Here is a 133,280-nt window from a genome sequence, read left to right on the forward strand (position 1 = left end):
TGGGAGGCTTTTTTTTCAGTGCTTAAAACCCACACCAAATTCCTCACCATTTTCCTCCGTGTGAATGGCCCCTTAGGCTGAGGCAAATTTTTTATTTTTTTTGCAGATTTTGCTGCGGTTCTGCGGTTTCCTGAGTTAAATGTAAGTGGAATATAACATTTACGGTGCCTGAATAGCCTTTTTAAAGGCTATTCACGCATATGTGGGGCTCTAGCAGCATGATTTTGCTCATAGAGCCCCTTTAAAACCAGTAGTGGACTAAGCAGAAGAAAGAAGTATAAGATCTTCCTTTATATTGTCCATTACTTTTGTGGCCATTCTTGGTTTTGGCTCAAAAAAAAAAAAAAAAAAAGAAGAAAAAAAAACAGAAAAATCTGAAATTTATTAAAAAAAAACAAAAACAAAACCCAAACCATAGTCCACTGATAACCGTTGTTTTTTCAGGTGGTCTCTTCATTGTTCGGGTCAACACAACACGTTTTTTACACGTGTAAAAAATGTCAATGAAGTCAATGCAAGTCTTATTTTTACACTCATCTCTGTCTACCGCCCAACCCATACTCTCCGCTCACTCAATGACCTAACACTTACATCCTCTATCATCAGAACCTCCCACACTCATATACAAGACTTCTCCCGAACTGCACCACTTCTCTGGAATGCTCTATCCCGGAAAATCAGATTAACTCCCAATTTCTACAGTTTCAAAGGCAAACTAAAAACAAATCTTTTCAGACAGGCCTATCACAATTTCTAATGTAAACCCTTCCATATTATTACTAGAATCCCCAAAATGTAACCCTCCTCTGTCCCCGCTCCCACATTACCCCACATGATATGATTACCCCACATGATATGATTACCCCACATGATATGATTACCCCACATGATATGATGCCATTTCAGGCTAACTCTATATGTCCAAGCTCCATCCACATGTTAAAGGACACGACTGGTGATGGCTCATAAAGTTTTATGTTTGTGTAATGACAGTGACCTCTATTACATTGTCTGAGCTCTGTATAAGCAATACCGCCCCTGCTACCTCTTGTGTCACCCCCTCTACCTCATAGACTGTAAGCTCTTGCGAGCAGGGCCCTCAGTCCCATTGTGTGAAAGGACTTTCTTTGTAAAGTATCTTTTGGTCTGTATTTGAACCCTACAAATTGTACAGCGCTGCGGAATATGTTGGCACTATATAAAAATTATATTATTATGAGTGTGCGTTTATTCTGTGTGAATGGACCCTTAGAGTGAGAGTAAACAGTCATGAAGTTCATTAGCTTTAGACAAAGATTACTGGTAGATTGTCAGAGACACATAAGGGTAAGGTCACACAGAGTTCTTTGGTCAGGGTTTCGGCATTGTCAAAACCGGACCGGAAAATGCGTGAGATGTTTCCTGAGGCATTTTTCGAGGAGTTTCCTGATCCGTTTCCTCTTCGTCATGAAGGATATTTTTAAAAACTGCCTGGCGTTTCCCAAAAACGCTTCAGGTTTCTGACCCAAAAACATGAGCAGGAAAAACCAGCTCACATTAACTTGAATTGAAGCCGTGAGCCGGAAAACACTCAGGCTTCAAAAAAAAAAAAAAAAAAAAATCTCTTTTTTTTTTTTTTGCTGCTAGCAGAAAAGACTCCGAAGCGTTTTGTATACTTTGAATGTTGAGGCGTTTTTTGGTTCAGGGTTTGGAGATGAATTTATGCCAAAACCCTGACCAAAAAAAAAACAACTCTGTTTGAACTTAGTCTAAGGGGGTGTACTCTGTGCTGAGATATTGGAAAACAAGGTGTTAGTGCCTGTCCTGCTCACATGGAGAAAGCTGTTGTACCTACATGATCAGATCAATAGCAAATGCACAGCATCCAGAGGGAAAAGCATCCTGCCAATGATATACACATTTTCCTTATTGCATTATAGGGTTAAGGGGATATTGTCACTCCTTAGGGAGAAACCACCATATGGGTGTGTGGAGACGTATTAAGGGTTAATACCAGAGCAGTCAGGCCTTGCTTCATGATATATTACTGTATATATGCACTTGAAGGTCTTGGGTTAAATTTGGAAGCAACACATTCTGTGTACAGGACGGGTGCTATGTATATATCAGAGACCAGAGGTATTCCCACATGGAGGTCTGTGGCCTGGCTTCACCATGTTTCTGTGCAGCCAGTCCAGCCACCAGAGCTAATGATTAGAGATGAGCGAGTACTGTTTGGATCAGCCGATCCAAACAGCACGCTCGCATAGAAATGAATGGACGTAGCCGGCGTGCGGGGGGTTAAGCGGCCGGCCGCCGTCAAAGCGGAAGTACCAGGTGCATCCATTCATTTCTATGGAGCGTGCCGTTCGGATCAGCTGATCCGAACAGTACTCGCTCATCTCTAATAATGACCTATACGACACCTTCAGCAGTTCTCCTCCTTGTAAGTTAATTTTATAGGGAATCTACCAGCACAAACCCCACTTCTAAACAACCAACCTGCTGTTGTGTCGTCATTCATATACTTAAACCTCGTGTCACAGGAAGTCAGCTTTTAATTTGTACGCAAAAGAGATGTTTGAGGAACTCTGGGCATGGCCACATTTGCCATAATAGCATATTCTGCCTGTGGTCACCATCACTGCTCCTTGACATGAAGATTGACAGGTCCCACAGAAAGGAATGCTACAGAGGATGCAGCACACTTCAGTACACCAAACAGCACATTTGCTGAAAAATTAAAGCGGAATCCCAGCAGCAAGACTGTACGTTGACAAAATAGGTTTGTTCATTTTGTTATTAGAGGCCCTAGAACAGCATAATGGTGTAGAAGTGAATTTGGTGGTCAAAGACTCCCTTTATAAAGGCGCTCTTCAGGTTGATTTTTACATCTAGATGTGTCCTAGGGGTTCCAGGCCGTTTCCAACCCCTCAGGGTCGCTGTACCTCCTTTCCAGTTTTCAAGTAGTTACCAGTGCTATAAGGGGTGACAGACTACAGTACTGCCATCAACTCCATGGCACAAACAGTGAAAAGAAAAAAAAAAACAAAAAAACAAAAATGGAGGCAGCAAAGTGACCCAGGGTCCGTGATGCTAGCTCCAATCCCCCAGGGAAAATAAGCAAGCAAAAACTGTCTGGAGAAAACAGATTTCCCTCTAAATAAGTTATTCCTTATTCAGGGGAGATTCAGTGCTAAGCCATCTCTGGCACTCCCATTGACGTGAATGGAGCGGACAAAAGTTCTTCCCCACAATGCAGGACTAATGTTAAATAAAATCTCACTCACTTTGCTGGGACTGTAAAGGTCCATTCACACAGAGGAAAACAGCGATTTATTTGGTACTGAATTTTCCCCGCTGAAAAACAAAGTTTTATGGGGAAGCCGCCGGCTTTTACATAGATATAATTGACATGCTGCAATTTCCAAAACCACGCTGGTTTTAGAAATTTCAGAGTGTCTGCGCTGCGGTTTTTACTGCAAAGTGGGCAGGGGATTCAGAAGAATCCCATCCACTTTGCAATTACTGTAAAACGCTGGGATTTTTCCTGTGGAGTTGTTGCCGCAGGCAAATCACGGTGTTTCCAACCCATGGGGCCCCAGCCTGAAAGTTTCATGCACACACTTTTTGCAGTGGCCAGGAACACTGCTTTTCCACTACATGCGACTGCGAGTGGAAAAAAAGAAGCAACATGCCCTTTCTTCAGGCGGATTCCACGGCTGGTTCAGCCTTGTATGTCTGCCTGAACACACTCCCTCCTGACTAGGCCCATTCATTTGGGCCTAATCCGGAGTGGAGTGCTGCGACTGTTTTTTTTGGTCCGGAATCTGAGGCGGCCTCCGCGTCAAATTCCAGACCAAAAAACCCTGTCTGAACTCAGCCTAAGGCCTCATGCACATGACAGTTTATTCAGTGTTAACTGTCCAGTGTATGGTGCCACAAACAAACCCCAGGACAACTCATTTTCTGATCTGGTTTTCCAGCCGTGCTCACTGGCCCCAATGAATGGGGCCACAGAAGCACAGATTATGCAAGGGCAGGATATGGATGACATTCGTGTGTCGCCTTTGCCATTCAATCACAGCCAGAGATACATACACGTGCCGTCTAAAGCGATGCTCACATGACAATGAAAACTGGCTGTGTGATATCAGTTTAACAAACTGAACAAGGCAGCATTAACTTCACTGTATGTAGGACATTTGTCAAAATATAGGTCATATAAATTTTTGGCAGTTTTCACTGAAACGTATGAGGAATCTATGAAAGCATGTGCTAGTCGGGTGCAAGACTGCTGTTAAAAATTGGATATTTTTCACCACTTTCATGTGCATGTAGTCTAACTCTGTTCCACTTGGATCAAATCAATCTGTAGAAAAGAGAAAGGTTTTATCCACATTTTAATTCGATTAAAAGGAACTACAAAACTTGAAACCATGTAAGTCCTTTAGTGTCACAAACATTTTGGCTAAAGACGTTTATTCAGGTGAATGTTACAAGGAATTAACAATATCTTAGCCCGTTTCTTTGAAATTCTAAAATCAAAAGAAAAAAAAAAAGAAAAAAAAAGAAAAAAAGAATTCAGCAGACAAGCATTTCTCTATAACTTAAAAGCTTTCCTTAACAACCCAGTCACTACTGTGGGGTCCGCAGCATGATATACATTTCCAGCAGGAAATTAATTACAAAATCAATCACATATGATTGCATGAAGAACCAACAATCCCTTTACTATAGAAGTTACTGGATTATGGGAAATGCTGAATTTGTAGGGTTTTAGGAGACAGGCTACTCAGGGATTGCAGTTATCAGCCAGACATAGGACACTTACAAATGGACCATGGGTGCAGCATGTTATATTATCTTGGTTCCATGGCCCAGCAAACGTCTATATTGAGAGCGGGTGCAAGTTCTGTGAGTAAAGTGCCCATATTATACCAACATGTATGATCACTTATTATATCATGCAGTGATTGGGAGGCACAAACCATAGACACATGGAAAGCACCCACTGATATGAACCCATGCCAACGGAGATTTTGTGGGTGGGGGGTTAAAGGAGTATTCTGGTATTAGGTTATCCTCTGTCTACTGATAACTGCTAGTCTGGGGGTGATCAGACAATTGGTCACCACAACATGGGTATAGACTTCCTGTTCGAATAAACGGTGATCGAGCATTTGTACAATTCCTACATTCAGAGTCTATGAGACTGCTGAAGACAGTCAAACACTTTACCCAACTCTCTCAGTCCTTCCCATAGTCATTAAATGGAGCTATAGTGCACAGGCTTGACCTCCATTCATTCAAAAAGAAGTGTGTGGGGGAAGAGGGGATTGTTATTGCCAGAATTCTATAATTCTAGTAGATATAAAACATACCATTGGTGGAGAGGAGCAATAAAATCTCTAATATTCATGTAATGTTCTAGTTTAGGCCAGCCATGACGTTTAAAAAAACAAAACCCCCCAAAAAAACATAAAAACAGGTCTCTGACAAGAAACATCAGCACTAATGGGAAAAAAAAAAGTTTGGGAGATGCGAGACCCCCCGTGTAGCCCAAACAAGCACTATATTTAGTAGAGTGCATGCCTGCACAACAGTTACAGAACACCATTGTAAAATTAACCTGTAAATGAAGCTCTAAGAAGTGTTAACAAAAAGATTGTAGTCTTATAAAAAGCCCCAGGTAATATACAGAGATACCGCATGACTTGTATAAACACTGCTCTCTACAGTAGAAATCTGAAGTTCCATGAAATAAGATTCTCAGTTGTTCTCCCAAAGTGAGTTTTCCCAGGTAATAAAAGTTATATTCAGCATTGTGAAAAGTGTTTTCTCTCTCTAAGGGGAATAAGCAATGCTAATACTGAGGGAGAACAGTAGGGAGCCAGAACAGTCTAATGGTTCGCTGCATCTGCCTGCCGAGACCAGCCTTCTTCCTCCACGCCAGAGTCATACTCTTCCTCCGTCACCTCTTTATTTTGTGTTCTATGGTGGGAAAAAAGAAACACAAATTAACAGAAAAAAAAAAAGTTGCGCATACTACACATATATATTTATTACACACAATCTACAGTGCATGCACACTGAGCATCGACTGCGATCCACTTTTATGAGTCCCAATGGTATGAGCGGCAGTGGCAGGTCATCAGGAACCCACTGTTTGTGCCACCAGAAACATTCTCCTCCCTTCCTATATAGTGACAAGTCCCTCCCAGTTGAAATAACTGATGAAAGTGGGGAAAGGAAAGGAGTATTTCTCCCTATGAGGCATCCGGAACCACACGAATAAGTGGCAGGTCAGAAGATGGTGGATGCCAAACAGTGCACACACACCATGCTCTCTATATGGAGAGAAACATTCTGCTACTCTGCACTGCTTAGTACTCAATCATATTAGTTTTTAGTACTGAACCGTATACTCCCACCCAATATCAAAATGTCATTAACAATGCAATGCATCATGTAATCCTATGTTAAAGCCTAGCCTTATAGTGATCTACATTCCTTATACACTGTGAAGGAAATCCAGACTACACCGAGAAATCCTGACTGTAAAATACAGCTAAGTGCAGTGTCGCAACAGCTGTCAAGGTGCCAGTCCTTTTCTGCCTAACGTGAAAGACTTTACACAATCACTAATAGATTTTTCCCAGAAAGCAGTAAGGACTTTTACTTACCTAATATAAGATGGCTCCTTTTTTCCTTCAACCACTTCCTGGTCCACCTCAACACAAACTATGTCAGAATTTGGAACTTCAAACATAGGCTCAAGAAGGAGTTTTTCCTTTAAGTAAGGGAAACCATAATATCAGTGGCCAGTCCACAAGTTTATGGAAAATTTATTAAAAACAAAAAAAAAAAAAACACAACACACACCTGCGCCTCACAGGTTAGCTTAGGTCAGAGTTAAACTGCTGGCACCGCTCAGACCTTCAGCTAATTGTTGTTTAACGGGCACCCTTCCATCACCGCACACAATAGTAACCTGCTGCTGCACGTCACTCAATTTTTCACAGTAGGAAAAAAAAATAAAAAAAAAATCTGGGAAATAACGTGTACTTACCATGATTGAGCGGAGGCCTCTAGCACCAGTCTTTCGTTCAAGAGCTAGCCTGGCAATGGCCCGCAGAGCGCCTTCAGTGACATTTAATTCACACTGAAAAATACATGAATGTTACAAACGAAAAAAAAATAAAAAAATTATATTATATATACATACACACACACACACACACACACACACACACACACACACACACACACACACACACACAAATCAAAAGACTGAAAAATCAAACCTTATCCATGCTGAAGAGAGCCTGATACTGCGGCACCACAGCATTACGTGGCTCTGTGAGGATGCGTACAAGAGTCTGTTCATCAAGGCTGTGAAGGGGAACCACTACTGGTAGACGACCCACAAACTCTGGGATCATGCCAAACTCAATGAGATCTCTTGCTTCCACGTGACGCAGTAGCCGATCCTTCTCTTCAATATCTTGTACTGCATTCGACTCAGCACTTGAATTTGCCAGGTCCGCAGCTGCTGCAGCTCTACGGCCTTTTCCCATATTGGAAGTTATACCAAATCCTAAATACTAAAGGACAGAAGGAAAACAAAATATTAAGTGGGTGGAGGGGAAACAAAATAATACAGCTTATGTTAAATCTTCAAACAAATCTTTGTTGTGCCATCAATATTAGTTTGGGGCTACGAATGTTTAGGCACAATTTGCATAACGCATTCTCCAAAACACAAAGTAAATGAGCAGCCGCACTAAACTAAGGCAGTAACACACCTCAAAGTCATGCTAACACCTGCTATCTCTGTACTATCATGTTCAAGTATCACAGCCTGTACCATACACAATAGCCACATCCCTGCACATACAGCATCAGCTTCACCTGCTCTGGCACACTCTGCACATACAGTAGGTATTATTTAAGTGTCTGCCATGTAATACTGCAGGCCTTGTTATGAATCAGGTATTCAAGGTCTTGCTAGAACATTTCAGCTAAATGCAAGTGTATATCTGAGTCATATTGTTGTGAGGCATTGAACCTAAACATATCCAATGTATACACGACACCTACATATCTTAACTACCAGAGAACACAAACATAAGCACGTAATATGAACAGTCAGGGTTCCTCTGTCCGCTTGAGAAGTCGGACATCTTCTCTTGCGGACAGAGAAGGACGGGCACGGAGTGCAAAAGAACGCACCCGATGCCCATTCAAGTGAATGACAGGTGTCACGGACACATCTAGTGTCCGCTACTAGTGTCCGTGACAGATTTTGAGCGGACACTAGGAGCGGACACTACATGTCGGACACCGACGGTAGTGTGAACGCTCCCTTATTTTGTGTAGGGTAAGATGTGGAATATAGAAACAAAACAAAAACAAAAAACACTTTACATTGTTACAGTTCACATTTCAGCCTCACCTGAGGGTATACTCCACTCTACATTCAGCTGCAAATCCAGCAGATAGCCATGAGTGGCCGAGCAGTGAGGTCATGTTGAGACAGAGCATCAGCGCTCGTACACACACCCGCACATGTGGCCAGCAAGACTGTGGACACAAATGGATGCTCTCTGCTGGATTTCCAGGCAAACAAGGGAATATATAGTGTTCATTATTCTAAATGGTCAGTAACTTTTTTTTAAGTCATACAGCTGTGATTCTGTAACACTTTAAAATGTTGTTGCTTTCACTTGAAAAAAAAAAATCTCTAAAAATGTTCCTGTCACTAGGGAAGCACGTCCCCAGATACATCAGATTGGCAAGACAAAAAGACTGAGGTTAGAGGTAAAAGCAGATGGAAGGGGCAGATTATCCTCATGCATGTATGCTAACTACAAGGACTGAAGATTCTGCACATCTTACAGCTTATAATGTAAGAAAAAAGTATTTTAGTTGCTTGTGTGGTTACAGATGGGATAGTCAGAGACAGAAAAAAAAAATCTTTCATGACTTTGCTCACAGATTACTCATCTTTCTGTGCCATGCAGATCAGCAGTTTACAGGTATTAAAGTCTAGCTTAGTCTGATGCCAAAGTTACTGCAAGCATGGTCTGATGCCAAGCACCCCACCAATGTGATATAAATGATGTGTCCTATGGACAGGATAATATACTCCAACTGAAAGGATCTTGGATCTGAACAAACCTTTTCATTCTTCCTCCTACTGATGATCCTATCCAGGCCATTAAAAGCACCAGACGCTACAAAAAGGATATTTGTAGTATCAACTTGAACGGTTTCTCCACGCAGCTTCCTTGAATTTTTCTCAGGGACATTAACGATAGTACCTTCAAGAAGCTTCAGCAAGCCCTAAAGTGGAGGAGATTCAGCAGTTTTATACATAAGAAAGAAGACATGCTCAAAATCATGCAACAGATAGCAGTAAAGAAATACATGTCGTCTTGTATTAGGTTAAGTTGTCAATACACTAATCAGTCACATTGCCACCCATAGTCTGTAAGATGGTTCTTATTGATCAATCTGTTTTACAGATATTTAGTTGTTTAGTACAATGTGAAACGTAGCAAGGCATATACTTAAAGGGATTCTACCATTAAAACCTTTTTTGTGGATAAGATGTCGGAATAGCCTTTAGAAAGGCTATTCGTCTCTTACCTTTAGATGTGATCTCCGCCGTGCCGTTCCTTAGAAATACCGTTTACCGCTATGCAAATTAGTTCTCTCACAGCGATGGGGGTGGGCCCCAGCACTGAAAATGCGATGGGGGGGGCATCCCCACTGCAGCTCGAGAACACGATCCTGCGACGCCTCTATCTTCGGCTGGATCCTCCCCTTCTCTGTAGTCTTCCTCCTGCGTCACCTCTGACGCCTGCGCAGTTGGCTCTGCCAGTGAGACAGCAGCAGAGCCGAATGCGAATGTCAGCCAGCGGTCATTTTTGGGCGGCCGCTCCTGCATTGAACTACAAGAGCAAGAGTAGCCTCCCAAAAAAGGCCGCCGGCCGGCACGCGCAGTCTGCTCTACTAGTGTCACACTGGCAGAGCCAACTGTGCAGGCGTCGGAGGGGATGCAGAAGGAAGACAACAGAGAAGGGGAGGATCCAGCCGAAGAGGGAGGATCGTGTTCTCGAGCAGCAGTGGGGACGCCCCCATCACATTTTCAGCGCTGGGGCCCGCCCGCATCGCTGCCAGAGAATTAATTTACATACTGGTAAAAACCGTTATTTCTAAGGAACGGCACGGCGGAGATCACATCTAAAGGTAAGCGACAAATAGCCTTTCTAAAGGCTATTCCGACGTCTTATCCACACAAAAAAAAAAAAAAGTTTTAATGGTAGAATCCCTTTAAATCTATGGCAGATCACACACCAGAAACTGGCATAAACTACCAAAATTTGGAGAAAATCAGTGGCCCCACCAAGGTCACTGCCCCTTTCAGAAAAGGGGCAAGGACTGCACAAAAACATAAGAGTTAAAATTTTTAGCACAAAAGCCCAAATTGAGCAAAAAAGTAAGTTTTTTTAATGCTTTATATGCCAGAACACTGCTGTATAAGGCACGCTAAGATTTCCTTTGGAATACTGCAGCACTTCATACTGCAAAGCAGTCCATTATCACGTGGGGTCTTTTGGTGATGGATAGCAAAACAGACCTTTTATGTACATGGGCTCCAATACAACTAGACTACAACTTAGTCTTACCTGCTGCACACCTTCTCCACCCACGTCCCTCAGCTGATGGATACCAGGGACACTGCCAATTTTGTCAACCTCATCCAAGAATACAATTCCTGAAGAAGGAAAAAACACTTTAATTGGTTTCTTAGATCGCTGTAGCTAAGAAAAAAGCGGGCCACACAAGATACACACCTTGCTGAGCCTTCTCCACATTGTAATTGGCATCCTGAAGCAGTTTGGCAACCACGGACTCGATGTCCTCTCCTACATACCCAGCTTGAGTCAGAGTAGTGCAGTCACATATAGCAAAGGGGACATCTAGGCATTTTGCCAATGTCTGTGCAAGAAGTGTTTTACCTGTGGGACAATAAGACTATGTCAATACAGAAAAAAGAAACCTCAAAACATCCAGTATTAAGCTGAATGCACTACAGCAAGTATGTCAACAAAGGTATAAGCTCAAAAGACATGAGTCACATGGAACTGACAACATGACCTAAATTACACTTATAATTCCATGGGGTCAGATTACTAGATTATGTGCAGGCTATAAATTGTGTTAGCCATGAGTGTTATTAATCCTGCTCAAGTAAGCAGGCACAGAACGTGATCAACATAATAGTGGAATAATACAGGCGTGCAACTTTTACATCAATAACCTACGTGCACACACTAGAACTATCCCTATTTCATGTAATAAGGTGATGATGAATCCCACACATACTGCTTAACCGGTTAAGGACCAGGCCCAAAAGTATGTTAAAGACCAGGCCTTTTTTTTCAAAACTGACATGTGTCACTTTAAATGGCAATAACTTTGAGACGGTTTAACTTACACAAGTGGTTTTGAGACTGTTTTTTTCGTAACACATTATACTTCATGTTAGTGGTAAATATTAATCAATATTTGTGTATTTATTTATAAAAAAACTAGGAAATTTGATGGAAATTTGGAAAAAATTGCAATTTTCAAAATGTGAAATTCTCTGCTTTTCAGGCAGATAGTCATACCACCCAAATACATAAATAAATATTATCTCCCATATCTCTGCTTTATATCGGCATCATCTTTTGATTGTCTTTTAATTTATTTTGGACGTTACAAGGCTTACAAGTGTAACAGCGATTTTCTAGATTTGCAAGAAAATTCCCCAAACCAATTTTTTAGGGACCGCTTCAGTTCTGTAAGGAATTATAAAGGCCTGTATAATAGAAACCCCCATAAATCACCCCATTTTCAAAACTACACCCCTCAAATTATTCAAAACAGCATTTGGGATGTTTGTTAACCCTTTAAGTTTTTCATAAGAAAAATAATATGGCAGTGAAATTTAGACATTTTATTTTTTTTCATTAATACATTCATTTAGACCTAAAATTAACACATTCACAAAGGGTTAAAGGAGAAAATGCATCTCACATTTTGTTATGCAATTTCTCCCGTGCACAGAAATACCCCACATGTGGGCGTAAACTGATTTTTGGGTACACAGCAGTGCATGGAAGGGAAGGAGCGACACTGGGTGTGTGAACAGCAGATTTTGCTGGAATAATTTTCAGGCACCATGCCTCATTTGCAGAGCCCCTAGAGTACCAAAACAATGGAAACCCCCCAAAAGTGACCCCATTTTAGAATCTACACCCCTCACAGAATTCATCAAGGGGTATAGTCAGCATTTTGACCCTACAGTTGTTTCACAGATTTTACTAACATTGGGATGTGTAAATGAAAAATTACTAAAATGTCACTTTATCCCCAAAGTTTTAATTTTCACAAGGGGATAAAGGACTAAAAGCCCCCCACAGTTTGTTACACAATTTCTCCTGAACACGGCAATACCCCATGTGTGGCCATATTCTGCTGTATGGGTACATGGCGGGGCTTGGAATGGAAAGAGCGCTATTTGGCTTTTGGATGGCAGATTTTGCTGGAATAATTTTAGGTGCCATGTCTCATTTGCAGAGCCCCTAGAGTACCAATACAGTGGAAACCCCCTAAAAGTGACCCCATTTTGGAAACTACACCCCCCACAGAACATATTAAAGGGTAGAGTGAGCATTTTGACCCTACAGCTGTTTCACAGATTTTATTAACATTGGGGCATGAAAATGAAAAATTACTTTTTTTCCAATAAACTGTCAATTTAGCCCCAAATTTTTCATTTTCACAAGAGGATAAAGGGGAAAAAGCTCCATAAAGTTTGTTAAACAATTTCTCCTGAACACAGAAATGCCCCATATGTGGTAATAATCTGCTGTATGGGAACATGGTGGGGCTCAGAATGGAAAGAGAGCTATTTGGCTTTTGAAGGACAGATTTTGCTGGAATATTTTTCAAGTCCCATGTCGCATTTGCAGAGCCCCTAAAGTACCAATACAGTGGAAACCCCCTAAAAGTGACCCCATTTTGGAAACTACACCACTCATAGAATTTATCTAGGGGTATACTGAGCATTTTGGCCTCACAGCTGTTTCACAGATTTTATTAACATTGGGATGTAAAAATGAAAAATTACTTTTTTTCCCAATGAATCGTCCATTTAGCGCCATATTTTTAATTTTGCAAGTAGTTAAAGAATTAAAAGCCCCCCACAGTTTGTTACAAAATTTCTCCTGAACACGGCAATACCCCATATGTGGCCATAATCTGCTGTATGGGTACATGGTGGGGCTCAGAATGGAAAGAGAGCTATTTGGATTTTGGAGGGCAGATGTGGCTGGAATAGTTTTGAGGTGCCATGTCGCATTTGCTGAGCCCCTAAAGTATCAATACAATGGAAACCCCCCCATTGTGACCCCATTTTAGAAACTACACCTGTCAAGGAATGAATCAAGGGGTATTATCATTTTGTGCCTAAAATGCTTCCAAAAAATGAATGTCCAAAATGAAAATTTAAATTTTGAAAGAAATATGCCATTTCGGTGCCCCATACATTGCACCCACTTTGTGTTGTCAGAGACCTGCACTCCTAAAACTATTAAGGGGCCATCCCGAGGGGCAAAAAATATATATATGTGGGTGTAAACTGCTGCTTGGGCACACAGGAGGGCTCAGAAGGGAAGGAGCACTGCGCTTTTTAGCTTTTGGGGTACAGATTTAGAGGGACTTTCTGGGGGCCATGTTCCTTTTGGAGAGACCTGGAGGTAACTGTAAACCCCATTTTGTAGGGGCAAGTTTAGGGTCTCTGCAAAAGTGTCATGGCATCCAAAAACCAAACCATCTGCGCTCCAAAAACCCAATAACCCTTCTTCCCTTCTGTGTCCGGCTGTGCCCTAATATCAGTTTATACCCACATATGACATTACGTCCGTTATCCCGGGTACACCAGTGTCATACATGTGTCATACATGTGGCATAAACTGCAGTTTGGGCGCACAGCAGGGCGCAGAAGGGAAGGAGCGCGATGAGGCTTTTGGAGTACAGATTCAGATGTTTGGTATCTGGACGCCATGCCATGTTTGTAGAGCCTGTAAGGTACCAGAAAAGTGGATTCCCCAAAGGAGTGACCCCATTTTGAAAACTGCACCCCTCAAAGAATTTCTCAGGGGGTGTAGTGAGTATTAGTATCCCGGACATGACTGCACAGCGGATGGCGAAGAGGGAATGTGTAAGCGGTGCGGAGTACATTGCAGACACCAAATTCCCTACTATGTCCCAGTAGCTCCTATGATTGGGGGAGTCACTCTGGGGCTCATTTTGGGGGTCACTTCTGGTGTCTTTCCCTTGTAAACTGTAAATCTGGGGTGTCTCCTGAAGTACACTGACACAGCTTATACATTCCCTTCCTGACGCCGCCAGTTGTATTCTAATAATTTGGCGATTTTGGTTTTTTTTGTCTTCACATTGGTAGATGCTATATTTTCTTTATTCTTTTGGTGACGCGGCCATATAAGGGCTTGTTGTTTGCGGGATGTGATATATTTTGTAATGACACCATTTTTGGGTGCCTACAACATACTGAATACATTTTATTAACTCTTTCTTGCTGGATTTAAAAAAAAATAAAATCCTGGCATTGAGTTGTACCCTTTAAATTTTTCGCCATGCAGCGCACAGTAAAAGTAACATGTTCCCTTTATTCTGCGGGTCGGTACGGTTACGGCGATACCTCATTTATACTATTTTTTATGCGATACTAATTCTGCAGAACAAAAACACATTTGGGGACATAAATCAGTGATTTTTGCATCGCCATCTTATGAGAGGCGTAACATTTTTATTTTTCGGTTGACAGTGTTGGTTGAGGGCTTATTTTTTGCGGGACAACCTGCGCTTTTTATTGGTACTGTTGTGGGGTGCATATGATTTTTTGATCACTTTTTATAGCATATTTTGTAAGGTGATATGGTGAAAAATCACTACTTCTGGCGGGTTTTTTCCGTTTTTTTTTCAGATGTACACCGTATACATTAAATATTATTTCAGTTTTATTGTACAGGTTGTTACGGACGCGGCGATACCAAATATGCATTGTTTTTATTAATTTTTAGTACTTTTTTATATAGTTCATTTTGTATAGAGAAAAAGGGATTTTTGGGCTTTATAACTATTACTTTTTTCATACACTTTACTTTTTTTTTTTTTTTTTAACTTTTTCATGTGTCCCTTTAGGACACTTGAATCAGTTGATGCTTTCATGAAAGCATCAACTGATTTTGTATAGTAGCTTGCAGGACACGAGCAGGACATGAGCCTGCTCGTGTCCTGCAAGCAGCAGAGGAAGTGAGACACATCGCTCACTTCCTCCATCGGTCGGCAGGATCAACCAGGTATGTGGGGGCTCCGGTAGTCTGGGGTCACTGGCCAGACCCCAGACTACCTTTAACTGACATCGGCACCCCCCGATCTCGCCGCGGGGGGTGCCGATCAGCTTCAATATGCGGCGGATCCCTTTCGATCGCGCCGTGATGTTTCACGGCGCGATCGAAAGGGTTAAAACGTTCAGTCGGAACTGAGTCCGACTGAATGTTGTTGAGGGGGTGGTTAGGTGTCAGTAACACCTAACCCCTGCCCTCCCCCCGCCCCACCCCCTGCCTAGTGAGTCTCTGAAGACCGGCCGTAAATTTACAATCGGCTGGTCTTAGAGACCAGGACTGCTGGCCGTAAATTTACGGCCAGCGGTCCTTAACCGGTTAAAGGGATTCTACCATTAAAACATGTTTCTCGTTGGCACATAGGAATAAGCCTTAAGAAAGGCTATTCTTCTCCTACCTTTAGATGTCTCCTCCGCCCCGCTGTTCGGTATAAATCCCGGTTTTCGTCCGTATACAAATGAGTTCTGTCGCAGCACTGGGGGGGTGGGCCCCAGTGCTCAAACAGCACTGGGGGTGTCCCCAATGCTGCGGGAGAACTCTCCAGTGACACCTCTATCTTCTTCAGGAACGTCCTCTTCACGCATCTTCTTCCAGCACAGGCGGTCAAACTTGTAGGCCTCGGGCAGAGCCGACTGCACATGCCCACAAGCCACAAGAAAATGGCCACTTACTGTGTAGGCGGACATTTTTCCAGTCTGTTCTGCCCAAAGCCTACAAGTTTGACTGCCTGCGCCAGAAGACGACGCGTGAAGAGGATGTTCCTGAAGAAGAGTGCTCAGAGATAACTCATTTGCATACCGACAAAAAACAGGATTTCTATGGAACGGCGGCGCGGAGAAGACATCTAAAGTTAGGAGAATAGCCTTTCTTAAGGCTATTCCTACGTGTCAATGAGGAGAGGAAAAAAACAAAAAAAAAAAAAAAAAAAAACACCCACAGAATCTGCACACCAGAATCTTTGTTCCATGTGTAGCAATACTTCAGTCCAGTACAAATGGACCTTTTAGAAGCCTCAAGTTCTATTTGTACTGGACAAAAATGTGTCATATTGGCTGAAGCCCATTGAAAGAGTCAAGTAAACACTCTGTTTCACTGTGGAGACCAGACTATCTATATACATACACACAACCATATACACACACACACACACACACACACACACACACACACACCTATATACACATACCATATATAGTCAAGTATAAGTCAACTTTTTCAGCACCATTTTTATTCTGAAAAAGCTCCCCTCTGTTTACACTCGAGTCAGAGTTCACATAACGCTCACTGCAGGTAGCACAACAGACCTGAATAAAGTTGTGCTGTGTTGAAGAGAGGTTTGCATGTGCTGATCTGCCTCTTCTATGGGGTTGACCAGCATGTGGCCACAGGATGCGACTTCAGTGGAGATTCCGACAATGAAACTGGGGCGAGACTGGGCAGAAAAACCCCATCATCATCAACAGTATATTAGGAGGTCTCTTACCAGAGCCAGTTGGGCCAAGCAGCAGGATATTACTTTTCTCTAGTTTGATATCATCATTGTTTGAGTCCAGCACGTCACCTCCTCGCCTCTCCTGCGGCATCTGTTGGTTTACTTGCTGTTGCATTGACGCTCCCAAGGCATTGCCATGCGGGCTGATCCCAGCAATCTGCAGTAGTTCTGGAGAGAGAACACACAGTCGGACTATATGAAATCTCATTCAATGCAAAAAGTTTCAACCTGTGCGCTCCAAAAAAAAAAAAAAAACCCACTTTGGACTAACATTTCACATAGTCCAAAACGTACCAAGTATGTGAACCAAAAACCTTATTCTTTACACAGAAACCGTATACAATATGATAAAGATTCATGAAAGACGTCCATGGATGGCATGAAGAGTGACCAGGAGTGGAAGAACTTACAAAACAAGTTGTTAGTAATACAAATCATGCATGGAGAGCTTTGCTTATGTTCAGACTGCACAATCAATAACCATCCGGTACTCAAGGAAATCAAACTCAAATCACCTCAATACTTCCATTAAACAGTGTCCATTTAGAACATGATCAGTGTTGGGCAGTGCTCATTATTGGGAATAAACCAGGATGATAATGTACGGCGGGAAAATTGTGGCTACAAACACACCATCTGAACATACAATCAGCTGGGGGAAAGGGGACCACAAAATTCAGTGTGAGCAATGCCGAGAGAGGAAACTTACTTGTAAATCTGTACTCATCTTCCCGTCTTCTGATCTCTAACTCTACAGAGGGGATTGAAACAGTGACAGGAAGAGATCATAAGCAACCTGCTAAGAGAAATGAAAACCCAGTAGATCACTCTCCCTAGCCAAAATCTACCCGGGAGGATTTCCGTTACTTGATAAATGGGTGTGAAGTCACCATCATAAATCACATTTGACAGCTCTGGGTTTTCCAATAACATTGGAATACGGTGGATTAGCCCTTATCCAATGAACAAGAGTCATTCTGCGGGCAAAATCCAGACCCATGAGATAGCCTCTTTAAAGCGTACCTCCAATTATAAAACCACTTTACTGTACTATTTATGCAAAGTGCTTTTATGCAAATATAAGAAACTTTGTAATATTTTAAAGAAATTTTTTTTCTTCACTTATCAGGCAGTGTTACTTTTAACATTTTGGTCTATGGAGAGGGGAGGGGGGAATAGGAGTGTGGCTGCTGGAAATTACATAGAAATAAGTACAGCTGCTGTAGTGAGTAAGGCGGGGTCCCAGGGGTCAGAAACGCAGCAATTTGCATGCAGTGTAACACCGCAGGGAAAAAAATAATAAAAAACATTAAGAAATCGCCGCCTTTTACAGTAACTGAAAAGTGGATGGGAATCTTGCAACTCCCATGCCCGCTTGGCTGTAAAAACCACAGCGCAGAAGTGCCACGATTTCCAAAACCTGCGCGGTTTTGGAAATTGCAGCATGTCAATTATATTTATGGAAACGCCTGCGGCTTCCCCATAGATCTAATTGTAACAAAGTCCACAAAGGAAAACTCTGCAAACATTCTGTTTAATGTGCTGCAGGAAGAACCGTGATACGTTGCTGCCGCGTTTTTTCCCCGCAGAGCTTTATATAGCTGCGGGTCATCCCATGGGGCCTTAGCCTAACAGAGCTTTTCTGACATTGCGCCATCTTCAAGACTCAGAATTAGTCGATACATCAAGTAACAGCTTCCTCCTCCCCAAAGAGTTGAATATGGAGGCAGACTACGTAAACAGTCTAAGTGAAGATCAGGAGGAAGTCAGCAGATTTATTTAATAACATATATTACAAAGTTTCTTATATTCACCTGTACTAGTGATTTATGAAAGTGTGGGTTTTTTTCTCTTTAAATCAGAGGTATATTTTTTTGTTTTTTTGCAGTAAATTCACAAAAATTTGGTTACTGCATGAGGTGTGGAAATTACTACTGAACGTTTGTCAAGGGGGCTGAAATTTTTTCTTTGCAGTTTATGTTAAAACGACCTGATCTGAACATTTAATAATTGACTTTTCATGACGTCTGCACACAGCAAAGCCCTGTGAAACCAGCATGATGGAAAGGTCAGAAGGAGCAAGCATGCAGAAGAGCAGGGGCAGAGGTTAATCAGTATCCAGAAAACAACAAAATATGCAAGCGGACTGTACAAACAGAGGCATTGTGTACGGCTTAGGATTCACAGAATAGTGCGGCAATGGATGACAAAAGCAAAGCTTGTGACACTACTAAAGACAAAACAAAAAAAACAAAAAAAATTATTTGTGACCACAAAGTCTTGTACCCACCTGTCACATGACCGGTTACTGTGGATTATAAGAATGGATACAGATATAATGTAATACTTATTTATGGAATAGTTTCTGCTGGTGCCTGGGGAAAAAGAGGTAAGTGCAAACCTATAGCTGGAACTAGAGACAACCAGGCCCCAGTCCCAGTGTCAGCAACTCTCAGATCTTTTCACAAGAGGCCGCATACCAGAAGTGCAAATGACCGGGTATAAAATGAAAAGTGATAGCTACAGTACATGACTGCAGTAAACATGAAATCCTGTACAGCAAAGACGTTTATGTAGCTAGAGATTCACATGGCTGTAGCTCCAGTTTGGATACATACATGACATATTATCCGCAATTCTATTACAGAGGGTTTCCTCAACAACATCACTTATCCTCTGTCTGATAGCTGGGCGCCAAACCACCGGATTCAACCATAATCACAAGAATAGGGGTCAAGTTCACAGTGTGAATTTGCATGTGCAACCATCACTATTCACTTCTATGGGACTGGTGGAGTACAATGGTCCATAAGTCCCATAAAACTGAATGGAACACAGACCATGCCTGAGCATTACTGCTCCCTTCAAACAGGTGACCGTGGCATCTGTTCTCAAGTTCCCAAAATCAGACACCCAGCTTGAGGATAAGAGTATTATGGGAAAGCCCTGTAATTTCACAAATGAAATACTGAGCTAAAGACCTCTGTAGAATGCAGACTGTATTGATGCAGCTAGCACCCTCCAGACTATTGACATATGGTGGTCTACTCGTCTGTGTACACCTCCTCAATTGTCAACACAGCTTTCCAGATTCTGGACTTGCACTATTACCAGTTAACCAGACCTTAAGGGCTCATTCACACGGGGCAAGAGGGGGCGGATTTTGACGCCTAATCCGCCCCCTCACAATAGAGGTCTATACAGACCGCTAGCGTCCTTTTTTCCGTGAAAAGTTTGTTCCCGCTCACGGAAAAAAAGAGAGCTGTCCTTTCTTCAGGCGGACTCCGCAGCTTATTCAGGAGCGGGAAGCTGCGAAAGTCGGAAGCCATGACAGTCACATTTTGGTCCTATTCTGACGCGGTTTCCGGTTTTATAAGTGGCTAACACTGCTAAACAGGGGCTAGGGAAACAAGTACAAACATTCACTGAAAAAGCATGCAATTAAAAAATATATATATATCTCATCAACTTCTATTTACTACAGTGCCTTAGGCAAATGCCTGTTGAAGTAGTGGGGGTAGTTTCAGCATTCTCAGCACCAATCTATCCAGACAGCCCAAGTTAGACATTTCCTGTAGAAGACACAGGGTGAGGCAGGGGGCGGCAGGAGACAACAATATGTTTGCATATGGCACTATAGTTAACAAGAATTGATTTTCTAAAGCAAGCATGATCAGTGATAGTAAACATGGTTAGGCTTGTATTTCTTTCGACATTTAGTTGTATTAGCCACCTGGGGAGTTAAGAGTGGTCAAAAGTATTGAGCAACATGCTCTACTCCTCACATCTAAAACAACAAATGTATTCCATAATTCAGTGTAGCTCACATATAGTTTGACACAGTATATACAAGATGAATGCAGCCACCATAGGTTTCAAGAATGGGCAGAACTGCTCCATGCATATTTTAAAAGAACAAACTCACCTCGAGGGGTTAGGGACGCCTGTTTCTCCACCTCTGCCTGCTGTCTGACGCTAACTGGGATATTATTGTATATTCGCTTGTAATGGTTGTACACAGCTACTGCGAGCACCTTCTTTGCAAATGACTGACCCACCACATATTTATCGAGGTAGTTATAGATCTGCAACAGAATAGACATTTATCAAAACTGAAAGTTACTGTTGACGTAAAATGTTCTGGATATCAGGGAAAAGATGACTGATACAAGCAATCCTTCAATGTATATCACCAAAGGTCATAAAGGCAGATTTTTGAAATGATGAAAACCATTTTCTAAAGAAAATTAAAGTATACCTCTAGTTATAAATAACTTTTAAATACAAGAAACTTAGTAATAAGTCTTATAAAGACAACTGATTTCCTTCTCCACATATTAAGCTGCTCTTCTTCGTTAATGTGACTGCTTATATTTGTCTATGGAGCAGAGAGGAGTGAGGTAGGATTCTCCTGCTGGCTAGTTAAAGGATTTATTCATTCTGTGTACTAGCAGCCTCTTATCTAACACCTAACAGTATTAAAGCAAGGAATAGCAGAAACGCAGCAGAAGAAATTGAGTGCCTTTTTATCCCCCCTCTTTTTCATAGACCAATATGGAATAAGTAAGTGCCTGAAAAGTTGGGCAGGAAAGATCTTATTAATAAGATCTATTATAAAGTTTCTTTCATTAGCTTGGACTATTAATTTATGAATGTTATTTATAACCGAGGTACACTGCAATGTTTCTACCTGTTGCGAATTGTTTCTTTAAGTACTTTTTCAGGATCAGAATATTGTTACGATACTGCAGGTGAGTGGACCAACAAGAGTCACCGGAGGACTGAAACGCTTGGTCAAAGAGCTGATCCTCAGGAAAGGCCAACAAAATTCTGATCTCAGAAAACCCTTCTATGACTACTTTGTTACAACCACCACTAACAACCAGGCCTGTCTTATGAATGTCCAGAGCATCAAAAGTGGTTTCCATTATCTCAACCAGTTAATTAAAATCAGAGTTTTCTATTATACTATACTTCCTGATTTAATTTCTTATTTTACTGTCAATGAAAATAATTTTGGTTTACTCCATGCCTGTATGGCAGAACAAGGAGGCTACATCGCCCCCTAGTACAAAGATACAACCTCCAAGCACTGCCCCTCTGGCTTTGTAGGCTCCTGTAATGTATGAAGCAATGGGCTCCAGGGGACAATACCTTTAAATACGAGACACCTGAAAGAGTATACCAAGTGAAGGGAAATAAATGTGCGCCTAGGCAATTATAAGGGAATATACTTTCATGCACCAACATTGTTGTAGAAGTTTCAAAGGACTGACATGCATCTAGAATTTGCAAAAATCCAGACACATGCTGCTGAAATAAACAATCCCACATTTGGATGTACGGAACTGATTTTTCAGATGCAGAAATTTCTATCACAAATCTGCTACATGTACACCAGTAAGTAGTGGTGCATCAAAGAATAGTGTAGGTGTATATGTGTGTAAAAATTATATATATATATATATATATATATATATATATATATATATATATATATATATAATTTTTTTTTTTTTTTTTTTTTTAAAGCACTTCCACTTTCTATCCAAAGGTCCCTGAAATTTGTACACAACTATAATCTTACTTCTACAAGTCCCTGCTATACCTCTTAGTGCCTTCTATTTCTTACGCATCAAGTCCAACAGGAAACCAAGAGCTTGAAAATAGAGAATTTGAAACGTAAATTATGTTAGAAAGTTACAGAACTTTCCATGATACAGAATACTGGAAAGCCCCTTTAAAGCCATGTCACTTTTGTTTTGTTGTTGTGTAGTCATTGCAATTGCCTGCCTAGCTCATATGTATTTTAGCACACACTTCCTGAGCTATTCCCAATGACTTCAGGTGTATTAGACACCAAGGTATCGGAGGAGTGGATCACCTTTTTGGGTGGCGGGGGAGGTTTCTGTTGAAATGCTAGTTTCACAGCTTCTGCAGCAGTCTCGGGTTCGCGGTTTATAGACTTCTTTGAATCTGCCTCTGACAGTACAACAAAGAAGTGGTGGCATTTCTCACATTTTACAAAACGGGTAGAGGCTGCGGAAGAGAAGGAGTTAGAAGAAATAGGAAAATCAGGCTAAGACATGGATGAGTTATATCTACAGCTAACACCATAAGAGAACTTACAGACAAACGTCTCCACATGGGTGCAAAGATCGCCACACTTTGGACAGCGCAGCTGATTTCCTCCTTTCCCTGAGTTGCCAGAAGACTTCTTACTGCCTCCTTCACTCACAGATTTCTGCTCATAGAGATAAGGCACAACATGAATAAATCAAACAGTGATCTGGTATTACAAGACAATGGTTTTACAAACTAGTACTACCTTTCCATCCCCGGACCCATCTTTGCTGGCACCATCTTTAGAGGCAAAATACACTGTAGTCTCAGAGAAGGTTCTAAATATTATTTTCCTCCTTACAGGAGTCTCAAGAGTTCCAGGTCTTCTAAAAATTGACAGATGTCCCCGAGTACAAGCAACTCCTAAAAAAATAAAAAAAATAAATAAGGGTATGTTCACATGTATAATATATGACAGATTTTAAACTGCGTTTGGAGGATATCTGTTCTGAAGATAGATGCGCGCTACTGGGCCCTATAGCTAGCAAACATTTATGACATACCCTATCCCTTTAAACTTCAGGCCTCCTATCAAGGTTATCAAATTGAAGTTAAAAGGGGGATCTGGTGTGGACAATCACTCTAGAAATTAGATTGCCCCCCACCCCACCCCCAACACCACAATGTGGCTAACCAATAACACAATGTGGCTATTAAACCTAGGGCCTGTGGTGACACCTGAGAAGTTAAACATTACCTGGGACCCCACAGGACAATGGGCTACCTATATGATGCACAAACAAGCTGGGCCTTCCAAGTGCATTCAGTATTGATAAAATGCTTTAGATCCAGGAGTGGTATATGTGTATTTGTATGGTAATAAGAGCTGCTAAAGATAGTATCTGCAGTAAATGTTTGGTCCCAGGTTATGTCCTGATGAAAGGCAGAGGTGTAGGGTTTGGGAGAAGGACGATTGAGACACCAGGTATTAAGCAACTCAAATAACATGAACTGCTGTGTGTGCATTGGTACAAATACAGGAGTACACGTCTGCCATCAGCTCCAGTTACATTACGTACTGGCTCCTAGAGATTGCTACAATTTCTGCTTAAGAGATACTATATATATATATATATTGTGAGCATAAGGTTATTATTCTCTATTATCACCATGTCACACTAGGTGAGGGGGTTATAGAATCCTTTTACAACAGGGTTACTGCCCACCGATCATTAAAGGGGGATTTACCATGAACAGAACCAGATTTTAATATGTATACAAATACAAGTTAAACATTTTTTTCAACTATAAAAATTTTTTTTATTTTTTTTTACAAAGTATCAAAGACTATCTTAGGGCTAGTTCTCACAGAGTTTCTTAGTAGCAGATTTTGACATGGGAACCACCTCAAAATCCGTCTGACAAAACAGCTCCTATTGACTTCAATGGGAGCTGGGCGCTTCTTTTTCCCGCTAGCCAGTAGCGGAAAAAAGAAGCGAGATGACCTACCTTGTCGCAGATTCCGCGTCCGACTCAGCTGCGGCGTCCCCAGCGAAAGATTCCCTCCCGAGTAGGCCCAGTCATTCGGGCCTAATCTGGAGCGGAATGCTGTTGTACTGCATCTGTATTCTGTAACGGCTAGCCACGCAGTACGTTCACATGCAGAATCCATTTTCCACTGCATGAACATACCCTTAGTGGTAACAGTGTGTAGTCTTGACTGGTTGTTAGTGGATACAACCATGAACACAGAAACTGTTATGGTCTGAGAACTGTCAGAAACCCAGTCATGACTTCCTTATTGTACAGGTTATCAGACCAGGACACTTCATGTATGAGGAGATAACCCGGCCACAATAAGCCATGGCTGGGTTCCTATGCCGTTGTGTTACAGTAAGTTACAGGGAGTCTGTCAGTTCCCAGATCTTTATTAAACTAAGTCACGTAGGATAACAAGACCCATTATTACCATTCCAGCGCTGTGTAATGTCACGGCTGTAATGCTAAGAATCCTATCTTTATGTAAAAGAGTTTCCTGGAGTACCAAGGGTGTGGATTTCAAGTTCAGGGAACAATATCTTTCTCATGGAATACTTTTAGTCTCCTAAAAATATTTAATCCAGTCTGTCACTGTTGTTAGAAGGAAGTAGCCATCGCTTCCAAACCCTGTATGACCCCTTTAAGTAGTAATAGAAATTTTGTTTGCCCTTTAGTTACTTTGGCTGTTTTTTACACTGCTAACATGTAAAGTATGATATATACTACTTATGTAGGAGGTACAAATGCCATCTTAAAGAGGACCTTTCACCGATTTGGGCACAGGCAGTTCTATATACTGCTGGAAAGCTGACAGTGCACTGAATTCAGTGCACTATCGGCTTTCCTGATCTGTGCCCCGGGTAAAGAGCTATCGGTCCCGATACCGTAGCTCTTTACAGTCAGAAGGGCGTTCCTGTCAGCCAGGTACGTCCTTCTCCACAGCAGCGCCCATCGCGCTGTACAGTGTGAGCGGGGAGGAATGCCTCCTACCTCTGCTCACAGTGCTTATCCATAGACGAGTATTACCAGGAGGGGAGGGGTTACCTACTTACAGCATTGCCAATGGGAACTTTACAGCCGTTTTTCAACTAAAAAAACAAACAAAAAAAAAAAAAAAAAAAAAAAAAAAAACCACCACACTGTGTATTGCAATTGTAGCTCTGGTGTTAGCTGTATAGACAGTGGCAGTGCAACCACAATCAGTGTCATAACAGCCTGCCACATGTCCTCTAAGGACTTCTGCCTGCTATGAAGATCCTCAAAGGACATCATTACTATGCGAGACTCCAAAGCCAACATACTGTGCCAAAATATCAGCACAAAATAAATAGACTCCATAGGCATAGCCAACAGATTGTACAAACACTCCACTCAAATATGACATGGGATGTCTAAAGTGAAAGTACATAGGATTCTCTTTAAGAGCGTTGTAGAGAATAACATGCAAGTGTATGGCAGACTAGATCAGAAGAGACAGACGGCCCTCACCCCCCCTCCACCATGTGCATGTTAGATAACATGTTATATGACAGTACAGTCAGCCATGGCAGTACTACAATTCTTCTATACGGCATACACAGACACAGCATATTCCAACAGTCCGCCATTACTGGCAATGAGACCTGTGCACCGTAGGAATAGGAGAATGAAATAACAGGTGAGGTGCAGGAACTGACACGTGTGGCTTACAGAAGAGACTCTGGACTAGTTACATTAATGCTAGTTTACATCCCAAACAAAAAGGAAGAGCGATGAGTGAAAAGCTCCATGAATAAAAGAAAACACAGTGGATAATACTGTCCTTGAACAGAGGTCAGGGATTTTCCATATATTGTCCAGCTGCAAAACAGAGATAGTCGGAGCCCTCAAGCCAGACAAGTAAACAGCCCCACTATCTGTATATACCCCCAGCAGACAGTTATACAGGATTTATAGCATATTAACCCCTTTTGGAAAAGTCATTCTTTTGGTTTTGTGTTTTTCTCCCTGCCTTCCAAAAGCCATAACGGATGGTGAATGTCACCATTCACCCCTGCATCTAAGGGGTTAATCTCCCAGGTATTGCAGATATAATATGGCTGTTCACAAGCTAAGACCTGTATTGTACTACATGTTAGAAGTGAACCACCCTCAGATGTGGACAGAACTCCACTGTTTGATGATTTCTGGGAAGTTTTTATTGTGGTCTATGACGGTTTTCAGCGTTATCTCCGCGCTAATTTAAAAAAAAAAAAAAAAAAGCAAACTGGAAGGGTCAGTAAATGTCTAAAGATACCCATACATCTGAAATAGCTTACATCACTCAGGCTCCCACTCCCACCTGAGCAGGGATGTGTTTTCAGTGGAGAGAGAAAACAAGGATGAGACATCAGAAAATTCAGCATGCCCAGTCCTGGGTTCAAACCTCAAGGCTTTGATAAATAAGCTCCAGTGCACACTAGCAGTGTTTCTCTGCATTTACACTATTGTTGTCTGCAACATGCCTCTAGGTGCTGTGAGAAGGTGACGGGCAGAGTGCTGGAGTCCAGATGTATCAGCCCCAGGTTTCTGACATATGCGTGATCCAGGGCAGATCTGGAGTAGGCCTCAGCCCAGGTGTAGATCCTTGGCTCATTCTGGGCCAGAAAAAGTTCATGGAAGTTCCTTGAGGTGTATGGTTCTGTCCTGTAACCCTGAGTCCGGTGAGACAACACTGCGCTTACTTTGTTCGTATGGCTGGAAGTAAGCCACACGTATAGTTAGGCTATCCATTCTGTTTAGCTAGTGGCTCAGGCTGTATGTTGGAGAGAGAACACAAACTCCTTGCAGATTTTTTTTGCCCTTGGCAGGATTTGAACCAAGGACTCCAGCACTGCAAGGCTGCAGTGCTAACCACTGATCCACCGTGTGGCCCCAGCTTGCTGCATTTTGTGTCCGTGTCTTGCCTTTTTTGGTTCGCACCACTGCTTCTACCAAGCTAATTTCCCCACAGTGCCCAAACATGACAGATGTTCCATTGCTGGACATTTTCCCACCAATGTTTAGAAAAAAAACTTAGTGAAAGTTGCATATACTTGAAAGAGTATAAGAAACTTAAAGGGGAGGAATAAAAAAAAAAAAAAAAAAAAAAAAAAAAAAAAAAAAAAAAAAGCATTGCTTGCCATGTCAGGGCCACCAGTCTGGTCCCTGCTGTGATGCTGCAGCTTATCAAGGCGTTAGGAGTGAAGTGGACATGGATGTATAGGACCAACTGCCCTCAGAAACGATGCGCCATTCATGTACACGACCTCACCACTGAGGCGAGTGATTGGCTTAAGGCGACGTGCCAACAAACAGATCATCATACCGCATCCTTTTTGACCTTAGACTAGAAGCCACAGGGATGGCATTGCCACTGCTAGAATGGGTGGGCTCCTACAATGTCAATGATTTTAACTTTTTTTTTTTTTTTTTTTTTTTTTTAAATTTCCTGACCAATTGTTAATCTATATAATTTTTTTTATATATATTTTTTCTAAATAAGTCGGGCAATCCCTTTAAAAATGCCGACAGGCACATGACTCTTCTCATTCGCCACCAATGGTCACATGGCCTCAGTCTTTGTGAACATAGTTACAGAAGTGATACCAGAGGGGACATTACTACTATTCATGGTAACTTGCTATCATGGTCACACTTTCAAGAATTTTTTTTTTTTTTTTAAGGGGTCGCCCAGTTCCTATTTTATCTAAAACAGAATATTAAATAAAAAAAGGAACTGGACAAGTAATTTAATAACTGCATGGTGAATACCAGCACTACAAAACCACCGCAATTTGCACTAAAATACCTGTTGGTCATGCAGCACACTATCACAACTTGTGAACCCAGGCCAACCAGTCAGTGATAATATCATGCACAGGGGGAGCTATGTGGAAAGATTGGAATCCCTCTATTGTGGGTCAGCCCCAGTGGTGATCTGTAGTAGCCCCAGAAAAGTGAATGATTGCTAGTTACACAAGCACACCAGTTCTTCATTCACATTGTGCCTACACAGGAACATTTGCCTCCTTATTCTCCTAATCACTGGGGGCCATAGAGGTCAGACCTCCAGTAATCTGACACTTAGTCACTACCCCTAGCACTGGGGAGAAGTGTCTGTGTACAAGCTCTTAAAATACTGATGGTCTCTTGCACATCAATATCAGATTGGTAAGGTTTGGACACTCAGCACCCCCACCGACCAGATGTTCGAAGTGGCAGCAGTGCTTGGGTGAGCACCGCTTCCACTCCACGGGCCATGAGACCATCTGAAAGAGGATAAATTGAGGATCATTGGAACCTAGCCACTGAGGTCGCACCAATCCTGAGAACAGCTAAACCTACTCCCATTCACTGCAGAGCTGTACTTCAGCCATCACTGGCGCTTCCATCGCAAAGGGATCAGGGCTACGTCTACACTGTTTGTAGCATAACCCCTTATAAGGCCCTATTCACTTCTGTGTTCAGGTTTCCTTTTGGGGAGTCTGCCTAGAACCCCCCCTCCAAAACAAAAACAAAACTGTTAGCTAAGGAAACCCGCAGACCCCATAGACTAAACATGGAAAGAGAAGAGTGCTGGCTTTTCTCTCCCCATGTTTCTTGGGGACACTGAGCAGAAACAACATGGGCCTTATTATAGTCTATGGGGTCTGCGGGTTTCCTTAAGTAACCACTTTTTTATGCGGATAGGTTTCTATTCAGGGCAGTCCCCAAGCCGACTCCCCAAACAGAAACCCGAACGCAGATGTGAATAGGGCCTAAGGCTATGGCGGAAATGCAGATAAACACCTTCACCACCAGCGATAAATCTCTGAATAATGTGGCATTTCCACAGGTAAAACAAATGTGCCACAGATTCCAAAAACTTAAGTGTTTTAGAAAATGCAGCATTTCCACTGTTTCTTCCTGCAGTGCAGATGAGATCCCACAAAATAACATAAAAAGTAACAGTGAAGAACACTTCATTACTGCAACCTCAGCCTAAGAGGGTTTTTCAGGATATCCTGATAACCTATGGGCGAAGAGGTGAAATTAAAAAAAAAAAAAAAATTATTATATATATATATTCCTTTTTTTGGGTGGTTCGCTTCCCATTCTTTCCAGCACTGGAAATTCACAGGCTGAGGTTACCGAGGTGGCCAAATCGTGGGCTCAGCAGATAAATGTTCAATACCGGTGATGTTACTACTAATATGTCACTGGTACACAACACGTGCCCACTGAGGCTAGTGATTTGTGACTGCTGGTAGCCAAAGCCTCTGAACTTGTGGCATGGCTAGTATGCCGGCCGGTCAGATTGGGATTGGACTGAGGTGGTGCATTTTTCTTTACTTTAACCCTCTCCTTTGGTTTCCTAGTCTCCTGGAAACCCCCTTTAAGTCCCAGAAAACACCTTATAACTCTAAAATAGTTCAGAAACTTTGTAAACATCCTTGAGTTCCAGTTCTAGAGCTCTGCTTGCAGTCAGTGAATAGAACACTCTGATACAGGCAGTTGGTGTGGTCCTAGCAACAAATGGACACAGCCCTGACACTTCGTCCTATACTAGTGACGGGAGAAGTGTGCAGCCTCTGTGTGACCATGGCAGAGCAGAGCCCCGGACAGTAGTGAGAATACTCTGCCATTGCCTAGAAGTGATAAGAGTGTCCCCGGGTACCGACAACCAGTCCTCTATATAACGCCGCACACCGCCGGCAGCAGGGGGTCATACCTACACGTATACCCCATGGCCACAGCTCGGTGTCCCCCCGAGGAATCCCAACCTCTCCCTCGGCCCCTGCTCACCTCTATGCAGGGAACTGGTGATGATCCTGGCCGCGCAGGAACAGCTGGGGCTGGACATGATCCCGCCGCGGTGCCCGGTCTAGGAACTGGTGTGACAAGCGGACAGGTGCCGGTGGAGGGCAGGAAATCCGAGGCCGGTACCTGATAACGTAGGCTGTGAGTAAAGCCGGAACCGTAGCGTGCCCCGGGCCCGGCCAGCAGCCTGCTATGTCGTCAGCCCGGCAGGGTGCAACGACCCGACCAATCACAAACACAGATCGTAAAAGCTGACGGGGACGTGCCCCTCACGCGTACTAATGACGTCACGGCGCTGACATTTCCCAATCAACGTGCGTTCCATGAACTGAGATTGACCAATGGTAAATCAGCCGCCATCTTTACTACTGTCAATGACAAGTAGTGACGTTCTAACAGAGGGTCATAGATGAGAGCACGGGGGTCTGTATATCACCGCCAGATACGCTGTGGCGCAGGTCTGTGGGCTACATGACTGAACGTGGGCGGGGACTATGTAGCAGACTCTACGCTTTACGGTTACAGTGCTTGACTGACAAATTGCTTTCTTCCTCGGTAGTATTAAACATGGCGGCTTGCTGTCGTGACGTCACCGCTCACCCCGCCCTGACCCCAATTCTTATTACCACGTGCTGGAGTTGTGACAGCTGCACGCGCAATGCATTATGGGCCGTGTAAGATGTTCTGTGTTCTCAGAGCATGCTGGGATTTGTAGTTTCACAACATGAAATCTACAGGTCGCTCTGACTTTATAAAATTTCACCCAGGGCTCACTAGAATGTGCGTCACTAATGTGCATCGTCTGTCAAAGAATTAAAGTTTATTTCAGAGAGTGACGTCACGGATCATGATAGGCCTGATAAACAGAACCGTTCTCAGGCATGTGATAGGTCACGTGTCCAGCGCTCTCTAACAGAACCCGGAAATAGAGAGGGGAGTTCTGGCGTACCGGAGAGAGCGGTACGGCCTGTTCTGTCACAGGGTCTGGGTATGTACTGGTCACAGGGGGGCGCTGTGCAGCGCTGGAGGGGCGTGTGGCAGTCACAAGTAGGCGCTGTGTTGCAGAGGTTTGTGTCAGTCACTTGGAGGCGTTGTGCTAGAGGGGTATATGAAAAGTGCAGAGAGGCGCTGTGCTGCAGGGGGCGCTGTGCTGTGCAGGGGAAATCTGTCCCACTCATAAAGCTGTGCCAGCTAATGGACTGTGCTGTACATAGCCAGGTGGGTGCAGTTTTACAGGGATATTTGCTGGGCGCATATACAGGTTAGTTGTATACAGTATATCAGTAGGAATTTGCCTCCTGGATTCTGTTATAAGTGGAAACAACAGCGGGTATCCTACCACTCAGTGAGTCCTACAGATTTAATGGAAGCTTCAGCTGGAGCCTCCAAAACAAAGCTAGCTTTAGGCTGAGATTGCATCTACATAACAGCGGCACCGTCACAGATCAGATTGTTAGAAGAGCAGGGCAAAAAATGGCACAACTCTTTTTTTGTCTTTTTCCCCAGTAAACTCACGGGGAGACATGACAGACTCCACTACAGTCCACTGGTGCCGATTATGCAAAATAAAAGCTTTATTGCCTATAGCAACCAATTGCAACACAGTATACATTTATATTCTGCTCTTGAAAAATGAAAGCTGTGCTGTGATTGGTTGCTGCAGGCAACTTGTTTGAGTAAATCTGCCTCCATGAGGTCTGGTGACTGCTGTTTGTGCCAGTTGTGGCTGTGGGGTCTGTAGGGTAAACCTCCAAGTCCTTTATTTTTCCACAGCCTCACTGGTTGGCCGTGATCTGTCATAATCGGTAAAGATCCTCTAATTCATGGGAAAAGCCAGTGATGGATTCCTATGAAAGTAAATATGTAACAAACTACGGTATGTATAGGGTTAAAGAGGTTGTCCAGGCAAAATGTGAATTTTTATATAGGCGAGGAGGGGAAAAAAATTAATCGTACTTGGCTGTCCCCGATTCTTCGGTGTTCTTCCAGCATGGGCTGATCTGGTGTCTTCTTAAAATGAAACTGCTCACCATCTGTGACGTCACAGATCCCTTCAGCTGAAGCTGCAAATTGGCCTTTGCAGGCACATGAGCAGGCCTCAGGAAGAAACCCGTGATGTCACAGGTAGTGACATCTCATGCCCTTTGCTGAGGCCGCTGATTGGCCTCTGCAGTCACATGTGGCTGGGAATTCTGCCACACATCAATGCTGGACCGAGAAGACCGGGCTGGCAGGCACCAGAGCATTGGGGAAAGGTGAGTATCATTTTTTTTTTCACTGCCCCAAGCCTATTTAAATAATAAATATAATGTCCATTTTTGCTTGGACAACCCCTTTTATTATACAATATTTATAATAGTGTAATGTAATAAAACAAATAAGCAGTCATTTTATTGTAAAGCCAGAGTCAGTAACTTTTTTCAAACTCCACCCAAAATTGCCCCCAACTCCACAGCCTTGGAAATATGAGTGGCCTTAGTTTATTATGTGCTTTAACTAATCGTGATATGCCAAGGTGTGCTACGAGCTGTATCGCAACTGCAAGGTTTCTGTACCGTCATGATCTAGTCCAGGGGTAGGGAACGTACTTCTCTCCAGCTGTTGTAAAACTACAACTCCCAGCATGCATACTTGCTCTGCTGTTCTTGGAACGCCCATGGAAGTGAATGGAGCATGTTGGGTGTTGTAGTTTCACAGCAGCTGGAGAGCCGAAGGTTCCCTACCCCTGATCTAGTCTATAGAGGATGTGCTGTAAAAATGCGTTGTGACCCAGTAGGGTGAAGGGCTATGTGTTGTGCATCACAGGTTATGAAATGTATCGGTGCCACTGTAGGTTTATGTGGATTGCACGTGTGTGAGTAAGGGTGCATTCAGACTACGTAACGCCGGGCGTGTATGAGAGCCGTACACGCCGGCATTACGGCAGACTGCCGAACACTTCCCATTCACTTCAATGGGAGCGCTCGTAAACGCCTAAGGCTGCGGCCCCACACTGTGGAAACACAGTTTTTTTGTTGCAGATTTTGTTTCGGTTTTTTGAGCCAAAGCTATTAGCCAATTGAGTAAAACTTAGAAGTATAAGAATCTTCCTATGTATTCCCTATTCCTTTTGTAGACTTTCTTGGTTTTGGCTCAGAAAAATGCAACAAAATAAGCTGCGTTTCTGCAACACGGGGCCTCAGCCTAAAGCTGGATTTACAAGCAGGACTTTTCTCTCCACCAATTTTGGGTGGAAACCCGGATGACCCCATTATAGTCTATGTCTATTCTGTGAGTAGCTTTTTAAGTGGCTAGAGATTCAGTTTTTCAGTTCCCCAAGCGGACCCCAAGAACGGAAACCCAAATACTAGTGTGACCTTAGCGTAAATAGACTCAGGGCTAGTTCACATGGGGCTAGGGACCACGTATTTTGGTCCAGATTTTGATGCGGGAAGCTGCATCAGAATAGCACCAAAATGTGCCTGCTGCGACTTCCGACAGTTGCAGCTGCCCGCTTCGGAGTAGGCCCAAATGAATGGGCCTAGTCAGGAGGGTGCTGTCGCGAGACGGACGCGGAATCTGCCTGAAGAAAGGGCAGCTCACTTCTTTTTTCCGTGAGCAGTCTACATAGACCTCTGTCGTGAGGGGGTGGATTCGGCGTCAAAATCCGCCCTTCTTGCCCCGTGTGAACAAGCCCTCATGCTGTATACCTAGCCAAAAAAATCATAAAATTCATATTTGTTTAAATTTTTTATACTTTTATTTATTAAGTGGCTTTGGTCTAAGTAATAATTTCCGTGCACCTCAAGATGTCCAAAGCACCAGATTCTAAATTGACACCAAAGACTGGTGTCAGATTTAAGATAAAACACCGATGAGTTCTATTAAATCTCCCCAGCACTCCTTGATCCTACCCTACACCATCCACTCTCAATGCCGCACTTGCCATTTTTAAAGAAAAGAATAAAGTGGCATGCCTTTGATGCAAATATTTGCTTGATACATGCAGCTCCCAGAGGCGGCTGATTGCTTGGCTGGTTTTAGAAGTCCCACACAAGTAAACAGAGACGTTTGTGTATGTGCTGCCCTTTCACTGTGACCACAAACAGAGCCCCCTTCTCAAGAGAACTGCATGTCCCTGAGTTGGGAGCCACATAAAGCTTTATAATGTGAATGTAGTCTTAAATACCAAGAAGGGAATACCCTTTTTAAAGACAACCTTTTATATCCTCGGGCACATGCGGTTTTATATACTGCTAGAAAACCGACATTGTGTTGAATTCAGTGCACTCTTGGCTTTCCCATTATGTGCCCTGGGGCTGGAGATATCAGCGCCGTTAGTTTCAGCACTGATGTCTGTCCACTGTCAGAAAGGCGTTCCTGAGCGTCTAGCTGAGCTGTGAGGAACGCCCCCTGACTGTACTTGTCCATAGCCCTGTAGTGGGGGGCGTTCCTCACAGGTTAGCGTCACCGCTGGGCGGTAAGGAACGCCCCCCTCTGACAGTACAAGGCTATGGACGAGTACAGTCGGGAGGGGCGTTCCTCACTGCCGAGCTAGACTGTCAGGAACGCCCTTCTGACAGTGGGCAGAGATCAGTGCCGAAACTAACGTCACCGATATCTCCAGCCCGGGAACACATAACAGGAAAGCCAACAGTTGGCTTTCTTGCAGTGTGTAAAACTGCGTATGTAGGAGGACGTGAAAGGACCTCTTTAACTTGCATAAAGCAACATACAAATCTGTCAGCTTTGTCAAATATAAAGGGGAAAAAAATGTTGACCTTTAGGCTATGTTCACATTCGCCGGAGGCTCCATCACGATGTCTAACTGAAAATTGTTGGACCTGCACGGGGGAACTTTTTTCCTCCGCCCGTTTCAGTTTTAAAACCACGGACACCCAATGGACCTGAGCATTTTGGTGTTTTGTTTATCCAAATACAGTCAGCTATTCCAAAGATATAAGCCCTCCTGGTGTTTATGCAAACTGTGGTATAATTTCCAAATGGGAGTTAACACTGACATACAGCAAATGGAGATCCCATCCCCAGAGAAACCACAATGTCGTCTGGAGAACCCCTTTAATAAATTCCCCCCAAGATATTGCAGAGCTATCAATAGCCGTATGCATGAGACCTAAGAACTTGCTGCTTAGCAGTTGGCGAGTCACATGTATACATTGCTCTAGGGTTTTATGCTCTTTCTTCCGTGTAGAGGGTTTTAAAAGGGCTAACAGGATTAGAAAAACATGACTGCATTCTTCCAATAATAGCACCAAACCTGTTCATGGATTGTCTGTCTGTTACTACAGTGTAATGAGCTGAGCTGCAGTTCCGCACTCAACCAGCAGACAAATATGGCGCTGTTTCTGAAAGAAAGCAGCCATGATTTTTTAATCCCGGACAAGCCCTATAATGTCTTTTTTTTCTGTACATACAGAATTGCTCATAGCTGAGAAAACAATAGTAAGCAGTTACAATTTCCTGTGCAGTTTTCATTCTTCATGGTTCTATTTATTGTAACGGAGCCTAGAGTTGTGCAACCTCCTGCTCGGGTATACCCCTTGTGTTACTTCTGTATTCTGCTTCCTGTTTAGGTTCCCTGCTATAGTTTACCGTCTGATACTTGCTCAGTATGACATACTTGTCTTTATCGGGAGTTACTGCTGGGAATATTTACAGTACAGTTCTCTAGCAGACATATCTGCGCTGGGCTCGCAGGGGGACCTGAACGAGGGAGACCCAGACCGCTAAAACTGCGGTTACCCACGGACCCTTTTGACCATCGTGGGGTACTACATTAAGAACTGTTCTCTCCGCTGATTTTTGGCGGTTTCAGATGTGAACAGTATGACTTAGTTCTAGGTTATTACAGGTATTTGAGTGGTTTCCCCACTTAGGACTAAAATGGGGGAAGTGATATGAGGGTAATAGCAGCAGGACACTTGTCATGAGGAAGCAACAGAGTGCTCAGCTGAGGCAACTAGATTATGGTCACATTGTCTCACAAGAGGCAAACAAGTTTCATTAATAGTAGCAACTAATTGTAACTGTGCCACAGTGCTGTAAGTTACCATAGCCCATTTTTAATAATGAGTTAGGACTGGTTCATGTCTGCGTTCGGGTTTCCATGTGGGGAGTCCGCCTGGATTTTTTTATTTTTTTTTGGGGTGGGGGGAGTAAAGTCCTGTGTCTAGGGGTCCTCACTTCTCACACACTTGCACTGGTCTGGTCTCATTGTGGCTTCCTCACAGTGGTTTGCCTATCTTTCCTACCTTAACTTGGACGCCATGGCTTAGTCCCTCAAGTATATTAGTCTCCTTGCAATCTACAGTATTCATCTTCACACTTAGGCCTCCTACACACAACTTTAGTGGATTTGCTTTCCACAAGAAACATGTTAGTAAGTCATCCACAAAATGACTTGTATAGATCCTTTACACTTGTCTGCACTGTAAATGCAGACATATATAGGACGTTTCATAATTTGCAAACCCCGTCTACGGCCCAGACACACATCCATAAAAATGTGTATAGACCTATAGAAATGTGAGGACACTTTTATCAGTAATTTCAGATAAAATTATGGTCTATTTCGTGGAGTCTAAGATATTAGCTTACAGATTTATGTAGACCGAGTAACTGGTGTTGATGAGAAAGTCAATTCTTAATGTGTAGGCAAATGAGCTGTTTGGTGCATCTGGGGCATGACTACACGCTCCTGAGCACCTGTTTTCATTGCACATGGGGACCTGTCAATCTTTATGTTGGGGATAGTGCTGGGTGGCAGCCACATTACATTAAAACAGGTGCTCTGGCTGGCATAGACTTGCCTCGAAAAGTAACAAAACCGCCTGTCAATCTGGTTAACCGCCTTTATTTTGTAGAGGTCGGTTATTTATAGGCTTCACTAGTTTCTACCTGTTGTGTTTTGTAAAGGGATTCTATCATTAAAATTTGTATTTTTTTTCTGCCTACCACGTCGGAATAGCCTTAAGAAAGGCTATTCTTCTCCTACCTTTAGATGTCTTCTCCGGGCGAAGTTCGGTAGAAATCCCTATTTTCGTCGGTATGCAAATGAGTTATCTCGCAGCACTGGGGGCGGGCCCCAGCGCTCAAACAGCAGTGGGGGCGTCCCCAATTCTGCGAGAGCTCTCCAGTGCCACCTTCATCTTTGTCTGGAACTGCCTCTTTTCGCATCTTCTTCCGGCGCTGGGTTCAAACTGCGCATGCCTGCCAGCCACAAGAAAATGACCGCTTACACTTACTGTGTAAGCGGCCATTTTCTTGTGGCTGGTGGGCATACGCAGTCGGCTTGGCCCGAGGCCTAGAAGTTTGAACCGAGCTACGGAAGAAGACGTGAAAGGAGGCCATTCCGGACGAAGATGAAGGCGGCACTGGAGATTTCTCTGGATGCCCCCACTGCTGTTTGAGTGCTGGGACCTGCCCCCAGTGCTGCGAGAGAACTCATTTGCATACTGATGAAAATCGGGATTTCTACCAAACGGCGGTGCGGAGAACACATCTAAAGGTAGGAGAAGAATAGCCTTTCTTAAGGCTATTCCAACGTGGTAGGCAGAAAAAATACAATTTTAATTATAGAATCCCTTTAATGTATGCTCACCTCCCCCAGTCCTCCGCTAGTTATACTCTAAAACGTTTCCGGTTGTGTTTAGGTGAACCCTGTGAGACAAATCTTGTGTAGTTCATCCTACACATCCTCCGCTGCAGTAGACCGCCATTCCCCACAACAGTAATCAACAGTACTGGTGGACTAGGTCAGATTATAATGGGGGCAAATGGGCAGTTACTTGCCATTGTGTCCTGAGCTACATCCTGTTTTGCCCTTATTGCCCCTAGTGGCATGACTTTTTAAAAGAAGGAGTGTGGCTTAAAAAAAATCAAAAATCAACATGTATCTGTAATGAAGGTATGTAAGCGCTCGTAGAATGTAACCTCTTGCAAGCAGCGCCCTCACTCCTGTTGTTTCTTTTTTTTTTTGTCTCATTGTAATATCTCATATTGTCTGTTCATGTGTCCTCTGATCTGTAAAGTGCTACGGAATGTGTTGGCGCTATATAAATAAAGTTGTTATAATTTAAAATGCCCAATTAATTGCCTAAGGTTTAGGCCATAATCGTCCTATTAAAGCCTCACTCCATTGAACTGCAGTAATCTCTAGGCCAATGGTACGGGGTATACTAATGTCCAATGAATAATGCAGCCACTCACCGGGCACCTTGTTCATGTTCTACTGCTCTAGAGCGGGGCCGTGGCCCATCACACACCAACCAGAAGTCACTTTTCCCTAGTAAGTTTTCTGTATGTCCAGATTGGTAACCGCACTGCCATTTAGTGTTGTAAGAACAGAGGGGTACATAACATAACATAGTAGACCAGGACGAAGTCAATCTAGTTTAATACACTTGAAACCTTCCATGTCCTTCCATGATTCATTATCAATCGTCATTGCATTTCCTAGGTTACATAACCCTTTGTGTGCCAATGTCCTTCTTCAGAAGCTGCGTTCTGTCTGTCTCCAGTGGTATTAGTGGAGGCGTCCATATACTTTTTTTCTTATCACATACTATAGGCCAGAAGGCAGGGAAGCTTTGTATATAAGTGGTTGCATTGTGTGTCTCCTGAGACTGACTCATCACATGCCTGCTCTCCTCCCCACAGATCTGCCTGATCTTTTAACTCTGCAACATGGGAGCCATCAAGATCTCCCCCGACTACAACTGGTTTCGCAGCACCGTCCCACTAAAGAGGGTATGTGAAGTCTCGTCTGATCCATTGTTTCCTATCACTTTTAGCCAGCTTTATCTTTCCTTTATTGTAGCTACTAATATGTACATATAGTTTGGGTCCTGAGACTAGCATGGAGGATTGTGTTACAATGTACATAAATAATCCTTACAGTTTTAGATATATGAAGCGTTTTCTATGGCAGTATATATAATATACGGTGTGAGTTTCTAGTACTTGGATGTTCATACATTGTTAGATGCCACGGTTAGCCATTCGGTATTAAATTAATAATTTTCTGCTTTCAATGACTTGAACAGGGAAACTGAGAAAAAGAAGGAAACAGTCATTTAGAATCTCCACAAATTTTTGGCACCTTTTTTGGGGGTTTGTTTTTTTTGCTTTGTTGTTCCCTTTGCCTAATTTTACTAAAAAGGTGTTATTGCTTTATAAATTTCGTTCAAGATTCAACTCTTGGAAAGAGTTATGTGGCCCGTGTATTGGAGTGCAGTTGCACTTTTTTGAAAATGGGTCAAAATCAGAAGAAAATAGATGCTGGAGGCTTAATAAATAGTCCCCTGTAGAGAAAGAAATCATCCCAATCCAATCCAATCTGCTTTTTTGGTAGCCACAGTATCTATCCAGTAGTAAAGTGTATATGAGTATTTAAGTGATGTCTGTGGTAGTAAAGGATATACTATATACTTTAATATAGAATGATATACAGATATATTGGGCAACATGTGCTGAGATATACAGATATGGAGCTAGCCCTCACTTAATGATTAACTCAACATGTCGGGTTAATCATTAGAAAGGACCAGATAATCCAGATAGTATAGTAGACAATATTACTGTTAGAAACATGGGGATCTCTTAGGTTGTTGTGTAGTCTAAAAATACATTTCTTCGTCCTCTCCAGTCATGTTCAAGAGGTTTTCCGGGGCTACAATATTGCTATTGATCTATTCTTAAGATAGTGAACACAAAAAAATTATTATTGCTAATTCCTACTGTATATAATGTACATGAAGATGACATACTCAGGGGGCGTTCACACTAGCGTCGGTGTCCGATGCTAACGTCCACACAAGATTTTAGCATCGGACACTAGTTTCGTCCGTTACAATATGCATGATTTTAAATGGGACATCATGTAGTGTCTTTTACTGTCCATGTCTGTCCTTATGTGTCCATTTACAAAGATGTCCGATTTTTCAAGCGGATAGCTAAATCCTAACGCGGACGTAGGCATCGGACACCGGCGCTAGTGTGAACCCTGCTTTAGCATTTTGATCAAATGTATATGAAAATGAGGTTGTTTGTTAATATTTTAATCACATTGTATAAGCCTATCTGCCACTGACAAGGCGAACTCTTTTACATGGGACTCTGCACTATAGTAACTCTCCGCTCTTTGGGACTTGGCCTCTAACGAATTCAGGCCAAGGCTCAGGTAGGCGAGTCTTTGTAGTGCAGGGTCCCATCTAAAGAGGCCATCTTGTTGCTGACAGATGGGCTTATACAATCTGATCAAGATATTAACAAAGAGCCTTGTTTTTGTGTATGTTTATATACCGTAGGAGTTGTCAGTAATGCCTCTGATGCTTCCAGAATGCTGTTAGAACTACTTGCATTTCTATTTCAGCCATGGCAATGTGCACCTGCATTTCTTGTTCACATTGTTTGGTAGTGTCTACCGTGTGTGTGTGTGTGTGTGTGTGTGTGGTGTTTTTTGGTTTTTATTTGGAAAATCTAAATGTGTAATTCTTATTTCTTCCTCAGATCATTGTGGATGACGATGACAGTAAAGTGTGGTCTCTGTATGATGCGGGTCCTCGAAGTGTGCGCTGTCCCATTATATTTCTACCTCCAGTCAGTGGCACAGCAGACGTCTTCTTTCATCAGATCCTGGCACTGACCGGCTGGGGGTATAGAGTTATTGCTGTAAGTACTGAACTATGTGATACCACTGGGATCTGTTGATCAGACCCCAGTATGAAGGTTTCTCTACACCACCTGGTACTGTACATGATTAAATTGTTCATTTGCCATAAATGCATTTTCATCCTCACAACCTGCGGCCCCCTACATCTTAACTTTATCCATGTTTTCTTGCCTCTTCCAGCTACAGTACCCTGTGTATTGGGATCATCTGGAATTCTGTGATGGATTTAGGAAGCTTCTTGATGATCTGCACTTGGACAAGGTGAGAGGACGGTTATATTACTGTTGTCTGCTAACTTAGTCTCTGAAAACCCCTTTATCAAACATTTGCCAAGGGGTGGGCAGTGCTATAAAATAAGAAAAGACCCCTCTGCACTCCTATACTCCTCAGTGGTCTGCAGTACAGTGCTGGACCACTCATATGGCCTGTTTGTAAGTCCTATTAATAATAAAAAATAATAATAATAATTTGTTTGGAAAAGTTCTAGGACTGGGAAATCGAAAAATTACCAAAACTTAAAGTTGGCTCTATTAATGGATGTGAATTTGCTCCCTTGGACTATCTCAATTATTTTCCATCCAAGTCCTCCTGTCTAATACTGCCATTGGCTGAAGGATATGTCACTAATTGTATGCTAGCTAGGGGGCATGGCATGTAAAAAAAAAAAAAAAAAAAAGTCCTAAAATTGTTCATTCATTCCATTTGAGGTTAAATGATGATTGTTGATTTGGGTCATAATATCCCAGCCCCAAAAGGTTGTATCCAGCCTATTGTATGACAGGAATAAGGAAAAAAGTAAAGGCAAGTGTGTCTAGTGTATTACTAACATACAGTGGGCGTCTTATTGATCTCACCTTTGAGCATTGCACTGACACTATACAAAGTTTTCCACATGGAAATGGCAAAGTCCTTCTTTTACTGCTATCAAGATAAGACATTTCAGGATGTTCACTCACCCTTTATCAGATGAGTATAGGATAAATGATGTCATATACACACATACTTATGGGGCTTGTCTGATATAGGTTTGCGAAAAATGCAGTAAAATGGTTTCAAGTAAGGAAAAGAAAAACTTATTTACCTACCTTTGATTGTTACTCATCCAGCAACCCAGTCCATTCCTTTTCAGACTGGAAGTGATGACACCCTGTTCATTGTCTTGTGACCTTTAGCCAGTCTCTGGGCTCAGTGGTCATGAAGAAATCACTGTTTGACCTCAGAGGTCACATGCCATGCTGATCATGTAAGTGTGACCGCTAAGGCTACATGGTGTCACAATTTTCAGTCTGTAAGGGTGAGATTGGGGTTGTTGGAATGGGGGGGCTTTATGAGTAACATAGACATAGACTTGAATGAAACCGTGGTCATGCATACACGCTACTGCTCTATTCACACAGGGGACTTGGAAGCCCCCACTATTGTGATCACAGTGTTCAGATCTCAGCATATGGGTACTTGGCCCCTAGAATTTGTGCCTAGTAGTGTCTGACTTTTTATTTTTTATGTATAGGTTCATTTGTTTGGCGCATCGCTTGGCGGTTTTCTGGCTCAGAAATTTGCAGAGTACACACACAAGTCTCCCAGGGTCCAGTCACTAGTCTTGTGCAATGCCTTCAGTGACACCTCCATATTCAACCAGACGTGGACAGCAAACAGGTAAATATGATGAATTACTGTTCGCTTCAACATAACCAGCCACATTACCCACAACCTTTTGGCCGCATACAGTTAAAGAGGACCTTTCATGTCCTTGGGCACATGCGGTATTTTATACCACTAGAAAGATGACAGTGCGCTGAATTCAACGTAAATGGCTTTCCTGTTATGTGCCCTTGCTGAAGAGCTATCGGTGCCGTTACCGTAGCTCTTCACTGTCAGAAGGGCGTTTCTGACAGTCTGTGAGGAACGCCCCTCCTGACCGTAGAGTCCATAGCTCTGTACTGTTAGAGGGGGCATTCCTTACCGCCCAGCAGTGCCGCTGAATGGTGAGGAACACCCCCACCAGTACTAGTCTATGGATGAGCACTGCCAAGAGAAGGGTCCTCTTTAAAAATTGCTTGTGTTTAGTTATTATCTTGTGCATTGCAATATGATAGGTAGTGTTTTGGGAATGACATTCATATTCACAAATTTGTGGTTGTTTTTGTCTGTCTTAGGTATTGTAATGAGTAAGAGTAGTGTAAGTCTGGTCCCGAAACAGGACTTTTGGATTCCTCCAAAAGGGAGAGCTGCCTACCTGTAAAGAACTACTTGAGGGGTTCTTTACCCTGATGATCAGTAGGATACGGAAAGTCAGGGGGAGAAGCCTGTGATGTAGCTTTTGGTGAGAAGAGTGGGGTAATGTCTCTCCTATTGGAGAACACTACCTGGTGAATGGAGTCATACAGGCACAGCGCTCCCTGGGAAAAGGTATGCAAATTGGTTCTCCTCCAATAGGAAGAAAGCTGTTTCTCTAGTGCCACCCATTGAAGTTATCTACCCTGTGAGACAGTGAATAGGGATTCTAGCCAAACCAGAGTCATCTGTAAAAATATGTTTCTGCAATTGTACCTGTTGTATTGTCATCTATTTTCAGCTTTTGGCTCCTGCCTGCATTTATGCTTAAGAAGATCGTCCTGGGAAATTTTTCTTCTGGCCCTGTGGACCCAGTTATGGCTGATGCTATTGATTTTATGGTGGATCGAGTAAGAGCATATCTTCACCTAATTTTACATATTTTGTTGCTATAGAAATATATACAGTACCAATTTTCTATTTGTGTCCTGGAATAACAGATTGGAACTGTGGTACATTATTTCTGATCATCTTAAAGGGGCTCTGTCATTGGGAAAAGTCATTTTTAACTAAACATATACTTGCATAGCTTTTAGAAAGGCTATTCCACACCTACCTTTTATATGTAAGTCGTCTTTGTAGTTTTTGAATGAGCCCATTTTTATTAATATGCTTATTAGCCTCCAGCATGCTCCCAGAAGTCTCAGCGAGCACTCCCCTCTCTGCTGTATGTACAGCACAGGCTGCTGCCTCATCTCCCTGCTCTCACACACACATAGCAGAGAGTGCTCTCTGAGAACTTCCTGTGCTGGCTGGAGGCTAATTAGCATATGAATAAAAACGGGCTCATTCAAAAACTACAAAGGCGATTTACATACAAAAGGTACGTGTGGAATAGCCTTTCTGAGGGCTAGTTCACACGGCACAGAGGGGGTGGATTATGGTGCAGAATCATCGTCACAATCCGCCCCCTCACAATGGAGGTCTATGTAGACCGCTAACGTTCTTTTTTTCCACTAGTGGCTTGTTGCCGCTAGCGGACAAAAGAAATGAGCTGCCCTTTCTTCAGGCGGATTCCGCTGCAGCGTCCGCATCGCTGCAGCACCCTCCGGAGTCGGCCCATTCATTTGAGCCTACTCCGGAGGGGGAAGCAGCGACTGTCGGAAGCCGCGACAGTCGTGGCAGGCGTATTTTGGCCAGAGAGTGACGCGTCTCCCTGCGTCACTATCGATGCCAAAATCCGCCCTTCCGCTCCTCGTGTGAACGGGGCCTAAAGGCTATGCAAGTATATGTTTAGTTAAAAATGACTTTTCCCAATGATAGAGCCCCTTTAAAGGATTTTCAAGATCCAGACCCTATTATAGCAGGAAGCCTTATTATGGGGAATAGCAGAAATGGAAACCAGCTCCGATAATTCCCTGGACATCCATGTAAACTAGAAGAAAAACTACTGTATTTTGCGGACTATAAGGCGCACCGGACTATAAGGCGCATTACACATGAGCGCCTTATAGTCCTGTCTAGGTTCATATATAAGGCGCACCGGACTATAAGGCGCAGCGCTGTCCGGTGCGCCTTATATGTGATTGAAAGCGGCGGCATGCAGACTTTGCCGGCGGCCGCTTAACCCCCCGCGTGCCAGCCGCTTCTATTCACTTCAATGGCACGCTTCCATTGATATGAATGGAAGCGCTCGGCACGCGAGGAGCTAAGCGGCGGCCGCAAGCAAAGTCTGCGTGCTGCTTCCATACATTGCAATGGGAGCGTGCTATTTGAATAGTATTCGCTCATCTCTAACTTCAATTGTAACTCCTTAACTCCTCGCGTGCCGCCGCTTCCATCCATATATAAGGCGCACCGGACTATAAGGCGCACTTTCGATTTCTGAGGAAATCGTAGGATTTTATGTGCGCCTTATAGTCCGGAAAATACGGTATATACATAAGTACAGCCGCAGCCATTGCATGGGCTTAAAGGGGTTGTCAGGCCTACTCAACTTTTGGAAAAAGTGGAGAATGACGTAAATTAAACGAGCAATACTCTCTTTACCAATCCCTCAGGACTTCCCAGTTACCTCCTTCTCATTTTCAATGCTGTAATTTTCTCCGCATTCCCTGTGTGTCAGGCAGAAGGAAGTAAAGATGGAGGACTTCAGAATAGATGGAATGGGAGCAGAGGGGGGTTAGTGAGGTTTTATTATTGGTCTGATTTTATTACCTTACACTATTCTCCACATTTCCATGAAGTGTAAACAAATGTACAAGCCCTTTGCTATTTCTTCATACGAAACCTGTGTATTTGGGAGCAAGAATAGGATTGGATCCCAAAGGTTTTGTTAGGGAAAATCTTTCTTACTTTTTGGCAATAGGATCCAATCCTGTTCCTGTGACTGAATACATGGCACCTGCATGAAGCTATCTTTGTCTTGGGGGATGGAATAGACCCCATCTTTCTGACTAAAAGACTTTTGGTAGGATCACATCTGCATCTATATGCCTTTACCATATTTGCCACTTTATATTTCTTATTCCTGTAGGATCATTATTGGGCACTGACCAAATCCTGAGGCGTAAATGTTGTTTTATGGGAACAGATTGTTGACGTATCAGACATAATTGTAATGGTCTTGTCCTTTCCTGTTTCACAGCTGGAAAGTCTCAGTCAGAGTGAACTTGCATCTCGTCTCACCTTAAATTGTCAGAATTCGTATGTTGAGCCACACAAAATCCGGGACATCGCTGTTACTATAATGGACGTGAGTGCTTCTCTTCTTCAACGTACAAGCACAACATTATACACTATCATTTTATTTTGCACATTTTTGTGGGGGGTTTTTTGTTTTGTTTTGTTTTACACTATAGTAGTGTGGCAACTTGTGGTACTACAGTCACAAATGCTGCAACGGCAGTCGCACCTAATGTAGGTGAATGTAGTTGTACAGGAATCCAGGTGGTTTGGATTTCTGCTGCCTGCTGGGTCGTAACAGTTTGTGTGTTGCAGCATGGCCACACTCCCTTTTATCAGGTACAATCGAATAGTGTGACCTAGCGATCTTATGTCAGTGATATCTGCTGTACGGTGCCTGGCTCTGAGTTGTTATTGTTTGAGTCATTCTAGATTAACCATTATAGATATTATGTCATGTGATGGATGTGCAGGCCGTGTTATCTTTTTACATGACCTGTTGTAGTGAGTGACACACATCATGGGACTGGGTGCATTTCTATAAATGTCACTGTCATGAATCTTTGGATGATTTCAGCTGTACCCAAGATCCACTGTGAGGAAATGAGGAAATATATATATATATATATATATATATATATATATATATATATAATTTATTTTAAATTCCAGCAGCAGTGATGTGGGATTTCAATACGTACCATCCTCTCCCTTTGCAAAAAGAACTGCAACTGAAAGTGTTTTGCAATGTGGGTTAACTATTACTGCTGAATTCTCTTTAACTTTCAGCCGTTGCAATGCAATAGTTGTAAACGTCTGTAGCCAGAGGGGTTAAACCTGAGGTTAAAACCAGACTGGTGTCCCACATTATATGTAACTATTGGCTAGAACTGTATTCTCTGCATAGACCTATATGGTATATCCATAAAATATCCAAAAATCCTCGGTGAACCACAACTATCCCTAGAATAATGTTCTCTGGTCGCCATTTTGACTGAAGGCGCAGCTGCAGTGAACGGAGAGCGGGTCACATCTCTGTCCTTTCACTTCTGAATTTCAGAAAACATTCAAAAGCATTTCTATCATATCCCATGTAAATGCCATAAATTTCTGAGATGAGACGCCTTTAGTTCTATAATTGTATTTTAGGGTACATTTAGTGACACCCCACTCTTTAGTGGAGCAGCAGTGCTCCTTAGCCAAATTCTAACACTAGATATTAGTATAATAATTGGGTCTCTGTAATGCAGTGAACTGTGTGGTAAAGCCAGTCGCCTCAGCAGGAGATGTATTGCTATCTTTTCGTATTTTATTAGATTGTAAAGCAAAAAAAACCTTCGGCTTCTCTGAACATATTTGTCTTTTCATGTAAATCCATATTAAATCCATTATTCTTGCCTTGTGCAGGTATTCGATCAGAGTGCGCTCTCAACAGATGCCAAAGAAGAAATGTATAAACTGTACCCTAATGCCAGGAGAGCTCACCTGAAAACTGGGGGCAACTTTCCGTACTTGTGCAGGAGCGCAGAAGTCAACCTCTATGTACAGGTACGTACTGTGACATAAAACTGTTTCCTTAGAGCAGGCATGGTCTGTGAGACTCTACACAAAGCAAGGTGACCTGTAATGGCCGTCTCCCATAGTGCCCTTTCTGATTATGCCACAAGTACATACATCTGCTTAGTTCTCCTGCAGTGTTGATCTAAGCGAAGACAAAACCTTCCATAAGATTGAAGCCAAATTTGGTTATCTCTAAGCGATTGTACCATGGATTAAAGTCATCACCTAGCCACAAGATAGTGGCTTACTGTCTTATTGGTAGCATCTGACTGCTGGGGTCCTCATCAGTCATGAGCCCCTTTTTAATTAATGGGGTGGCAGCATACATGGCATGTAGCACAGTGGTCGCCTCTATGCTAGGGACTCCTTAAAATAGAACTTGCAATGGAGAGATGTGAGATCTCCCACTTTTCCTATGTTACAGTCTATCAGTATTGCTTAAAGAACTCCCATGTTTATTGGAAAGAAGACATTGAAATTGGTTGCACAGGAGTAGATAAAAATGGCTGCTTTCTCACAGAAACCGTGCTGCCATACAACCTGTGGACAGACATGGAAGGACCAGACATCCTGTTCTAATTATTTTTCTCAGCAGTTCTCTGGTTTCACAATAAAAAGAGAAATATTTTTAATTCTATTAGACAATTATCAATAATTGTCTATATATTTTGCTACTTATTTACTTTCATAAGACATTCAGTCTTTAGATTTTAGATGAATTAGGCCCTATTCACATCTGCGTTCGGGTTTCCGTTTTGGGAAATCCGCTTGGGGACTCCCGAACGGAAACCTATACGCATTAAAAAGTAGTTACCTAAGGAAACCACACAGACCTCATAGACTATAATGGGGTCCATGTGGTTTCTGTACAAAACTCGCAGAAAGAAAAGTCCTACAAGCAACACTTTTCTCTCCACATGATTCGTGTGGAAACCATATGGACCCCATTATAGTCTATGGGGTCCATGTGGTTTCTTAGGTAACCGCTTTTTAATGCGTATAGGTTTCCTTTCGGGGGATCCCCAAGCGAACTCCCTAAACACAGATGTGAACAGGGCCTTAGAGGAGCTTTTCTGCTTCTGACCATGGCTATCAGCCACTTGTGAAGGAGTCTGCTCTGAGTAGGAGCAGAATTTGGAGTCTGGGTTGGTGTGGGGAAAAATAGAGGAGTCTGACTTTGTGCCATTGGTGGGCCAAACCACCAACTCAATTTATGCTCTTTTTTTTTTTTTCTTTTTCTTTTAATTTTCTTTTTTTAAAACTACTATATTTTTATTGTAGGTTTTCATAAATGAAGAGTGTACAGAATTGAAATCTACTCTCTAATTTGTGATCAGGGCTTCATAGTTTGCTTCTCTTTCAGATTCACCTGCGTCAGTTCCATGGCACCAGGTATGCAGCAATAGACCCGACGATGGTGAGTGCAGAGGAGTTGGAGGTTCAGAAAGGAAACTTACAACCAAGTGAAGAATCTCAGGAGACAGAACCTATACCATAAGACCAACCCAATCATGAAGTTCTTTCTGACAGATGGAATTTACGGAGATGTTTCTGTAGTAATGTACTAACACCTCAGCCACTTCTAGGAGATCTGAAATCTCTAGGAGTGTATGCATTAGAGACACGACCGGTTTTACAGATTAGAAAGACTTGCAGCTGCACAAGCGACTGCGGACTTGGATCAGAGGCTTCTGGACGCTTCCTGGTCTGAGCAGGCCTCTTGTTCTGGACAGGGCTGTGTTATTTTGATTTCTCTCCTTTTAAAACTGGAGTTTTGTAAAGACCAAGAAAGCTGAGGATGGATCCTGATGTGTAGCCAGCTCCGAGCAGTATCAGGCCTTAATCTAGTCCACTGTAACATATCATCAGTTTTTTATGTACCCTTTTCTGAGTATTCAGGACACATTGGGACCAACGCCAATGCTGTCCAGCACCATTAGAGTGCCTGCAATGGAGAGTGTGTCAGATTTCTAAAACTGGCGTGGGTCATGGGTGTTTAATTTCTTAGAACATTCAGTATTGTCTTTCACCCTGTATTTAATGCCACAAACCACCCATCCAATAAAGGGGTTTCTAGGATCAGAAAAACATGGCTGCTTTCTTCCTCAAACTGGGCCACAGCTCAGCTCAGCCCCATACACTGCAATGGAGCCAATACCACACACAATTCTGGACTGCTGTGGTGCTGGGTTTTTGGTTTGTTTGTTTGTTTGTTGGTTGGTTTGTTTGTTTGTTTTTTATAAAGACAGCCATCTTTTTTCCTAGTCAACCCCTTTAAACAACCCACCTACAAGCCATTACGGCATCTTGTCAGACACTGTTCATGAGGAGAAATCCAATCAAGGGCAAACGATTGTAACGTCTACTATCAGTCTTCACAGGTAATATTGTATAATACCGTATACCTGCTCTGCTGGCAGCGAATCTTTAGGACACGTACAATCCATGCATGTCCAGTGCCTTATTTCTTTTCATGTGGTGTCTACACTTTGTATTCTGAGTGCAGTTGTATATAGTTTAGCTGTATATTACATTTCTATTTCGCTGTATATTGTGTTGTTTCTGTGTTTTTGTAATACGTGAGATGGATTTTCATTCTTCCTTACATTTTCTTTGATATTTGGAAGTGCCAATTTCCATAAATCTGGACTGGAAAGGCTTCTGGAGAGGAGACAGTGTCAGGCTTATGATAGACTTTGCATTTGAATAAAGCAGTAATAGTATTATATGTTTTCATTTAGTCTTGACTTTTGGTATTCCTGAAGGTCACTTCTTTGATCATGGGTGAGAGCGATGATGGTCTCTGTCCCAAGAGAACTAACGCCAGCTAGCACGAACATTCAGGTTTTCGTACTTCGAGTCCCCGAAAGATGGAAACGCTATCCGATTAAAAAGCGTTTTCATGCGGAAACCTGTGTATCTATAATGGGGTCCGCCTGGTTTTTATACTGAAATTTACGATTTAAGCTGAATCTGGGACAGGGACAGTCAAAGTTTAAATTGGAGATAAAAAGGATGCACTATGAGACAAGTGATAAGTATCTGATTCCTGTCTTGGGACCTCCATTTTTCTTTTTCAGTGGGGTTCTGCCACAATGCGTCATGGTACATCTTCAGTATATATTTAGACTGTGAAGCTAAAGTGTTACCTTTGCTCTAAATAGAGTAGGGTATGTTCTTTGTTTGCGTCAGGGACCACATTTTCAGACCGTGTTAGAAGAAGGGCATGTACTAAACACAAAGATAAGAGATTGTAGAGTTTCATAATACACCATTATGTTCTGCCATAGTCTCTAGTATCGGGGACACTGGTTGTGACTCGAGGGAACAATACAGAATTGATTCAATATTCCATTGCGTTGTAGATTTGACATGAACAATGATGGTGAAGAGAGGTACATGCTGCATATGTGCCGGTGTCAGCAGATTCAGCTGTTGTATAGCCTTTTACTTAAAGGGAGTCTGTCGCCAAAAAATAATTTTTTGGTGCGTCCATTGGACTGAAGGTAGGATGGTATCAAACCAGCCACAGAGCACTGTAGGGGACATTATGGTGAGCACTGGGTTTCCTGGTGACACTCCCATTAAAGCGAATCTCCACCTTTCAGCATGTTTTATGTTCAATATTCTGAGTATATTTATTTCTCAATATATTGTGATATCATTTGGAGCTGTGTTTTCTGATACATCCCTTCATAGAAGTAAGCTAAACTGTGTTATACTGGCCACTAGAGGGAACTCAAGTTCAATGTATAGCCATAAACCCCCACACTGCCCCTAGTGGTGGCTGCTGGTAGAAGCAATAAAATGCATAATGAAATTGACACAATTTTGAACATATGTACAAAAAATGAAGCCGTAGCCCAGAGTGGACTCTCAAGGGTTTTCATTCTTTTGACACTTTTCTGTCTTGTATTTCTTGCGAAAAGGAAATAATGTGGAACATGTAGAGTAACCATGGCTGCATCAAATCGCCTTGTCGTTCATACATTGTGAATGCAAGGTTTCCTCAGACCTATTTATCTCTTAGGAGAAGCTATAGGTGTATCCTAGATTATTACTATACCGGTAATCTTTGCCAAGTCTCAGAGATCTGATTTAGGATATGGTACTTGGTAATCTGACCTGTTTTTATCACACATACATTTAGTAATGGGCCAGGAGTGATGCCATGTTACTACTGTTAGGCTTGGTTTACACCCACGTGGGTTTTCATTCTTCGGGTCCCGCTTGCAGGACTTTTTTTTTTTTTCAAGCAGAATAGGGGACGGATTCTCTGAACAGTCGCCCAACGCAGGTGTAACCGCAGCCTTATATAGGATTCGCTGGACCACGGCTTGATCTCTGGTTCCACAGAACATGACTGAACACATGAATGCCAGTTTCTGTATCCATTTTTTGATCAAAGTCCTCACATTGAGTAACCAGAACCCTTGTATGGCGCTAGGAAAGACCCGTCCGTCAGGTTGATATGAGCTGGTTTATGTTGTCTTCTTAGAATTTAATTTGTTTAATACTTTACGATTTATATCATGTTTTTGTTAATAAAATGAAGGATCATAATAAAAACCATGTGACTTTAACTTATAGCTGTCATTTACTTTTACTGCAATACAATGGGTCACCTGTAGAGATGAGCGAGTACTGTTTGGATCAGCCGATCCGAAAAGCACGCTCGCATAGAAATGAATGGACGTAGCCGGCACGTGGGGGGTTAAGCGGCCGGCTGCCGTCAAAGCGGAAGTACCAGGTGCATCCACTCATTTCTATGGAGCGTGCTGTTCGGATCGGCTGATCTGAACAGTACTCGCTCATCTCTAGTCACCTGCTTTTACCTGATGGGATCTGTTAAAGTTTTCGGCCTATATAGGGTGATGAAAAGCGCCGTCAACCATGGAGTTCGGCATTATATAAAACAAACGTAAAATGGTCTGTGCGATTTTAGAATTGTCACAATGGTCCACCTTTACCCATAGTGAAAATGTGCCAGGATTATCACAGTGAAATACGCCTGCGTCACATTGTGAACAGAAGTAAACTGGTCGGTAAAATATGACACTGGACACCTGTCTAGATTCCTTCATTTATACAGCACTCCATATAGTGACAAAAAAAGGTTGCCAACAAGACTATAATTTTGCAAATGATGTCACGACTGTTTAGTTTTGCCACCGTTTGTGACTAGACTGGTTGCCACGCTGTCTCTATAAGAAAAGCAGCAGATAAATTGAATGCAATGGTGAAGCAGGAAGCCTGTAGTGTCATGCTCCACCATCCCGGCTGGTGCTAGTGATGATTGTGCTAAATAGAGCTATCGACAGGAGGAGAGGTGCAGAGTGTTCTGCGGGAATGGGGTGGGTAAGTATTATTCCATTTATATGGGACTACTGTGTATGTGGGAGGGACACAGGGACAGAACATAATACTATGGAGGGGTGACTCAGGGGCAAAACATAATACTGTGCGGGTGCAACATACGGGGGGGGTTACTAGGGACAGTAATCTATTATGTGTGTGGAGGTCACTAAAGAGCATTATGCAGTTTGGCAACTAAAAATGTGTTTTGGCTCCTAAATTAGCCAATGGTAGTAGTAATTGCACTTATACCCTGTTGTAGGGCTGGTAACAGTCATAGTGAACAGATCATTCTTTGTCACAGTACAATCTTTCTGCTGAGAAGTTCGACTTTTATTCCATATGTAAACGAGCTATTCAGCGGGGACACCATCTTTTATGCTGCACTTACAGGGGTTGTCTGGGGCTTTCGACTTTACTTACCTGATCCAGGGATTGCAGATTATGGACCCAGGTGTTTTGGCGATGTCACAACCCTAGGTCATGTGAACTGAAGCTGTGTTCTGCACCCTCGCTCCTTTCCTGATGTCACAGGTAACGCTGGGTTCACACCTGCGTTTGGCTTCTCCGTTGTATGGTTTCCGTCTTCTGCATGGCAGAAGACGGAAACCATAGACTGGGTCCGGCCGTGAGCGGAGGTGAGCGTTTTGCGCTCTACGCCGCGAAACCGGATTTTTTTATCCGGACACAGAGTACTGCATGTCCGACTCTGTGTCCGGATTATAAAACCCGGTTTCGCGGCGGAGAGCGCAAAACGCTCACTGCCGCGCACGGCCGGACAGCTTTCTCACCCATTCAAATGAATGGGTGAGAAAGTCTCCTGCAGGTTTCCGTATCCTGCCTCTGTTTTAGGCAGGAAACGGAAACCTAAGTACGGAGACCGGGCCGCAGATGTGAACGAGCCCTTATGTGAATTACCTGTGCTATGGGGGCTGACATGAGAATGATCTGTTCAATATGTCTGTAACCGACCTAAACAAGCATATAACTGGTGTCAAATCTGTTCTGATAGTGTGCGCCCCTCCTTTTAAGAATCTTTCCCCAGCTTGCTTTCTGTTTTTCGGTTTCTATGACATAACAGAAATCCTGATGCAGATGTGAATCCTGCCTTAATTGCCTTTTATCTAATAAGCAGTTGATGGTAATTTAATACAGATGGTACATACAAAATCAAGTTTGTCCTTACGACCATTTCTGGAATACCGCCATAGAGACTGGTTAGTATCTGCTGCTTATAATGGCTGCACAAGCCAATATTGTAGCAACTGTAAGAATCAACAGCGAGCCAGATGTTGCTGTCTGTTATGTAAAGGATTACAGTGAAAGTAATTACACAGGCCAATATACTGAATGGAACATTTTACTGTGTATTAATGGTAGTGATTGACACGAACAAACAAGATCTGGAGCCAGGGGACGATTTATGACAATGCTGATCCATCACCAATAATATCTAGGAAATGACCGTGGGGAAAAAAAGTGTAGTATGCCATGTGAGAGGTGATCGGAAAGGGATCAGAATCTTACCTCTAGTCATCACATAACATCGCCTATTGCACCTACTTCACAGGGGCCCTTCAAATAAAGGGGGTCTGCAATCTTTTGATGATTATTTGGGGGCCAAATGTTGCCGAGCACAATGTGTGCGATTCTGATGCGCTTCTCAAATAATCTAAAACATAACTTTTAATATAACTTATTAAAAAACTGGCCTATAAAATTGTAGCACACAGTGCAAAATGACTTCAACAATCTAGGCAACAATTAGTAACTTTTGTATCGCCTTTCCATATAGTCATTTGCAACATAATATCCCTGTGCAGCTAACACTATTTATGTTGAAAGCCACACAACAACAATAACCCCTTGGTGTCTGGGTTATAATCATGCAGGGGAGATATTTAGTCAGGTAGCAAATGTTTCTCCCTATGCAGCTAACAAAAGATCTGTTGCGAGCCACACATACAGTCCTATGAAAAAGTTTGGGCACCCCTATTAATCTTAATCATTTTTAGTTCTAAATATTTTGGTGTTTGCAGCAGCCATTTCAGTTTGATATATCTAATAACTGATGGACACAGTAATATTTCTGGATTGAAATGAGGTTTATTGTACTAACAGAAAATGTGCAATATGCATTAAACCAAAATTTGACTGGTGCAAAAGTATAGGCACCTCAACAGAAAAGTGACATTAATATTTAGTAGATCCTCCTTTTGCAAAGATAACAGCCTCTAGTCGCTTCCTGTAGCTTTTAATCAGTTCCTGGATCCTGGATGAAGGTATTTTGGACCATTCCTCTTTACAAAACAATTCAAGTTCAGTTAAGTTTGATGGTCGCCGAGCATCAAATCATCCCACAGATGTTCAATGATATTCAGGTCTGGGGACTGGGATGGCCATTCCAGAACATTGTAATTGTTCCTCTGCATGAATGCCTGAGTCGATTTGGAGCAGTGTTTGGACATTGTATTGCTGAAATATCCATCCCCGGCGTAACTTCAACTTCGTCACTGATTCTTGAACATTATTCTCAGGAATCTGCTGATACTGAGTGGAATCCATGCGACCCTCAACTTTAACAAGATTCCCGGTGCCGGCATTGGCCATAAAGCCCCAAAGCATGATGGAACCTCCACCAAATTTTACAGTGGGTAGCATGTGTTTTTCTTGGAATGCTGTTTTTTTTGGACACCATGCATAACGCCTTTTTGTATGACCAAACAACTCAATCTTTGTTTCATCAGTCCACAGGACCTTCTTCCAAAATGATGCTGGCTTGTCCAAATGTGCTTTTGTTTGTGGTGTGCTTGCAAAACGGCTTCTTTCTCATCACTCTCCCGTACAGCTTTTCCTTGTGCAAAGTGCGCTGTATTGTTGACCGATTCACAGTGACACCATCTGCAGCAAGATGATGCTGCAGCTCTTCGGAGGTGGTCTGTGGATTGACCTTGACTGTTCTCACCATTCTTCTTCTCTGCCTTTCTGATATTTTTCTTGGCCTGCCACTTCTGGGCTTAACAAGAACTGTCCCTGTGGTCTTCCATTTCCTTACTATGTTCCTCACAGTGGAAACTGACAGGTTAAATCTCTGAGACAACTTTTTGTATCCTTCCCCTGAACAACTATGTTGAACAATCTTTGTTTTCAGATCATTTGAGAGCGGGTTGTCCATGCTCGGTGACCATCAAACTTAACTGAACTTGAATTGTTTTGTAAAGAGGAATGGTCCAAAATACCTTCATCCAGGATCCAGGAACTGATTAAAAGCTACAGGAAGCGACTAGAGGCTGTTATCTCTGCAAAAGGAGGATGTACTAAATATTAATGTCACTTTTCTGTTGAGGTGCCCATACTTTTGCACTGGTCAAATTTTGGTTTAATGCATATTGCACATTTTCTGTTAGTACAATAAACCTCATTTCAATCCTGAAATATTACTGTGTCCATCAGTTATTAGATATATTAAACTGAAATGACTGCTGCAAACACCAAAATATTTAGAACTAAAAATGATTAAGATTAATAGGGGTGCCCAAACTTTTTCATAGGACTGTATATTAAGCCCTTGATGTCTGGGTTATAATATATGTGTGGCTCGCAATAGATCTTTTGTTAGCTGCATAGGGAGAAACATTTGCTACCTGACTAAATATCTCCCCTGCATGATTATAACCCAGACACCAAGGGGTTATTGTTGTTGTGTGGCTTTCAACATAAATAGTGTTAGCTGCACAGGGATATTATGTTGCAAATGACTATATGGAAAGGCGATACAAAAGTTAAAAAAAAGTTACTAATTGTTGCCTAGATTGTTGAAGTCATTTTGCACTATGTGCTACAATTTTATAGGCCAGTTTTTTAATAACTTTTAATATAACTTATGTTTTAGATTTGCTCCTACAGTGATCTTTCAAAATGATTGAGTTAATTACCTGTCAGTGACTCGCTTCTCAAATAATGTCCGCTTCAGCCTAATGAAATCCGTAAATACCACTGGATATTAGAATAAGGATCATGGTAGAGGTAGACTTATCAGCGGTAACCATTCCCTTTTAAGTTTATTTCGGTTTACCTTTGTAGCAGTCTGAATATTAGAAGGTGGAATGTAGAATGTAGTCACTGACCTACTATTCTCACGTACTGATATGTAATATATGTCTATATATATATACACACAAATAACTACAACTTACCATGACTAAGTCCTATCACCTGGCTACATCTCCAGTGATTTCTTGGAACCATTGGCTTTCACAACCAGTAAACATAAAAAATGGCTGAAGCAGAATTCAGACAATACATAACGGACTGCACTTTATAGGACATAAGACACAAGTGGTTTCCAAGGTATGGTTTATTTAACAGAATGACACTGTACAGATAGAAAGTTCCTTTATGTCTTGGCAATTTAGCGTCACAATGATTAACCATCATCCCTCCAATGATGTACAGATACCCGTCATGTAATAAAGGAGTAATCTCTTGCATACAAAAAGGTGTGCATACACTGGAGAGGGCCCCGGTGCTGGTTAGTGCCCCCTATTCTATGACAGCAGCACGAGTGGTTATGTAATGTTATATGGCCCCTGCAGTGGGGCCGCACCAGGGACAGAACAGTCTAAGGCTCCATTTAGATCATGATTTATTTTTTTTTTATTTGTTTTTTTATATCTAACAGATGCAAAAAATGGACACAAACAGATGATCTAGTAGTATGGCCAATAGTTTGCGTCCGATTTTCTGGATCTGTTAAACAGATCTGCTAAACATAAAAATGTAATCTGAATGAAGCCAAAAGCCCCTTGCAGATGACTGTATGAAAAGTCATTGCGCTATCCGGGTTTTTCCCAAATAGCAAATTGTCCCATTCATTTCTATGGGCCCGTATGCGGGCTGACAGTCTGGGCAGCAAAATATAGAACTAGTCCTATTCCTGTCCTATTTTGCGGCCGTGATTCCGCAGCTCCTATTCATTGAATGAAAGGCTGCAAAAGCATGGCCAATGCACTGGCAGGAACATGGTCATGTGCAATGTACTTGGCGTTAGTTTTTCCTCTAGCAGCACCATGGTCATCGTCTATTTCATTAGTATATACTGTTTCTTCTTGGAGCTGATAGGAACATTGTGCTATAAATTGGAGAGTTTGTATACTGGGGCATTAACAGGTTATATCACAACATATATAAAAATACCTTTTTATTTCTTTCAAATTAGTGTTGTAGCATATAAAAAGAAAACAGTCGTGAAGATTATTTAGACACCAAGTATTCATGTTACATACTTGCGAACCTGCCAGGTGATTTTTGCTGTGTTATCTGATAGCAGAATATACTAGAGGAAGAGAAGGAGAGTTTGGTGATGTGTAAGTGTATATGACATCGGGAAAGAAACTCAGCTCTGTGATATATTTATTAGAGCTGGATTATTAAGTAAAAACACAGCGACCGACAGCGCGCCTTGTATCGGTTGGTATACAGAGGACTCTCAATCACAGTGCCTGTGGGGGATTAGCAGTACTCTTGTTGTCTCTTCTAGGAGTCCTGTCAAAATTTAATCCTCTTTTTAGGCTAAATACAAAATCTTCTATTTGCTTTACTTACTTTACTGTCCACTGTTCTGACAGCTGACCACATTGTGAACACAGTCTTACTCAGTGATCCAAATCACATCTAGTTCTATGTTACAAAGCTTCTCAGATAGGGCAGAGACATCACCTGACAGTTTCTAGCAGGGTGACATCTTACAATGCACCTTCCTTTTAGTTAAAATTGTACCCAGGCAGAAATAACCCCGCAGGGTAAGTCTATATTACACTCCATTGGGTAATCATTTATCAATCCTATATGGAGCACCTATAGTTCATTCATGGATTAAGTGTATTTTTAGAAAGGCGCCTTTGGAATCTGTCATATAACAAATCCGGCGCAAAGTTCTTATGGCACACTGCATAGATGAGCACAGCCTAGGGCATCTAGCACATGGCTGTATGTATATCATACAACATATACTGTAATATAATACAGAATTTGGTGCTGAATTTGAGGCAGATTCCAAATTCCATCTGAAAAAGCCTGAACTGACTTCAATTGGAGTCAGAAGCTGAATTCTTCCTGTAGCTGATTTTGATAGCTCATGGAAATAATAAATGTCACGCTCAATCTTAAGGCAGATTCCGCCAGATAACTCCCATTGAAGTGCATGGAAGACGGAATACCACCTGGCAGGTGTAGAATTTACAAATTCTGCTATAAAATTTGGTCAATCAGAAAAATTTAGCTTCAAATGTCTAAAACTGAATTTTTAAGCTAGGAAAAGTTATTCAGTATATGTGACTGATTTTGTACAACCTCTAACAAGTGACACGCTCTATAAGATACTGTGATATTCATGTATCCTCCCCTATATGGTATAGGAAAAACAGAAAGCCTAAGACTCTGCCATCCATACTGCACTAGTGTGTGAATCCAGAAAAATAATCAAAGGGAAATTAAAGGGATAGTCCAACACATATTTGTTATCATGGGTTATCAGTAAGAGATCAGTGGCGGGCCCAACACCCAGAACCACGTTGATCAGTTGTTTGAAAGGACTACAGCGCTCATAGGACCACCATGACCTCTTCACTGTTTACATTGCATGCCATCTGTGTCCTAGTGGCCAAGTGATGTAATTACAGCCTCAATTCACCAGAAGCAGGAGTGCACTGGGGACCTTTCATGTCTTCTAAGATAGGGTAGGTTATATACCGTGCACTTTCAGCTTTGCAGAAATCTGCCCCGATTATAGAGATATCCATGCCATTCGTTTTGGCTACCAATATCAGAGGCGCCGGTCTCACAGCCTAGAATCATTGGTGGTCAGTGAGGAACAATCCCCTCCACCATACAGAACTACAGAAGTGCACTGTCAGGGGGTTGTTTCTCACCACCCACCAATGACAGTACAGTGACATCTCTGGAACCGGGGCAGATACCTGCAAAACTGAAAATGCACTTAAGTCACTTAGCTTTGCATGGTATATAGTCACAGGATCACAGAGTGGCTGCACTACTGAGTGTTTATGGCAGGGTTACATTAAAAAATGACCACAAAAGCTGAATGAAGCAATGCAATGTATAACCTTACTACAGGAATCTACAGTATATACAAAATGCACGGCTATTTCTAGTGTGAATTTCATGTCATGTCACATTAGTTGTATGTAATCTTTGTAAAGCTGATGACAGAAAGTATATACAGAGAATGCATGTTCTGGAGTAAAACATCTGCCAGGATCCACTGAGCTCTGCTTATGAAGTATTTGCATAGCGTCAGCACAGAGTCAGGAGGCTCCGTCAAAGCACCATGTGATTTAGTAACATCTGGCAACTAAGGCTAAGTATTATTCAAGGCAGTTTGTACTCCTTTTGTTTGCAGTTACAAATACACTAGAAATGAGATTTTTTTTATTTTATTTTACAAAATAAATATAATTTCTGTAAACTTTGGAGTAAATATGTTGTATATTCAGAAAAAGGCAGCGACACAACTGCTCAAAAAGTTCCAGGTACATAGGATAGCGAGTAATATTCTGCACGTAATGCTGGAGTACATATGACAACATGGTTAATAAGAGGGCAGAATATCAATCCTGTAAATATGTTCATAAATAACTGCTATATAAGAATAAAGTCATTTTTTCTTGCGTATTTGTAATATAATACTTTCGACTCTCTTCATTTTCTTCTCGCTTCCCTGTGTATCATTTCTTACCACATACACTATTGTTAGGCTAAATATGGTCCGATTTTACATAAATGTAGGTATTCTCAGAGAAGAGAATTCCAGCCAATTCCCCTGGCCCTGTTTAGAACTTGTACAAAAGCCCAGCATGCATGTACATGAGGGGCCAGAAGGAATAGCTGTCCAACAGCTATTAAAGGTTTATGGCCACCTTTAGGCTAATTTCATAATACCATCACATTTTAATGGGGCATTCACACGATGTAACGCAGCACTGATTCATGCACGATAACTTGCGTAAGGATCAGCGCTGCAAAACAGAATCCCATTGATTTCAATGTGTTACGCGCGTTAAACGGAACCCATTGAAGTCAATGGGATTCTGTTTTGCAGCGCTGATCCTTATGCAAGTTAATGTGCAAGAATCAGTGCCGCGTTACATCGTGTGAATGCCCCCTAAGGCTGGGGTCCCACATGGCGTGAATGCAAATTGGAGCCCCATCCATACATTGCAGAAAAATACACGCAAGCGAACACACTGATTTTGAAAACCATTGTGGGTTTGGAAATCGCAGTATGTCACTTAAACCTATAGAAACGGCAGTGGTTTCCCTATAGGTATAATAGATGCAGAAAGTCCGCAAAGGTTCCCTTAAACTTTCTGTGAAAAGTGCTGAGGGAAAAACCACAATACATTATCATCACGGTTTTTCTCACAGCGTTTTTTTTTTTTTTTTTGCTGCGACCTGCTACCTGCAGCCTTAGCCTAAAGCTGTTTTAAGAGGATTAACTATTGATGTCCCTATCCTGATCCAAAGAATGAAAGGCCCTTGTCCATCAAGACACAATACCGTACAACCGTATAAATGGTTGTGCACTTGTGTAGACAGTGAAGGGCCCTTTCATTCTGATGAGGATAGGTCATGAACATCTGACTCAGTATTACTGCCACAAGACCCAAACGCCCTGGATCTACTGGACTTAGCACCCATAGTTTCAGCAGAACTGCAGGAAGTCCAGGACTCGTGGCCATTTTATGGACATTACAGGATGTATTGCAAATCTCTGAAACTGGACTAAAAGTAACATGCAGTACTTACAGTAAATGTCCACTCTGAGAACTATTATTGGTTCATCTTGTGTCTTATCTTTATAGTGGATGTGGCTGTATTTTATTTATAGACTGCTCTAAATCCCCTGCAAAGGTGTAGATTTAAAGGAACATCAGACATAGAAAATGCAGCCATGCTCCCCTCCTGCCCCTTACTCTCCTGTCTCTGGCTGCAAGGCAAACAGGTGAAGCAGGAGCCTCCCTGCTGTGTCCAGTCTACAGTAATACAAAAACATCCTCAAGCTCCATACCTGGTCTAAAGCAGATCAGCAAGAACTCAACCTGTGTTTACCCTTATTTTTTATTTCTAGATTTACTGTTCCTTTAAAATATAACATTCAGACTACCTGCAGCCACCACTAGAGGGAGCTGAGGAAATAAGTGCATGCTAATACATATTTAATCACTTATGATCCCTTTATACATTTGCAGGAGATCTGAAGCTCTGAACCAGAATAAAACACTCCAGAACCTATAAAGAATAATATATTAAGAAGTTCAATTCTGTGTTGTCACCTTAAAGGGAACCTTTACCCCAAGGCCGCAGGCCTTGCAAGTGCAAAGGAGGGAGGTCCTTCAAACCCTCCTCCCTGCATTAAAGTTGTAGCAGGCTCCGGTTGGATACTAAGTGGAGGAAGTTTGGAGGAACTCAATACAGAGAGCACTTCTGGATGAAGGACCACCCTCAGAGCACTTGCAGAACCTACAGTCCTGCTGCTACTTATATACCCAAAGATACATAACAACAGCTCTCCAGGGCTCCTACCTAGCACTGTCAACAATTCTGCATGTTTAAGAGTAACTTTACCTTAAATGTAACACACCCCATTCTCCATAATAAAGCCATTAATAGATACGCTTATTTAATTATCTACCTGCTGTAACTTAAAGGGGCCCGTCTGAAAGGTTTTTGGTTAGTTTCCTTAAGATCCTATGACCTTGCAAAAATGCTTTAATGCCTTATATAAAATGATTTTGTTTCTCTAATAAAAGGTTAAAAAGAACACTCGGTACAAAGAGCCTTAAATATATCAGAAATGTAGACAAATATCGTGGCACAGATAGGATGCAGTCATCTGCCGTCACTTTACACTTGCAGCTCGAGCATATAGAAAACACTCTGCACTAGAAAATCAGTCGCCTACTGGTCCCGTTCACACAGATGTGCTTTAAGTAGAAAAAACTTCATTCACCCAACGCATAGAAAATGTAATTACAAAATCCGAGCTTGGCGAGGGCGTCCGCTTTTAAGCCCCCGTATTGCACCACTGATGTGCTAAAGAGTTCACAAACTCTGCATATTTATATGAAATTGACCTGCAGCGTTGTCACACTTTAGAATAGCGCCCTATACCGCGCAGGCGCTCGCTACTTGTAGTGCACCCGGTATTCTGAGGTCGGATTTCTGAATGGCACAGCAGGAATTGTATTTGGATGTAGACTCAGCCCTTGATGTAATAGTGCTGTAGACCAAAGTGCAGACTCTACTGGAAGGCCTGTAATGTTGGTAGTGGAGTCATTCCCATACAATGGCTACATGGCTGCACACGTCTTTGGAGAAGAATCATCCGCATTTGCCTTTTTTCTGATACTTTCTGTGGAAGAATATGCAAGTTAATAAATCTAATAAAACTGATAGAATCATATAAAGCTGGACATAGGAAAGATTTGTTTAAAATATATCCCCAGGAATGATCTGTAATCTTCAACATTGCACTTGAATTGAATGTATTGTATACCCTTGCACTTCATGCACAGGTGAACTGAATTATTACAGTGAAATCTATGGGCTGACTGTTTACTTATATAAATATCTGTAACAAGTGCCTGGGGTCCATATGGAGAAGACAGGAAGACTCTAAAGTAACATTACCTGCTAGATCTCTCCTGCCTATACCAACAAGTCCTTCATACAATCCTTTCACTGGGTTTTCTCCAGCCATGACTATTCCATGCAACCAGATCAGCAGCATCCTGTGTCCATGGTCCCTGTAGCTTTTGCTCCCTAGGACAGAAAGGTTATGTTAGCTGCTATCGGTATCACAGGATGACATATATCCATCATTACTAGGGTTGAGCCAATCTTGAAATTTCAGTATCGTTTTTAAAATCCGATTTCCGATCATTTTCCATTTGAACCCGATCCCAATTCCGATTCCAATGCAAGTCAATGGGATTTTTTTTTTTAATAATCGAAGATCGGATTTTAAAAACGATCCTATTCACTACACGGCATGTAGTCCAAAAATTGTTTAAATTTTTGGACTCCACGCTGTGTAGTGATTAAAAAAAAAAATCTCCCGGCTACTTAGCCTCCCTGGTGTCTACTTACCTGCACAGATCTGCTGCTGCTCCCCGTTCTTGTCGGTCCGGTTCTCTCTCATTGACATGCCTTCAGAGCGCCGTGCACGCCTCCACCTCCCTAGGCTAGTGTTAGAGATGATGGGAGTAGGCGGGGCTTGTTGTGGCTTAGGAAAGTGTGGGCGGAGAGATGTGAGTGCATCACTCACGTCTCCCCTCCCAGCACACCCCCACACTCTCCTAAGCCACAAGTCCCGCCTTCTCCCAGCATCTCTAACAGAAGAGGAGCGAGAAGAACGGCCAGCGGCAGCACTTCTGTGCAGGTAAGTTGAGGGATGTTCGCGAGTAGATAGATACTATCTACTCTTCTGACTTACTGTATACTCAGGTCTGCTACATCTGAGATGTAGCAGAGTTGAGTATATGGTAAAACAGGGACAAAGCAGAAGAGTGGCAGGCTGCGGTAAATCCATAGGAATGAATGGCAGCTTCCATTCATTCCTATGGGTGCGTGCTATTCGAAACAGGAGTTATATAAATATTAAAAAAATAGCCTATATTTGCTGACGCAGTAATACTACTTTAAGTTTAATTTGCATTTACAATTTTAACATGCTTTAAATACTAAGTGTTTGCTTTGGTATTTTCTGTGCTACACCAGGCTGCATCAGGTGGAGGCGCTATACCTGTCCACTGCTGCTCTATAGCCCGGATATGTGCATCTGTGAATTTCCAGTACTGTGCCAACTTCTTCCACTCATTGGGTTTTAGGTATTTTGTTGCAAGCCTCCAGATAACTGAGCGGATATGCTGTGTCTCCAGGCGATGGTCTTGTCTGAAGGTCAAGTGTCTGGCCACCCAGGAGTCTGAATCACTGTTCAGATTGTCCTGTTATTAGAGAGAAGTCATGAATCCAATCTACAAAGAAACTGCTTCCACAGAGATCCCGCTATAAACATGACACATATCTCATTCATACCTTCTCCCATTTGTAAAATCGATCTGCCTTGATAATCATGTCTGCCAAGTTGATGTGATTCCCTCGAGCGGCCACATCAAGAGATGTCTTTCCTTGCTGGAGAGCAAAGCACAGTTGTTATAGGGCCACAGTTTTATATACAGTTCCAGCTACATGTAATACTAAAGATCTCAGCTCCACCTTGTCTTGTAACTTAAGATTCACTCCTGCAATGAGGATCATTTCTGCCATGTCCTGCCGCCCATGTTCTGCCGCTATATGGAGAGGTGTCTGCAGCCTCTGGAAAAACAGGAATACATATGGAACATTTCCTAGACATTGGCATTAGGATGGCAGGATCAGTAGACTTTTGCAAATAATATGTTAAGTTGTGTTTCCTCCTGGAAGTTCTACCCACTGACAAAATAAGTAACTTGTTAATTTCTTACGTAATCTACAATGTCCAGATCACACTCGCGGTCAATAAAAAGCTTCACCATGGAGGGAAAGTTCTGCAGGACAGATATATGCAGGGCCGTGGACTTTTGCTAGAAGAAGAAAAGTTTCTATTGGTTAGCAGACTGGACATATTACTTCACAATAACAAAGAAACCCATCTGCCCATATACGTCAGGTTAAGACAACTCCTTGGTTTATTTAATTGGAATAGGGCATATATAGTTTACCCTCTCCCATCTGCCTTAGGACACTTTATAATGGAGTCTGCTCTGGGTCCTACTTGGCCGGTATTCACATTGTAGACCTCTTCTGGGTCCAAGAGAGGCATGTCTATTTAGTGTAGGGTCCCATCTGAATGAGAATGCCTTATCGTTAGGATTTCTATTATATGTCCCAGTGCTGTGCGCAGAGATATATATAATTGTACAATTAGGTTGTTGACATCTATAGTAATAAAAAAAAAAAAAACAACGTCACTTGTACTTACATTGTTCACTGCATTGATGTTGATCCCTGCATCAATAAGTATCCCGGCAATGTCTTCAAGCCCATGGAAAGCAGCATAATGTAGAGCATTCATTCCCTTCTGTGAACCAATAAAGAAAGATTAATATAAGAATATAGGGTGGGTGACTGTATAAGAAACCCATACTCCTGAAATAAGATGCATGTCAAATAACAGCCATGAATTCTGTCTATATGACAAATGCTGACAAGTTTGGAATCATTTGCTATCAAATATAGCAATTCCATCATCAGTTACGGTACTTATACAGATTTACACAACACAAAATCGGTAACTTAAACTTCATAATAAATATGGTCATGAAATGTGTCCAGAAGAGAAAGAATCGTAGTATATATGGCTATGCAGGTAAAGTTTGTCCTCTTTTTACCCACTAGGTGGCAGTAGCACACAGTTATTTAGTTTTGATCCCCGGCTCTAGCACTGCACAGTGTAACCAATTATTTCATCATCATTTATATAGCAATTATCCAATTCTGTTATAATTGAAAATGTGCAGTTTCACTAAAATATTTATATAACTGGAGTGCATAATGGTTTAACCTCCCGTGGTATTCTTCCACTTGAAATGCACACAATATTCACATAGTCATTCGCTATGTACAGGCTCTTGTAAAATGTCTATAGAAGTCTAGCTGGCGTGGCAGGGCAGAGGGGTAACATGAAGCTCACGGGCTCTAATGCAAAATCTATATCAGACCCCCCAACTATAATGTATCGTTCATAGATTCCACAGCAGCGTTGTATAAAAACATGCGCTTTTGAAAACGCAGCTTTTGTGTGGAGGAGATTGATGAAATCTCATTCACTTTACTGATACTGTAAATCACTTTTTTTTTTTTGCAGTATTTTCACAGCAGCCAAAAAACGCTTTGTATGCCCAACATGGGGCCTTGGCATCATCTAAATCTAAAGTATTGAAAATTTGGAAACAAATCAATATTTTAATAAACAATTAGGTAAAAATAATTCTGTTCTTTCCTTTATCTCCTATGTGGCATGGAGTATGAAACTTCTCATCAGGAAAAAAAAATACTGGATTTCAATACAATATCGATTGTAGAGAATGCTGGTAAATTGTGTAACTTGCAAATGTGCCAAATAGAGAGAAAACTCATCTGACACAAGACTATACTATAGAATTTACAGCCTGCATTTTATTACACAAGGGATCTTCACCTCTGTTTGCACATTGACGTCACATCCGGCTTCCAACAGGATTCTGACACAGTCGAAGTGTCCGCCTTCTGTAGCGAGATGTAAGGCAGTCAGTCCTTCCTGCACATCAATAAAGTAAATCAAATTACCAAACTAGATGATAAAATACCCACAAATTGTTATCTTAAGGTCCATTCACACGGAGTAAAGTGGCGCTGATTCTGGCACGATAACTCACGTAAGAATCAGCGCTGAAAAAAAGACTCCCATTGACTTCAATGAGTTCTGTTTTCCACGCGTAACCTATTGAAATCAATGTCTTTTTTTCCCCATTGATTTCAATGGGTTCTGCGTGGAAAATGGAACCCATTAAAGTTAATGGGAGTCTTTTTTTTCAGCGCAGATTCTTGCGTGAGTTATCATGCCAGAATCAGCGCCACTTTACTCCATGTGAATGGACCCTCAGAGTGTTTTTATTGTTTAATTCGTTCCTCTGCTCCGTCAGATTAAACAACGCAGATGTAAACGCTCACTCACTTACACAGCACTGACATCTGGCAAGAAAGTTGTAGAAAATTCTGCAGTTCTCCCATTCACCTAAATGGAGCGTGCAGAAATCCATGCCAGACTGCCGAAACTACTCCTTTCAGATGAATGGGCCCAATTTTCAGCCACAGAAATTTTTGGAATTAATGTGCCTTGTGTGAATATATATACATATACACACACACACAAACTTTGTAGAGATATATAGGGGGTTTCTTGATAAAACTGTACTTTTCACCCACCTGGTTTTTCTCATTGTACTCTACTCCTATCTCAACAATTTTCTGTAACACGTCAGTATGGCCATTCTTTGCTGCCAAGTGCAGAGCTGTGTTGTCTTCCTGGAATACAAGAAAATGTTACTGCGGATGACTTACTAAGGAATGCTAACTGATATCACGTAGCAAGATGTCTAATATCTAAGGTCACATTCATGTTATAGTTGGAATGTCTGGACATCCCATTGTATTGTATGGTGGTCCATTTATTAATTTTATTTAACTTTACTTACTAGTATGTCACCAACATGTTCTGCAACGCTTTACATATATTGTCATCACAAATAGAGCTCACAATCTAAGATCCCTTCAGTAGAAATACAGGCTAAGCCAAGTATCATGGGCACGATAAAGATGCTACATTATGCATTACCACTGTCTGACACCAGCCTGAGGCACTCGTACAGCACATAGAAACGCAACAAGTCACACAACAGATGTCACTAAATACACTTGCAATATGGTAGCCGATGACGTTTTTAGCGCACATTGTGATCACATTGTGTAAGCCAACTTGCCACAATAAGGTGGACCTCATAGGTTTTCAGAATAGTCCTCCCATTCAATGTTTTCACAGACGTGTTGTTGCTTTTTGGATTGTTTGCTTTAGCATTACAGTCACGGCACACGTGCACCTGCACATTTATTTCTCTTTGTTCAGGATGTGCAATGCATGGATGGTGACACCTCCATTCCTACTTGTCCTAGGCTGTTTTCAGTTGGAGTAGAGTATTGTTGGATCCTCAGCCTGGAGTTCACTTAGGAGAGATGACCTTCTCAGGCGTATGGAGTCTTACAAAAAGCCTTTTTAGCTCCACTGGGGGGGGGGGGGATTATGGAAAAAATATGCAAACCTGTTTCCCAAGATGTAAATAGGAAAACAGCGCCTCTGTTTGCTGCCCTCTATGGGTGGAGCTAAAAAGGCTTTTTGTAAGAATCCATAGGCCTAAGAAGGTGCTCTATCCTTAGGGAGTAATATTATCCCCAGAACCTGGTCTAGAAGTCTCATCTCTGCCAAATTTCCCTACGTTGTGCTGAAGAGATCCAACGACATCGAATCGGCGCTGTCCACAGCTGGGATATTGAATTGGCTAAATCCCACATCATGCAACAAAGGCTTGTTGAAAAAGTCAGGCATGATGTTTAGAGGGCAGCAAACAGAGGCACTATTTTCCTATTTACATCTTGGGAAAAAGATTTTCATATTTTTCCCTGAGTTCACTTAGTATATATCGGGCTAGTAGAGGAAAGTTTGTTTAGTGTAAAGTCCCCAGAAGAGGTTGTTTTGCTATAGCAGTCGTGCTCACACAATCCAAAATGTCTCCTAAATCAGTAATATTGCTGTGAAGGGGCCTTTAGTAGGAGTAGAAGCATACTTATAATGGATAAGCAAATCAGCCTGCAAGTGCACAGGGGGCGGGCCTGATTTACTTACAAACAGCCCCAAGTGCACTCGCTCTCCTCTGGAAATGTTACCATATGCTGCTGCTTTAGCTGTGAATCACATTGCCAGCCTTTACTTGCATCACAGTGTTCTGGGGCCACCAGGGGAGGTTTCACAGTTAAAAACCAGCACATTGCTAATCCCGGACTGCCAGAACTCTCAGAAACAAGAATGTATGCTAGCATCAAGATAACCATGCCCATTGGATATGGAGCCCCGTGGATAGCCAATGAGCTGTTCCCTCAGAACTGACAGATTCGCTTATTGGTTATTAGTGGGGCCTGCTCCTCAGTACCCACCACCCTGTAGACTGCCCAACTCCTTCTCTACTCCACCTGCTGGCATTGCTGTGACACTAGCTGTGCACTGAGAAGGACACTGAGGAAAGACGTAATTTCCTTGAAAGTGCAAACTGTCTTCCTGGGCATGTCCTTGTAAACAGATCTAGTTACTGGCGGCATAAATGTCTTCAGACTTCCTTGTAATATACAATAGTGTTCACATATCACAATGCAGACTAATCCCTCTATTCTGCTTATCTGCAGATTACTGCATTATGAGACATGAAAGTAAATAATATCCTCTTACTCCAAGAATAACAACATGAACAGTAATAAGATTGTGTCTGGGTTTATGTGGCATCCATACCTTGTCTTTTAGGCTATGCTGACAGCCAGAACCGATCAGGAATTCAACCACCTCCAGCTTTCCATGCTCAGCAGCCAGGTGAAATGCCGTCCTCCCGAGCTAGAAGAGAAGGAAGGAAAATAGTAAATGTGTTTTCCCAACGTAATTTCTCAAGAATTGGGGAAATTTACAGAAGCTGATGTAAAGGTAAAGCAAAGTCATTTCTATGGCAGCAAATGACATTCCAGATTTCTTAGTAATCTGCTATAGGTAAGGAGCTCACCTTCAGCCTTGCACTAAGTTCTAGTAAATGTCTCCCATAGTGTTTATGGTAAGTAAATGACAAAGCTTCCTGTGTGACTTATTGCTTTTTAATGGCCGCAATATGATGTCATTGCTACAAATAAAGTTTTGGTTGTTACGTTAGCTCCTTGACTGCATTTGCTCTATTTTCATCACTTTATTTGTTTCCTTCTTTTTCCTTTTTCCTTTATTCAAAATTACAAAGAAATATGAAAAAAACACAAAAATTAAATAAAATATATATATGCACTAGCAGTACCCGCGACTTCGTCTGTGGCACCCTCCCCTCTTATGCGCGACACAGCAGCAGTGCGGCCCCCCCCCTCATTGCCCTGCGGCTGCGACGTCCCCGATCTCCTCTGCTTCCTGACGTGCAACCTGGACGCCAAGCCCGCGTTGTCTCCCACAGCCTTGCCGTATCACTGTCATCTCCCTGGGCCACATAAACCTGTGTTGGGCGTGCCTGTTTTCTCATGTTGGACCCCCAAATACTTCCCTCCTATCCTCCCTGGCTCAGGGCCCCGACCTGGACCCCCAATCCCAGTTAGCAACGCCGCCTTGCGTGCCTTTCTCCTCCCACACGCAGTCAGCAAACTCCTCCCCCATGACCCCCCACTATTCTCTGTGCTGCCATGCACCTCCTCGTCTCCCCAAAACCGCTCTCCCCCGAACTTGGCTCTTGCTTGACCGTATGGCCACCTAAACGCAGCTCCTGCGCCCCTTGGCTGGGCAGCCGGCCCTGTCCCCCTGAATGCCCTGGTCTACTCACTCATTTGCCGCTGCCACGCCACTTGAGGGGTGCCGTAGTGCCCGGCTGCACGTCCGGCTCAGTCCCGAGCTGCGAAGTAGGAGACAGTCAGTGAGGGGTGCTGACTGTCTCTAGACACTGCAGTTGTGGTGTTCCGCAAAGTTGAGCCGGGCAGGCCCACGCCGTGCCGGAGCTGCGAACAGCCGCCATGTTCTGCGCCTCGCAGACTCTCCGGTGGCCACGCCCACTGAAGCCTGCTAACGTATGATGGAGGGCAGTTCGACCATCGGGACGCCCCTACACCGGCACGCACCTATCACAGCACAGGGGACAGAGCGTGCATGACGTCATCCTAGGTCCTGCACCGGACCCGGGGGACAGACTTTGGCCGGTACCGGGCGTGCTTTCGGGGGATGGAGCCAGATGAAAAGTACCCTATCCTTCCTTCCTGGAGAACACCTAGGTATGTGCCAAATCTCAGCTAAATGCGTGCCACCGTTTGGCCGTGATTGAGGAACAAACATCCAAACACACAAACCCACAAACATCCAAACACACAAATTTTCATATTAGCAGGATGCACATACACACACACACACACAGACACACACACACACACACACACACATATATACAAATACTAAATACAACCCAATGGAACCCTCCTAGCAGTGTTAAAGGCCAGGGCCCCACATTGCAAAAGCACACCGTTTTGGCAAAACCCTCCCAAAAAACACTGCATTGTACATTACCTGCAAAGTGGATGGGATTCTGGCTAATCCCATCCACACATTGCAGAAATGCTTCGATTTCAAATTACACCTACAGCAACGCTGGCTGGAAAACTCGAGGACTTTCTGTGGAAAACACTGAAAAAAAACAAAATGTGTTTCCGCTGCAGATTTTTTTTTGCTGCATCTCGCTACGTGGGGCCTTACCCTTAGGCCGGAGCCCCACTGGGCATTCCTCCCCGCTCACACTGTACAGCGCGATAGGCGCTGCTGGGCAGAAGGGCGTTCCTGGCTGTCAGAAACGCCCTTCTGACTGTAAAGCGCTACGGTACCGATAGCGCTTTACCCAGGGCACAGATCGGGAAAGCCAATAGTGCGCTGAATTCAGCAGTATATAGAACTGCCTGTGCCCAATCTGATGAAAGGTCCTCTTTAACATTTACAGTGATCCTGTCTACTGGTTATGAGTAAAGTCTCACAGGTCGCATAGATATCATACAGTGAGCAATATTAGCATCTTTATAACTATAGACACACTATATACAGACCAGATCTCCAGGACATAACCTTAATACATGATATTGACATAATGGAGGTGTCACAGAGTACACGAAGTATCACAGGACAAGAACTACTATAAGAGATTACAAGGACAAAGATGGCCAAGAGGTAGAGAAGCCCGCGGTTACTAACATGAATCAGTCTTGTGTAAATGACACTAATGAAACTAAATATTACATTCATTTCACAATGTTCCTATAATGATGTTAAATCTTCAAAGGCGAGCTTCTACCCTCAGTACCTTTCCAGTTTTATCCCCACTGGTAAGCTAATACATTTGCTCATTCCACACTTGTAGATAGGATCATTTTAGATTACATGATTTTACCCCGAGTTGGGCGAACCAGACTCCTTGACAAGCAGAAACTTCCTTCCCTATCCAGACAGATGCCAGATTACCAAATGCTTTGGATTATTGAATAGTCCTTTGGCAATACCTAGCATAATCTGGCCTATACTGAGAACTGCAATGAAGATGATCCAAAGTACCAAGCCAACATTTATGTTATTTCTATCGTGCCAACATAACTGGGTAGTCCTGGACACAATTATCATACACGTCTATATCTGAAGGTGCTCCATGGCTTAATAATCAAATCAAATCAAATAGGCTTTATTGGCACGTCCAATACATTGCCAAAGCTAGTAAAGTGGTGGTGGTGGTGGGGAGTTGGAGTCGAGGGGGAGAGTATGGGTGGGTGGGGTGGCTGATTTGGGGCATAACATAAGCAGTAACCCTGTTCCCCTCCTCCTCAGCTACCCCCCCCCCCCCCCCCCGAGTGCCCCGCCTCCTGGTGGGCACGCATTGGACTTGTCTCCGGTGGGGCACGTCGCTGGTCCTCTTCATCGCTGAGAAATGTCATCATAATAAAGAAAATGAAGACAAGTGGATGGAGAGTGGATGGCAAAAGTTGTAAGGAGCGAAATTCAAGTTGGACATATGCATAGATTGCTATTGTGTTTTATGATATGCCTACATGCTTGGATGGTTTGTGACTCCATTAAACATCTCAGTGTACTGTTCAACCAATGCTGCAATATTTTGCCACCCAGTCTTTATCTTCCATTTGTCTAATACAGGGATTCTTGACAACAGAGACAAAGAGGATGTGCCATCTTGCTTAGCCCAGAGTCCCACAACTACAACGTGTTCCTTACAGCGGGTACTAGATTGTGTAGTACCTTCTGGCATAGCTTAAAGGGAGTCTGTCACCAGAACAGTCCCTACTGAACTACAAGTACTGTCAGATAGCCAGGGTTCACATGAATAAAACATTTCTCCATCTTCCTGATCGGTATCTCCACTGCTAAGAAATTAGCTTTCTTCCTGATATGTTAATAAGCTGTTTGGTGCAATAAGGGCGTCGCTATTATTGCACTAAAGAGGTATGACTTCCAGCACCCAATCCCTCCCATACCCCTGCTATGATTTATATGGCCCTGTCCGTCATAGAAGCGAGACACCTCTTTGGTGAATCCTCACTGCACCAAACAGCTCATTAGCATAATGGGAAAAAAGCGAATATCTCAGCAATAGAGACACAGATCGAGACGTAGAAAAAGGGATTCATTCAGATAAATCCCAGAAATCTGACAGATTTCCTTTAACGGCCTTTGTGTGAACAGGGAATCCTCACATATCCTGTAGGCTGCGCTCACGGCTTATTAGTAATTACTTATTATACCTATTGTGGACATGTGGCTGGTTTCTCTCGTGGGACTTCCTAAATTTATACAGAAAGCTGTCAGATACTCTTCTTCATTTTAACCTTGTTTTATTGAAGGATACAGGAGCGTAGAAATAGAAGACACAATACATTAGTACTATGCATAGTCAAATGTATCACAAGGCAAGACCTGCTATGTACTGATGGATATTTCATAATGCTATAACTTTCCCCAGTAAAACTCAATCTTTCTCATCTTAATCCCATACCAAGTAGTCAACTGGCATACCAGGGGAAAAACATCTGTAGTATTCACAAAGGTACAGGAAGAGCATTAAATCTCCATCCCTAGTTGTATTCAGTCTCAGGACCCTAAAGATGTCTGCAAGGCGAGAATAATCCTTGTACTTGTGGATTCTACTGTTAATATGTTTGCTCTCTAACCACAGGGTTCAGCAAATATTAGGCTATCTCCACCTTTGCAACCAAGGAAAAAATAAAGAATAAGAGTTTCTATGTAGACCCATGTGTCTCTGTGGTAACAGACAACAAACCAACCATGCGCAGTCTGATTCAGCGATTACATTCCCTCTTATACATCTCTCCCGTATCCCTTTAACAATGGTCAGTATCAGTCAGAAAATCTAGCATTCCTTATTTAATTGTATATTTTATATTCATGTATTTTGCTATGTGGACAGAAGGTGCATAAGGTATGTAGGCTACCTGCTGATAATGGATCTTTATGATATTCTATTTGTGGCTTACGTCTGGACTATAAGGAGGTAACAAATAAGGCTGGACTTACATCTGCACCAGTCTCTCCAAGGGAGACTCATTGCAAAAACTGCAGAGGACTTTTTACTCTGCTCCTTTCAGTTTTAAAACGACAGACACCCAGCGGACCCCACTAATGTCAATTGGGTCTGCCGGTCTCTTTGTGCAACTGCTGTCCTAGTGGTCCGGCTCACCGTCTTTCAGATCCCCCAACGGACCCAATTGACAGAGAGCCTGCCGCTAGTGTGAACTTGGCGTAACAGGAGTGGGGTGGTGGACAATGGACAGGTAATTGATACATTCTATATTTTACTTTGCTATGTGGGGCCTTAGCCTAAGACAGCAAAAGGAAGAAAAAAAATAACGCAGCTTTTGGATGACATTCTAGCGAATCCCATCCACACATTACGGAAAAATATGCGCAGTGAACATACTACAATTTCCAAAACTGTTGAGGTTTTGGAAATCACAGCATGTCAGTTATACCTGCGGAAATGCTGGCAGTTTCCCTATAGCTATAACAGAAGCAGAAAGTCTTCAGAGGAAACCCCTGCGGACTTTCTGATAATAGCACTGCGGGAAAATCCACAATGTGTTGCCACCATGGTTTTTCCTGCAGTGCTTTTTTGCTGCAGCCCCCTACGTGGGGCCTTACATAGATTCAGGTGAACCGTGTCAGTACTTATTCCTGGAATCTATGCAGCAGTACAGACTAGAACAGTCTATATATATACATCAATCATTATTATTATACATTCCACAAAGAGCAGATAAAATTCTGTTTGTTCAGTGGACTGTCATAGAAACTCCTATAGAGGTGACTATTCTTTAGTTCATAGAGCACAAATATTTAACACTTGAAGTGAACTCATCCTATGTCTTGAATTCCAATGTGTTCATAAGCAAATAAATCATAAAAATGTCGTAAAAGTCGCACAGCTTCCATTCTAGACAGAAAATACACTGGACATGTGCACCTTTTGGCATTGTCTCCCCCCCCCCCTTCTGAAAACTTATGACATTGATTTATACTTGATATTCACCCCCTATTGTAATTTTTAGTTAGGGTAGTTATTGTTAGTTATTTCCTACACTGTAAAAATAATGAAGTATCAGAAAACTATAAAAAAAAATGTGGGTAACCCACTGGTACCGGTAATTGGGAATAGTAGGTGTTAGATCAAATCCTCTCTCCAATAAGAGAAATCTAATCCCCATAAATCTAAAAATAATACCTGTATTCTGGTATCTGGAGGACTTAGGGGGCATTCACACGGAGAAAAGTGTCGCTGATTCTGCCACGATAACTCACGGCAGAATCAGCGCTGATAAAAAGACTCCCATTGACTTCAATGTGTTCTGTGCAGAAAACGGAACCCATTGAAGTCAATAGGAGTCTTTTTATCAGCGCTGATTCTGCCGCGAGTTATCATGGCAGAATCAGCGTCACTTTACTCCATGTGAATGCCCCCTAAGGAGCAGCCATTCTGATTTTGCAGCACCTGCTCTGCCATACCAGCTGAATTGCTTGCTTGCAATAGACACAAATTTTTAATTTTTCTTTAATTTATTTAACTTACTGATTTAATTTCTAATTTGCCCGATTCCCGTACCACAGGCTTCCACTGGGTTTTCCCCTTTCGAGTTGGTTTACGGCAGACATCCTAGGGGTCTCTTGGACATCGCCAAAGAGAAGTGGGAGCAAGAACCCACCCCCCACAAAAGTGTTATTGAATATATTGCTGGTATGTAGGACAGGATAGCGGCAGTCATGCCCATGGTTACAGAGCATCTGCAGGAGGTCCAAAAGGCTCAAAGCCGTGTTTACAATAGGTTGGCGAGGGTAAGGACCTTTAAACCCGGTGACCGAGTATTTGTACTCCCACAGTGGAGAGTAAGTTTCTTGCCAAATGGCAAGGCCCCTATGAGGTAATGGAAAAGATAGGGGAAGTGAACTACAAGGTTCATCAGCCAGGTAGGAGAAAACCTGAACAGGTTTATCATGTAAACCTGCTAAAGGCGTGGAAAGGCAGAGAGAGTCTGCTTACAGAAAGGCCTCCAGCTAAACTGTCTCCCGTGAAATCCCCACAGGCTGTAGTTGGGACTACAGAAGTAGCAGCAGGGGTAGGAACAGCAGAGACCATCACAAAAAGCCAGCAACAAGAGTGCAAAGAGTTTGTAGCTAGGAATACAGATGTGTTCTCTGAGCAACCCGGGCGTACATCTCTAATTAAGCACGATATTGTTACTGAGCCCCATGTGAAAGTACGGATGAGGCCGTACCGGGTCCCCGAGGCTCGCTGACAAGCCATTTCAGGAGAGGTGCAGAAAATGCTGAAATTGAGAGTTATCGAGGAGTCCAAAAGTGAATGGGCCAGTCCCATTGTTCTAGTACAAGCATCTACTTGAGCAATTCCCCACACATATCAGGGGGATGATATCAGGCAGGAGCAGAAAGTCAGGGTGATTATGATCTCTGACACTCTCCACCTCTAATTTTAGCTCTGAATCATGCTCCCTTGTCTAGTCCTGTCTAACACTGCCCAACTGGCAATACACAGCCTAAGTGGCATATCAGGCACCAACACTAACTGCACTGATTGCTCAGCAACCGTGGGGACTAGAGAAAAAAATCCAGCTGTGCTGGATTCAGTGGAGAGGTGCCTATTTAAGGATGAAATTACCTTGATTTAGCATTACACTAGTTATCTGTTGCCAATTTAGAGGTTAAAAGTGAGACCTCAGAGGAATTGGGATTACCATAAACTGCAGGATGATGCAATATGGAAAACAACCTCTCTGGACAGAAATCTACACTTTACCTACAGTTGCTGAGGAAAATAATAGGTACAGCCAAAGCGAGCCATTTACCTTATCTGTCTTATCTAGCTTGATGTCCTCCAGATCTTCCATAATGAACTCCATAACTTTGATGTGACCTCTCTGTGCAGCACATTGGAGCAGGTTCAGGCCATTCTGGAAATTCAAGACATGACATAATATTACAAGAAATAACTCATCGCAAACATAGCAGAATAGTGCACTGCTATTTCCAGCAAGAAATGGCTTGAAGACAAAAGTTGTCGCAACTCTTATCTAATGGATGTGACTCGTTTCTTAAAACACTGCTTTGCCTTGTTGGATTTTCAGGTGACTTTCATCATAAATTGTAGTATCTGATAATTATAGACACAACAGAGCACCCACAAGGATTCCACTTACGTATGTGCATGGTCTCACCTGTTTGTCAGGCTATCATCCTGTCTGATTACTCGTGTTTGTCTTGCTTATGATTTCCAACTCATCTTTAATGGCCATCTAAGGGCTAATTCACACAGAATTTTTTGCAGGAGGATTTTGACACGGAATCCGCATCAAAATCCATCTGCAAAAAGGCCTCCCATTCATTTCAATGGGAGTCCCTCGCTTTTTTTTCCTGCTAGCTATTTTTTCAGCTAGTGGGAAAACTAAGCGACATGCCTTATCTTCCTGTGGCTGAGTCCGCCACGGCATCCTCAGCTCAAGACACACTCCTGCTTAGGCCCATTCTTTCAGGCCTAATTAGGATCTGATTATGTCATTCCTAACCTGTCGCTTCCCGCTCCATTCTCTGTGTATCAGCTGCTTAGGTGATAGGTGGAGGTGCCAAGTGCTAGAACCCCACCAATCTTTTTTCTTTTTTTTTTGTAGATTGTGAGACCCATATCGGGAAGAATGCACATTGTGAGCCCTATCAGTATGTCTTTGGAGTATGGGAGGAAATCCATGCAAACACAAGGAAAACATACAAACTCCTTTCAGATATTGTAAATGGTGACTACAGAAAATAGGCAGGCTAAGGGTGCATTCACACTGAGTAAACGCTAGCTTATTCTGAACGTAAAACACGTTCAGAATAAGCGGCGTCTAAAGCAGCTCCATTCATTTCTATGGGAGCGGGGATACGAGCGCTCCCCATAGAAATGAATGGGCTGCTTCTTTCACTCCGTGCAGTCCCATTGAAGTGAATGGGGAGTGCCGGCGTGTACGCTCCGGCATGAGCAGAGCTTGCCGTATACGCCGGCACTCCCCATTCACTTCAATGGGACTGCACGGAGTGAAAGAAGCAGCCCATTCATTTCTATGGGGAGCGCTCGTATCCCCGCTCCCATAGAAATGAATGGAGCTGCTTTAGACGCCGCTTATTCTGAACGTGTTTTACGTTCAGAATAAGCTAGCGTTTACTCAGTGTGAATGCACCCTAAGACTAACCTCACAAAACATTCCTAGGAATAGATAGTTCTTTACCATAACAATACTTGTCGAATGTTTAACTTTTTTTGGACCAGTGTTGCAGAATACTGAACCTCACCTTGTTTTCACAGCTGATTTTGGCTCCATGATTGACAAGGATCTGAAGAACCTTAAGATGTCCAAACCATGCCCCCAATAGTAACGCATTCATTCCAAACTTGAAACAAGAATAAAAGAAAAGAAATTAGGAATATTATGACTTATGCTAGATTCACACTAGTGTTTGGGTTTTTGTTCTTTGGGTCTACTTGGGGACCCAAAAAACATGGAAACCCCATCTGCTTATAAAACAGTTACCCGCAGCAACCCGCAGACCCCATAGACTATAACGGAGTCCTATTTGTTTCCGCCCAAAATCGTCAGAGAGAAAAGTTTTACTCTCTCTGAAATGGAGGACTTAGTTCCTGAATGGTCATATAATGCTAGTGTGTCCGTACCAGAGAAGAGTATTATTCAGATTAAAAATTAGTGGGCATCCTAACGATGTGGCTACCATGTACACCTACACACATCTATATTATGTGTATGGGAGTGTGCCAACAGTCCAACATATGTGAAGGAAGAGGTTTGAAAATGCTGTATTTAAATACCTCTGGTCCTTTGATTTTATGGGTGGTATGGCAGCAGCTTATTCCCCTCTACCCATTCTCAACACTTTTGTAACATCCTCGCCCATCTTGGCTTCGGGACCATCCTCCAACCGCATGCTGTGGCGCAGAAGGCATGTCTGACTGTGATTTCTTCCTTTGGGTTCTCATTGTATTGTCTGAACACTGTCTTATACCCTCACTTCGGTAATTGATTTTCCACCACACCCATCTCCTTCACCTTGATTTCTCACTTCTCCTCTAAGGGTCCATTCACACGGAGAAAAATGGTGAGGAATTTGGTGTGGAATTTTCCATGCAGAAAAAAAAGCCTCCCATTGACTTCAATGGGTTTTGCTAGCTTTTTTTTCCACTAGTGGAATTTTCCACTAGCGAAAAATTCCACTAGTGGAAAAAAAAGCTAGAAAAACCCATTGAAATCAATGGGAGGCTTTTTTTTCTGCATGGAAAATTCCACACCAAATTCCTCACCATTTTCCTCCGTGTGAATGGACCCTAATAGTTAAAGTTAGCCTTTCCTGTGTGAATGAAGGCTCTTCCTTCCTATTTATTGTTTGCTCACATTCACATTGCTGCTTGCTATTGACTTGTGTATGCTGGCTAAATCTCTTGTTGTTTTCTTACCTGTATTCATATTCTTGACCTCTGGCTTTACCTTTGACTACTCTCTTGGATTGGGATTCTGTACTGTGTTGCTCGACTGTTACCAACCCCTTGGCTAGCTGACCTCCCTTTTGTTGTTGTTAGTCTTATCTTAAAACCATTGTTTGGCAGTTTAAAGACAAACAACGAGACAGATATCCATTTAGTTTACCAGATAGACAAGATACATACACAGTCTTCATCATCCAAAGGGAGATCATGCTCCAACAGCAGCTTGACCGCTTGCTCATGTCCAGCCCCTGCTGCCCAGTGTAGGGCTGTCCTGTCTACCTGAAACATAAGTTAAGAAGACAGAGAGAGTCCATGATAGAAAGCTCCAAATAACACACTGAACGTGAAGAAACTCTTAGTCAGTCCAGGCTCAAGTCTTTTTCACTGGTGTCTGTATAAAATCTTTATCATTCCAGTTTCATCCCTAACAACAAGGACACAGGATCAACATTAAAAGGGTTTTCCATAAAACATCCTTATCCACACTTCCCAGATATGAATGGTTGACAGAGAAGTTTCTGCTTCTTTCACATTCATAAAAAAGGAATTTACACTTGTCCTTCTTTCACCTTGAACTTTCCCTGGGGCAGTTTTTTACTTACTGCAAAAACAGCAATGAGCAGTAATGGTCTAGGCATAAAATGCCATATGAGACGGTTCATGGGAAGAATATGCAAATCTGACTTCCATGATGTAATTAGGATGCCAGTGCCTCAAGAATGCACACCAATAGAGGGCGCTGACTGAGAATCTGCAAGTCTATCTTCCATGATGTAATTAGGAAGACAAAGTCTCAGTCAAGCAAACTAATAGAGGGCACTCCCTTTAACATCATGCCGACCTTCTCAGAGGCCTTTGTTTGCAAAGCAAATGTGAAGACTATATCCTACAAACTGGCAGTAATGTGGAAGGGACACGGTACCTACACTGTTCTTGGCTCTGACATCCACCCCTCTCTTTATCAGCTGTAGCATCTTCTCTATGTTGTTCGTCTTGGCTGCAATGTGAAACTCTTGCTCACAGGGAAGCACTGAAACAAAGCAGATGTCAGGAGGTCAAAAGAAGGGAAATAACAGTTAGAAAGCCGCTAGTTTTATTCTTCTATGAAACTAGAATAGATCCCATAGAGATGTGCTGAAGAGGAAACCACCCAATATACTATTTACATGAGATATTGCTGCTTGTCTCTTTGCCTGAAATCAGACTTGCAGTTTTATAACCTAAACATGACAGAAAATACAAAGGACATGAAAAGGGTCAGTCTTTATTCACTCAAGGCTTTGGCACAAAAATAGTACATTGCCCTACGTATATTTTGTAGCAATAAGGGCGCTGTCACATGATGTCTACATACTGTAGCTGTGGTCCAAGACGGGGTTTTCTATGATTCAACTTCCATAGCACACAGCTAAACAGTGTAGCAACCGCACAAGGTCAAAATCCCATTCCTCTGCAGTACAAAATGGCCATGAGTTTCTGTACATAAGATTGTGGTGACAAGGAATAGCCAGAGTTTTGTTTATTGAATGGAAATCACAGACGGCGCCAAACTGGACTCTGCTACTCTGACATAGTGTGGCAACATCCTTAGGCTGCATGCACACGGAGTTACGCCGGGCTTGTAAAAATTCTCGTTCACAGCCGTACACGCGAGCGCAGCGGACGGCTCCCAAACACTTCCCATTCACTTCAATGGGAGCGCTCGTAACGCCGGCTTTACGAGCGCTCCCATTGAAGTGAATGGGAAGTGTTCTGGAGCTGTCCGCTGCGCTCGCATGTACGGCTGTGAATGAGTATTTTTAAAAGCCCAGCGTAACTCCATGTACACGCATCCTTAGCGTCCCCGTAACTTTTATATATGGTTATATTGTTAATGAACCCGAAACATCTAGGAGTTTTCTGGGATTTTTTATGGCCTATACCTAGGATAAGCTATAAAGATTTAATCAGCGAGGGACTGACATTTCTATGGGAGCAAGGTATTCGATCGAATACTACTCGCTCATCTCTACTTATTACTGTATCCTAGACAGACTGCCCAGTCAGTTTCTTCTGCTCATTTCTAAGGCTTGGGTCACACTATTGTAATTGCTCTCAATGGATGAGAGCAACGAACATAAATGTCGATAGAATGAGTGATGCAGGCGGAGCCTCCTCCAGCTGCAGTCTAAGGGTGCATTCACACTGAGTAAACGCTAGCTTATTTTGTAAAGTAAAATTACACTTGTAAATTTTGCTATCCCATTGACTTCAATGACATTTTACAGGCGTATTTTTACAGGCGTATTTTTTACAGGCGTATTTTTTACAGGCGTATTTTTACACTTGTAAAAAAATATCATTGAAGTCAATGGGATAGCAAAATTTACAAGTGTAATTTTACTCTACAAAATAAGCTAGCGTTTACTCAGTGTGAATGCACCCTTAGGGTTCATTCACACGGAGGAAAATGGTGAGGAATTTGGTGTGGAATTTCAACGCCGAAAAAAAAGCCTCCCATTGACTTCAATGGGTTCCTTTTTCTGCTAACAATGGGAGGCTTTTGTGAATGTGAATAGACCCTAATATAGAAACATGATGGAATCTTTATTCCCAGCATGTTTGTTTAGTTCTTGAACTGAAGAAAAAGTCGTACCTGCAGGGATTACTTAGCTGGGATTAACTGGGATTATTTAGCATATCACAATGTAACCTACACTGACAAAGCTTAATGTGAAGCTTCCCACAGAGCGCCCGAGGAATACATTAAGAAACTGCATTAAGCACAATTGCTTAGTATAAGATCACTGGAAACATTAGCACATAAGTGATGCCTAGAAAAAGATCAGATCTCAGATTAAGCTTTCGATATTTTTTTTTTGGACACTCTTCCATAGAAAATGTATGTGATAGATCTGGATTTATGAACTGCTTTTTCCCGGAGCTTCACTTTAAGGGGAAACACTAGTAAAAATCAGTTTCTTATTGCCATTAAAAACTTCTTAGTCTCTGACACAAGCCTACCTGTCTATAGTCAACTAAGGTGAGGTGGGTGACATCATCCTAATGCTTGGTCATAAGCCTTCATCTTCAGCAATGTTGAACAAGGACATTCCAGTGCAAGATGATACGTGCCGCAAGACCTTACAGACTAAGGATAAAATAACATCAAAGAGTTTTTCTCGGATTTTACTTTCTAGATGGCCTATCTTTATCAGAATAGGCCATGAATATCTATTGGTAGGGGGCCAGTATCCAGTACCCACACAGATCTGCTGCCCTTCCCAGTATTATACAGTGTATGGAGCCGTAAACTGATAGCTCTATGTGATGTGGCCGAGTGGCATTACTTTAGCTCTACCAACATAAAAATTAATGGAAGCGGAGCTATAATAGTGCAGCTTGGGCTTCTACATAATGCATGAAGCCATCTGCTTTCAGCTCTGCACACTGTATAATACCGGGCCTGGCAGCAGTCTCAGGCAGCCAGGTTTGGGAGGTTGCTCCCACTAATCACATATTGATGGCCTATCCTAAGTCAGTATGTTGAAGCTGATCGCTTTTTTCAACTTCGACTCCACCCAAAATGAGTCCCAACTCTGACTCCACAGCCTTTAGCATTTCAGGCTCATGTGAACACACCCTAAGGCCAGGTTCACACAGGGTTCAAAACGGTTGGTTGCTGCGACTGAATGCTGGTGCACCGGCATCCAGTCGCGCACTCCGCTCTGGATTAGGCCCAATGACGGGGTCTAGTCGGGAGGAGGGAGTGTCTTCAGGCGGATGTCACGAGGCGAATCCGCCTGAAGAATAAGAATATTGCTTCTTTTTTCTGGGAGCTGGAACGAACGGCTCCCGGAAAAAAGAACTGACCGCCTCCCATTGATTTCAATGGGAACCATCTTTTTGGTCAGGATTTTGAGGCGGATACGGCCTCAAATCCTGATCAAAATACTCTATGTGAACCCAGCCTAACAATAGGTTCACACATTAACCTTTCAAGTATTTTCATGTACAAACACTTAAAATGAGCCATCAAATACGCCTGGAAACATCATCCCATTAAAGGGGTTGTCCAGGAATCACAGATCTCTGTAGGAGGCTGGGAAGGTGAAAAAAATAAATACCCAACCTATTCACCTGTCACAGTCAAGGGACATCACTCGCATACGTCACCAGTGATGTCCATGTTCTTTCATGTGACTGGTAAGGCCATTGACTGACCTTAGCAGTCACATGTGGTGAGGATTCTGCTGGAACAAGTGTTTTAGAAGCTGATTTTATCCCAATAAACTCATATATACACCCAAAAAAGCATGTGGATTTCAGAGGCTGATTTGTCCTGTAACCAGCATTATATCAGCCCTTTGTTTTTAAGCCTTAGGCTGTATGAACATAGCCTAAGGCTTGACCATACATAGATTTCTGTCATCCGGCAATCTGTCATAAAAATACCACAAACCCTTGTTTGAAACAGATGATCGCAGACTTTAATTTGCCAAAAGAAGATCAGCCATGTTAGATATTTTGGGCCAGCAGTCGGCTGAAAATATTAGTACCGCATTTCAGCCGCACTGCATTATGTTCCCCCCAGTCAAGCAGTTTAGTTGGCAGTGTTGATAGTGGGATTGTCCATACAAATGATCCCATTATCGATCGGTCACATGACAATTATCTGAAATCTAATGTGTATAGTTAGCTTTAGGATTAATCCACACAAGAATGAGATGCTGCAAATTTTTCTGCTGTAGAAAATCTGAAATGTATGTATTAAAAAACTTTCATTGTAGGCTGTGAAAATATACTCACAGACAAAAACTAATTTTGGATTACCCTTTTCTGATTCTAGTGCCCCTTTAACAAACAACTTCACCTCAAGAATGTACAGTCATCTTGGTTGAAACTTCCAACTCTATGAAGACTAGAAATCTCAGTGTTACCTTGAAGTTCCTCTCTGTGCCATTACTGACAACCATTACAAGCCCCATAACGTCTATGCCTATAAACCTCTAATGAAATATAGGATTCATTCACTCATGGCATTTTACAACTTCGTCTACTATAAATTGTCATTGTAAATGCCAAGAACGGGGTATTATTGGATCGATAAGGTGTAACTATTTAAGCATTTCATTGATCTTGCTTCTTAACCCTTTATACGCTGCTTTCTATTGCTGATAATTTCTGTATTGGGACTCCGTCTGTGTACGTTTATCTGCTATAGTTAAAAGGGTTGTAGTTAAAAGGGTTGTCCAGGAGCTACAAATCTCAATCCGGTCTCCCCCACCACTGTGTGGTCCAGCAGCGCATGGGGGTTTGTTCCGGTGGAAGTCCACGCCACATGAGACCACTGAGGCCAATCAGTGACCTCAGGGGTCAAAGGAAAGGATATAAGATGTCACCAGTGACGTTCTGTGTCCTTTCCTATGATCACCAGGAGCGAGGACTTCTGCCAGAACAAGCCCCTGGGCATTGCTGGATGGAAAACTGGAGCACAGGGGAGAATGTTTTTGTTGTTTTTTTTTTATCATTATTTTTCACTTTCCCGGCCTCCTCGCAGAGATCCATATTTCCAGGACAATCCCTTTAATGTCTGTCGCTGTCATCCCATGACAGATAACAGCAACAGACATTAATAAAGGCAGTGTGAATGTAGCCTTAGCGGTCCATATGTCCGTTGTTCTGGTCATCTGGCGGCACAGCTATGAACACAGGGTCACATGTTGGCTTATATAAGCCCATGTACCACACTTCTGTGTCATTCGGAGCTGCCCGTCTTTTCAAGATTTTTCTTGTTCTACAGTGGCAGTGACATAAAATCGAGCTGACGGGCTGCCATTGTGTGTGAGGACTCAAGAGAATACAGCAAATAAAGAAAGAATATAGTGCTCTGTACAGCTAATGCACACCTCACCCCTTTGTGCTGTAGAGCGATATCATACTTCTCTTAAAGGGATCTGGCCCCAGAATCCAGAATATCAACTCGGCCCCGCAGATAGATAAGTGTATAAGAGATAAACTGTCTGTAGTTTCCGTACACACTTGTCATTCATCTGATCACAGGTTTTCTAGACTGTTGTTTGTATAGAGTGAGAGCAACATGAGTGGTAACAAAGGGTTAATATAGACAAGGAACAAGGAAATGTATGGGGAGTTTGTGACCTGATCAGAGCAGACGTGCAGCCCCATATTGTCACCAGACATCATCTATTGTTCCACTAATGATGTTTAACCACAAAAGCGGCTTTCTCCAGGCCCAACAAGCCTACAGTTACCATGGAGAAGTCTGAAGTGGCACAGAAAAAAACGACACGCTATATTTCCAACCTTGTACTAAGTATAGTGTTATGTAAATGCAAAGTCAAACTTCAGCAGTGAACGGAGAATAAAAAGACGAGATTCCAGAGTTGTCTCTATCTCTGCGGGAGAAAATGGCTACTAGTAATGCCACAAGTGTAGATAGGTTTATTTAGGAATTAGGGTTTTTACTTAAGGCCGGGGCCCCACCGGTCAGAGCAATGTGGATGGGATTCTAACAAATCTCATGCCCACTTTGCAGTAAAAACCACGCTGGGGACATGCTGCGATTTCCAAAACCGGCGCAGTTTTCGAAATCGCAGCATGTCAATTATACCTACGGAAGCATCGGCGGTTTCCCCCTAGGTATAAGTCAAACAGAAAATCCGCAGAGGAAACCTCTGAAAACCTTCTGTCTAAAGTGCTGTGGGAAGTACCACGATGCGTTGGCGCCGCGTTTTTCCCACAGCGCTTTAATACACAGTATTGTAAGCGGACATTTTCTTGTGGCCGGTGGGTATGCACAGTCAACCCGCGTGTAAGCAGCCTCCAAAAAATGGCTGCCGGCCTGTGCACTCAGCACTGTCTGCGGCCTGATGGCAGAACCGACTGTGCAGGCATCGACGTGTGACCCCAGCCGGGAGAAGACTAGTGAAGAGGCGGTTGCTGAAGAAGATGGAGTCGTTGATGGAGAGAGTTCTCTCGCAGCATTGGTGACGCCCCCAGTGCTGTTTGAGCACTGGGGCCCGCCCCCAGTGCTGCGAGAGAACTCATTTGCATACTGTCAAGAACCAGGTTTTTAACCGAACAGCGGGCCGGAGACGAATAGACTTTCTTAAGGCTATTCCGACGTGTGAACTAGAAAAAAATTATTTTTAATGGTAGAATCCCTTTAAGGAATATTATAGATCTAGCTTCTTGAAAGGGTAATGACACAACCCAACATAGCCAAACTAAACCCGCAAAGGCTAAAATGAAACTTTTACTAACACAGGAGAAACACAGTGGCTCAGTGGTTAGCACTGCAGCCTTGCAGCGCTGGAGTCCTCTCCGTGATTTTGTGGATTTCCTCCTATTCTACAAAGACATACTGATACGAAAAAAAAATGTACGTGTGATCCCAATATGGGGCTCACAATCTACATTAAAAACAAAAAAATTTAATAACACCACTAAAATCCAAAAACAGAAATTAAATTCCAAATTGACACAAAGACAAAAGAATAGTCAATGCCAGCTGGAGAGTACAGTGTGCCACTTAACACATAGTATGATAGGCAATAACCAGAACAGTTGTACGTACCCCAGAATATACACGGTAAGGGCGGGTTCACACCAGCGCCCGATCTCCGTTTTGAGTTTTCCGTCTTCTGCTGACAGGAGACATAAACCTGGCATTCAGTGTCCACCAGTGAGCGCCCGTGAGCGAAACAGTTTTTTGTTTTTTTTTAACCAGACACAAAGCCCTGCATGTCCAACTTTGTGTCTGGTTAAAAAAAAAAACGGATTCGCAGCGGAGAGCAGAAGATACTCACTGGCGGACAATTTGTAAACCCATTCAAAAGAATGGGTTTGAAAACTGCCTGCCAGTTTCCGTCTCCTGTCCAGTTTCTCGGGTAGGAAATGGAAACCTACAAAACGGAGATCGGGTGCTGGTGTGAACCCGTCCTTATGAGAACTCTCCGGAGTGAGGAACAACCAGGAGGTGGAGAACTCCCCACCCAGACAAGAATAGTCCCCAAGCTAGCCCTACAAGCAAGGATCCTAACAAGCCATGTCTATATACGTATTACATTCCAAAACAACGGGACTCATCAGGGAATCTCTAGGCTAGGCAGATCAGGCAAACTGATGCCATATCAAAATAATAATTCCCCCTCTCTGTACTATGATCTTGTGTTGCAAGCACCTACAGTGCCTTTTCACCGATGTCCCCATCATATCATAGTTCCCTTCACCAAACAGGGAAGGGGAATCATTATTTATGATTTGTCACACCCCTCTCAAAACTTGCTTCGATGTAGTGTTACGATACCCATAATAAATTTGGCACTTATCATATTCTCCACTTTTCGGTGCATTTTACAAATATCGGTGTATAATACTGGTGCTTTGAACAACTACAATATAAATGGAAGGAGTCAGAAGCCTGTGAGTGGATTCAAGGACATGAGCCCCCTATCCCAGAGCACTTAGGAACCTAGATACAGTTGACAGGTTTCCAGCGGCAAAGGCTGGCCATGTTCCTGTGTGAGTGACTCCAGGGCACTCATAAATGAGAGACGCTATATAAATGATTTAACACTTTAATGACACTGGAACGATTAACAATTAGCAAAACCAAAGCTGACGGAAATTGAAATTCCCTGCCTTTAGGTTATGTCCACACAGGACGTATAAGCAGAATTTCCACCATTAAATTGTAGGCAGAAAATTTATTGCATTTACAATAACAACAAAGTAAATGAGAAAGGAAGAGAATACTGTAAATTGTAGGAGCAAATTATACCATTAACTTGTATTCTACCCACGGCACAGTGAAGGGGTACTTGACATTCCCTTGTCTTACGGCTTCCAGTGAGAAAACAATCCAAAATTGCTTAAAAGGGATCTTATCATTGGATACCCTTTTTTCCTCGATAACACATAGGACTAGCCTTAAGAAAGGCTATTCTTCTCCTACCTTTAGATGTCTTCTCTGCGCCGCCGTTCGTTAGAAATATGGGTTTTGTTCAGTATGCAAATGAGCTCTCTTGCAGCACTGAGGGCGGGCTCCAGCGCTCAAACAGCACTGGGGGACGTCCCAATGCTGCATGAGAACTCTCCAGCGACGCCTCCATCTTCTTCTGGAACGCCATCTCCAGCTTACTGTGTAATCGGCCATTTTCTTGCGGCTCAGGCATGCGCAGTCAGCTCTGCCCGAGGCCTAGAAGATTGAAACCCAGGACGGAAGAAGACACAGGTAGAGGGCGTTCCAGAAGAAGAAAGAGGCGTCACTGGAGAGTTCTCTCGCAGCATTGGCGACGCCCCAGTGCTGTTTCAGCCCTGGGGACCGCCCCCAGTGCTGTGATCGAACTCATTTGTATACCGAAGAAAACCCATATTTCTACCGAACGGCAGCGCAGAGAAGACATCTAAAGGTAGGAGAACAATAGCCTTTCTTAACGCTATTCCTACGTGTTATCGAGAAAAAAAAGGGTATCCAATGATAAGATCCCTTTAAAATGAGGGGTGGTCTTCTCAAAGTAGGACGTTAATATGTAAAACTGAAAAGCTATCGTAGAAAATGTGGTCTGGGTATGGAGTGGTCTTCCAGAGAGGTTTCACTGTATTACCATTTAGTTGGAGCTACGCTTTATCCAATATTACCACAGAGAAGGTTATGTTTAGGTCTGGTTCTCATCTGCGTTCGAGCCATTTTGTTCCACTAACCGCAGGAAATATACGGAGAGAAAAGTCCTTCAAGCATCACTTTTCTCTCCGCATTTTTCGTGCAGAAACCGAGCAGAAACCACACGGACCCCATTATAGTCTATGGGGTCCGCAGGTTTCCTCAGGTAACCGATTTTTTTATGCAGATAGGTTTCCATTTGGCGGTCCCCAAGTAGACACCACGAACGGAAACTTGAACGCAGATGTGAACCGGGCCTCATACAGGTGTAATACATATTGGAAAACTCTGAAGTGTTTTTGCACTGAAATTGGGATTGGAGGTGCCATGGATCCAAATGGGACTTGCTCATGTGTGGCTACCTACCACAGTTTCTGCACAACTTTGCATGTAGGTTCTTTTTAGTAACAACACAGTCTTCATGTCTACAGAAGAAACTTCTGTGTCTGAATGGACAGCAAAATGTTATCCCATTGAAAGTTACAAAATGCAGACTTTAGGACTTGAATACCAAATACTTTTAAGTACTGAAATCTACTTGAAAGACTGTCGTGTGAACATACTCTTAGCCTGAACTGAAAACCATTTAGGATCATTACACATACAGATTTGTCCCAAGTGTATAATAATGTATAAAGACCCCTATATTTATGATATAGGACATTATTACAATAATAGGACCATATGGGATCCTCAGTTCTCAGTTTAAGTGTACTTACTGTATTTGCAAAGATGCTTCCCAGGTTCTAAAGTGTCCATAATGGCTAGAGAGACGAAATTTAGAAAAAAAAAAAATATTAATGTAGACTGAACCCTGTTTCTCAAGTCACGTATATGCATAGCAATTCCTTAAGAAATATCCATAACTCCGGAACCAGTAGGACAGTCCTGGATATCAGGCTCTGTCATGCTACGTCTGTGGACACTCTGGAATCAGTAGGCTAAACTACCGACACCTCTATTTTTCCACAGCCCGATTCCTGCTCTGACGTCTTATTTAATGGCTGACAGTCATGATCACAGAGAAGTAGTAAAGATACTCTAAGGTCCCTCGCAGACGACCTTGGTGTGGGTCAGTGTGCTATCCGTCATTTCACAGATAGCACACTGACCCATTCTTTTATATAGGCCCACACACATGACTGTGATTTTCACGGTCCCATGTGTGGGCCAACAATCCGGGCCGCATCAGATAGGACAGGTCCTATTCCTGTCCTATTTTGCGGCCTGTGCTTCCCTGGTTCCTATTAATTTAATGAAAGTAGCCGCGTAAGCACGGCCCTTGTACTGGCGGCATATTGGAGACATCCCCATGTCCCCCGTGTGAAGCCCGTGCTTTTAATTCATGGCAGGCCGGTTGCAGCACGGTCATCTGCAACTGGCCTAATTCAGTAATAAAATCTACGGATTGACTTCCTATTAAATTAACTATGTAACAAGCTATCCATCTAATTATTTATACAATATTATTAATTATATAATTTAAAATACTACAATTAATCTGATTAATTTGAAGCTGAAGTTAACTTTTTTTTATACAACTGACTCCAATTTCACCCAACACTGATCCCGACCAGTTATAGGTTGGACTTGATGGACTGTTGTCTTCATCCAACTTCATCTACTATGTAACTCTACAGCTCTGGCCAGTTGTGCTGTCATTATCGCACCCCCTCTTGCCTTCCCTCTATGGCACAATAGTAAGCATCTTTCCTTATTGCAATTCCTGTATCCTGCCCTCACCTGAAAATCTCCGCAAAATGTAACCATCAACTTCCATCGTAGACACATCCATTATTAGCTCCATAGACTCCTGGCTTCCTCTAATCTGAAGAAGATCGACTGAACTAGTACAAGTCTCAAGCAGGTTTGAGTTTCTCAGCACTCCAGGAAAGTGTCGCAACGGGGAAGTTCAGGTCACACTTTATTAGCTCACAACAGCTACACTACTCCCCCTACTGGCTGAATGGAAACTACAAGTCACTCACTATCTGAGAGTGAACACATAGGGTCATAATCTGATGTGGGACAAATTAGAGCTATTTGCGCCATAGCGGTTTGTAGAAGGCTTATTGCTTGAATTAGTAACATTGCATACATCCAAGTGTGACATATGAGGGGGTGTTCGATGGTTCGTTCCATTGCGGTGAAAATAGAGCAAGTCCTATAATGCTCTGTGTCATTAGAACAAAATCAGCATGTGCATGGAGTCTAAACAAATGTCGTTACTTGCGGTTTTGCAGGATTTATACCCATTTATGATTTTTTTTTTTTTATGCAGAGTTTTAGATTCTTTTTAGATTTTAATGTAGATTGTGAGCCATATAGGGCTCACAATGTACATTTTTCCCCTATCAGTATGTCTTTGGAGTATGGGAGGAAATCCACACAAATACAGGGAGAACAAACAAACTCCTTGCAAATGTTGTCCTTGGCAGGACTTGAACCCAGGACTCCAGTGTTGCAATGCTAACCACTGAGCCACCATGTTACCCCTATACCCATTTATGATTTGTGAAAAATAATACAAAATTATAATAAAAATTAACAACTGAAGAAGCATCTCTAGACACATTTAAAGATGCAACAAAGTGATCAACATCTTGAGACATTTGGAGAACTTTGTTACAATGGCCATGATGTCCCTAGCACAACTGACTTCATATATACCACACATGATAAATTCCCCTATTAGGTGTGGTTCACATTTACATTCGGATCATTCCATTACCCTCTCTGCAGGAAAAAAATCGGAAAGAAAAGTCCTGCAAGTAGCACTTTTCTCTCCGCATTTTTCGTGTGGAAACTGATCAGAAACCACACGGATCCCATTACAGTATATGGGGTCCATGGGTTTCCTTAGGTAACCGCTTTTTTATGCGTACTACGTTTCAATTCGGGGGTCCCAACCAGACTTCCAGAATAGAGACCCCAATGCAGATGTGAACTAGGCTTCAGTGTAATCTTAGACTGGTCAGTATAGAGATTTATCAAAGTAGCTTATGCTGGATGATACATTCTGTGCAGCTTTTGTCTAACTATTGTCTAGCTATTGGTCAGCTTGTTGTGCCAAAGTTTTGTACAAAATTTTAGCACACTGTTGATGGAACTTCAGGGGGCCACCCCACTATAGACACTTATCGCTTATCCACAGCACTCCAAACTATCATGAGAAAGTGGGACTTCTAGGTCCCCAAAATACACCATGTGCATGAAGCGATGGTTGCGCATGCAGGCTTGGATTTGCTCCCTGCTGAGCCCCGCTCCTTTATGTGGCCCCCACTGCTTATTTTTAAAAAACTTTTATTTAGGAGTGCCAATTATGTTTTTTTTAATCAACTTCTACTTATCAAATAGTAGTGGGGATCGGTGAGCAAAATATCAGCCAAGGATATTTCAGTCCATAAGATGGCCACTGCTTTGGTAGAATGGGCTTTAAAGGACCTGGGAGATACTTTTTCATCAGCTTTGTAAGCCTCACAGATAGCCAATTTCAACCACCTACAAATCGAAGTCTTAGAAACCTTCCTGCCCTTATTAGGACCCTGATACTGGATAAAAAGATTTGCATCAACTCTCCATTACCTAGTTGTTTCCAGATAAGTGAGGATACAACAATGAACATCAAGGGCATAGAATTCTTCTTCTTTACTGGACCTGGGGTTGTTGCAGAAAGATGGCAGCACAAAATCTTGAGATCTATGGAAATTTGTCACTACTTTATATCTGTCAAAGGGGTCAATGTTGAGGCTTGTGATTGGGACATCATCAGTCACATAGGGTGCACCAGCATCATGACGTTGACATGCCCCAGGCCAGAAAAATACTGAAGAGGACACTGGACAACCACACAACGCTGCAAGGATGCCCAGGAAAGGTGAGTACAAGTGTTTGTTCTGTATACTCAACTCTCCTGGGCCTCCACTCCAGAATACTCCAGAATCTCAGTTTTGGGGGCTCGAACACCAAAAGTTTTGGGTTCGGGCTTAGTCCTAAACATTTGGATAGGTTCATCCCTACCTAACTAAAAAAGAGGAAGTATAACACCTTTTTAACACTTTTCACTCTTCCTTCTTTTCTCTTCCCTCTCCCAGGAGGCACCTTCTGGCCCCTGCAGAGTATCCGCACATTCATGTCTCCCACTTTGTCATTTCTCTCTGCTTTTCACATCTGAATGTATCCTATCCCACTAATATTATAAATGTGAAAGTTTGTGGATGTTTGAATGTTTGTTCCTCAATCACGCAAAACGGCTGAACGGATTTGAAATGAAATTTGCCACATACATAGATAGGAACCCCGATTAAAATACAGGCTACTTTTTATCCCGGTAAATGACATCACTACACGACCGCAGTGAAGGAATTTAGGTTCACACAACACTAGAGGACCTGTGATGACATCTTGAGCCATTCTAGGATAGGATCAAGCTAGGCAGTGGGCGGAGCTACATATTATTTTGTGGGCGGAGCTATATAGGATGAATCTGCACAGTGTGAAAGCTGAAGAACATGGAGTCTCATGGAACATCAGGAGACTACAGAACATGCAGGCTGTGTGTGGGCAAGAGGAGTATATCAGGTGTAGAGTTTCAGTGAGTACGATGGGGAATGTGTTGTTCTGCCTCTGATGGGGGAGGGTGGAGAACTTTGGCACATTTCAGCAACATCCATTCAGCCCTTTGTAACACAGAAGCTGCTCAGACAGTCCCATAACAAAACCCCTGTAATCACAATTGCCTGATGTAGCAGAGTTTAGGCAGCGCTGTAGCACACCTCTATAGGCTCTCCATATGCAAACATGTACATACAGCTAGGTATCCTATATATATGCAGCGATGTAGCAGAGCAGAGACGCGGGAGCAGGCTGCTCGAACTACAACAAATTTCTACAACATCCGTTCAGCCATTTCCAACACAGAAGCTGCTCACACAATGACATAAAAACACCAGATGTAGCAGAGCTTAAGCAGCGCTGTAGCACAGCTGAGTACGCTCTCCATATGCAGAGATGTACATACAACTAAGTATGCTGCGCATATGCTGAGATGTAGCAGAGCCAACGCCAACACCAACCCACTGAGGAAGTCGCGGGCAGATGCTAGTTATTGATAAGCTGCTTGTTGCCCGGCTGTTAGGTCTGGATTGAGCAAGAAGGAGAAATATAAGAGATTACTAGATTTTCCCCATTCATTTTTTAGTCACTTCTAGGTTTGTCTCAAAAAACGCAACAAAGGGGGGCGTGGCCTAGACATGGGACGTGAAGAGGCATCTTGTAGCAGCTCCCGAACCCCTGAGCACAGATTGTCTCCCACCGGGTTTCTTACCTTCCGCACGACCACTGTTGGTCATGGTGAAGCACCTTGGACGCAAACCTCCTTCCTCCTCCAGGATAGAACCGCAGCTTTTTGGTGTCGACGGCCTCCTCTGTCCGAAGCCCCGGCGGCTCCAAGATGGCGCAGTCGCACGCCGATGACAAGTGTTGGGACCAGACCGCAGTGGCAGCCTCTCCCGGCCCTTCCGCTCCTGCCTCCTCCCATGACACTCGGCCGGTGTCGGTCCCCCAGGACAGCTTGGATTATGCCTCTACCCCTGATGCGCTGCGTGCCCAGCTGTCTTCAGACTCCTCTGATTCTTCTCTGTAAGGTACCCATTCACAGCTGCACCGTCCTAAGCGTCCTAAACTGCCGGACATTTGGCAACTTCTCCACGCTTTGCCTACTAAACGGGATTTGGAGGCCTTGGTCCGCAGGGTTGAGGAGAAGATTGTTACGGAATTTAAGACCGAGCTTCACTCCCTGTCGACGCAGGTCGACGCGCAACAACAGATGTCGGCTGACCTAGACCATCGATTGGCCACTGTGGAGCAGACTCTGACCTCCCAACGCGCATTCAACCGTCATGTTTTGTCACAAGTTGATGACCAGGAGAACAGAGGGCGCAGGAACAACATCAAATTGAGGGGCATTCCGGACTCTATCCAGGCTGTTGAACTCCGTGAGGTTGCCACCACTGTTTTTAAAATGGTCCTGGACCGTTCGATCGACATGGAGATTAATATTGATCGCATTAATCGCGTACTGGGCGTACGCAAGACGCCCGCCTCTGGACCTCGAGACGTTCTCTGTAAAGTACATTTTTTCAAGGAAAAGTCCGACATTTTACAGGCTGCCTGGCGTCATGGTCTGGTTTCCTTCCAAAAGTTCCCAATTCAACTTCTCCCTGATGTCTCCCGCTGGACCTTGGCTATGCGGCATCTTCTCCAGCCTATCCTGCAGCTGATTCTGGATGCTGGAGCCACCTACAGATGGTGTCACCCCTTTCACCTCCAAGTCCGCCGTAATGGAACGGTGTTCGCTCTTCACTCTCCTGACCAGGCCTCTGCTTTGGCTCACTTCCTGGACTTACCCGATCTTCATCTTCCGGACTGGCTGGATTACCCTCTCCCATCTGCTGCGAGTGCCAATCGCTCCCCCTCCTTTTTTTTGCCGTGGCGGCAGAATCGGGCTGCTGACTCTCTACAGGCCCCTCCTTAGAGTCTCTCTGTAGCTGTTGCCTTCCTTGGGACTTGTGCTCTTACTGGTTCCTTTAATGCCTTTAACGGTGTTATTTGTGTTTTATGCCTTTTTTCCAGGTTCTAAGTGTTTTGCCCTGTGGGCGGCTGCTGAGGGTCTCATACCCAGCAGCCCCCCGTGGAGTTCCCCGCTTCCCCTCCTCCTCGGGTGGGGTCCACCGTGGCTGGTAGCTTCGGTTCATCCTATCCTCTTCTCTGCCATTTTGATTTGCTGGGGTTGGCCCCGCCCGGGGTGTGTGGAGGGCTCAGATCCCCGTCTTGATGTTGCTCTTGTGCCTTGACGGCATTCCATGTTGCTGCTCGGGGTACGGGTAGCGCTATGTTAGGAATAGTTTGTGTTTGTTCTGTTCTGCTCCAACTCTGTGCCTCTCCCCCGATTGGTTAGGTTTTGCAGCTCTTTGGGGGTGTACTGCAGTGTGCCCGTTAGACCTGCTTAAGTGGGAAATTTCCCACTGTTTTCTGTTGTCCGGCCCGGATTACCTGGAGCTGGAACTGCTTTTTGCTTCTCGTCTTGTCTGGTTTATTGGTGGGTTTGTTTTTCCTTTCCTTAGTTCGCCTTGTTTCCTCTCCTCTCCTGACCTCTCCCCCCCCCCCCCCCCCGCCGCTCCTGCTGTTGACCATGGTCTCTCTAGCCTTTGCTTCCATTCACGTTATTGGTCCTGACTACTCCAGGGATGCGTTCCTCTTTGTTTCGACTACTATGGGGTATGAGGATCCGCATAGCCTCTATTCCAGAAATGCATTTTAGGGTAGGTTTGGCCCTTGTCCTATCGTCCCCTTGGTCTCTTGCTTCGTATCATAGTTGTTGCTTCAATTCTAAGTCCGGAGGGGTCAGTGTACTACTTAACTGTTCAGTCACCTGGTAGTTTACTGCAGCTTCCATGGTTGCTTCGGGTAGGTTCCTCTTTGTTACTGTCGTACTTCCTCATCACCCGGCCTAAATCCCTTCTTTTGATAGACACCTGCACGAGAGGATTGTGTGGAGACTTGGACCCCATAGATTCTCTTCCAAGTTACCCGTAGGAACTGTGGCCTGAGTGGTGATTGCTGGTTGCCTGGCTGGAGCTGTTCCCCGATACCTCTCCCCCCCCCCCCCCCGCTTTTTTTTTTCTTCCCCCTTTTTCCTTCTCCACTGCTTTTGTTCTTCTCTCAGTCTTTGTCCTCTATGTCTGCCCTTGGGCTTTCGTTAATGTGCTAGATGCTTGTTCCGTGGACGTGTTAATTTGTATACCTTGCTGTTATGGGCCGGGGTTCCTCGGCCTTGCTGTATATCCATTTTGTTTGGCTAACATTTTGTTTGTTTATAAGTAAAGAATTTATAAAAAAAGAAAAAAAAACGCAACAAAATCTGCAACAAAAAACGCAGTGTTTCCGCAATCTTTGGCGTTAACTTTAGGCTCCATGCAGATGACCGTGGCCGTGGTCAGTGTGCTATCCATTTAATGAAACAAGCGGAAGTACGGGCGGAACACAGGTCACCTCCACGTGCTCCCCATGGTCTTAATTCATGGTTGGCCAAGGGAATTCTATTCCCTTTGCAGGAAATGTAAAACGCAGCATTTTTTACCAATGCATTTTCCGCCACAGCCATAACTTTGCTTGTTGGCAACATGAAGCCATGGCCTCAAAGGCAATCTGTCAGGGCGCTGTTCTCTGGAACAGACCTACAGGAGCTTACTGCGTATGCACGCATATGCAGCCAGCCACCAAAAAAATGGCCACTCGCATGTGAAGTCAACTCTGCTTGCGCCCCGCGGGCAGAGCCGACTTGAACATGCGTTTCACTTTGAACCAGCCGAAAGAAGACAGTGAAGATGACGTTCCTGACGAAGATGGAGGTGGCGCTAGAGCGAGTTCTCTCGCAGCATTGTTGTCTGAGTGCGGAGGACCGCCCCCAATGCTGCGAAAGAACTCCTTTGCATACTGAAAAGAACCAGGATTGCAGGCAAACGGGGGCGCAGAGAAGGCAGCGAAAGGTAGGAGACGAATAGCCTTTCTTAAGGCTATTCCTACGTGGTACCCAGAAAAAAATGACTTTTAATTATAGGATCTCTTTAAGGAACTGCGGAATAAATTAGAAGAACAATATCAACAAGGATAGTTGGTGAAATATCTTTTCTATTTTCAACCCTTTGAATTTGCTCAAGGGCCTAAGTGGGTGGTTTATGGGAATATTGTAAACCTTATTCCCGATTGTGCTCTTGGGTTTATGGGTTTATTTTGTTTATAAATGTTTTATGAAAAAGTCCAAAGATAAAATAGAAACAACAGTAAAGCAGGGTTCACACTAGCATCGGTGTCTGACAGCTAGTGTCCGATGCTAATGTGCACGCAAGATTTTAGCATCGGTCATTAGCTGTGTCCATTTGCAATTTGCATGATTTTAAATGGGACATCATGTAGTGTCCGTGGGTGTCCTTAAGCGTCCGTTTACAAAGATGTCCGATTTTTCAAGCGGACAGCTAAATCCGTAAGGACACCCACAGACACTACATGATGTCACGTATAAAATCATGCAAATTGCAAACGGACACAACTAATGTCCGATGCTAAAATTTTGCATTAGCGTCGGACAGTAGCTGTCGGACATCGATGCTTGTGTGAACGCCCCCTTAGGATAGTAACACCAAGAAGCAGGCCTATGATGAGGCCTATTCTATGAGAATAAACTACTAATACAAGTGAATACATATGTATACATAGTCACTAATGTTTAACCCTATAACATTTCATTTTTGGTTTTTCTGTGTGTACCGGTAAATGGTATCACATATCTGTGAGGAAAAGAAGCAAACAGTTATGAAGTCCTAAGGAAATGATTTGCATATCAATACAAAAAAAAGTTACTGGTGTCAGAAAATGACTTTAAGGAATTTTTTTTTTTTTTTCAAAGTTTTGGATTATTGTTATATGTATAAATTTGGCTTCCCCAGAACCGTACCAAAACATAAATTACAAGTAACATGTCATTTTGGCTGCAAAGTGAACGCTGTAAAAACGAAGTCCGTAAATGGACTCAGAAATGCACTTTTTCTTGGAATCTACCCCATTCTGAATTTTTTCCAGCTTCCTAGCACATTATACAGAATAATAAATGGTACCATTATGAGGAATAATTTGTGCCACGGACATTAAGCCCTCATATGGCTCTGTGAACGGAAAAATAAACAGGTTGTGGGGTTTGGGAGGCAGGGAGTCAAAAACATATATCAAAAAATGTCACCAGCAGAAAGGGGTTAATTAGGTTTTCACAGAAGGTATTCCACAGAATTTGGTCTGCATATCAACATGCTACAACAACTGTGACAACATATCACACTGAATAAGATAAGAAAAAGATAGGACCACAGTGGCGTATCAGCTGGAAGTGGATTGTATTACTGAATAGCATCACAAGAGCCAAAAGGTGGGGTATACAAGTTAATATAGGTTAAAGCCGCAGCTCAGCCCCAGGACCACATGTCCAACCAGACGGTGGTAATAAACATAGAGTAATAAAGAATAAAAAGTGGGAGGGGGGTAGGAAAATCAGAGAGTCGGAAGCTCAGTGATAATAAATATCATTTAGTCCACATAAAAAACTCCACAGTCACAATGTAAGGCAACGCGTTTCACCATCTATCGGATGTCTTTGTCAGGCCAACATTAGGAGGCTCAGGGGCAGTGGCGTAACTACCGAGGTAGCAGGGATAGCAGCTGCCACAGGGCCCAGGACATTAGGGGCCCGGTGGCAACCGTTACCCCTGCAGGTTTTTTTTCTTTATAGGCCGTTACCGGCTGGAGTTACTCCAGCCGGTAACGAGCCCTATTTACTTACTGATCCTGGCAGTGACGCCGCGGGCCCCCCAAGTACTATTATACTCGGGGGTCTTTTCAGACCCCCGAGTATAATGATCAGAGGCCCGGGAGAGGTAAGAGAACAAAATAAACAGTATTATTTACCTCTCCATGCTCCGTATACGCATCGGGCATAGTTGTCTCATGTCACATGACCAGGACCTGCGTCCCGGGTCATGTGACATCCATACGTCATTAAAGATTGCCGAGGACTGCAGGGGAGCCAGAGATAGGTAAGTAACAGTGTTTTTTTTTTTTTTTCTATGTTTGTATCCCCCCGGGTCGTTTATTATACTCTGGGGTCTGAAAAGATGACATTTCTTGTAATGTAGAATTTCAGTATAATAATATTTTTTTTTTTTAAGCTAGTGATAAGTCACTTATTCATTTCTCTTTTTAATGTTCTCTTAAGAACGGTTAAGGTCGTCGGTGTCGGTCAGGAAGGGGGGGGCATGACAAAAGTTCGCCACGGGGCCCCGCCATTCCTAGTTACGCCACTGCTCAGAGGAGTATATGTATAAAGACATCACGCGGCAGCAGTTTAACCAATTGCAGAAGTTTGAGTTAAGGGGGCATTCACTCTTCCGCTCATGTCTGCCCGCCGAGTATCCATCATATTCCCCAGAGCAAATATATATGGGACGGCTTCTTGGCGGTCAGTTTTAAAACTCATTCATTTGAATGGGTTTTTTTTAAAGCAAACCGCCGGTGTCCGTATGCGGTCTCCCCGTGGGGAAACCGTGGTTTTTTTTGCACGGATACAAAGTTGGACATGCAGGACTTTCCCTTGGAGAGGCTGCAGACGGACAACGGCAGATTGCTTTTAAAACCCATTGAAATGAATGGGTTTTAAAACTGACTGCAGGGAAGCCGTCTCCTATCCAGTTTCTCCAGGGCTTAGGACAGAAACCTGGTGGACTGACACAGGGCGCACAGCGGTGTAAGTGTGAACGCCCCTTAACTCTGGTACATCTATATTTAGCAAAGCAATATTACACTGCTTTGGCTATGGAAGTATTCAGCACAATAAACAACATAGCATGTGTTTTTGGGTTTTTTTACAATTAGAGTCAGCGCACAAAAATCACAAACTAAACCTTATATATACAGCAATCACAGACAAAACCTGTCTGAACAGATCCTTAGACATACAGACTGCACCTCTTCCAGTCTCCTTTGAATAGGATGAGACTACAGCTGCACGGTGACCGGTTGCCACAAAACCTTAAAATCACAAAAACTGCAGGTCGCAACTATTGGCAGTGAATGTGGAAATCCAGCAGGGTTTTATAACTGTTGACTAATACGCTGCACAAGTAGCTCGAACTCACTATCATTAGTTGTGAGGTATTAGCGCAACATATTGTCAGTCGCCAAGTAGTCCATGGCAAGGGTGAGTTGGCTGCCACTACCTTTGTGTGAACAAAGATCGTCATATTGCCCTGTCACTGCTTCACTAATGTAAGTGAATGGAATCACACTGTGAACCCAAGAATACTGCAACTGCAAGTACTAGTCGCAAAAAGATTTGAGTCACAGCACCCTTGGGATCGCAACGCAACTCCATTCACTTAGTGATAGAGTGGTGAGGTGATACGACGTTCTGGTGTCATGGTCTAGGTTTATAACAACCATGGGCAACTGGCACACCCCAATAAGGCGAGAGTTACATAGAAACATTTGTCAGGAACGATCAGATGTATTTGTAACATGTAACATAACAATATGGCAATATGTCAAAAATCCAAATCAGTAAAATATTTGGTTGCGCCAGACAGAATAGCCCTCAATGCAAGGTGGGCGACATAGTGACTTTCAAGAACTAGCTTTCATAAATCTGTCCCAAAAAAGCTACACAGTGCCTCTGTATATGAGACCAATAGTAAATGAAGATTATGTATAACCTGCCCCTCGTATTCTCTGTATGTCTCGCAGGTGCGCTTTTTGGACTAGTTTTACCGGGGTGTCTATTTATGACGTAGACGCGCCACCTTGTTAAATCTTGTGCACGTCTTAGTTATCTTAGACTCGTCTTTATAAGCTACATTCATTTTACCAATGACAAAAAGCAAAATGGCGAGAGCGACATAACACCTGGAAAAAGGCGCAAAAGAGTCATAAATATGGCGCAGGGCAGAAAAAGTCCCCAATCTTAGACTAAAGGGGAGCAAATACCTTAATAAATGTCTTTCATTGCAACATAACAAGGCTGCGACATGGCTAAAAATCCAAATCTGTAGGATTTTCGGTCACAGGTTTACCGGCATAGCCCTCAATGTAAGTTGGGAGCCACAGTGACTTGTATGTGACATATCTGCAAGTTTTACATATCAAACCCCTACAATAGTCACAAGCAGCAAGTTGCAGAGAAATCGCAGACACTGTTGGAGCCTGTAGCCCTGGCCATATAAGACAGCAGAGGGCATAGATATAAGCGCTGCCCCATGTGCCCCCTATAGCAGGCTCTGCATCCCCTCACCCGGCTCTGCCCTTCCTTCCTGGCATTGTTGCTGGATATAATAGTTGTAACATGACGGGCTATGGCAGCTACAACACCACAATGGTCAGCAGCTGGAGGTGCCAGGGATGTCAGCTCAGGTGCCTTCTACTAATGCCACCCCCGGCATCCATGCCCCTCACTTACAGATCTCATCATCGCACAGCAGTGCACTCTCCATTCTGGAGCCGCCTCAGCTCAGCCTCATCACGCCGGGTATCCAGTGCCAGCCCTTCCCCGGGCAGCCTGCGCCCTCCCGGGGGTGATGTACAAGTCAGTGCGCAGGAGCTGCCGGCCGGTGACGTCACGGGAGGGGCACAGCAAGAGGTGGGAATGAGGGAGCAGGAGGAGGAGGAGGGGGAGGAGGAGGAGAGGAGACTCCGGTACTCGCTGCTGCCACTTACTACAGTGTGTAGAAGAGATGTGTGTGCAGAATACAGCGCCCTCCAGCGGATACTGACTACTACAGGCCGAGCTATGGCGACAGCTGCAGAGTGCCCCTCACCTGAGGCGACCTGAGGTCTGACACATGCTGTCTCTACCATCATCTGCACAATCCAGTCATGGCTGGCTACAAAGTAGTGTCATTTCTAACCTCCATTGTAAGTACTCCGACCACTGGCACTGGTATTATATGGGCTCAATGGCCAGATATGGCTGGTGTATAATCAACAGGGCTGCCAACTGGACAATACAGGTGTGCGCGTATACCTGACAGTTGTGCAGTGCCGCACACACCTCCTAAACCGGGATAAGGTCCCTATGTAGTCCCTACAGTATAATGCTCCCTTATTGTGGCCATTACAGTATACTGTCCCTCTCAATGTGGCTTCAGCAGTATATTGTCCCATTTAAAGGGATTCAATCATTTGAATCCCATTTTTTCTCCCTAACACATAGGAATAGCCTTAAAGAGGACCTTTCATGTTTTGGGGCACATGCGGTTTTATATACTGCTGGAAAGCCGTGCGCTGAGTTCAGTTCATTGTCGGCTTTCCTGATCTGTGTCCCGGGTGAAGAGCTATCGGTGCCGGTACTGTAGCTCTTCACAGTCAGAAGGGCGTTTCTGACAGTCTGTCAGGAATGTCCTTCTCCACAGCAGCGCCTATCGCGCTGTACAGTGTGAGCGGGGAAGGACGCCTCCTCCCTCTGCTCACAGTGCACGTCCATAGATGAGTATTATCAGGAGGGGAGGGGGCGTTCCTCCCCACTCACACTGTACAGCACTATAGGCGCTGCTGTGGAGAAGGACGTTCCTGACAGTCCCTTCTGACTGTAAAGAGCTACAGTACCGGCACCACTAGCTCTTCACCTGGGACACAGATTGGGAAAACCGACAGTGCGCTGAACTCAGCACACTGTCGGCTTTCCAGCAGTATATAAAACTGCATGTGCCCCAAACCATGAAAGCTCCTCTTTAAGAAAGGCTATTCTTCTCCTACCTTTAGATGTCTTCTCCGTGCCGCCATTCTGTAGATATCCCGATTTCCTTCGGTATGCAAATGAGTTTTCTCACAGCACTGGGGGGCACCCCTAGTGCTGTGAGAAAACTCTCCTGGCTCTGTCTTCTGGCACGCCTCCCCGCGATATCTTCTTCCGTCGGCTTCTTCTGTATTTAAAGGCATTCTACCATTTAAAACTTTTTTTTTTCTTGTTGACACATCGGAATAGCCTTAAGAAAGGCTATTCTTCTCATATCTTTAGATGTCTTCTTCGCCCCACCGTTCAGTTAAAAATCCATTTTTCGTGAGTATACAAATGAGTTCTCTCGCAGCACTGGGGGCAGGCCTCAGCGCTCAAACAGCACTGGGGGCGTCCCCAATGCTGTGAGAGAACTCTCTCCAGCGCAGTATGCTCCTGTAGTTCTATGGAGTACAGAGCGTACTGCACATGCTTGCGTAAACAGCCCCAAAAAGTGGCTGCCAGCATGTGCACTCGGCTCTGCCTGCCGCCCGATGGCAGAGCCGACTGCGCAGGCGTACAAGTGTGACCCCCAGCGCCGGAAGAATAAGATGAAGAGGCCGTTGCTGATGAAAATGGAGGCGGCGATGGAGAGTTCTCTCGCAGCATTGGGGACGCCCCAGTGTTGCGAGAGAACTCATTTGCATACCGACAGCAAACTGATTTTTAACCGAACGGCGGGGCGAAGACGAGATCTAAAGGTAGGAGAAGAATAGCCTTTCTTAAGGCTATTCTGACGTATCAACTAGAAAAAAAAAGTTTTTAATGGTAGAATTCCTTTAAAATTCACGCATGCGCAGTCGGCCCTGCGCATCTATGAAACCATTTTCTTGTGGCCACTTACACAAGCGTATTGTAAAGGGGCTTTATGGGGATATGATACTAATGACCTATCCACAGTATAGGAGATCAGTATGTGATCTGTGGGGTCTGACACCTGGACCCCACACGTATCAGCGGTTGCAGTAGCCTCTGGGTGCTAGTGGACGGACAGTGTGTTCAACAGCTAAGCTGTTCATGTAATGGGAATCTTACATCTAGTTACACCAAGGACACAGCTGCAATTTTTACAAGATTTATGAATGATGTGGTGTATTATGATTGATTAGTTATGATTAGTAATGTCCTGATGGATCTTTATGATCTGGTTTGTTATGATAGATCACTTATGATCAGCAGACATAATCTATACTCATTGAATCTTGTTTCCTGCTGACTTGTCAGCATGGCTCCTTCTTCCTTGATCAGGTCAGGAAAAGTCTCAGAGGATTTTTGGGTCAGTACCAAAATGGACACCAAGAGTATAAGAGCAGGAAGATACTGTAATACAATATAACCCATATTTACCTACCCCAAGGTAACTTTTGGCAAAATCACAATATTACTGCAACTCACATGTCTTCGTCTATAGCTTAACGCCCCTTAGTCAACATGTACATGACCAAGTGTGCATCCGATGTGGGCTAAGTTTGCAACGGAATGCAGTCAGATGACTTTCGGAGTCTCGTACGAGTGCATTCTGTTATGCTTTTGCGTCTATGGGGGCTTCCAAATCATTCTTTTCCATTGACGTGGAGCAGAACGGACCTGCCCTATAAATATCAGGAACAAAATTCATCTAAAACCCCTATAGATGTGAATGCATAGCGAAATATACTCGAATGACACCTCCACGTCTTTACGTCTTCCAAGAGCCATAACTTTTTTATTTTTCCGTTCTCACAAGCATATGAACACATCAATTTGTGAGACGAATTGTGCTTTGTAATGACACCATGTAATATTTTGTAAGATATACTGGGAAGGTGGAAAAAAAATCAGAATGAGGTAGAAAAGAAAAACTTTGGTTATATGACTTCCTTATGGGCTTTGTTTTTACAGCATTCCCTTTGCATCCAAAGTGACATGTCACCTGTATTCTATGGGTCAATACAATTACAGGGATACCAAATAATATACTCGAGTATAAGCTGAGTTTTTCAGCCCAGTTTTTGTGCTGAAAAAGCCCCCCTTGGCTTATACTAGAGTCAAGCAAAAAAAATGTATTTAATTTTTTTGTGGGGGATGGGGGGGGGTCGATGACCAGCTGCAATAGTGATGTATAGAATCTCTCATAAAAGTGAAAAAAAAAGAAACTTTAAAAAAAATATAATAAAAAAATAAAATAAATAAAAGTTCTAAATCCCTCCTTTCCCTAGAATACATATAAAAGTAGAAAATGACTGTGAAACACAAACACATTAGGTATCCCTGTGTCTGACAGTGCCTGCTCTACTGAATATAGGGGATCTGCAGTGCTCCTGTTCCATCGGGAAGGGTTTAATAGGAGCACTGCAGATACCCTATATTCAGCCAGACTGAATTCCAAGTGGGGGAAAAAAAAATAGTCCTTAGGGAAGGGGCAGACAGACAACCAAATCACCCCCTCCCCTTCCCCAGCACCTACTGCACCCAAAAACTCCAACCATCTTAATTTTTGAAATTTTCCAGTAGCTGCTGCATTTCCCCCCCTAGGCTTATACTCGAGTCAATAAGCTTTCCCAGTTTTTTGTGGTAAAATTAGGGGCCTCCCCTTATATTCGGGTCGGCTTATACTCGAGTATATGTGGTAGTTTTTTTTGTTAGATTTTAAGCCTTTAAAAAATGTAATCAATCATCTAATGTGAATTAGGTCCAATGGCAATCATGGATGTAGAGAAGAACTGGGCTGTTGGACTTAAACATGCCCAATTCTTTTTTTTGCCCGATAGCTAATATACATATATATATATATATATATATATATATATATATATATATATGGATAGATATATATATACTGTATACTTAGCTGTCCTTAGCAATCTCACAGATATTCTAACGCCAGGGTCTGATTGCTTTGGGCTTATTCTTTACATTTATAATCCAAAAAGAACAATCAAGATATAAGACTTAACATTTAATGATATAAGTTAAAAGTATAAATATACACAAAAATATATAAAAAAGTCACACATCTGACATGTCACCTCATAGGAAACAATGAAACAACTCCACAACCACGGAATAGTTTACAGTGGACACGGCAGTCTCAAGTAAGGTAACCAATCACACTTACCCGACTTCAATCCGTGATAGGAAAATTCCAAAAAGGACCGAAAGGGAAAATTCCAAAAGAGGCCATTTCATGTGAAAATAGAGTGAAATATAGAGAATAAAGACAGTCCCTATAAGATAGTCTTGGGAAGGGACTAAAATCACCCTAAAGCCTAATACAGGGTCACCGCCCTACATAGACAGTCCCCTGACTGCAACCTCACCCTAATTCAGGGTCCGTCCCTAATTAACCCTTTCCAACAATTTATATATGCCAAAGTAAGAAGGGCTAGTAAAACACACAATAGCATTCAAACAAAATAGCATGACCCGACATACACGTTGCAATGTATATAAATGCACCCACTCATCAGGGGTAAATAGCAATAAAATGTTCTTTGCCTTATCAAAGCATATAAGCTTACAGTAGAGATCGTGCCTTCACTCATCCACATGTATATGTATCGCTCATTAACATACATCCATACAGAGTGTAAATGGATAGTGAAAGGAAGAGATACAGTCCTATGAAAAAGTTTGGGCACCCCTATTAATCTTAATCATTTTTAGTTCTAAATATTTTGGTGTTTATAACAGCCATTTCAGTTTGATATATCTAATAACTGATGGACACAGTAATATTTCAGGATTGAAATGAGGTTTATTGTACTAACAGAAAATGTGCAATATGCATTAAACCAAAATTTGACCGGTGCAAAAGTATGGGCACCTCAACAGAAAAGTGACATTAATATTTAGTAGATCCTCCTTTTGCAAAGATAACAGCCTCTAGTCGCTTCCTGTAGCTTTTAATCAGTTCCTGGATCCTGGATGAAGGTATTTTGGACAAACAATTCAAGTTCAGTTAAGTTAGATGGTCGCTGAGCATGGACAGCCCGCTTCAAATCATCCCACAGATGTTCAATAATATTCAGGTCTGGGGACTGGGATGGCCATTCCAGAACATTGTAATTGTTCCTCTGCATGAATGCCTGAGTTGATTTGGAGCGGTGTTTCGGATCATTGTCCTGCTGAAATATCCATCCCCGGCGTAACTTCAACTTCGTCACTGATTCTTGAACATTATTCTCAAGAATCTTCTGATACTGAGTGGAATCCATGCGACCCTCAACTTTAACAAGATTCCCGATGCCGGCATTGGCCACACAGCCCCAAAGCATGATGGAACCTCCACCAAATTTTACAGTGGGTAGCATGTGTTTTTCTTGGAATGCTGTTTCTTTTTGGACGCCATGCATAACGCCTTTTTTTTATAACCAAACAACTCAATTTTTGTTTCCAAAATGAAGCTGCCTTGTCCAAATGTGCTTTTTCATACCTCAGGCAACTCTATTTGTGGCGTACGTGCAGAAACGGCTTCTTTCTCATCACTCTCCCATACAGCTTCTATTTGTGCAAAGTGCGCTGTATAGTTGACCGATGCACAGTGACACCATCTGCAGCAAGATGATGCTGCAGCTCTTTGGAGGTGGTCTGTGGATTGTCCTTGACTGTTCTCACCATTCTTCTTCTCTGCCTTTCTGATATTTTTCTTGGCCTGCCACTTCTGGGCTTAACAAGAACTGTCCCTGTGGTCTTCCATTTCCTTACTATGTTCCTCACAGTGGAAACTTACAGGTTAAATCTCTGAGACAACTTTTTGTATCCTTCCGCTGAACAACTATGTTGAACAATCTTTGTTTTCAGATCATTTGAGAGTTGTTTTGAGTAGCCCATGATGCCACTCTTCAGAGGAGATTCAAATAGGAGATCAACTTGCAATTGGCCACCTTAAATACCTTTTCTCATGATTGGATACATCTGGCTATGAAGTTCAAAGCTCACTGAGGTTACAAAACCAATTTTGTGCTTCAGTAAGTCAGTAAAAAGTAGTTAGGGGAATTCAAATCAATAAAATGATAAGGGTGCCCATACTTTTGCACCGGTCAAATTTTGGTTTAATGCATATTGCACATTTTCTGTTAGTACAATAAACCTCATTTCAATCCTGAAATATTACTGTGTCCATCAGTTATTAGATATATCAAACTGAAATGGCTGTTGCAAACACCAAAATATTTAGAACAAAAAATGATTAAGATTAATAGGGGTGCCCAAACTTTTTCATAGGACTGTATAGTCAGATATAGGCCAAATGACTTGAACAGCTGTCTAAACTCATCCAAGTCCAGAAACACTCCGGAGTGCCAGCGAGTGTGCGTCTCTTTCAGGCAAAACCCTTCTCTGGATGAGTTTAGACGGCTGTTCAAGTCACGGATTGAAGTCGGCTAAGTGTGATTGGTTACCTTACTTGGGACTGCCGTGTCCACTGTAAACTATTCCGTGGTTGTGGAGTTGTTCCATTGTTTTCTATGAGGTGACATGTCAGATGTGTGACTTTTTATATATTTTTGTGTATATTTATACTTTTAACTTATATAATTAAACATTAAGTCTTATATCTTGATTGTTCTTTTTGGATTATAATTGGATTAAGTGAGCAAAATTTTCTGCACTATAGAGTGTTTTTCTTGTCTGTACCTTATTCTTTACATACATAATAGTCTTGATATTTTTTGTTATTCTAGACACATTTACATCACCAGCCCTCTGATTGTAAGGCCTCTATACGCCACATTCAGTTACATATATGTCAGTCAGTGATATCATTGAACCAGAAATCAGTTCTTTGCAGCAGATCTTCTGTTACACCCCTCTGGCTCTCGTATTATTTTCATGTGTTTTTCCTCCTCTAGAGTTTTCTTATCTGAATGTGAATAATTTTCCCATGATAGACGCATTTTACCCTCTCACCCATATAATGTATGTACATGTACATTTCACATATATAATGGATGACAGCTTAGGCCGCACTGGATATTGATTACCAGTCAACTCCCTACATTAGATTTACAATTAAGATCTGTCACACTGCTATAAATATCCCCAGGTCTGGAGCAAAGGAATTCTACATTAAAAATAAAAGATGGCAAATTTACTCTGCAGTATAGTAATGGCGACCTACCAAAGCCCCCAATTTAGAAACGTAAACTTTATCTGTACTAGTGATGCTGCCACCTGCTGGCTGAAGTTATATCAGCAGGTAATACCAGATACAGTTTCATCAACACCCAAGCACCTATTATCCAGATGAATTAGGGTTTGAGCGAGGTGACAGTAAGAACCTCTACTGGGATGTAAAGATAAGAGAATGAATTTATCAAGAAAACTAACACTCCTCATATTTATTCCCCTCCTTCCAAATCTAGTGATAATGAATGTAGCCCTCCGTTTATGAAGCTTCAGCCCCTCTCTCCCTGTTCTACCCCCTCTGTAATAAAGCCTAACAGGTAACAAAGTAATGTAAATGTATGACTGTCAGTTCCATAATAGTTCATGCACACAGTTTCTGCAGATTCTGCACAATGAGCTTGAGCGGATGCTGATCTATAAATATTTTCTGAATATTATAAAAAAAAATGAGAAATGTGTTTTCTGTAGAATTCCAGCGAGCCCTAATGATGTGCTGCGGCGGAGCTACCCGGCCGCCTTCACTTGTGTCAGATCAGGCAAAATTTCTTGCTTTCTTTTTGAAGTATCGCTCAATATTACCAGATAACTGAACATCTCTGCATTCCCCAAAGTAATAGCATGAATTATTAAATGAAGTATTGCTAAACATTACACATGCATATATAGGTAGATCTACATCATATTAATAGAATATTTAAAGGTTTTCTAAAGGCATTTGTTAGTCCAAGACCACATTTTTCACTAGGTGCAAGAGGCCCATGTCCAGTGGCAGCCCTGTAGATATAGACCCTTAGACACTCGTCTTATGGACAGCTTTTGTTGGCAGAATATTTTGGTAGTGTTGGCCCTCCGCTCAAAAACATGATTGTGATGAGGAAGTGTGGCCATATACACCACGCCTGTGTGGTGTATATGGCCACATGGATTGAGCTCAGAAGTACTCAGGATCACCTAGGTGTGAAGATACTGGATTGGTCTTGTGGAGTTAAAAGGAGAATAAAAGTAATTCCTTAGTGGCAAAATCTTGGTAAAGTATATGCTACGTCAATGGGTTCCGCTAGCTTTTTTTCCCACTAGTAGAATTTTCCGCTAGTGGAAAATTCTACTAGTGGAAAAAAAAAGCTAGCAGCACCCATTGAAGTCAATGGGAGGCTTTATTTTCAGCATGGAAAATTCCACACCAAATTCCTCATCATTTTCCTCTGTGTGAATGGACCCTAAAGAATGGAAATTGAACATGCCATCTGCGCCTCAATGTGTGGGTGTAAGGCGCAGAAGTTCGAATGGGTGCAGACATAACACAAAGATTGTCTAAAGGTCTAATGACAGAGGGTGTGATCCATAGATGTGGCCAAGTAGACAGCGGAGTCTCTCTGTAAAGTACAAAAGGGGTAATTTATTAAGACTGACATTTATTATATCCTTGATCTCTGCTCTGCTGGAGCATGCACGTCATTTATGAATAGGATTTAAGATATTAACATTACATAAAACATTAATGAATGTGCCCTATAGTTCCTATAGAAATAAATTTCCTGCACTCAAATTAATGCTTCCAAAATATTGTGAACTTTTATTAACATCCGACAAAAACGTTTCGGTCTTATATAGACCTTCTTCAGTTTGTCTTAAAAATACAAAAGGAAATAACAAAATATAAGTGATTCCATCTCATAAATATAGTACAAATAATATACAAATAACATACAGACAATAGTACACAACAAGGTAATCAATGGTGTTAGATATATAGCCCAAAAGGTATAGGGTTTATAAGACATGTGCATATCTGGGTAACACCATAAAATGAGCAGACAATAGTAGAGCATGCATAAACAGGTGAAGTAGGTGTATTCAACAAGATGATATACTGCCAAACCGAATAGGATATGTCGCCGTGCTTCTACTGAGGAATGGTGCCCAGCTTACTAGACAAAATGTTATGTCCTATGAATACATTGGTATCACAAATCCTGTACAATCTTACCGGTGGGGTATAGTGGAAAGTGGAAGCTTCTGAAAGGGTCCAGGTCAGAGGGTGCAGTAGAGGTATGAGAGTGTGGGGTTAAAAGGGATTTTTGGCGCCAAGAGCCATCAGACCGGGAGCCCCGCCCCTAAAGGGGGCGTGGCCCCAAGCCAAAGGACCCTCGGCGCCCCCCCACAATGTCTAATCAGCTAAGGGGGAGAAGGAGGAGAAGGAGGATGGCGTTGGTGGTATAGAGGGCAGACACAGGTTTCCCTGTGTCCGCAGCGTTATTAGCCGCCCCGTGGAGTGTGGAAGTCGGGCACTTCCGGTTCGCGTGTGCCGCGACCGGAAGTTATGCGTTCCACTGTGGAACGCACAAGGAAGACGGGCACTTCCGGCTCGCATGTGCCGCGGCCGGAAGTTATGCGTTCCACAGTGGAACGCATCGGGGGAAGTATGTTGTTCGGCTAAGATAGCCGATAATAGGAGAGTGCAGGCAAGTCTACATAGGAAGAACTAATGGAGTAAATCACAGGAAAGAAGAAAGGAAGGAGAAAATATAATAAAAATGGAAAATAAAGAATAAAAAATAAAAAACAAGGACAGGTGTATAATGGAATAACCATGCGTTCCAGGCTGGAACACATGGAGGAATTAAAGGGACATGTGTATATAAAAGGAAAAAGGAAAAAAAGGGGAAAAAAAAGGGGAAAAAAAGGGGGAAAAAAATCTAAATAAGAAAAAAGGAGAAAAATGAGAAAAAAAGGAAGAAAAAAGTGAAGAAATAATGGGGAAAAAAGGGGAAAAATCAGAAGAGAGGGGGGAAAAAAAGGGGGGTACTAAGGGGAGGGGGGGAGAAGGAAAAAAGAAAAAAGAGGTGAGGGAGGGGAAAGGGGGAACGAAAGGAAAAAAGAAAAAAAGAAAAAAAGTGGGTAAGGGGCAGCGAACTACCCCTTGTAAGAAGACACCGGTAAGTATTGCCCGGGCACCATAATTTTCCTCCTAGGTCATAATCGATTCTGCAGAGAAAGAAAAATAGATTTTAGTAATCAAATAAAGAGTCTAAGCAAAGACTTAACAAAAACTCCTGATGTCATAATCGCGGTTCAGTCCGCGAGGCTCTAGTGTTTGGAATTTGTGAATCCAAAAAGCCTCTCTGAGTTTTAATGTTTTAATTCTGTCACCCCCTCGTCTGGCCTTGGGTATATGTTCTATGACCTGGAATTTTAACTGAGAAATGGTGTGTTTGGCTTGGTGGAAGTGGTAGGGAATTGGTAATAACAAATTTTTAGTTCGTATGGTACTCTTATGTTGAGAGATACGGTCACGAATGGCCTGTGTCGTTTCTCCAATATACGCTAAACCACTTGGGCATTTAATCATGTAGACTACAAAATTAGTGTCGCAACTAAAGTAGTCTTTAATAGGAAACTTCCTACCTGTGTGTGGATGTGTAAGATGGTCACCTTTCTGAATGTTATTGCATTGTGGGCAATGTAAACAAGGAAATGTACCATTTTTGCGGGTATTGAGAAATGTTTGTCGTGGTTGTCTAGTACTTGAGCCTAAGTCTGCTTTGACTAATTTGTTGCGTAAATTGGCGGCTCTCCTGAAACATGGAAGGAAAGGTTGCGTGAAAGATGGAATATCAGGATAACCTTTTTGTAATAACGGCCAATGGGTACGGATAATTCTGTGGACCTTGTAAGTAAATGGATGAAATGTATGGATAAAGGGGATACGCTTTGAGTTATCATAGTGTGTTCTGGGGGTATGATTTCTGTTCAAAGTAGTGATTTTTGATGGGTATCCTCTCTCGGTGAATTTAGATTGTGTTTCTAGTAACCTTTGTTCCCTGAGTGAGCTGTCAGACACAATGCGCGAGACCCTTTGGTATTGGGACCATGGAAGAGATCTTTTAGTTGCTGGGGGGTGGTAACTAGAATAGTGTAATAAGCTATTACGGTCTGTAGCTTTAGTGAATAAGTCAGTTTGAAGAGAGCCATCAAATTGTTTAATCACTGTGGTGTCTAAGAAATCAATTTGCTGTGTATTATGGTATATGGTGAACTGTAGTTCATCCCATACTGAGTTCAAAAAAGAGTGAAAGTGGAGGAGGGTGTCCAATGGGCCCTCCCATATGCAGAAAACGTCATCGATGAACCTTTTCCAACATAAACAATGTTGTTGAAACAAAATGTTGTTGTAAATGTATTACTCTTCGAAGAATGACATATACGCGTTTGCATATGGGGGGGCCACATTCCAAACACTAGAGCCTCGCGGACTGAACCGCGATTATGACATCAGGAGTTTTTGTTAAGTCTTTGCTTAGACTCTTTATTTGATTACTAAAATCTATTTTTCTTTCTCTGCAGAATCGATTATGACCTAGGAGGAAAATTATGGTGCCCGGGCAATACTTACCGGTGTCTTCTTACAAGGGGTAGTTCGCTGCCCCTTACCCACTTTTTTTCTTTTTTTCTTTTTTCCTTTCGTTCCCCCTTTCCCCTCCCTCACCTCTTTTTTCTTTTTTCCTTCTCCCCCCCCTCCCCTTAGTACCCCCCTTTTTTTCCCCCCTCTCTTCTGATTTTTCCCCTTTTTTCCCCATTATTTCTTCACTTTTTTCTTCCTTTTTTTCTCATTTTTCTCCTTTTTTCTTATTTAGATTTTTTTCCCCCTTTTTTTCCCCTTTTTTTTCCCCTTTTTTTCCTTTTTCCTTTTATATACATATGTCCCTTTAATTCCTCCATGTGTTCCAGCCTGGAACGCATGGTTATTCCATTATACACCTGTCCTTGTTTTTTATTTTTTATTTTTTATTCTTTATTTTCCATTTTTATTATATTTTCTCCTTCCTTTCTTCTTTCCTGTGATTTACTCCATTAGTTCTTCCTATGTAGACTTGCCTGCACTCTCCTATTATCGGCTATCTTAGCCGAACAACATACTTCCCCCGATGCGTTCCACTGTGGAACGCATAACTTCCGGCCGCGGCACATGCGAGCCGGAAGTGCCCGTCTTCCTTGTGCGTTCCACAGTGGAACGCATAACTTCCGGTCGCGGCACACGCGAACCGGAAGTGCCCGACTTCCACACTCCACGGGGCGGCTAATAACGCTGCGGACACAGGGAAACCTGTGTCTGCCCTCTATACCACCAACGCCATCCTCCTTCTCCTCCTTCTCCCCCTTAGCTGATTAGACATTGTGGGGGGGCGCCGAGGGTCCTTTGGCTTGGGGCCACGCCCCCTTTAGGGGCGGGGCTCCCGGTCTGATGGCTCTTGGCGCCAAAAATCCCTTTTAACCCCACACTCTCATACCTCTACTGCACCCTCTGACCTGGACCCTTTCAGAAGCTTCCACTTTCCACTATACCCCACCGGTAAGATTGTACAGGATTTGTGATACCAATGTATTCATAGGACATAACATTTTGTCTAGTAAGCTGGGCACCATTCCTCAGTAGAAGCACGGCGACATATCCTATTCGGTTTGGCAGTATATCATCTTGTTGAATACACCTACTTCACCTGTTTATGCATGCTCTACTATTGTCTGCTCATTTTATGGTGTTACCCAGATATGCACATGTCTTATAAACCCTATACCTTTTGGGCTATATATCTAACACCATTGATTACCTTGTTGTGTACTATTGTCTGTATGTTATTTGTATATTATTTGTACTATATTTATGAGATGGAATCACTTATATTTTGTTATTTCCTTTTGTATTTTTAAGACAAACTGAAGAAGGTCTATATAAGACCGAAACGTTTTTGTCGGATGTTAATAAAAGTTCACAATATTTTGGAAGCATTAATTTGAGTGCAGGAAATTTATTTCTATTTTGCTATGGCTATGAGAAGCCTTTTCCTGGCACCAAACTCCTTGACCGAGTGACGGCACATTAAGATTTTAAGGATTATTTCTCCTTGACCGAGCACCGGTATAATGTCCATCAATACATTTTCCTATAATCCTGAAGACACAGCAAATATCATATCCAGAACAACCACATCAGGGGGATTTTTACATATTGCTCCCACTGAATTACGCTCCAGGGATTATGAAAAGGCCTCTAAAGCCCTCTTAAATCACGAGTTACACTGTGTGACCCTCATAGAATACCTCAAGACACAGAGAATCCCTAGGGGCCTACGGTCACATCTTCGACCCACCATTTTCAGCGACAATACGGAGTATTGCTCATTGTTTGAGCAAATTCTGAACAAATGCTCTTTGGACTTGATGACCTTAACAGTTGACTACCTTCAAAAATCCATTACTCAACAACAAGAAAAAATTAAAAGTATTGAGTCACAACTGAGATCCACCCTCTCTGAAACGGATTTCTCCACACTTAAAAATAAAGTAGATTCTACCCTATCTACCTACAGACAGGAACAGGAGAAGAAAAAAAGGAATAAATTTCTACGGGACGCCGAGGATTATACCACCAACCGGGTCTACAAATGGCAGGATACACTCAACTCCTCAAGATTCCACAGAAGAGGTCCCCGTTTCCATGGCTACTCTTCAAATTCAGGTTCGGAGAGCGACCTATCTGGAAATCGTTCCGGACCGTCCACTTTTTTAGGACGGAATTCAAGACCACCCAGAGGAAGAAGACAAGGAGGGGTGGCCAATGCAGGAGAGGACGATCAAACACGGATGACAACTCGCTCACAGGTAATACAACACCACTTGTAGTGAACATTTCCTCCAAGAACTTATCACCCTCCCAACTTAAATTACTTCAGAAAGGCTTGTCCTTCTGTCCTGCTTACAAGTTTAATTCCTTCCAACTTGAAATGGATCTTGAGCGTTTCTTTAGGAATATACGCTTGAAAGCCCATTTTCACAAGGACGAAGTAGCCTCTATTCCAGATACCTCACAGGATACTACTCCTGTGAGCGTCACTACCCTCGGATTGAGGAATAAGAGTACTTATATTCCCCCAAGAGGCTCACATGCGTTAGAAGCATTTGTGGACCTGGTTAAGAAAGATATTAGGGCCCTTTGCACTAATATAGAGAGAGGTACCTGGTTCAATCCTCCCAACCTGACCCCAGAAGAACAAACATCCCTCAAAACCCTTATGGAGGATAAGGACGTAATAATTAAACCCGCAGATAAGGGTGGGGCAATAGTGATATGGGATAAAAGAGCTTATATTCAGGAGATTGAATCTCAGCTCACTGATACCAAAATCTACCAGAAATTACCAGATAACCCTACCCTATCCATTATGAATAAGATCAAGACTATTATGGACATGTTTTTGGAAAGAAAGATCATTGATTCCAAGACACATGAATTTCTCCTTAAAAAATATCCCATCATTCCTGTCTTTTATGTACTTCCCAAAATACATAAACGATTGGAAAACCCCCCGGGGAGGCCAATCGTAGCATCAACGGATTCGGTCCTGTCACCCCTGGCCATTGTATTGGAGAGAATACTCACTCCATTAGTCAAAAAAACTAAATCTTTTTTATTAGACACAGGAGACTTCCTAAACCATATTAAGACCCTACCCAAACTAGGACAGGATTGTTGGCTGGTGACGTTTGACGTCAACAGCCTATATACTTCAATAATACATCAGAAAGGTATTGAGGCCACTCGTACATTACTAGAAAATTCCAATAAATCTCCAGCCACAATAGAATTCTGCATGACTGCTTTAGAACTGGTTTTGACTAACAATTTCTTTATGTTCCGTGATGATTTCTTCCTACAGGTACAGGGTACCGCTATGGGGTCCAATGTGGCCCCCCCATATGCAAACGCGTATATGTCATTCTTCGAAGAGAAATACATTTACAACAACATTTTGTTTCAACAACATTGTTTATGTTGGAAAAGGTTCATCGATGACGTTTTCTGCATATGGGAGGGCCCATTGGACACCCTCCTCCACTTTCACTCTTTTTTGAACTCAGTATGGGATGAACCACAGTTCACCATACACCATAATACACAGCAAATTGATTTCTTAGACACCACAGTGATTAAACAATTTGATGGCTCTCTTCAAACTGACTTATTCACTAAAGCTACAGACCGTAATAGCTTATTACACTATTCTAGTTACCACCCCCCAGCAACTAAAAGATCTCTTCCATGGTCCCAATACCAAAGGGTCTCGCGCATTGTGTCTGACAGCTCACTCAGGGAACAAAGGTTACTAGAAACACAATCTAAATTCACCGAGAGAGGATACCCATCAAAAATCACTACTTTGAACAGAAATCATACCCCCAGAACACACTATGATAACTCAAAGCGTATCCCCTTTATCCATACATTTCATCCGTTTACTTACAAGGTCCACAGAATTATCCGTACCCATTGGCCGTTATTACAAAAAGGTTATCCTGATATTCCATCTTTCACGCAACCTTTCCTTCCATGTTTCAGGAGAGCCGCCAATTTACGCAACAAATTAGTCAAAGCAGACTTAGGCTCAAGTACTAGACAACCACGACAAACATTTCTCAATACCTGCAAAAATGGTACATTTCCTTGTTTACATTGCCCACAATGCAATAACATTCAGAAAGGTGACCATCTTACACATCCACACACAGGTAGGAAGTTTCCTATTAAAGACTACTTTAGTTGCGACACTAATTTTGTAGTCTACATGATTAAATGCCCAAGTGGTTTAGCGTATATTGGAGAAACGACACAGGCCATTCGTGACCGTATCTCTCAACATAAGAGTACCATACGAACTAAAAATTTGTTATTACCAATTCCCTACCACTTCCACCAAGCCAAACACACCATTTCTCAGTTAAAATTCCAGGTCATAGAACATATACCCAAGGCCAGACGAGGGGGTGACAGAATTAAAACATTAAAACTCAGGGAGGCTTTTTGGATTCACAAATTCCAAACACTAGAGCCTCGCGGACTGAACCGCGATTATGACATCAGGAGTTTTTGTTAAGTCTTTGCTTAGACTCTTTATTTGATTACTAAAATCTATTTTTCTTTCTCTGCAGAATCGATTATGACCTAGGAGGAAAATTATGGTGCCCGGGCAATACTTACCGGTGTCTTCTTACAAGGGGTAGTTCGCTGCCCCTTACCCACTTTTTTTCTTTTTTCCTTTCGTTCCCCCTTTCCCCTCCCTCACCTCTTTTTTCTTTTTTCCTTCTCCCCCCCCTCCCCTTAGTACCCCCCTTTTTTTCCCCCCCTCTCTTCTGATTTTTCCCCTTTTTTCCCCATTATTTCTTCACTTTTTTCTTCCTTTTTTTCTCATTTTTCTCCTTTTTTCTTATTTAGATTTTTTTCCCCCTTTTTTTCCCCTTTTTTTTCCCCTTTTTTTCCTTTTTCCTTTTATATACACATGTCCCTTTAATTCCTCCATGTGTTCCAGCCTGGAATGCATGGTTATTCCATTATACACCTGTCCTTGTTTTTTATTTTTTATTTTTTATTCTTTATTTTCCATTTTTATTATATTTTCTCCTTCCTTTCTTCTTTCCTGTGATTTACTCCATTAGTTCTTCCTATGTAGACTTGCCTGCACTCTCCTATTATCGGCTATCTTAGCCGAACAACATACTTCCCCCGATGCGTTCCACTGTGGAACGCATAACTTCCGGCCGCGGCACATGCGAGCCGGAAGTGCCCGTCTTCCTTGTGCGTTCCACAGTGGAACGCATAACTTCCGGTCGCGGCACACGCGAACCGGAAGTGCCCGACTTCCACACTCCACGGGGCGGCTAATAACGCTGCGGACACAGGGAAACCTGTGTCTGCCCTCTATACCACCAACGCCATCCTCCTTCTCCTCCTTCTCCCCCTTAGCTGATTAGACATTGTGGGGGGGCGCCGAGGGTCCTTTGGCTTGGGGCCACGCCCCCTTTAGGGGCGGGGCTCCCGGTCTGATGGCTCTTGGCGCCAAAAATCCCTTTTAACCCCACACTCTCATACCTCTACTGCACCCTCTGACCTGGACCCTTTCAGAAGCTTCCACTTTCCACTATACCCCACCGGTAAGATTGTACAGGATTTGTGATACCAATGTATTCATAGGACATAACATTTTGTCTAGTAAGCTGGGCACCATTCCTCAGTAGAAGCACGGCGACATATCCTATTCGGTTTGGCAGTATATCATCTTGTTGAATACACCTACTTCACCTGTTTATGCATGCTCTACTATTGTCTGCTCATTTTATGGTGTTACCCAGATATGCACATGTCTTATAAACCCTATACCTTTTGGGCTATATATCTAACACCATTGATTACCTTGTTGTGTACTATTGTCTGTATGTTATTTGTATATTATTTGTACTATATTTATGAGATGGAATCACTTATATTTTGTTATTTCCTTTTGTATTTTTAAGACAAACTGAAGAAGGTCTATATAAGACCGAAACGTTTTTGTCGGATGTTAATAAAAGTTCACAATATTTTGGAAGCATTAATTTGAGTGCAGGAAATTTATTTCTATTTTGCTATGGCTATGAGAAGCCTTTTCCTGGCACCAAACTCCTTGACCGAGTGACGGCACATTAAGACCCTATAGTTCCTAGTTACAAGCAATTACTACTGAAGTATCTGACTGCATTGAACAATATTAATGTATTATATATCTGTTCCTGAGAAATTAGAAGACTTCATAGTACAGTTCATTTTGCTTCCGTAGTGCACTGTCCTGTTTAAAATGCCTCCCAAACCAATAGAAGTTCTGTGTGGGGGTCTTTATTAGAAGCAAAAACTTAGATTTGTGACCATAAACAAATGGAGCAATACAGAGATATCATCAATAACCCCCCCCCCCCCCCCCGTACTCCTCTACGGACGAGTACTGTCAGGAATAGGGGGTTCTTCACCGTTCAGCGCCATGGCTGGGAAGTAAGGAACACCCCCTCATACAGTACAGTGCAATAGACGGTACTGTGAGGAGGGGCATTCCTGACTGACTGTCAGAAACTCTACCCTTCTGACACTGAAGAGCTAGAGTAATGGCACCGATAGTTCTTCAGTGGGGGCACAGAACGGGAAAGCCGATAGTGCGCTGAATTCAACGCACTGTCAACTTTCTAGTGGTGTATTATACTGTATGTGCCCTGAGGACATGAAAGGTCCTCTTTAAATACTTTGTGATTTCTTCCTGTCTTGTGACACCACAACCAGTTGTGCAATCATTGTCGTAAGAAAATCCATTACCTGTTAAAATGTATTACACAAGCCTATGATGATATAAAATACATATGTTTTTGCGTTCATACTTACCACAAGGAACTGAGGATGGCCTGTAGACTTCTCCTGATGTAAAAAAAAAAAAAAATTAAGTATTTTGGCCTCCTCCACCCCTTAATAGCCTTCCATTCCACACCTTTTTTCCTCACCTATGACATAATTGTCATGGGTAATAGGAAATTACTGTTATCCTTTTCTTTTACTCTATATGTAGTATGTTAGGCATGTTCTAATATGTTAAAAATTATCTGGCCTCCTCCTCTCCTTAATAACCGCCCATCTCACACACTATGTGATTTTTTCCTGTCCCATGACACCACAACTAGTTGTGCTGTCATTGCCTTGAGGAAATCCAATACTGGGAAAAATGTATTACGTAGATAAAAATTTAAATCCAGCCGGGTCGTAGTGTAAAACGCACACTTCTTCTTTATTAATTAAAATGCTCGAAATGATAGTAGCATATACACACAACAAAAACAGGAATACAGCGTCAGACTGACGCGTTTCGGATGGTATCCTTTCGCAAAGTTTTTTGTGGTATTTGTTTGGAACCCACAGTATGACAATTATTGCAAGGAACTTTGTGGTGGTTTTCAATCACTGCAATGTAAGGTTCATTCACATGGAGTAAAGTGGCGCTGATTCTGCCACGATGACTCGAGGCAGAATCAGCGCTGATAATAAGACTCCCATTGATTTCAATGTGTTCCACACGGAAGATGGAACCCATTGAAGTCAATGGGAGTCTTTTTATCAGCACTGATTCTGCCGCGTGTTATCGTGTCAGAATCAGCGCCACTTTACTCCGTGTGAATAAATCTTACATTAAAGTGATTGAAAACCACCACAAAGTTCCTTGCAATAATTGTCATACTGTGGGTTCCAAACAAATACCACAAAAAACTTTGTTCTGCAAGTTTTTCCACAGTCTGCTACCAAGATTCACAGAACAATTGCTGGCGTCTATCCAGCTGTAAATTCTCAATGTGTATCCCCAACCTGAATGTTTCAATAACAAATTCAGACTTAGACCTCAGTCCTGTGTGATTGTTCCCTCCAGCTGACCTGAAGGCATAGCTTTGTGTGCTGTGCAGGACAATCTAGCCACAACAGGAGGAACCTTATCTTTGTCAGTTCTGGAAATTCAACCAGCCATTGTGAATCTGTTTTCCATCTGTGTCCAGAGGCAGCAGCTTTAACCAAATTCTCCTAGAGCTTCTACTAGTGATCAAAAATGTTGACCATTAATCCAAATGACATCCCACTCACTCACCTTATGACAACTACAATCATGTGGATAGTGCGCGTACTGAAAAGTAATCTCCAGTATCGCCAGCCAACATCCATCATGTAGACACCACTTTCCCCTGTATGAGATCAACAGTGCAGGTTATTAATGAAAAACAGCACCAGGAACACATTATCATGCTCCTACTGCACTAGGTGTGAACTAGTGCCTACAGCTAAGCTGAGCACTCTTCCTCAGGTTTATCCATTGAAAGTGATCTTCTACATTTTCTGTGGGTCCCTAGTATTTTTCATCCCCCACCTACCACCTGTACCTCAGCACTATAGCTATTTTAAAGAAAAAGTTATTATTTTATAGAGCTATACTGTAGATTAGTATTTTTGTAATGAATTTACTAATCCTTGATCTTCTTTCTCCAGGCAGAGACATAACATGAAGTTCCTGGTCTCCATTGCAAAATACCTATTACCTATTTTGCGGCCCTTGCTTCCATGGCTGAAAGGAGCGGCAGAAGCATGGCCCGTGCACGGGCAGCACACGGGGGATATTCCTATGTGCTGCCTGTACTTTTAATTCACGGGCAACCCGTTGCAGCACAGTCATCTGCAACTGTCCTTATTCTGATATGGGCTTTTCTCTTCTATTTGTTCACTCTAGACTTTCTAGATTGATCACTAATGGGTCTTATTCTGCCAAAATCGACTTTTTAAGCAAATAAATGGGTTTCCATGCAAACGACATATGAACTGAGCTTTAGTTATATGTGTCACTAGTGCACATCCAATGACACATTTTGGACCCATCACAAAACAGAGCAGATGTGGCCTGGTTCCATTGTGGTGTTTGTTTTTTGGGAATAAAAACACAGGATGCATATCTATTTTACAAAAAAAAACCTGACTGAATCCCCAAGGCAGATAAAAAGGGGTTGCCCAAAGCATTACAATAGTAACAACACATGTAATAAAAGTCCTGGCCAGACCTATTTTAGCCATTGCTTCTTGCAGGGCTTCCATCAGGGATTTCAGAGTTCCAAAGGCAAAATTTATGGGCCTTGGTGATGAAATCCTCCTCTGGACTTTGTTGTTTATGTCTCAGTTTGTGAAAGAGGTCAGAGGAGGAGGCTGGGTTGGACCCACTCAATTTCACTGGGCCTAGGGCTTGTGATAAGAAAAGCCTTGGCTGTCCAGGCTACCTGTTGAAGGTGGGAGGGTAAGATGGGCCACGTGATTGGGAAGAATGGGTGGATCAAGTGACTGTGGACCTGGGCCTGGTGGGTGATGGCTTTATGACAGGGGGATGTAGGCTAAATGAGTCTGGGACAGATTGGACACACAGAAGATCAGAAGCGTCATGTGTGCCACATCAAGTGGTGTCACCCTCTTCATTCATATTCACTAACATCACAAAGTTCAGTGAATACTAATGCAGTGTCTCACTCCAGCACTCGTACTGGATGACTGAGTTACAGAGACAGAGTCTTGTATCTCATCTCTGTGACTCTCTTCCTGGACTGGTGATTCATTGATGATACAACATCAACAGGCTTGAATGTAAAAAAGACTGATCGGTGCTGCTCTGATGGTGGCCGTGGGATGGTAAAGTGCTGAAATTTCTGTAATGCTTCAATGTTCGTCCTGTGTGGCAAAATCCATATTTTGCTTTAGCTCTCGGTGTCTGCCATTGTACAAGTATTAAAAAATAGGGACGGCCATGAGCAGGCCCGGGAAGGTAGGTAAATAGACCACTACCTGCTGAGCTTAGTCCAGCATGTAGCAGCAGTCTATTAAAACAAACAAAAAAAAAAGTACTTACCTACCTTGCCGCTGCTGCTCCTGCTGCTGCCACCTCCTCCTTCACCCAACAATAAGACATCTGCATCTCAGCGCAGGAAGCGTGATGATTAGAGATGAGCGAACACTAAAATGTTCGAGGTTCGAAATTCGATTCGAACAGCCGCTCACTGTTCGAGTGTTCGAATGGGTTTCGAACCCCATTATAGTCTATGGGGAACATAAACTCGTTAAGGGGGAAACCCAAATTCGTGTCTGGAGGGTCACCAAGTCCACTATGACACCCCAGGAAATGATACCAACACCCTGGAATGACACTGGGACAGCAGGGGAAGCATGTCTGGGGGCATAAAAGTCACTTTATTTCATGGAAATCCCTGTCAGTTTGCGATTTTCGCAAGCTAACTTTTCCCCATAGAAATGCATTGGCCAGTGCTGATTGGCCAGAGTACGGAACTCGACCAATCAGCGCTGGCTCTGCTGGAGGAGGCGGAGTCTAAGATAGCTCCACACCAGTCTCCATTCAGGTCCGACCTTAGACTCCGCCTCCTCCGGCAGAGCCAGCGCTGATTGGCCGAAGGCTGGCCAATGCATTCCTATGCGAATGCAGACTTAGCAGTGCTGAGTCAGTTTTGCTCAACTACACATCTGATGCACACTCGGCACTGCTACATCAGATGTAGCAATCTGATGTAGCAGAGCCGAGGGTGCACTAGAACCCCTGTGCAAACTCAGTTCACGCTAATAGAATGCATTGGCCAGCGCTGATTGGCCAATGCATTCTATTAGCCCGATGAAGTAGAGCTGAATGTGTGTGCTAAGCACACACATTCAGCACTGCTTCATCACGCCAATACAATGCATTAGCCAGTGCTGATTGGCCAGAGTACGGAACTCGGCCAATCAGCGCTGGCTCTGCTGGAGGAGGCGGAGTCTAAGGTCGGACCTGAATGGAGACTGGTGTGGAGCGATCTTAGACTCCGCCTCCTCCAGCAGAGCCAGCGCTGATTGGCCGAATTCCGTACTCTGGCCAATCAGCGCTGGCCAATGCATTCTATTAGCCCGATGAAGTAGAGCTGAATGTGTGTGCTAAGCACACACATTCAGCACTGCTTCATCACGCCAATACAATGCATTAGCCAGTGCTGATTGGCCAGAGTACGGAATTCGGCCAATCAGCGCTGGCTCTGCTGGAGGAGGCGGAGTCTAAGATCGCTCCACACCAGTCTCCATTCAGGTCCGACCTTAGACTCCGCCTCCTCCGGCAGAGCCAGCGCTGATTGGCCGAAGGCTGGCCAATGCATTCCTATGCGAATGCAGACTTAGCAGTGCTGAGTCAGTTTTGCTCAACTACACATCTGATGCACACTCGGCACTGCTACATCAGATGTAGCAATCTGATGTAGCAGAGCCGAGGGTGCACTAGAACCCCTGTGCAAACTCAGTTCACGCTAATAGAATGCATTGGCCAGCGCTGATTGGCCAATGCATTCTATTAGCCCGATGAAGTAGAGCTGAATGTGTGTGCTAAGCACACACATTCAGCACTGCTTCATCACGCCAATACAATGCATTAGCCAGTGCTGATTGGCCAGAGTACGGAATTCGGCCAATCAGCGCTGGCTCTGCTGGAGGAGGCGGAGTCTAAGGTCGGACCTGAATGGAGACTGGTGTGGAGCGATCTTAGACTCCGCCTCCTCCAGCAGAGCCAGCGCTGATTGGCCGAATTCCGTACTCTGGTGCGCACCCTCGGCTCTGATGTAGCAGAGCTGAGTGTGCACAAGGGTTCAAGCGCACCCTCGGCTCTGATGTAGCAGAGCTGAGGGTGCACAAGGGTTCAAGCGCACCCTCGGCTCTGATGTAGCAGAGCTGAGGCTGCACAAGGGTTCAAGCGCACCCTCGGCTCTGATGTAGGAGAGCCGAGGGTGCACTTGAACCCTTGTGCACCCTCAGCTCTGCTACATCAGAGCCGAGGGTGCGCTTGAACCCTTGTGCACACTCTGCTTCATCAAGCTAATAGAATGCATTGGCCAGCGCTGATTGGCCAATGTATTCTATTAGCCTGATGAAGTAGAGCTGAATGTGTGTGCTAAGCACACACATTCAGCTCTACTTCATCGGGCTAATAGAATGCATTGGCCAGCGCTGATTGGCCAGAGTACGGAACTCGACCAATCAGCGCTGGCTCTGCTGGAGGAGGCGGAGTCTAAGATCGCTCCACACCAGTCTCCATTCAGGTCCGACCTTAGACTCCGCCTCCTCCAGCAGAGCCAGCGCTGATTGGCCGAATTCCGTACTCTGGCCAATCAGCACTGGCTAATGCATTGTATTGGCGTGATGAAGCAGTGCTGAATGTGTGTGCTTAGCACACACATTCAGCTCTACTTCATCGGGCTAATAGAATGCATTGGCCAATCAGCGCTGGCCAATGCATTCTATTAGCGTGAACTGAGTTTGCACAGGGGTTCTAGTGCACCCTCGGCTCTGCTACATCAGATTGCTACATCTGATGTAGCAGTGCCGAGTGTGCATCAGATGTGTAGTTGAGCAAAACTGACTCAGCACTGCTAAGTCTGCATTCGCATAGGAATGCATTGGCCAGCCTTCGGCCAATCAGCGCTGGCTCTGCCGGAGGAGGCGGAGTCTAAGGTCGGACCTGAATGGAGACTGGTGTGGAGCGATCTTAGACTCCGCCTCCTCCAGCAGAGCCAGCGCTGATTGGTCGAGTTCCGTACTCTGGCCAATGCATTCTATTAGCCCGATGAAGTAGAGCTGAATGTGTGTGCTTAGCACACACATTCAGCTCTACTTCATCAGGCTAATAGAATACATTGGCCAATCAGCGCTGGCCAATGCATTCTATTAGCTTGATGAAGCAGAGTGTGCACAAGGGTTCAAGCGCACCCTCGGCTCTGATGTAGCAGAGCTGAGGGTGCACAAGGGTTCAAGTGCACCCTCGGCTCTCCTACATCAGAGCCGAGGGTGCGCTTGAACCCTTGTGCAGCCTCGGCTCTGCTACATCAGAGCCGAGGGTGCGCTTGAACCCTTGTGCACACTCTGCTTCATCAAGCTAATAGAATGCATTGGCCAGCACTGATTGGCCAGAGTACGGAATTCGGCCAATCAGCGCTGGCCAATGCATCCCTATGGGAAAAAGTTTATCTCACAAAAATCACAATTACACACCCGATAGAGCCCCAAAAAGTTATTTTTAATAACATTCCCCCCTAAATAAAGGTTATCCCTAGCTATCCCTGCCTGTACAGCTATCCCTGTCTCATAGTCACAAAGTTCACATTCTTATATGACCCGGATTTGAAATCCACTATTCGTCTAAAAAGGAGGTCACCTGATTTCGGCAGCCAATGACTTTTTCCAATTTTTTTCAATGCCCCCGGTGTCGTAGTTCCTGTCCCACCTCCCCTGCGCTGTTATTGGTGCAAAAAAGGCGCCAGGGAAGGTGGGAGGGGAATCGAATTTTGGCGCACTTTACCACGTGGTGTTCGATTCGATTCGAACATGGCGAACACCCTGATATCCGATCGAACATGTGTTCGATAGAACACTGTTCGCTCATCTCTAGTGATGATGCCTCCTGCACTGAGACGCAAAGAAACCAGCCCAGGATAGGACCACTCGGTTTGTTTTCAGAGCGGCCCTGTCTTGCTCTAGTTTAGAAAAAGAAAGGGAAAAACAAGTCAAACTGCCGCAGCTGCCACGCCCTCTGAAAGTACCGCCTAAGGCGGCCGCCTCACCTCATCTCATTAGAGGTGCGGCCCTGTTACAGTGTCACACAGGGTGATACACCGTTCATCAATCATTCAGGAATCACAGAATCAATAGGTCTCAAAAAATAAATAAGATAAAACTTAACTTTTAATGGTGCTAAGTAAATTTTGCATTGGATGTCCACTAAAAATATACGTGTCTGTCAGGGATCAATAGTGAAAAACAATCAAATATGTTGTAACGGAGTACCGTATTTTACGGACTATAAGGCGCTCATGGGCAATGCGGCTTATAGTCCAGTGCGCCTTATAGTCCGTAAAATACGGTACTCCGTTACAACATATTTGATTGTTTTTCACTATTGATCCCTGACAGACACGTATATTTTTAGTGGACATCCAATGCAAAATTTAGTCCGTCTCGGTTCATATATAAGGCGCACCGGACTATAAGCCGCAGTCCGGTGCGCATTATATCTTATTGAAAGCGGCGGCAGGCAGACTTTGCCAGCGGCCGCTTAACCCCCCGCGTGCCAGCCGCTTCTATTGGAAGCGCTCGGCAGGCGAGGAGGGGCTCTATCAGCAAAATCATGCTGATAGAGCCCAACCGTAAACGTTAGGTTAAACTACCCCCCCGTTTTAAAATAAAAGCCTGAAACAGAATGTGAAACTTACCGAGCGGTGTAGGGTGGGCGGGCATTCAGGCCTCCTCTTCCTCCGATGTTCCGTCCTCCTCCGGCGCTCGCAAGCTGATAATGGCCAGGGCACATGCGCAGTAGAAGCATTATGATATTGCGCATGCGCCCCGGCCATTATCAGCGAGCGCCGGAGGAGAAGGACGGAACATCGGAGGCAGAGGAGGCCTGAATGCCCGCCCGCCCGCCCTGCACCGCTGGGTAAGTTTCACGTTCTGTTTCAGGCCGGCGTGACAGCAGGGCTGCCGGACACTTCCTATTCATTTCTATGGGAGCCGACATGCGAGCGCTCCCCATAGAAATGAATGGACTGCTTTTTTCCATTCATTTCTATAGGGAGTGCTCGCATGCCGGCTCCCATAGAAATGAATGGGAAGTGTCTGTCCATTCATTTCTATGGGGAGCGCTCGCATGCCTGCTCCCATAGAAATGAATAGGAAGTGTCCGGCAGCCCTGCTGTAACGCCGGCGTGTACGGCTGTGATACACGCCGGCGTTCGGTAGTGTGAATGCACCCTTACGGTGCCTTTTATGTATGTATGGAAGCGGCACGCAGTCTTTGCCGCCGCTTCCATCCATATATAAGCCGCACCGGACTATAAGCCGCACTTACGATTTCTGAGGAAATCGTAGGTTTTTATGTGCGGCTTATTGTCCGGAAAATACGGTATATCTACACCTAATACGTACCAGACCTACAATCGTCTTCAGGGACCCTTAGTGTAGTTATTGTTATATTGTATTAGCCCCAACATACATACTGATTTATCTATAGGCTCTGATATGCCTAACGCCCTTATTCTACCTCCTCGTCACAGTATGATAGTGAATATCTATGACTTATCACAAATGAGTACTGTGATATACTAGAAACTACACAATGTCTAAAACGTTCCAGGGTGCTTAGCCCAGTGGTCTCCCCCCATACTCAGTGGTCTAGTAAGAAACCGTCACTTGGGTATCAGGGTCCTATAGGCAAAATTGTACCGCTACCAACTAAGTAACATCCAACAGGTTCAAAATTGGCGACATCAACAATCTGTGACGTATCCAAGGACGTTACAGAGCTCCAAAGGACTGTCAGTCCTTAAATATAAAATATCTATGAGACCTGGTCTGTATAACTCAGAGTTCCCCCCTAGACCACCGGCACCTAGGCTGCAGCTATTACCATGCTCTCCCTTTTCTTATAGCAAAGGGAGGAGGTCAACAAGGGGGCGATAACTAGACCAACTTGCAAGACAGCTGGCCAGTTCTCCCTAAATAACGTATTTGTAAACTACATACTGAATGTGTTTTCCCCCTTAGTTTATATAATTGGGTTAATCAGGAGCTAATTCATATCAGGGTATATCTCCCCTTTCTGATGGTGAGCTCTGGTATTTGTAATAGGCTCCCAAAGCTGGCATACTTTTTATATTTCACTGTATAAGAAATCGTAGTCTTGTAGTTAATGGACAGTATGTAATTGTATTTTCAATGTTCCACACTAGATGGCGATCTCTGCAACTTCTCAGTAATCCTGTGTAAAGACCTGTGTATAGAAATGTAACCTGTAAGGACATTCTGTAAGGGCAGACAAGATGTCATATGTCACAGCACTTCCTCCAGAGCTGTAGCTGCACCTTACACCCATAGCAACTGCCTCTATTTAGGGAAAATGGAAACTAGTTGTGATGATGAGACTATATACATATATATTTATGTTGTAGGTAAACACAGTGTCTTGTATGTAAACACGATTTTTCCTTCCTACCAGCCTGCCCAATGAACAGGAAATGGTTAAAAAATGGTTTCTCCGCTGAGGTTAGTCATAAACTGACTGAAAGACACGTCACATCGGGGAGACCCTTTTCATGCAATAGACTGAGTGGCTTTCTATGTAAGTTGCAGGGAAAGAAGGAAGTTTATTGTTTTCTATTTTTTTTTTCATTTAATTTTTCTTTATCATGTAATAAAGGGCATATTTTTATGAAGTTATTATCCCAGAAAATATGTACGGTATACAGGGGGACACCTGTGACCAAGTTATTTAAGGGGCATCTATGTCAGGTACACAATGTTATGTGGGTTTACTGTTTGGGCAAATTATTATGATATAAAATATAAAAATCTGTGCTTACGGTAGGTCATGTGGCACTTGGTATGGTGTCACCATATTTAATAGCAGACACATTTTATATTATTCTGAAGCATTGTAGATGAGCACTTGTTTTGCCTTTACTATTATATAGTTGTTCAGAGTCATGTTTGGGGCAGGACTACCAGACTAAGCGTAGCGGACAATACTGGGAGGGGGTGCGGGGCACTGATTTCCTGTGCTATAAATAATTGTGGTTCGGTACTGTTCGCCCTTCCACCTAATAGCTAGTAATGCAGGAAAGAACGGTTTCCTGATACATTTTGCTCAGTGTTTACAGATGATCTGTCTTGTCATTTCACTGAAATGTGGAAAATTTTCCCAGGACTGAGCAGTGTTGGCGTGTCAGCAATCCCACTCTTTTACACCCACTGGTACATTATGGCAGTGTTTGCTGCAGCAGTATCCTTATCATAATCTGAGGTTTACCAGTAATTAATCAATCATTTTATTATAAGTTATAGATATGGCAAACTGGAATGTTGAATTTTACACAAATTGTCTCTCTGTGTCTCATTGAAGGTGTTATGTACAACATTGAGTGATATATTGAAGAAAGCAAAGAACCTTGATGGCATCCCAATTCAGTGACTACATGGCCAAAGCAGTAATATAAGACATGTCCTCATGACCTTTAATACCAGAATCTCTTCTTTCTCTGGAAGGTATGTCCTTTGTCATACTAACATGGAAGATAAATTTAATACTTGTAAAATGGCAGATGCTAAGACCTAACACAAACTACTGATTGTGCCAGGAGAAAACTTGGCCAGACACAAGACAAACACTGAATCATTGGGGAAATCTTAGCACTTCGCTATCCCAGGGCCACCATCAGAGCGGCACCAATCAGTCTTTGTTTCACTTGGGCCTGCTTAATGCTGTAGGAGGAGTTACAGAGGGTCACAGAGATGAGATACATGAGTCTGTCTTTGTAAATCAACCACCCAGTACTAGTGCTGGAGCAAGTCACTTTACCAGTGGCGTAACTAGGAATGGCGGGGCCCCGTGTCGAACTTTTGCCATGCCCCCCCCCCCGCCAACCGACACCGACATTGAAGACCTCGACCGGCCCCCTCCTCCGCACTCTATTATGTTCCTTAGTGGCCCCTGCACACAGTATTATCCCCCATAGTGCCCCCTGCACACAGTATTATGTCCCTTACTGGCCCCTGCACACAATATCATCCCCAATAGTGTCCCCTGCACACAGTATTATCCCCCATAGTGGCCCCTGTACACAATATTATGTCCCTTACTGGCCCCTGCACACAGTATTATGTCCCTTACTGGCCCCTGAACACAGTATCATCCCCAATAGTGTCCCCTGCACACAGTATTGTAGCCCATAGTGGACACCCATAAACAATTATTATACTCTGGGGTCTTTTCAGACCCCAGAGTATAATAATCGGAGACCCGGGGGGGATAAAAACACAAAAAATTACTGTTACTTACCTGTCCCCCAGCTCCTACGCTGTCTTCTCCGCTGCCGTCCTTCTGAAATGACGTCAGATGTCACATGACCCAGACGCAGGTTGGGTTCATGTGACGTCAGGAAGGAGGCCTGGCAGGATCGTGGAGAGGTAAGTAACAGTGTTTTTTACGTTCCCTTACCTCTCCCGGGCCTCCGATAATTATACTCGGGGGTCTGCAAAGACCCCCGAGTATAATGATAGTATTTGTGGGGCCTGTGGTGTCACTTGCCGATCCCGGCCCAGCCAGGATCGGCAAGTGAATAGGGCCTGTAACGGCCTATTAAAAAAAAAAAAAACGCAGCGGTAGCGGCTGTCACCGGGCCCCCTAATGGCCCGGGCCCTGTGGCAGCCGCCTCCGCTGCCTCTAGGGTAGTTACGCCCCTGCACTTCACTAGTATTCACTGAACTTTGTAATGTTAGAACGAAGAAGATGACGACACCTGATGTGGCACACATATAGACTTCTG

The 133,280-nt window shown here is 43.1% G+C and overlaps 3 protein-coding genes across 7 annotated transcripts; 1 reads left to right on the top strand and 2 right to left on the bottom strand.

The window, feature by feature from the left end:
* Positions 1-4,380: 4,380 nt before the first annotated feature.
* CLPX (caseinolytic mitochondrial matrix peptidase chaperone subunit X) lies at positions 4,381-30,592 on the bottom strand. Of its 3 annotated transcripts, XM_075273158.1 has the most exons (15): positions 30,346-30,592; positions 23,288-23,445; positions 23,089-23,203; positions 22,844-22,998; positions 20,885-21,044; positions 19,250-19,267; positions 17,669-17,710; positions 16,951-17,127; positions 10,845-11,009; positions 10,677-10,765; positions 9,163-9,327; positions 7,287-7,586; positions 7,052-7,144; positions 6,666-6,772; positions 4,381-5,973 (listed from the first exon to the last, which is right to left on the bottom strand). In XM_075273158.1, exons 1-15 carry the CDS (start codon positions 30,401-30,403, stop codon positions 5,883-5,885), a joined length of 1,893 nt encoding a protein of 630 aa, XP_075129259.1. In that variant the 5' UTR covers positions 30,404-30,592; the 3' UTR covers positions 4,381-5,882. The 3 variants fall into 3 exon arrangements, with proteins under 3 accessions (XP_075129259.1, XP_075129260.1, XP_075129261.1); XM_075273159.1 differs by lacking the exon at positions 19,250-19,267; XM_075273160.1 differs by lacking the exons at positions 17,669-17,710; positions 19,250-19,267.
* A 645-nt stretch (positions 30,593-31,237) lies between these two features.
* Positions 31,238-52,134, top strand: SPG21 (SPG21 abhydrolase domain containing, maspardin). 2 transcript variants are annotated; one of them, XM_075273182.1, is made up of 9 exons: positions 31,238-31,427; positions 39,019-39,108; positions 40,870-41,031; positions 41,213-41,293; positions 42,543-42,688; positions 43,608-43,716; positions 45,954-46,061; positions 47,399-47,539; positions 48,915-52,134. In XM_075273182.1, exons 2-9 carry the CDS (start codon positions 39,046-39,048, stop codon positions 49,047-49,049), a joined length of 945 nt encoding a protein of 314 aa, XP_075129283.1. In that variant the 5' UTR covers positions 31,238-31,427; positions 39,019-39,045; the 3' UTR covers positions 49,050-52,134. The 2 variants fall into 2 exon arrangements, with proteins under 2 accessions (XP_075129283.1, XP_075129282.1); XM_075273181.1 differs by having other exon boundaries at positions 31,251-31,348.
* A 9,909-nt stretch (positions 52,135-62,043) lies between these two features.
* On the bottom strand, positions 62,044-103,230 carry ANKDD1A (ankyrin repeat and death domain containing 1A). Of its 2 annotated transcripts, XM_075276173.1 has the most exons (15): positions 103,104-103,230; positions 81,305-81,412; positions 80,563-80,657; positions 79,179-79,277; positions 77,699-77,803; positions 70,062-70,160; positions 67,934-68,032; positions 67,167-67,265; positions 65,949-66,047; positions 65,452-65,550; positions 65,204-65,302; positions 65,024-65,119; positions 64,731-64,932; positions 63,617-63,748; positions 62,044-63,338 (listed from the first exon to the last, which is right to left on the bottom strand). In XM_075276173.1, exons 1-15 carry the CDS (start codon positions 103,135-103,137, stop codon positions 63,277-63,279), a joined length of 1,527 nt encoding a protein of 508 aa, XP_075132274.1. In that variant the 5' UTR covers positions 103,138-103,230; the 3' UTR covers positions 62,044-63,276. The 2 variants fall into 2 exon arrangements, with proteins under 2 accessions (XP_075132274.1, XP_075132275.1); XM_075276174.1 differs by lacking the exon at positions 103,104-103,230 and having other exon boundaries at positions 80,563-80,661; positions 81,305-81,320.
* Between the last annotated feature and the right edge of the window lie 30,050 nt (positions 103,231-133,280).

This window comes from Leptodactylus fuscus, chromosome 5 (assembly GCF_031893055.1).
Source record: "Leptodactylus fuscus isolate aLepFus1 chromosome 5, aLepFus1.hap2, whole genome shotgun sequence".
NCBI lineage: Eukaryota > Metazoa > Chordata > Amphibia > Anura > Leptodactylidae > Leptodactylus > Leptodactylus fuscus.

Coding starts and splice junctions, on each gene's coding strand:
- ANKDD1A (XM_075276173.1), bottom strand. CDS start 103,137: ATGGAGAGTGCACTGCTGTGCGATGATGAGATCT. Junction 70,161..77,698: donor AGCTAGATAAGACAGATAAG/GTAAATGGCTCG, acceptor CTTCTCTTCTAG/CTCGGGAGGACGGCATTTCA. Junction 64,933..65,023: donor GATTTTACAAATGGGAGAAG/GTATGAATGAGA, acceptor CTCTAATAACAG/GACAATCTGAACAGTGATTC.
- CLPX (XM_075273158.1), bottom strand. CDS start 30,403: ATGTCCAGCCCCAGCTGTTCCTGCGCGGCCAGGATCATCACCAGTTCC. Junction 23,446..30,345: donor CACCAGTTCCCTGCATAGAG/GTGAGCAGGGGC, acceptor TTATTTTTTTAG/GAGTTGCTTGTACTCGGGGA. Junction 5,974..6,665: donor AAGGAGCCATCTTATATTAG/GTAAGTAAAAGT, acceptor TTCCCACCATAG/AACACAAAATAAAGAGGTGA.
- SPG21 (XM_075273182.1), top strand. CDS start 39,046: ATGGGAGCCATCAAGATCTCCCCCGACTACAACTGGTTTCGCAGCACC. Junction 39,109..40,869: donor GCACCGTCCCACTAAAGAGG/GTATGTGAAGTC, acceptor TTTCTTCCTCAG/ATCATTGTGGATGACGATGA. Junction 46,062..47,398: donor TCGCTGTTACTATAATGGAC/GTGAGTGCTTCT, acceptor TGCCTTGTGCAG/GTATTCGATCAGAGTGCGCT.